The sequence below is a fragment of the Polyergus mexicanus genome, unplaced genomic scaffold (assembly GCF_030449975.1).
Source record: "Polyergus mexicanus isolate NDT 795.1 unplaced genomic scaffold, iyPolMexi1.0 SCAF_7, whole genome shotgun sequence".
NCBI lineage: Eukaryota > Metazoa > Arthropoda > Insecta > Hymenoptera > Formicidae > Polyergus > Polyergus mexicanus.
The window spans coordinates 11,829,301-11,973,479 of record NW_027223327.1 but is presented as its reverse complement, the minus strand read 5'-3'; the positions used below and the strand labels follow the sequence as shown (position 1 = coordinate 11,973,479).

The 144,179-nt window shown below is 32.9% G+C and overlaps 7 protein-coding genes and 1 long non-coding RNA gene across 29 annotated transcripts; 4 read left to right on the top strand and 4 right to left on the bottom strand.

Moving 5' to 3' along the window:
• Positions 1 to 20,423: 20,423 nt before the first annotated feature.
• Positions 20,424 to 36,258, top strand: LOC138935221 (uncharacterized). Its single transcript, XM_070299676.1, has 5 exons — positions 20,424 to 21,328; positions 22,213 to 22,757; positions 24,379 to 24,698; positions 27,588 to 27,896; positions 35,129 to 36,258. Exons 1-5 carry the CDS (start codon positions 21,156 to 21,158, stop codon positions 35,594 to 35,596), a joined length of 1,815 nt encoding a protein of 604 aa, XP_070155777.1. The 5' UTR covers positions 20,424 to 21,155; the 3' UTR covers positions 35,597 to 36,258.
• A 1,971-nt stretch (positions 36,259 to 38,229) lies between these two features.
• On the bottom strand, positions 38,230 to 43,804 carry LOC138935222 (uro-adherence factor A). Of its 2 annotated transcripts, none has more exons than XM_070299677.1 (3): positions 43,133 to 43,804; positions 42,383 to 42,440; positions 38,230 to 41,376 (listed from the first exon to the last, which is right to left on the bottom strand). In XM_070299677.1, the coding sequence occupies exons 1-3, from the start codon at positions 43,273 to 43,275 to the stop codon at positions 40,093 to 40,095; spliced, it is 1,485 nt and encodes a 494-aa protein (XP_070155778.1). In that variant the 5' UTR covers positions 43,276 to 43,804; the 3' UTR covers positions 38,230 to 40,092. The 2 variants fall into 2 exon arrangements, with proteins under 2 accessions (XP_070155778.1, XP_070155779.1); XM_070299678.1 differs by having other exon boundaries at positions 43,613 to 43,804.
• Positions 43,805 to 46,506: 2,702 nt separating this feature from the next.
• 5ptasei (inositol polyphosphate-5-phosphatase A) lies at positions 46,507 to 63,209 on the bottom strand. 2 transcript variants are annotated; one of them, XM_070298337.1, is made up of 12 exons: positions 61,974 to 63,209; positions 60,186 to 60,227; positions 59,980 to 60,080; positions 59,136 to 59,223; positions 58,984 to 59,047; positions 58,670 to 58,890; positions 58,348 to 58,488; positions 57,911 to 58,072; positions 57,635 to 57,820; positions 57,461 to 57,526; positions 55,739 to 56,351; positions 46,507 to 50,663 (listed from the first exon to the last, which is right to left on the bottom strand). In XM_070298337.1, the coding sequence occupies exons 1-12, from the start codon at positions 62,034 to 62,036 to the stop codon at positions 50,497 to 50,499; spliced, it is 1,914 nt and encodes a 637-aa protein (XP_070154438.1). In that variant the 5' UTR covers positions 62,037 to 63,209; the 3' UTR covers positions 46,507 to 50,496. The 2 variants fall into 2 exon arrangements, with proteins under 2 accessions (XP_070154438.1, XP_070154437.1); XM_070298336.1 differs by lacking the exon at positions 46,507 to 50,663 and having other exon boundaries at positions 52,268 to 56,351; positions 61,974 to 63,208.
• On the top strand, positions 61,957 to 81,125 carry Scgalpha (sarcoglycan alpha). Of its 8 annotated transcripts, XM_070298348.1 has the most exons (12): positions 66,820 to 66,836; positions 66,942 to 66,988; positions 67,819 to 67,946; positions 69,300 to 69,439; positions 69,537 to 69,712; positions 69,912 to 70,013; positions 72,591 to 72,765; positions 73,379 to 73,620; positions 78,693 to 78,764; positions 79,343 to 79,486; positions 80,480 to 80,548; positions 80,633 to 81,125. In XM_070298348.1, the coding sequence occupies exons 3-12, from the start codon at positions 67,826 to 67,828 to the stop codon at positions 80,655 to 80,657; spliced, it is 1,266 nt and encodes a 421-aa protein (XP_070154449.1). In that variant the 5' UTR covers positions 66,820 to 66,836; positions 66,942 to 66,988; positions 67,819 to 67,825; the 3' UTR covers positions 80,658 to 81,125. The 8 variants fall into 8 exon arrangements, with proteins under 8 accessions (XP_070154442.1, XP_070154445.1, XP_070154450.1 ...); XM_070298341.1 differs by lacking the exons at positions 66,820 to 66,836; positions 66,942 to 66,988 and adding an exon at positions 61,957 to 62,937; XM_070298349.1 differs by lacking the exons at positions 66,820 to 66,836; positions 66,942 to 66,988 and adding an exon at positions 62,840 to 62,933.
• Positions 76,669 to 81,946, bottom strand: LOC138934510 (uncharacterized). Its single transcript, XR_011447143.1, has 3 exons — positions 81,572 to 81,946; positions 81,419 to 81,504; positions 76,669 to 77,098 (listed from the first exon to the last, which is right to left on the bottom strand). It is a non-coding gene; the product is annotated as an uncharacterized lncRNA (long non-coding RNA).
• Wfs1 (wolframin ER transmembrane glycoprotein wfs1) lies at positions 81,628 to 86,684 on the top strand. 3 transcript variants are annotated; one of them, XM_070298339.1, is made up of 6 exons: positions 81,628 to 82,013; positions 82,843 to 82,947; positions 83,071 to 83,287; positions 83,381 to 83,607; positions 83,682 to 84,886; positions 84,970 to 86,684. In XM_070298339.1, the coding sequence occupies exons 1-6, from the start codon at positions 81,956 to 81,958 to the stop codon at positions 85,762 to 85,764; spliced, it is 2,607 nt and encodes an 868-aa protein (XP_070154440.1). In that variant the 5' UTR covers positions 81,628 to 81,955; the 3' UTR covers positions 85,765 to 86,684. The 3 variants fall into 3 exon arrangements, with proteins under 3 accessions (XP_070154440.1, XP_070154439.1, XP_070154441.1); XM_070298338.1 differs by lacking the exon at positions 81,628 to 82,013 and adding an exon at positions 82,080 to 82,227; XM_070298340.1 differs by lacking the exon at positions 81,628 to 82,013 and adding an exon at positions 82,249 to 82,423.
• Positions 86,685 to 87,305: 621 nt separating this feature from the next.
• Positions 87,306 to 91,299, bottom strand: LOC138934509 (vesicular integral-membrane protein VIP36). The gene is made up of 7 exons (XM_070298350.1): positions 90,995 to 91,299; positions 90,193 to 90,308; positions 89,882 to 90,079; positions 89,477 to 89,639; positions 88,973 to 89,139; positions 88,723 to 88,786; positions 87,306 to 88,642 (listed from the first exon to the last, which is right to left on the bottom strand). Exons 1-7 carry the CDS (start codon positions 91,119 to 91,121, stop codon positions 88,491 to 88,493), a joined length of 987 nt encoding a protein of 328 aa, XP_070154451.1. The 5' UTR covers positions 91,122 to 91,299; the 3' UTR covers positions 87,306 to 88,490.
• A 4,213-nt stretch (positions 91,300 to 95,512) lies between these two features.
• Positions 95,513 to 143,249, top strand: Phcl-1 (pH-sensitive chloride channel 1). 11 transcript variants are annotated; one of them, XM_070299496.1, is made up of 14 exons: positions 95,513 to 95,829; positions 111,688 to 111,865; positions 113,852 to 114,022; positions 115,312 to 115,400; positions 122,149 to 122,213; positions 123,154 to 123,374; positions 123,743 to 123,825; positions 123,944 to 124,084; positions 127,013 to 127,102; positions 131,175 to 131,327; positions 131,890 to 132,104; positions 136,242 to 136,292; positions 140,750 to 140,866; positions 141,843 to 143,249. In XM_070299496.1, the coding sequence occupies exons 3-14, from the start codon at positions 113,862 to 113,864 to the stop codon at positions 141,972 to 141,974; spliced, it is 1,518 nt and encodes a 505-aa protein (XP_070155597.1). In that variant the 5' UTR covers positions 95,513 to 95,829; positions 111,688 to 111,865; positions 113,852 to 113,861; the 3' UTR covers positions 141,975 to 143,249. The 11 variants fall into 11 exon arrangements, with proteins under 11 accessions (XP_070155597.1, XP_070155602.1, XP_070155598.1 ...); XM_070299501.1 differs by lacking the exon at positions 127,013 to 127,102; XM_070299497.1 differs by lacking the exon at positions 136,242 to 136,292 and having other exon boundaries at positions 95,514 to 95,829; positions 140,729 to 140,866.
• The last annotated feature ends 930 nt before the right edge of the window (positions 143,250 to 144,179 follow it).

The window sequence follows — 144,179 nt, the reverse complement described above, 5'->3', positions numbered from 1 at the left end:
ATTATATCAATTCGCAAACTTTTCCCTCCAACAATTAAGAAACGATTAATTAGGTTTTTCTTGATTGTGCGCGAAGGTCGATCGCGTTAAAAAAATGTAAAGCTGCGGAACTTGCAAATACGAAGGGAGAAAGATAGTTTACGGGGACATTACAACATTTTATACAATTGTATATAGAATTTTTAGAAATACGAAAATGAGAAAATATAAATGCGTTGGTAAAAGAATTTTCTAACCGAGCGCGAATTTATAAGGGCTTTAAAAGAAAGTGCTTGAAAAATTAATGTAGCTGATTATCGTCTTGTAGTATTTTTTCCATTTTCCAAAATTTTCAGAGCTCAATCACATCTGTATCGCGTTGATCAAATTACAAGATTCTAGGACAGGTGTAATGTATCGATTAATGAATCAAACGCCGTTTCAATTCAGGTGGTTACGTATTGACATAAGGAATCTAGATTAGGAGGAAACCGGTACAACACCCAATAGACTTATGGCGTGTACAAAGGGCGCTCCATGTGTTGGGAACCTGGAACGTTGATCGAGCGGCTGTCACCTGTATGACAAAGCGCCATACCGAAATTCCAGCTTGCGCTAAACACAGGTATGTGATACTATACATTGTTCACGCAAATATCGATTTCTCGAAAGAGCAAACATGCAAACGCACACACAACTTTGGAAATTTTCACCTTCTCTTAAGGCTGTGACTGAAAAAACGGTCTTGTCTTTTTTTTTTTTTTTTTTTTTGTAAAAACATTTAAAAAAAAGAGATATTACATTATTTTTGCACATTTTATTTCGCACGCTATGTAAATTAAAAGAGATTGAAAGAAAAAGCAAAAAAAAAAAAAAAAAAAAAATTATAATGTATTGCATATAAAGCTTTCAATACTTAAAGATTTTAAGTCAATTTCTCCTCAATTCAGTTTATACGCAAAAAGATCATTTTGTGCGTTTCTCTCGGATATTCATGGAATTCTCTACAAAATTGCACGTCATTGTGTTGCGTCATATCGAACATTGAATAACGTTAAACGCACGGAAAGCGTCGCACGGAACACAACTGTCTGCTTTTTACGCGCCGTTGAAAGCCATTCAAAACCGATCTTAACCTGTGGCGGAATAAAGCAGCCGTGACTTTTGTAACAAATCCCCGCTCGGCGAGAAAAAATAAACGGTGCGAGAGAAAACGGACGTGGCGCGGATATTGGCCGCGTCTAATTCATCGTCCAGCCGCGACCTGGACGAATCGTAAAGGACTTTTAACTATTGCGAGTGCGAGCGAGAGCGCCGGCTCAGCTTATACGACGTATCCAGGACGCGTTCGGTTGCTTTTTCTCTACCGCGCAACAAGGATCCTCGTTAAGACGAGCTCGTCTCGCTGATGAATCAGCAAGAGAATTGAGAAAGGGACGAAGGGTTTAACGAGGACTCTTGTCGGATCCCTCCGCGCGGAGTTAACAAACTCTCGTCCAATTTTTGCCATGTCGATTCGTCACCTTATTATTCGTCGTATAAATAACCGAGTCACGAGTATTCAACATTTTAATCAAAGAGAGAGATACTATGGAATAACGGAAATATATGAGTTCGCGTTAGTATATGGTATTTTACGATATAAAAGACCGATTAAAACGATTTCGGCCTCTCGTCTGTTATTTCAAAATCAATGCTCGCTCGTAAAAGGGGGAAAATTCTATTAAAGCGTGCTCGCATCGCGTTTGCGTAATAACTCACTCGAAGATCTCGACCACGTTCGATTTGCAATAGTTGCAAATCTGTGATAGAGGCGAACGATATTTCTCGAGCCGGATACTTACTTGGAGCGTCTGGCTCGTGGCAGTTCGGCTGACGTTCGGAATGTCGGATAAAAGCGACTGCTAGCGAGGGGTGTCGCGAGGGTGCCGAGAGGAACGGAGAGGGACGACTACGACGAGGGGAGAGGAAAGAAGGTGGATGTAGTCTCTGCCCTCTCGCCACCTCACAGCCGACTAGTTTTTCGTTAGCTCGTCGTCCCGTGAAATCTGTCACATCCCGCCTGTAGCTTATAGCGGGTAACGGACGGACGGATGGACGGACGGCGAGATGTCCCTCGTAACCATCGCCCTCGGCGCACATATACATGCATGCTTCGTGCTTCGTCATGTGCCAATGTTTGCATATACGCGCGCGCGCGCGCGCGCCCGCGGACGCACACATGGCGCTCCCATGCGACGTTTACATATCGGGTGTGCGCTTTGACAAGCGCACTGTTCGACGTAGTCATTCATCGACCGCAAACGTTCTCGATTGGCCGTGCTCGCTGACCGAACCGCCGCCTTGATTCAGAACGAGGTTACCAACACCGGTTTACATCCAGGGACGGGCGGGCAATAGGGTACATACAGCGGCCAGGTAAACCCTGAATGCACGAGATGGCCTCGTAATTACGCATGCTCTCGAGGAGAGATATAGCGCGGAGGAAATATGTACGGTATGAATGGAGTGAGCGAAAACGTTGTTGCCCGATCGTTCCTGATCGGTCGATCCCGTAATTTGCTCCGACACGCACTTGGAACGATATCCCCCATCTGTCGGAACAAACATACCTGCAGCAGATCTGCTTAGCGTATGACTCCCATGTCGCGCGTTCGACTTATGTTAGACATGAATTTAACTCGCCAAGATAGATTTGTCGCGAGAGGAGAAAAATTCTCTTCGCATTTCGCGAAAATGGAACATTTCCGTCTTTGTTATATTTGCTGCTTTATCGCGATATAATCTCGAAATATACGTTGAATAAACTTAAGTTTCCATAATATCGAAGATGTAAAATACAAACAAAATGTAGACAAAACACGCGCGTTGCTCGCTGCAAAAGGAAAATGATTATTAGCGATAAGAAAGTCCGTGCGAATCCTCCTCTTAGCAGTCGTATAAGCCGGAATGTTTAAACATCCACCGACCTTAACAATTTCTCTCGTATTTACGTGCAATCTACGCGCATCGAGACGAATGACACCTGTCGCGAATCACTAAGGGTCTTCCGCACAGTTTGTTGCCTTTTGCTTTTGCGATCGTTTCCAAATTTTGGATTAATCACATTAGAGTTATTAACACATGTGCTAGATAAATATTGAGTATACGAGGCAACTTTGTTAAGAGCTACATACTCTCCTTTCGAGGTGACAAACCTATGTATATGTACATACGCATACGTGCACGTTTAGCATGCGACACAGAAGAGGAACGTAAACTTGATGCGTCACTATAACAAAAGAGGACAATGAAGCTCGTCGGAATTATCAGACATTCGGCAAATACGTAGACGATAGATTAGAAGCGATAAAGGCAATATCTCACACACACACAAAAGTGCGTTAAGGTTCGCGACTAAATTTGCATATCGTACGCTCGGAAAAATTCTTGACTGAAAGATTAATATCTTGTCGGAACGCGGAGAACCGCGTGGCAGAAACGCGAAGATTGTCACTCGGCAGGAAGCCTGGAATCTCTCGCGGGATTAATACGTCAAAAGGATGAAATTTCGATATTCCGCGATGATATATTCTATCCGTGTAAGATCTTCATATGTGTTTATTCATCATCTCTTACACATTGCGAAATATCTGCAATCTGTGAATCTCTTTGCCAGCTTTTCACGTTTCCCTTCATAAAACGAACTATTGTGCGTAAATAAATTGTGGTGTAAAACTCATGTTTCTTTAGGGAATAAAAGAAATTTCAAAGCTAATGTCAATTTTCAGTTTATTACAATAATTTTTACGATTTTACAAAAGCGAATACGTATTACCTATATATTGTATTTCGTCGAGAATGGATCTATCTCGGACGAAAATATCATGAAAAATATTGGAAATTTTCATTTAAAAATAATCCACGAGTTTGTATTTAATCCAAAGAACCTATATACCTATATACACGCTCGCAGGAAAAAAAAGGAAATAATCGCAATCGAAGCTATCGACAGTCCTATCGTTTTGCGACTTTGTGTCGGCAAACACGAGTTGCGCTTTCTCGCAGCTGGTAACGCCGATATCTCCCTGCAACCTCCCTTCCCACCCCTTCCCGACCCCCCCCCTCCCTCCTCCTGTATATTTATGTATATCGCATTATGCACGCGACGCGAGAGTGTTGATAAACACGGCGTGTACGTGTATGGGTTGTGGTGTGATACGGAATGGCGTTGATACGGTATAAAGCGGCCTGGTAGGGGCGGTTTAGAACCTATCGATCACAAGCCTTGTCCACGATACGGCATACCCTCCTTGTTTCGCAACCTATTTCTGCAAGTCTCGAACGCGAACAGAGGAGAGAGAGAGAGAGAGAGAGAGAGAGAGAGAGAGTGCGAGGGAGAAAAATCATAAGAGTTGAAGATGAAAAGTAAGCTCGGCGAATGGGAATCGTCAATCATGCGGGTCGTAATACTGTTTCGATATAGGTATTTCCGCGCGGAAAACTACCAAAGCTGCACGATAAAACGTATTTTCTCCAATGTCATAAGTATAATCCTACGGTACTATTACTCTGAAAGATTAAATTGTCCATATCTCGCGTAAAATGTGCTCTTGTACATACGTGACGGTTTGATGTAGAAATGTCGCGTTATATATCGTTGCTCATATACAGATATACCGGTTACGAATGCCTGCATCGATATTTGAAATGTACTCGTGACATTTTAAAATAACTCTGGACGGATATTTTTTGTAAAAAATAATTCTGTCGATATTTTTTTTTTTTTTTTTTTTTAAGCGTACAAATGACATATTTTGATATCACACATTGGATGATCATAACTAGACACATAGTTTGTAGAAATTGAAGGAATGGACATATTTCAAAGAAATTTTGAGAATAATTTGGAATCTATTGAGAGAGAACCCTTAATATTATGAAACGTTGAAAATGAGGTAATATGAATAATCGAGTAGCCTTTGAGAGGAGAAATGGTTAACCGTACACCTTTACATTTTAGAAGCGTTACTAAGGCAACAAGCGATATTCCGCTTCCGATAATTGAATTTATCGTGCGGAATCTTATTGTCAAGAATGCGTTCGATATCATCGTTGTAATTTCGCCACGCTATGTAGAATTTATTTCTTAAGAAATATTCGAATTACCATATTTATAATTGGCACAATCTTTGAAGCTTTATTTATAATATGCTTTTATGATCTTCTCGGTACGAATCATGAACATTGTCTGAAAACAAAATTTTGATAGTAGAATTCACATACAGAAAAGATCAGGAATGCTACGGAAATAATATTGTAGTATTCGTATCTTTGCATACTATACACATACATACGCACACATATGCACATGTCTAAGAAATATACGAAATAAAACAAGCGCACCAACTGGACGTATATAATAAAGTTGTATTGTGTGCAGCATATTGTTACGAATATATCTCGTAGTGTTATCGTCAAAGACTTTTAAAGTTTAACGTATAAAATTTACACGTTCTTAAAATGAAAAATGAAAAAGAGGCAATAAGAGCTTATTGCCAAAACAGGCTCCTATTGCCTCCTTCACATTTTTTAATTTATAATTATGAGAATCTTATTTGAATTATTTAATTAAAAAATCACGACCATCATATGTATTAATTTACGTGCGCGTTTCACATTTCATATTTTTAAAAAATTAAAAAATAAAGACTAGAATTTTTAAACCAAATGTCCATTATTCTCTTCTTAAAATAGATAAACATCAAATATACATATATAATAATACTAGTATATAAATCGTAAGAAAAAATATTGGATTTATTTTATTTACCATAGAAATAATTATTCTGTAATAAAGTCGGAGCCGAGAAGTAAATCTTTTTTATTTGATCTCGGGTCTGTTACATCGAAATCTTTTCAATTTATATTAATGATGTAATCACGCATTCTGATAGCTCATGGGGATAAGCTTGAATGATTACTTTGCGGATGATTGAGACGACTCCTCCTTCAACTCGATAACCACGTCTCTTTAAAGCTTGAAACTAACAATAAAGAAAATACGGATGCAAAAGAATATCTAAACTTCGAAACAACATTTATTTCATACATAAAGCTGTGTATAAACATTTTTTAAATATTATCCTCAAATGCATACCACCGCAGATACATCTCTCATCTATTATACGAACAGTTACACAAATCGCGTCATGCCCGCAGCCGTATACAATATTTAAATGATTAATCGAAACTTAATCGCAACATGTATTCTTGCAAGCTCTTTGAGGAATATTATCTTACGCATAACGTCCAATTCGTGAAATCAGACCAACCAACACGCTGCAATATTTTTGTTAACGTCGAGTAATATCGCAGAGTGTAAAATATATCTTCTACATTAATCTTTCGAGCGCAATTTATGCTTTAGAAATTTTACACTAACTTTAATTATGAAAGAATATTTCGGAATATTAAAAAAATTATGATTTATAAAAAGAATCGAAAGAATCTCAGGGAAAGAAGAGAGAAATATTAGTCATGATATTTCGAATTTACGAATAAGAGAAAGTGAAACGATTCGAATAACAAGTAGGCGTTATCAATCACAGGGGACGCATCTATTGTATTATTCGTCTGCTCGATTATCAGCGGCGGCATAAAGGATGAAAGTAAAATAAACCATCCTGTCATGCTAACTTACAGCTCGCTTTAAAAAATATATTGTGTATATATAAACGGGCGGGGTCGCATCTTTAACGGTAACAAAGACCCCGGCAACGCGTACACTGCAACAGTACCGTGTATCTATACATAACTGTAAAAAATCAATATATCTATGCGTTTTTCTCTGCACAACGCGCTTAACTTACGGTTGCAATTTTTAAAAATATTCACCCTTGCTTTCACTCAAAGTATAATCAAATCCGCAGCTGTCTCGCGTGCGTGGAAAAATTGATAGATCTACATATTTGACGCTATCCGCAACAAGTCAAACTCGCTTTGCGAATTGCGAGTTGTATATAATGATGGATTATGAAAAATCTGTCTACATATGAAACTTCCATTTTCTATTTTCTATATAACTAACGCAATTTTATAAATGCGAGGAATATAATAAACGCGTAATTTTTATATATATATATAAAAAAAATACAGATATGAAATTGCTTTACATATTTATACATGTATGTATTAAATACTTTTTTCTTTAATTATATTATATTATACTTTATTTGAATCTCATATTTATATTATCGCTATTAATTGAAAATAGCAATCGTAATCGTTTTTCATAACAAAATTCATGCGTACATGCAAGAATACGATGAAATATCTCCAGACTTTTTATATGCCATAACAACAAGATTATTGAACGCTTGTATCTTTTCATAGACCCCCTCCCCCTCCCCCTCCCCCTCCCACCCCTCCACTCTCAAGTGTGTCGAGTAATTTATCGAATACGGAAAATTTCACGTCGCCGTATTGGCTCGTAGAATCTTTTCGCGAAACTTTTCCAAGATCACTCGGACGCGTGGCAAAAGATTATAATATGTATCATCGCAATTTCGACCTCCCCGTTCCCGATTTACTCGTTCGTCATCCACGCCGCCGTCTATATACGCGATTAAACGCGCATACCAGAGCGTAAATATTCAAAAGTCCGTCGGGCGCGTCGAATGCATAACAATGGGATGAATGTTTCGCGTCACTCTTCATTTTTACCGGTAAACCTTTTTTTTTCAGAACTTCCAGTGCGCTGCATAATACAATATATCTGATATCTGCTATCTACAAGTTTTTAGGGAACGTTCGGACATTACTATTATCGTCCGTATTTCTACTCTTATTACACAATGATATAATAAACGAAGATATAATACACAAAGCTATAATAAGTATTAAAAATGTGTCTTTCGGCAAACGTAGAGAGCGAAATTTTATTTTGAACTTGTAATAAAGATATACGTAATTATACATAAAAGAAATCTTAAAATTCTTAAAAATTATAATTTTTATTCTGGCTTTAGAATAATTATAAAGTTATTAAAGATTATATGTTAAAAAGTTTTTTAATAATTAAAGATAAGAAAATTATAATTCTTTCTCTGTATATATCACAACATTGGCAATAATAATTTATCGATATAATACACACACAAACACACACGCGCGCGCGCCAACAATAGATTATGTTAAAACTAATGAACTATCTAGAATCTAGATAATATATCCCAATTCAACAAAAAATATTTATTTCTAACAAAAATAAACTATCGGATTTTCGAGAAATTAAAAAAAAGATAGCATCCGATCGTGAATCATACAAGAAGATAAGCTTGACTCATCTATGTCTAAACTCATCGAAGAGGAAGAATGTAATCGAGAGAAAGTAGAAAATCAGCGAGATGGATATTGTATTTCTTTTTTATTATCCTTTCCCCCGAATCTATTCCCGTTTGTTCGACGGTAAATTATGAGGAAACATGTTGATCATTTGTATGTTGCAATTTGCATTCCCGCGCGTTAATCAAATCCGGGTTAACCGGAGCGAGTGCAAGAGATTGCGCTTGTTACTCCGCGGATTTAATACCGGGGAAATACATACACACACGCGTTCTCGTTTGTCGAGTATTCTCGTTTAAGCCGCGAATATCGAATTCGCTGGATCGAGATACGCCTCGACGCGTCAAGTTGTGTATGCGCGATTACGAGCGATCTAACGGAATTAATTTTCCGTATTGTATTAATTAAGCGTATAGATTAACATATATATCAATAAATTGACACAATCGTATAAACTATTGCTGAGATTGCGATCCTAATGATATATTTTAAGCTCCAAATTATATATATTTATGTCTTTTTATGTGTATCTTTCTAAAAATATATTTAGACAATTAATAGAGGCTTATGGAAAAGGATGCTGCAGAGCATCGCTGCGCAACTGATCGATTGACATTTTTAGAGAACGCCAAACGTGAATCTACATTGGCAATTTCCGGCGAATGAAAGATTCGCTCTCCGACAAACTCTCGGCAAACGAATCGAATGAGACTGTCTCGTGTCGTAGCACCAATTTTAAAGTGTCGCGCGGAAAGTCGCCGGCTTCCAGTCAGGCCGGTTGGAGGATAATAACGTGACGTGCCAGCAGTAATGCAATCTCGATCAAATTTCAATGGCTCAGAAATACCAAAAGACTACAAGCGGGCCAGGATATTTTGACGGAAATTCAAGAAGTAGAGCAGAGAGAGAGAGAGAGAGAGAGAGAGAGAGAGAGAGAAGAAGAGACGCGCTTCGAAAGATGTTCTTCGAGAGATGAAGATACTGTGAGAATATAAATATATTATGAACACCCGTGTATAAAACAATCAGTTAGGATTCGAGATATCGAAAGTTAGAGTCAGCGAATTACGGAGCTCCACCGCGTTGCGATATATATCGAAGCCCGATGAAGAGAGGGAGCAGTAGGTATAAAATAAGCGAAGATAGGGAAGAGTGCGAAGATTGTAGAGATAGTTAAGATCGTAAGAATCAGCTCAGCGTTTTCAAGAGATAAAACTTTATTATAAAGAGACAACGACTCTCCGTAAAAATGCTCTTTCGCTTTCGAATTGATCAGGTCATATATATCGTCTTCTTACACGGTTTAAACAACACGTGTATCGGCCTTAGCAGCCATTAAACTGAATAAAGCAGTGAATTTAAGGTAACGTTTAAATACTTCTCGTTACGCATTTATTTAAAAGACGATAAATCTATACAATACAATAACAAAGCTATAACTATAGATAGCTATAGAAGCAAGATCATCTTTACAAATTGTCGTCGTATTAAAAAACCTGATAGAGGGGAAAGGCTCCTTTCTTTTTTCTGTTTATTTTTTAATCGCGCATAGAACGCATATACATATACATTATAATGAAATACGTACTCGCCCCTTTATTCGCGCGAATAAATTTTTACCGATTATTCTCGATCTTTTTTTCTTTATTTTTTATATAATCCTCTTATCGCACTTGTTACGTCATAAGAAGTATATTCTAAACCAATTAGAATACTATCTTGGCAATTGACATTCTCAACGATGTATCGTTGAAGAATTCTAGAAAGAATTCCGTGGAAAATCGGATACACGACATGCCTCTCCTCGTGCGCGTTCCGCGCAAATTACGTTGCTCTCCTCGCGCGAGAGAAGCAGTTAGTAATTTACGTGCCGATCTTACTTAGCGCGAAGCGCATATGTAGAAGGAATCTTTCGGAATCTCTCTGCACGCGTAACGTCAAATTAATACGAAGCGGCTTAAAACGCGATTACACTTGGAGCGGGGACGCACGAGTGCAAAAACGATTTCCTCTAATCACTAGCATCACGGCTGACATGTGCGTCATGTGGCAATCCTAATTATTGTATCACCGCACATCGAAAACATTCCGAGTTTCTTAGTTAAACTTCGCTTGCGTGTAAAGTAATCGAGTAAGTCTATACCGAATAAGAAGATATCAAAAGTCATCTCGCGCGCGCTTCATACACGTATGTATAATACACGTGCAAATATCAAACAAATTTGCAAATTAATACAAATATCGTCAACGACATTCCTACAAAAATACGAAAATCTCGTTATACGTTGCACTTATTTTATTATTTACTAGTGATTTGACATTTTTTTAAAGACCTTCGTACATGGAATCGATTTCATCCAATTATACAATTTACAATTTTCCATTAGATTGATTCAAATAAAAATTTGACGTTTTACTAAATGGTGCGTAAACTTTAATATAAGAAATACGTTAATGTAAAAGAAATACTGTAAATGTAAACAAATGAATAAGTCGCAAAGAATAACAGTTGTATCGCTAAAAGCACAGACTAAAAGCATTTCTTTTTAGGCGCCCGGTACATCTTACATTACATTCTTGGCAAAGTAAAGAATTGTAATCCGTACAAGCGTTTTATTATAAAGAGAAGGATACACAGTGGACAAAGTGTCCTTTAAGTCAGCGAAACGAGAATGTGTCGAAGAGCAGTTTGAAACAAAGACGTCGGAGTTGGATTAATATGGGACAATAAAGAGAAGGCCGCGCGTTCTCGAGCAACCGTGAAGATTATCACCGTCACTCGGTATATCTCGATTGTCGGTGCCGAGATTCGATATTTCATTTTCGGATGGCTGCCGAGATAAAAACCGATATATATATATATATATATATGCGCCGTTAGAGAAAAGAAACCGGCAGGATACTCGTCGTATCCCAAGCGTATATTATAATCTTTCTCCAACGGATTTGTTCGCTCGTCGTCCTCGTTTTATATCGATGACCCGTGACACATATTTACACGATGAACGCCTTAATTGAACAAGCAGATTAAATCACTCACACGTAGAACAGAGCACACACGATGTTCCCGGATTAAAAAGGCAAAAATTGTTCCCTTCGCAATAATCTGTATTGATTATTCGTCTAGCTAACAATAAGTTCATACATGCAGAATATAACATAATTTTCAAAAAGCAATTTAGTTTTACTCTTATGTTCTTTTAAATTCGTAGCGTAAAAATAATTTCTGCGCGTGACATGGTTGTTAAATACCAATTGTTATTAATAATAATTTTAATTGTGCTTTCGTAGTAGTAATTAATTAAAACACGTTTTGCTTATAGGACAAACATGACGTAAAGAATTCATGACTCGAAAATTTGCGTGTGTACCTATATTAAATCGAAAAATTTATTTTAAAAACCTAAAATAAACTTAATATATACTTTTCTGTATATGAAATAATAATAGTATTCTAAATAGTACTCTACAATGTTCTTTATAATTAAAATATATATAATTATGTATACGGCAAATCACAATTTTCTGCGAATTAAACTTCTAATGAATTTATTCTGAATGTAAAGTAGAGATGGCAACGGATAACGCAATTGGAAAATTATATATTTATGAAATTTTTCGTCTCAACAAAACAACGAATTCTACAGTAATGTCTAAACGTAAATCTGTATTTTGCGCGCATAAAACAAGAGAGATAAAAAGTCAGCCCTGTTCCGTTTTCAGAGTTCGTAGATTCAATTCCCTCAGTTGTTATAAACCATTTTGTTCTCTGTACCAGAAAATCCCAAGTGACGACAACGAGCACGCAAGTTTATTAATTACATCAGTGAGTGCGGCGACTTGTAACAATTAATAAACGCGAAATTAAAATTAGATTATCCAAAATTATGCAATATTTATTACGATATGACTAGCAATATAGCAATAAATATTGGTTTATTCACAAACTTATATTATACAACATCATATGTTAATTGTATATATGATAATATATTATGTTACATGTCACAGCAAATAACTGAAAATTTACTCAATTTAAGATATGCTAATCATTCGCGATAAAGTTACGTACGAATAAGGTGTAATTAAGTTCGTTTGAACTTCATACATTACGCACGCAAATAATTTTTAATTATCAGTTTAATAATTATAATATTCTCGAGTAATATTTTCGTGATATCACGCAATTACAAATAATGCATTACCTTTCAAACATTTTACGCAAAACGGTATAATTGCGCAAAATGCATAAAATATATTGAAAATTGCAAATCAAGCGTGATTAATTTAATTAATTAATTTTCGTAGGAGAAGAATAGAAGAATATAAAAATAAATTAAAAATATTCGTAGTAGAAAATTGTGCCGCACTGATATTGAACTGCATCAAAGATTCGATCGCTCTTTCATATTGAATGTCTATACTCGTTTTACGGAAAAGATTCGCATTGAAAGTGCTATCGATCAGTGCAGTTAACCGCCCTGTAATTCATTTCATCGTTTAAAAAAAAATTGTATGAACAAAAATGTGCTGATCGTCATATGTGCATTTGAGAGCGCGTGTGTCTACATAAAATTTTATCTCCGTATGAGAATTGCGTCAACTTTTTCGCGACAACGAATAAAAAATTTTGTCAAAAATTGTAATTGCGAAACAACGTAAATCGAAAGTCTATCACGAAAAATCGTATTAACCGCATCATTGTAATAGGATAGATATGCTGTCGGATAAAATCGCTTTCCAAATATATCCAAATCCCGTTACGTTTTAATGACTAGAGGTGATTTCGACCGTAAAAGCGAGAAAATGATCATGCTGAAAAATAATCTCATCGAAAACAAAATGCGTTTGTGATCTGAGCGAAGATTTTTAAAACGCAAAGGATTAATTCTTTTTCTATATAATTATATATCAAACAAAGATGTAATCTTTTGTCGCGCATTTATAACAATTAGTCAAGCCTATTTAATACAATATTAATGAATAACGTGACAAGACACGTGACAAGTTATCGCCGTATCTCGATGTAATAGCCGATAAAATTTATATTCTCAAAGAGAACTGCTTTCAAAAAAGTAGCGAGCGTGAATTAAATGTAAAAGGCAACTGTCCATTTCATGTTTCCAAGAGTGATGTCGAATATAACTCAACACATTCGCGACTACTTGAATACGAAACACGGTTGCAATTTGCATTATTCAAATGAGACGCAACACTTTTGGTATTTATACCAAAATATAAAGTGTAACGTCATATATATATATATATATATATATATATATATATATATATATATATATGGCATAAGAATGCGTCGTAGCAAAACAGCAAATGGTCTTTCCGTTCAAAACATTTCACAAAACTTAGTTCAATACATTTATTATCGCATCTGTAGATATCGATACAATAAATCGAGTTTGAAATATATTAAAAATTTTTACGACTATAAATATCCTCGATGATTCTATTATAAAAAACGTTATTTATCGCTATAGTCATATTACTTTTTCCTCGAACACTGCATTCATCAAATCATTCTAATAAAAATATCAATTCGTATATGTGTGATAAATTATAAATGGTAAATGGTAAATTGATAAATTATGTATATATGATATATGTATATTATATAGAATTTTCAAAATATATTTAAGAGTTTTATTTGTTTCATTCATTTGTAATTATCTTAATAAGAATCAAAATTCTTTCATCACGTAATGCCTATAAAATTAATTTCTACAGTAAAAAAAAAAAAAAATCGAGTAAAACTCACAAAATCAAAGAGCTACAATAGCAGTTTGCATTCAGATGAGTGCAAACATATCGGCGGCTGTATACCATACAAACATATTTTAATCCGTGCGTATTCGTGCGATGGTGTGCATTTATAGCATGATTATTATCGTTATTTTTATTACATATCTACTGGATCTTCGTAAAATTACTTTAAAAAACTGCACAAAAACAAAAGCGCTGTGTAATAATCTTTATTCAACTGAAATATCGCAAAAGAGACGATTTGAATACTTAACTATGAGACAAAAATGTTACACTTATGTATATTTGTAGATAGAAATGATAATAATAAAAATATTTATTATATATATACATATATTATATAAATAATATTATATAAAAATTCTCGCTACGTTTTAAAAATACATCACTCACAACAGTTTCTTTCACGAATTGTTCAGTTATAGAGGGAGGAGGGAGGGGAAGGGGAGAGGGGCAGTACTTTTAATGACAAAATTATTTAAAGAGATATATTTATACTATATTATCACAGCATGATTATAGTGGTTTGATTTTTGCTGCATAAATATATAATATTGTAATCATTATTTATAAAAATTTTAATTAATGAAAAATTTTTATAAATTAAAATTTTTCAAAGTCAGTCAAATATGTAAATGTAATGATAATATAATATAGTACTCTGGTGCGGAATTTAAAATATTATCGCGTATTACAGCGATAATGTAATATTTATCTACCCTAATCTAACCGCTCTTCGCTCCTGGAAATCTAATTGATTTCTACGAGTCAAGCAACAAATTTTATTTGTTTGCTTTGATAAAACTAATAATCCAAAATCGAATGCCTTTACAAAAGCTATTGCCGATCGAGTGTATACCGAAAATATTTTATATCCAGGAGAATGAGAAATTTATTTATTTTCGACATGAGACGCGATTAATTCACAAACAATCACGACAATCACCTCTTTTCCCTGATTAATTTATATTCGAGTGAATAGATTTTCCGATATAATATTTCAAACTGCAAAAATGTATTGTGGAATATTTTTACAAGCGAAAAAATATTTGCAATGCAGATATAGTGGGTTAAAAAAAAAAGAAAGAAAGAGAAACAGATAAATAATTGACAGTACATTTAAATACAATGTAAATTACGGTATATGTTTTGCGCGATATACACGTATTTCCTTTTGTAAAAGTCACACAATACCGGCAAAATAATAGGTTTGGCATATTGAAACCATATGATCCTCTGCATTTATTGAAATATTCAAGGTGTTTATTATTTTGTAAATTTGTATGCGCATTGCGATTACAATGTTATGCGCTCTGCTATGCGAAGAAGAGAATGTAATCATACAATTGTTCGCATATCCGAAAATATATTGTTTATAGAATCTATTGTTTATAGAACGCTCACATCCGTATTTTAATGCATGTATTTGCATTATTCAGTATATGCAAAATTTTCTATAAATTGAGAGGAGGAAGCAAATCACATAACTCAATTTGCAAATTCCGATATTAATATAGTATGTAATACAGCAAATTAAACTCGAAAATTGATTATTTTTGTGTCTTGTCTTATCAGACATTTCGTCTCATCTTTTAGAATCAGTTTCATCGAATTCCATTAACTTCGACTCGCTGAATTCCATGTCCTGTTTTCTGATTCCAAAACTGGAATCAAGAAATGACTTTAACCGCATTTTAAAGTTAATCAACGTAAATAGAAAACCGATCGTTAACCGTTCGCATTGTCCTGTCGGGATTCCCTGCGGCAAACATAAGTTCTAATCCATTCACACGTCGTAGGAAAAGAGAACATCGTTAGAAAGCATCAGCGATCTGCGCTCGCGACGCGGCGGCGACGCGTGTGAGATTTAGTGGCAAAAGTTCGCGGATCATGCGGCACCAAGTGAATCGGCATCTCGCCTTTCTCCGATAAACTCTCTATCGGCCGCAAACGATCGCGGAAGGAAATGCACGACTAAATAATCATTGGTTCATCGGCGCACACATGCATGGAAGGAAGTATCTGGATTCTTCACCGGATGTTCGGTTCCTCTTGCCGTAGATTGTGCCGAGCAGCGGTATGCAGGACAGTAGGTCGCCGTCAGCAGCGGTAGATCGGCAGCTTCTACCCCTCTTCTTTCCTCATCTTTTCTCCTTTCTGCTCCCCCCCTCCCCCCCCCCCCGACAAATCAGGTTTTTCTAAAAGGCTGTTCACTACTGTCTTTTCCTCCTTCTCTTCACCGAGAAGAAACAGCATAATCCAGAGCTCGTTAAAGCTCGTTGCTTTGTAGCCCTCCAATAGATGTATCGATAACGCTATCGAAATTGTTTCTTTAAATGGCAATTATTATGGCATTAATGACTACGAAGATGTTTTTGCGCGAAGAAGAACGGAGAGCGTCTCTCGTCATCTCGGTTGCGCTCGATTGCTTTGTGCTCGTCATTCGAAATCATTTGTCCTTCTTCTTCCATTTTTTTTTGATCACTCGAAGCGGTAATAACGATAGTATTCACTTCCTATATCCGATGTTGCGATATACCGTCGTAGAACAGATGGCTTCTGTTCACGCTTTGCCTAGAGTACTCACCTTTCTATGTGTTCTTTCATTCTTCCTAGCGCTTTCTCTCTCGCTCATGCACTCATTCGCACAGACTTGTTTGTCGTCTTTCGCTTGATCTCTCTCTTTCTTTCCTCCGTTCTTTTTTTCAATCTACTCTCTCCTCATCTTGCTCTTCGTGTCTCAATCCCCATTCCTCGTCTTTCGACGTGTCCGAAGATTTTGTGAGAGTCGTTCGGTTCACGTGAGGCAGAGAGAGATCCTCCACTCTTCTTCCACCACCAACCTTCCAAACCGGGATCTCACGTATTCCCAAAGACGAACGGCAGCTTCGTTACTCGCATTCACGTCCGACATGTCGTATCATTCGAAATTCACCAGCAAAAACACGCACCGCCGCCGCAAGCTCGATGATCCTAGATAAGCACGAGCGGATTCGATCACGCGTTACGATACTGTTCGCGATACTGTGAACGTGCTCGCTGTAAAGTTTCCGGATCGCGAGACCTAAAGTCATTCTAAAGCTAAGATGACCCTTCGCACGGATTGACTCTCGAAAGGAAGTTTGTTCGCAGTGTGGATACTTCGGATTTAAGGATCAAGAAGTACTCCATTATTACTATATTCTCGTAAGTCTTCAATTAATACAGTTGAGTCTCTTATGCGAAGTTTACGTATGAGAATAAAAAGTAAACAGAAAAGGGATATCTCGATATTTCGAATAAATTACAAGTTTTTAATGTGAGATAATCTTGAATTCGGCCATTTTTTAATTAATTTTCTAAATGGCTTTTATGTAAGTTTTCATAAATATAAAATAAAAGTTAGAATATGTAAAAGAAGTAATCACATAAACGTTAAAAAGATTGCTATATAAAATTGAAATAATGAAACGTTTATATATTTGTATATTCTTCTCATTTCAAAGTACGATAAATTACACATAATATCAATTACCATATTTGAGATTTTTAACATCGTGGAAATGTGTCACAATGAAAAATAATTTCCCAAGTACATAGAGCTTCTAAACTTAATCTGTTCATATTTTCATAATTCATAATTTAACGTTGTATTATCTGACGTTTAAATAAATTTGAGAGTGAAATCATCATAATGACACGTAATGAGCCTATCATGTTCATTTACAATATAATCATGTCTTGAAATATGTGTTAAAAAATTAAGGCTCTAAATGCCATTCAATTAACATGTTCTAAATAAAACTTCATCATTCCGCAACATGCACGTTCGATATAATAAATGTTCTTTAATTAACTTAAAAGATTTTATTTCGATATTTTTATTAAATGCAGCATAAATTATGTTAAAACTCGTTACCGGTATTGCATTCTCAAAAATTAGTTAAGTTAATAGTAACTTAAAAATTGCGAGAACCGCTCTAGGACGACGAATTCTGCGCGCACAAGCATAATTAAAGTAATTAAAAAAATTTGTTACCATATGCAAGTGGAATACGAGCAAACTCGTATTATATTCTTTGATATAATAAATTGTACGCGTGAAAAACGTTTCATTAAATATTCTACCCCCCCCCCCCCAAAAAAAACCCGCAGTTGATACATTAATTACTTCCCAATTATTTCATCCAGGTATAAAACATTTAAACGAGATGCAAATATATATTGTATATGATACGATAACTTTTTTTAACGCAGAAACTGTTTCGCAATTAACTTTAGATGCAACAACTGTTCCAATCAATGCATGTTCATGCCTTATATTCATCGTTATTAAGCGATGCTTATATTATTCCGAATTATTCATTGCAGATATCCATATCCATATTGTTCTATTTTCCCTCTCGCAAAATCTTTCAATATCTTTCTCTCGTCGGTGAATTTTTTCATACCATAAAAGGCACATGTTTCCAACAAAGGTATACGGAAATTTGCTAGGCATCTGCGATACGCCAGCGAGATTATACACCGCAGTTTCGAGATCCGATGCATCATGCATGGACCATTTCTGTCGCTATAGAGTGTCGCATCGCTAACGGCAAATATTTTATTCTGCTATAGGACGCGCGCACGTGTACAAAGCGTACAAGAGGACTTTTATAAAAGAAAAATGGATACTTTTTCCATTTTTGATAACTTCTGTTTGAATTTATTTTCCTCTTTCCACCTTCTTGTTTTACAGCGCTCGCTTTTAAGGAAATCGAAGACCATCGTGCATCTTGAAACATTAATGTCAAACTTCTTCGGACCGTTCTCCGCGTCGATTTTTTTTTTTTTTTTTTTTTTATAAAAGATTTCTAGAAAAATCTATAATTATAAAAATATATCTTATATTAAAGAATAAACAGGAAAAAATTAAATTTCATTCATACAAGTAGATAATAAAACTTTTGTGCATTCCTTATTTATTTTCAATTTAGACTCGTGCATTAATACTATTTTTCACTATTTTAATACTATTTCGTGTAGTATTTAATTATAAAAATATCTAACTGAAAAATTATTAAAAATATGTTATACACAAGTGTAGACGTATAGAGTCAAGATATCAGTCAACTAACGATAAGACATTTTCTGATAACAAATTTTGCATGTATAGAGTAGGATTTTGCCGTGATCGAGTTTTGGCGTTTATTTCACGAGAGATACGATATATCGCGAATTTATGCGAATCTCTCGACCCGTACCACGTGGATTGCATCGCGACGGCCGCGTAAGAACATTTCGCTCGGACATATCGAGAAAGAACGCGACTCACTGAATAATTCTGTTCGCAGGTCCAGCTCGGCTCGCGAAAAAGTGGGGCCGGTTTGCCCGGAGGCTGTAGGCCAGTTCGTGTTTCGTTCGTACGAGGACCGGACGGAAAGAAATTTATGAGAAAGGAACGCGTGGAAAAACAGACGAGCGAGAAAAAAGGATATGTACTTCGCTAGAGGGAAGAAAAGAAAGCCAAAAAATTGTTAATCGGTTTCGGGCATACTCGCGGTGAGGAACGAAGATCGAGAGATCATCGCAAAAAAATTGATCAATCTCCATGCGCCCGCACCAAGAAAATCTCATATACAACGATAATGAGATTGGTTTAGCACTGGCGATGTCGAAGATCGGGATTCAACAAGTGAAGAAACGAGGTTGGGAGATGCGGTGAGTACAAAAGTGAATCAAGAATGAAATGTTCCTGCCGGCTGTTTCTGAACGGAGAATTGCGAAGAAGAGCCCGTGTGGGAGAGAATAGCGGTTAGAAAATTAGACGACGCGGTCTGCCTCGAGGCAGCTTACGTTTCTGCCAGAAGTGCGGAAAATCGTGAGAGAGAAAGAGAAAGAAAGGGCTAACCTCGTCAAGGGCAAAGTGAAGTCAAAGCGAAGAAAAACGAGAAGTCGAGAGCGAGAGTGATCAGCACGCGTCGCTCTAATTGATATGATTATAAAGAAAGAATCGATTTTTAAACTTTATCGTTAGGAAGATATCCCACTTGTGTGTGTGTGTGTGTGTGTGTGTGTGTGTGTGTGTGTGTGTGTGTGTGTGTGTGTGTGTGTGTGTGTGTGCGCGCGCGCATTACAGAAAAAAAGCAAAATTATTTCAAAATGAAAAAAATTTTTTTTGACATAACTTATTATACGCATTAGATAGAAACTTTGCCAATAAAAATAGACATCAGGTTGAAAAATGAAAAAGCTAAATTGGTTAAACACGTGCTAATTAATTTCATCTGCAAGCTATGCGAATAGGATACGAATAATTAAGGAATAATATTGACCAACCTAACCCAAGATATTCATTCAAACAAGAATACCATTAATGGATAAATTATTATTCACTTAAGAGAAATTAATCATATAGTATATGATTGAAAAATCTGTTCTCAGAAAGGGAGCAAACAATAATCTTGGAAGCCATTGCCTGATTGAAAAATCTGGAAAACGCGAAAAAATCTGTATCTATAAAATTTTAATTAAAATCATTGAATTAATCGATGTGACACACACAAACACACACACACACATACACACAATTTTTCTTTCGCGTAAAATATTGATTTATATTTATCAAAATCTCCATACTTTTTACTATCCAAAAAAGCTCATCACAAAACATTCAAAGTCGATTTGGCGAAAGCCTGCGATTGCGAAGGCAGCTAAGGGCACGCAGATAAAGAGCCGGCAAAAGTCATCGTCGCGACAGATTCGCCCTCGAGTATGCCGTAAAAAGTATTTATTTGCAAGAGGTGGAGCGGAGCGACCCAAGGTTCACGGAGACTGATGGGGCGTGGCTGATGGGTCAAAGATCGCATCGAGGACAAAGAGAAAGGATCGTGAAAGTTCTAAAGTACCGGTAAAAGAAAAATCAATCCGAGAAGTGGATGTCTTGACGTGTCCCGGAGAGCTGGGAGGAATGATCGTAAAGACGATTCTCGAATAACCCTCCTTGTTAACCCTCCGTCTCGCAAGGGGAATAAATAAATACCGAGTTCAGAGAGACAATCAAAGAGGATAGGCGTTTAAAGAAAAATAAGACGCTAAAAGAGTGGACAAAGATGAGCAGGCAAAGCGTATCACTTCCAGGCATCAATTCCTGTGAAAGGATCAGGCCGGAGCGACCCAGAAATACGATACAAAGACTTGTATGGGGTCCCGGCTCACAGTTCCAGATCGGCCATATCGGCATCCCGGAGGATGAGGGCTCAAATCCGCGGATGGCATTGAGAAGGTACGTAGACATGGATTAAAGCAATTTAATCCCTTTTTTATGTAACGAAATTCACAAATTTCTTTCAAAGGCATTTAAGCAGGCATTTTATCAAGAGCGCGTACAGCGTGATTATTTTTTATATCAATATCTTTATCAAATTTACAATTCACGCTTACTGCAACTTCAATTCCAATTCAATGTATAAAACTGATTTGCTATATTTCCGAAAATATTCAGGTGTTCAAATTGTATATATTACATATTATTAAGCAGAATATAATATTTGATTTTCGCAATCTCGCTCTTTTCAATATATTACGTAAAATATAGTACATGCAATATGATATTAATCGCATGAGAGAATTAAGTTAACTCAGACATAATCACAAATCAATAATCATAAATCCAAACTACTATTGTCAGTGAATTATTGATGTACATGCCGATATCAGTATTTCCACAAATCTATCTAACGACAAATTCGTTGTCAAATGAATCGAATTTGCCTTTTAATCTATATTTTCATCACACATTTTGCGATATATGTATTCGTTCGCTTCTGCGTATTGCTTAAAATGCAACGTAAAAATCGTATCTGATATCACAAGGAACGATAAGCAGAAATTAGGCATATATAGCAAAATAAATGTGTCATAAAAATAGAATCCCTTCATTATAAATTTTGTTGTTGTTGTTGTTATACATATATATATATATAGTATATATATTGAATAAACATAAACATCACTTTCGTCTAGGTATATATTGAGATTGGGTTTACGTCGTAAAGTTAAATCTTGTTTCTACTCTCTCGACACTATTTTGGTTTGTACAATGTAAAGTTCCGCCAACAAACTATCGCACACATGCTAACGGGATACGGCTATCATCCCTTCTTTCAGACTGCTAAGATTGTACGAGGGTAGACAATACAGGGAGGCGGCCGGCTTCCTAATGAAACTACCGCATTACACTCTGAAGGCTGCTTTGACAGATATTCCGGTGGACCTGTTGATCGAGACGTTGCCGCACAGCCTCATCTTGCTGGAGGCACTCTATTCCCGGTTAGTGGAGCTGAACGTCAGCGATACGAAGATCTTGCGAATCGAGCAAGTCCTCTGGAGGATAGTGCATCTGATATCGACCAGTCAGGACAACTCCCGACCGCGGATCTGGTGCAAACTTCTCGTATCCTTGAATAGATTATCGCCCAATATAAAGAACACGCTGATATCGAGGAGACGCGCCCTAGACAGAGCCGTTGAAGGACTCGGCAAGCACGGACTGGTGCCCTCCTCGCAAACGAACAACTCCGAGAACTCCGTTACGCCGAATTTGGTATCTTTGCCGCTTGCGTTGAAAGAGGAACTCGAGACGCGGATGGAGACCTATAAATTAGCGTTACACAAGATGGAGAATTTTGGCAAGCACGCTGGAACCCATAAAGGTACATAAAGACTCCGATTTTATTGTTATCGCAAAGATGGCGTTATCTAGCACGTTGTAAATTGATACTTTTATACGATAATCTCTTCTAACGTTATATATTTTTTGTGAATAATCATTTTCTCGATTTTTTAAACTTTCAAATTAGCATGATAATATTACATGAATTTTGTGATAATATACGTAAATAACGACGGTAAATCAAAGTATTCGTAATCGATGAAGACAAATGATCCATTTAGCCTTCGATTAAACGATTAATTATTCAAAAAAGAAGTGTCAATTGCCGCTGGGGCAATGTAACGCTAAATTGGCGTGCAATATTTCGCAATTATACGCTATTTAGAGTAAATCCGGCCAGATTTTCATTCGGGGATTCGGCATTATGACGGGCACGCACGTTGTCGAAATATTCGCACCGGAAAACCGCGACACGGATTTAGCCAAAATTATCCGGTGTAAAACGCGTTCATCGATGCGTGCATCGCGGCGATACACATTATAATATGCAATTATCATCTACTGCCCGACGGGATTAATTCGCGCCGCTAACTTTATCGGAATAAAGTTGCACGATCATCTTATTACCGCGGGTATGTATGTATTATATCTAGAACACCGCGGAATCGTCAAGTATCGGATTTTAACGCGCCGCGTTACGTTTACAAATGCAAATTAACTAATGTCGGGACACTGCACCGTAAGCCATTTACATAGGAGCGTTACATACTGCGCCGCTCTCTCGTTCGCGGATATCTTCGATGTATTATCGAGGAGAAAAAAAACTAGGGAGGTGACGGAAACATGCAACAGGTAAAATATCGATCGATGAACGATGTAAATATCGCTTGTAAATATTGATAAATGTCTACAGAAATGTTACTTTGACATGTCTCATCCTCGTGGAAGCGAGGATTTAAAATATACGAATAATTATATTTTCCGAAACAGTCCAATTATACGTATGTTTCTTGTAAATTATTGTATAATTTTAATTTATGCTTTTTTGCGTATCTAAGTTGCGTATCTTTTAAACGTCATCTTCTAATCGCCAGTGAAACATATTTCAATCGCGAGAAACTCCATCTCTTCTTCCTTCGATTTTTATTAAAATATATAATTAGCATTATAGTAGGTAACTCATTTGCTCCATCATAAAATTTAATTACGCTAATAATTAACAATATCTTTTGTCAAGCGATAGAAATGGTCTCAGGATTTTATTCGCTTACAATTAGACGAAGAAAAGTATAATATGGCTATCTCACGTTATGATATAATGGGAACAGACCGAACTGTAACTTTTATTGGAGCGTGAACCCGCGGCAATTTATGCCTCGCGCGCAAGAGTGTGGAAACGGCGCATAACTTAATCCCGTTTCATTATAAAGAAGAAAGTATAGCATATCTCGCTGTGATGTCAGACACTCCCGGCGATTTCGTGCCGGATATCGGCCCGACTATCTGCGCCGTAAAAAGATGGCAGCGAACGCTAATAACGCCGGTCTCGTGCGCGGTTCCGCTCTAATAATAAAAAATAATAATAAAACTATTGAAGAGAGAAGGAGAGAGAGAGAGAGAGAGAGAGAAAGAAGCTCCGATATTTTCTTACTCTTTTGTAGCGGATCAAGGTGTACAGGCAGCCTCGCATCAGCGGCAGCTTTCCCTGAAATACAGTGAGATCCAACAACGGCTGATCGATAATCAAAGCCTGTTGAACACCTTGGAGAAAGCGGGCGGACCGTGCAATTTGGAGAATCTACTGGCGGAGTTGAAGCACCGAGTCGAGCAGGACAAGGAGGCGCTCCGTCAATGGACGGCCTTGCGAAAATCGACCTTCGCACCGACGAACGCGAAGAATCCGGCCGTTGCCGCGAGGTTGCTGCAATTTTCGAGGGGCTGCGCGCTCGCCCTGCAGTTTATGAGCGAGGATAATCCGCAGGTAAGCGAGAAACGTTACCCTCCCATCCGAGTATTCCCGAAATTTAATCCTCGAAAATATACGTAGGTTTTTATCTTACCTCGCATCCTTGCGAGAGGAACAAAGTTTGATTTCGCTCGATTTTTTTTTTTTTTTAGACATCGAATTAAAAAAGTTTTCCAAAAACGAATATTAATCACAAATGATGGAAATATATAATTCGACTTTGAATAACCCAGAAAATACGTTTTCAGATTCGCTATATTAACATATAAATAACGTGTAAGATAGGCGTCGTTAACTAATGATATCTATCCGCCAAACGATTCACGCGGTCGTTTCAGGCGAGGAAGTTTTGACATAGAAACGGTATTGTTCACTGGAACAATGATCGCGTAGTTTATGTGCGATCGCGATTTATTTTTCGCGCCCCTCCGTGAGAGATTCGTACGGTCGGCGGCAACAATAAGAAAAGAAGGTGAAGGACCTGCGCGAGAGGGCACACGAATCCGAGACACAACACGTGCAATTGACAATGAGAGTGTTCTCGCGGGACATGCAACAACTGACATACGTCTAAAAAGATCCGTACGACGTCGAAAGGTACCATGTGCAATAACCCATGGAATCCCATAAGGGTCCTAAATCCTACGACGATCCTCCTCCTAAATTACACAAATTTATTCTTGTCGCTGCTTAGACTCGGTTCCTCTTGACTAGGATGACATGCAAATCGCGCGAATTACTCGATAGAAATCAATTAGCGAGAAATAAATTTCTCGCGCGCGATTAATAAATAAATCGAGATGCGATCATCGACTCGAGAAAGTTTTAAATTAAAACGAGCACGACGTCAAACTAGGATCGAAACGATAGCATCCGTATGTTTTATATTCACGCTAGTAAAGAGCGGGAATATATGGAGATATAAATTATTTCTATCAGTGTAGCGAATCAATTACATCGAATATGTTTGATTCAAATATCAAAAATGCTAAAGCTTTAGTTGAAATAAAATTAATCATTATATACACGGGTATACACCAAATAATCATATAATCATGCGTACCAAATAGATATGCGGTATCGTTGTATGTGAATCGTTAGCCCCCATGCTATTAATAATATTTATGTCATAATCGCAACGAGAAATATATATTGAAGCTTATATATCGCAAAATATATGCACAAAGAAAAATATATACGAATCAAATAGAAATAATTTTTTAATCGTGTGGAAGCAAGCGCAGCTGAGCGACTAGTTTTATCGTCAATTTTGTATCATAATTCGCATATTGATAATTCATGTCCGAAAACATGATTATAGAGTTTCAAGTAACATCGTCTCGTCAAATTTATCGATAAAATCGATATACACGACATGTACGATATTCATGTGGACGCTATAATATCGCGCGCGAATATTAAAAATACTGAGTGAATTATCATCATCGGGAGCGATAATCAACGTGATACGCATACGCGATAAATGTTTTACGCGTCTAACTGCCATCGTTACCGCACAGAGTTTCGCGGCGCGATAAAAATTTTAAATCGATTCCGCTGATTGGTATACTCTTGGCTTTTACAGACAACGTTTTGACAGAACGCGTCGGGACATCCATCTATTCTATGAGGAGAATAACAATTTCTATTTAATCGGATAATACAAACGGCAAAATTAGTTTGCTTTCTCCCCTTTCGACCAACGTCATTCGCTTCAATGAGAAAAATAATCGCCTCTAGCTCGGTCGAAATTCTTCAAAGTGTTTTAGCGCAGTGTAAATGCGCAGCGTTCATTCTCTCGCGAAATTTAATCGAAATTCAATTGGGAACACGGTGAATTCCGCCATCGCGTCATATGTTTAAACTGCTTCTCGCTAATGGACAAACGCGCGGCGACAAAGTGTTTTAGAATCGTTTGTATTACGTATCGTCAAATTGAAAACAAAAATATACGAATAATTAATCTCTTTTATAATCTCACTAGAACTTGGAACGATCGAAAATGACGATCGTTGAAATGTAAAAAGAACGGAAAGTGGAAAATTGTTATACAATTGTTATAGAATTGGAAAACTCGCTTCGGCATACCGAAACGTGTTAATTGCTCTCCATTGAGCGCGTTTTAATTGAAAGCCCAGAATCGACTGCAAATCCCAATCGAAAATAGGACAAGTGGATAGAAAAGCGCATGTGCTGCGATTGTTCAGTAGTTTCTCCTCTCATAATACGCGACATACATTCTATTACACGCAAAAGTGAAATAAAAATATTATCTTTTTCGATATGTTTGTTTTTTCCCCCTATAAATGTAACGAAAGATAGAAATGTCGGTAAATATTTCCACTTAATTAATTCTTATCTCCCGAATATACTCACTTATATTATATTTTTTCAAGACAGGAAAAAAAAATCAATCTCTTTTTACTTTTTTTTTTTTTTTTTCTTATCTCGTTTTATATATAAATTATAACATTTTCTCACAATAATATTTATTCTAGCTTATTCAAATATTTTCTAATCATTTTCAACTTCTTTGATTTTTCTCATAGACATACAGAACTTTATATATGCGCAGTGCATATATAAAAAAAGAAAAAAAAATATCTTACTTTATTTTGAAAAATACTTTAGTTTTTCACATCACAAACTATAAATATAAAACCAATACAGAGTTTGAAAAAACATAATAATGTCGGATGGTAGAAAAATCAAAGAACATGTCTTCAAAAGTCAGAACAATTGATAGACATATATGTCTATTGCAAAAGTAATCTAAATAATTCAAGTATAGATATTAATAAAAATATAAAATTTTGTATATTTTTAATTTTTATGTCTATATAAATAATATTTTTGCATTTGAGTATTTTTTGTATATTAAAATCCTGTACCGCACATCATCAGGTATTTCATCTCGAGGACAACCTAGGCGATGACTACGAGGAAGAATCCAGCAGTGCTGGCTACCATACGGACGAGAGTTGCAGCCCAACTCCGGAGCCCGTCGCGACGGATAGCAACTGTGAAGTTCTCAGCGTGGAGGAGAATTGTTCGGATTTAATCTCGGCGGACATTACGGTGGAGCGACTCGCCGAGAGGTACGGTGCTCTTTACGCCCAGGCCAATCTGCATACCCTGGACGCATTAGACGCGCTGGAGTCGCTCAAGGACGCTCCCGATTTGAAAGCGAAGATTCTCTACTCGGTGGTAGTGGTGAGTGCAACTTTAGATCAAGTAATCGCGATCAAAAATGTTACTTTGTTCGCTAAAGTACGATACTTGAAATCCCGTATACATATACATATGTGTATAAATGCCTTTCTTTGATATTATTTGATTTCCAATATAAACATGAGAAATATATCTAATCATAAAATCATAAAACATAAAATTTAAATTAAACGATTGAAAATATTTTAGATGAAAAATAAAAATTTAAATTGTACATATTAACAGCAATCTTCAGTGGATAGCATAAATATTATCGATAAATTACAAAGTCAAACATTCGTATTACGTACCGGAAACCGAAATATCTTTTTTTCTCATCGATCAATTTCGCATGACAGATAGTTTCGCCGGATGAAAACGCTCGGATGTAACAAAAGGCGCAACGAAGCGATTATACGAGTAGCACTCGATCATCCGCAGAAATGCGGTATGGATTAGTCAGACGCGAAATTATCGTGCGAATATATATATATATATATATATATATTATACAATATGTCGTTGTCCCGCTTCGTACATGGATTATTAACGGAATCTGAATAAAAAAGGTTTTCCAAAAAAGACCAACTATTTACTTGTGCGACAACACATTTCGTTCATCATCTGGTTTAACGTCTGACTTAATGTCAGTATCTCATCAATGTATGAGTAGTTGATTGGCTCTATATGATTAATTCTACAGGAATAACACACACGGTAGATATAAATGATAAAACAATGCTTATTTTAATCGCGATGTAAATAACATTTTGACATTAGATTAGACATTTGTTCGCGCTAATATGCAAAATGCAATTAATTTTGCAAGAGACCTTCATAATCGATTTGTAGAGTATTTCTTCACATATATTGTATATATATATATATATATTTTATGAGCAAATAATATCGAAAAATTTATCCCTCTCCCTCCCCCTCTCATTTTATAAACGTACAAAACATTTTTTTTTTTTTGTATATTAGTTTATATATAATTTTACACGTAAATTAAATTGTGCATATATATTATATATATATATATATATATATGCAAATTTCAATTATTCTACAATTACGATTCCCTCGTTTAAACCGTTAATAAATGTAATTCAATATCTCTTTAATGATAAATTTGCATTCCCTCTTATTATATTAGTTCCATTATTAAGTTTTGATTTAAAATCAAATTTTGCATAAATCTTATCTTTATAATAAATGACATAAATTCGAGAAACAATGGCAAAAAAATCCGTAAAAGTCAAACGTCAGAGATCAGTTTAATGTTTAATGCATGCGCGATTAAACCGATATACACGTGAGTTTGAGCGGCTAATGTACGGTTCACAGAAATTGTATATACGTCATCACGAGCAAACAAAGACCATGTTAAAGGTGTCGGGACATGTAACGTGATATTAAATTCGATTAAACCTTGTGCGAATAACTCCTGGCAAAAATTGGCGTATAGTAATTATCAAAGAGATTAATTATCAAAGAGTCATTGAACGAGCAATCGAAAAATCTCTCAATGCTTCACAATTTTTTTTCGTGAACATTTTTTGATCCGTTCGTATATACGCTCTCTCATCGACGTAAATTTTTCAACATTTTAAAATCTCGTTTAAACTTGGATTATATGTATAAACAAAGCAAACATAAATATGTTTATTCAAATGTAAATATTTTTTGTTACAGACCAGAAATTATTCGTTACTCTTTTTATAAATTCGATCACTCTGAATATAAACATACGTTTCTCTAAAAATAAAGTTGCATTAGTTTCGCGTGTCAACAAGAATGATCGAACGATTTACTGTCGTATGAACTCGCCAAGCTCATTTTCGCGTGACATTGCTTCACGATATTGACTGTTACTTCACAGGTCGCTATGGAAACTCAGTACTGTCGTAGCATTTGTCAACGCTAATGATATCGTACAATAGCGATAAGTGATCATTATCATTATGATTAGTATACAAGTATGTAAGTAAAATAATGAGACAAATTTTGCTATATTTTTCTATACGCATAAGAGAACAAAACCCATTTCTCAGATATAGTCGGAGCGACGGATCTCGAAATGCAAAGAGAAAAAAAAAAGAAAAGAAAAAGAACGAAAGTGACTTATGATTCAAATATTCTTGATACTGCAATTTTTCTTAATAAAAAAGATCGCTATCACAAATTCATCAAAATGTATATAAATAAATAAAAATATCAGACGCGTATAAATTTGATTTACTGCATTTCTTAAAAATGGAGAATACGCAAATTAGAAAAGAGGAGAATAAAAGCTTCGTTCAATTTCAGATATCATAACAAATGTAACTTAAAAAGGGTGGGAAACTGCACAAGACACAATGAATCAACACAGATATCATAGATATATTTTAAGGATTTTTAAATTTATAGATTTTTTCGAATTTCACACTGTGCTGATAAATAATAAGTTCTTTTTTACTGCTGGCTTTGAAAACAGGTCTCTATAAAGTAAATTTCTTCATTGCAGGTGAAGCATAAAGCGATCCATTTCGCGTCCGCGTCCGCGTCCGCGTCGCGCGTCTCGTCTCGTTTATCCAAATAATTTCATTACAGCGTAAAACTCAATTTTACGATCAACGAAGTCTTTGAATAAAAACTTATAAAGTCGTACAAGACGACCTTTAAGAACTTAAGAGCGATTATTATATCGCAAATACAATATTTTAACTAATCACTCCAAAATATATACATTAATAATTATTAGTAACTTGCGACATCTTTTAATTAAACAAACATTTCTTGCGTTAAAAACCGAGTTTCACCAGGTATATAATTGCATGTACAGATATAATTCCATGTATAGGTATAATTCCATATGCGAATGTAATAGCATTGTATAATTGCATGCAATAAGCGCCGCATATAGACGAAAGAAAAATCGGAATTTATTTGGGAGATACTAATCCGCGTTAAAAGCGTACAATCTCTTCATTAGCGAGTGCAAACGCGCGTGCAATAGGGTGTTTTAAAATTACGCTTGTGTATTTCCGAGAAAATTGCATTATTTAAAATAAAACGTGCGTGCAAATTAGTGTATTCGACAATTCATTTGAAGAACATTGACTCTCAATATACTTTTTAATTAGCGAACAAGCCAAAAGAAACGGCGACGAAAAACAAGAGAGAGAAAGGGAGAGAAAAAATACAAAGAGATATATCTTTTTACGACAATCAATCATTAAATTTCGAATAGAGTATCGATGATATTTGTATATACATAGATATATAAGTATGCTGTAAGATTATTTTTACTACTACCACGCACCTGTCTCTCGCCCGATCGATGGACCATTAACGTCAAAGCTGCCGGGGTTAGAGCGAAGGGATGATCTGTGGTGGTGCGAAAGAGGAGGCCGGACAGAGAGCACTTTTGCAATAGAGTATACTCGGCAAGTGACAGAGAGAGAGAGAGAGAGAGAGAGAAAGAGAGAGAAAGATATATATATATATTGTTCTGTCAGCCTGAGGCTATTAGGTACTTTGCATATATACATGGATACATATAGATACCTTTCACACGGATATCTGGGAAATCGATAAACTAAAATAAATATCTACGAAGAAAGCGATACACATACATATACATATACATATATGCGCGCGCGCGCACACCTTGGACTATCTGTCCTCTTCGCTACCTCTTCCTCTCTTTCGCGTACGCGTGTTTATTATCATTTTGTAGAATAGGCTACTGTCACTTGGTCGATAAACCGGCCGATGAGACAATTCGCGAAATATGTACTATCTTCCTCGAAAGGCGTAGATACGCAACGTAATTTCGATAAAGATGCGAAAATTAGCGATACAGCAATTCCCGGCGTTCATGCGTCATTTTCAGACCAACTGCAACAGCTAATTCCGTCGCAGATGGCGGATTTCAATCGACAATACGAGATTTATACTTCTCAGCCCAAAATAACTTGAGATATGTACGAATATTTTTCGAGCGAATATCGCCAAAACGACGAAATAGCATAAAAAAGAAGCAAAGTAAAATATTGACAGCTGTTGATCGATATTTTAAACGCCTAAAGATCCGATAAAATTCTCCTCTCTGCTTCCTATCAACGCGTCGGATAAAATACGCGAAAGGCACAATCATTTTCTTAAATAATGCAAACGGAGAGATCTAATTCGCTATTCAGCCGTCGCGTTGCTCTTTTTCATTTCACATATAGATGTGATAAAATAAGCACGACGAAGAAATTTCCTTGCTGCTTAACTTACCTCGTACATTTTTCTCTTATTTTATGAACAAGTTTTCATCTCCTCTCGCGCGTATTTGAATATATTCCTAGATAGAGCCTAGTAACATTAACTGATAAATATGTATCAATACGATGATAATAATTCCCAATTCCTTCCTTAAAAATGCGACCATCAGTTACAATATCATTCGTCGTTTCGTGACTACTTAGAAAAAAAAAAAATAAGACGTAAGAAATAATTTATATAAGCCAGTTCTTCAAATAAAATTATTTTCCCTCCTTCTTAAAAAGATAAATATCAATGAATTACATAATTCGGAAAAAAACATTCTACATATCAAGTTTGTATATACATATATATATTTGCGCCTCTATAAAAAAAATTTAAAATATTGTGACAAAGTGCTCGTGAATTAATGCCCGATATTGCAACTGAATAAGAATCTATCTCAGGGCAATTAATTAATGATAAAATGTCACGAATTATTAATAATGAACTTATGCAAAGTTAGATCCTTCTATCTTAACTTTCGATGAGTTAATTAAATCGAATTCTGCGGGAGAGAATCGATTAATAGCCAGAATATTCATCGAATATTATTGTAGTTTTCTTTAGAATATGAATCAAGTATGGACAATTATGCATGGTGTATCTACATATGTATATCTATAGCGACAGCCTGCAATCGCGCTGCGATTAATATGTTGCATAGCGGCAAGATGACTTCCACACGCGAGAAACATTTTATGATAAAATACATAGATATTGCAACGGATGTAATTTTTTTTTCACTCTTTCTTACACTCTCACGCACGTTATATAATATGTCCTAGAAATACTAACGCTCCTCTCGATTGTAAATACGAGGAAAAAGCTTAGAAGAGGGACGATTGTATGATTATTCGATGACGAATAATAATTAATCTGTCGCGTAATTTCGTACATAAACAATAGCGTTAGCGGCCGATTATGATTCAATTTAATATTTTGCGCTCAATGTAGGTTGCAGCCCTACGCTATATTCATTCGGCAGTTACGCGGAGAACGCAAGTTCTAACTTTAATTGTAAGTTCTAACTCAATCCCGCAGATTGAAGGTATTGTGTATACCAGTAGTACGGTAACTTTCAACATTCTTGATACCGATATAAACGAAAAGTTACCGTGGATATTTCAATAAATTGGCTACCCGCAACTTAAATACTTCTTTGTGAAAGTCGATGATTGATATCACCCTCTCAATATTAAACATATTGTATATACTATATGATTGTCGCTTCTTCAAATTATCGAGCAAATGTAATGAAACATTATTGCACGAATTAATTACGGTTCCGTTAGAAGTATATTATGATTCTAATGTTCGCGATCGGAATATCTGTGTCAAAAATCGAGAGATTCTCGCGAATCAACCTCAACAATGTCGATTTTTTTTAAACAATAGAGAATACTAGGTGTATGCACAAAAATTATACTCTTGTATCGTGTCCTCGTAGCAATACAACACACTGACTCGTTAAGCTTTAACGCTCGTTTCTTCTGATTCATTACGCATAAAATAGCCGATTGTCGTGACGAACGAGGGAAAAACGTACGGGTTGTAATACGACAGCGCGAACTTTCGCACCTGTAACGGTACCGGATATACAGTTAGTCGCGCTCTGTTAAAAGCAGTAATTCATCAACAATGCTCGTATATTACCCCATTGTGTAAATCCGAGTACAAATCCAACGGAAAGGATTCCTTCGTGCGACATGATCCCGCGAAATTCCGTCGCAATTACGTGATAACCGGGATAATGCGGAATAAGTATGCTCGCACGTCGGTTAATTAAAACGACCGGCATTTTTACGGCGGTGACGACTTCAATGCTGTCCTCGATTTCATAAAGATTACGATCGACATATCCTTCATAATAAGCATAATAAGCACGATAGCGGCAAAATATGTTAACGATATAATCTCTATGAGCTATTACATGTTCACAGATGATTCGCGATTATAAATACATTCGATACTTTGTACATAAAATCGATTATCAATCAAATGTAAATGTGTCTCGTATTAACGGTATTGGAGAAAATAATTATATCCTATCGTCCTCTTTTTTTTTCTTTCCAACGAAATATACAAATCAACGCGTGATCATCCGATATAAGTAAAAATTATAAGTAATTGAAACAAAACTCAATTTTTTTAACGTATACTTTTAGATACTATGTTTGATTTTACGACGATACACGCGTCATTATATTGTATTTTTACAAAGAATAAAAAATTATTTTAAATTCTATGAAAATAATTGAAATATTATCTCATATTTACAGGTATCATTTAAAAAATCATAGTGTTATATATTTTCTTGAATAGAATACTACTGCTGTAATATACAGTAATTTACTATTGTTACAAGTTTTTTATTTTAATAATAAGAGTATGATGATTTACTCGATAAAATATAAAGGATATTATTAATGATGAAATATGTCCAATATATCTCCAACTTTGCAAACTAATATTTCAAATACGATTATATCAAATACGATTCTATCAATCAATCAAATATATTGGGATATCATAAATTTGTCGCCTAAAAAAACTATTTAATCGTTTGTAGCAAAACGATCGGAACACAGGATGCATAAATCATGTGTCAACGTCAATCATGAATCAGCGAATGTGTTATAAAACCTGTTCCACTCTAATCTCTAAACATCCGTTGGGTATAAGTGATAATCCAGCGAACTACGTTCGCCGCACGCGAAACGTACCCGGCTCGAACTCTTTCTCATTCGATTTCACTCGTCTTGAATATTCTAAATATTCGTGGAAGAGAAGCTCGCGGCACGGCGTCGTAGCAGACGCGCGTAATTTATGCCGTTACAGACGTTAAGTCTCTAACGGCATGCATATTATAGAACTGAAAGCTATTACGTTACCGGTCGCAGCCTACGCAGCCTCTAATCATCGTATCTCATCCGCAGCTCTCGTGGCGTTTAGCCGGTATGGTTCAGACATCGAGGCGCCTGGAGGCCTTGAAGATCCTGAACGGCGCGGCCGCATCGCAGACGTCGGCGACGACGCCGGAGCTTGAAGAATGCATAAAACGGCAACTGGCCATTTCCGGCGCGCAGACCGGTTCCCGCGAGGTTGCCGAGCAGGTGGTTAGCCAGTTGGAGAGGACACTGTACGACTTTCCGTGTCTGCGTGGCTGCGCCGAGGTCAAGAGTTATGCCACCGCGTGTTCCACTTTGGCCTGGGCGTGCCTGGCACGTTCTACGCCGCTCGTTCTCGATGTAGCGCAGAGTCTGCAGTTTCGCAGAGAGGTCCACGTCAGGCATCACGCTTCCCCGAATCGATACGGGATCAGGATCAGATCGGTCCTGTGGCCAGGACTTCGGGAGGGCTGTCAAGGTCCCTGCCTTCACAGGGCCGTCGTGACGACCTGCTAAAATACTTGCGGCACTTCTGTAAAAAATAAAAAGTACATTTATTATTATACGGAATTATCGCTTTGAGGTGTTGAAAGGATTTTCAGGAAAAATATATCTTATATATGAAACTATTTTCTAAGAGACTTAGAAATACATATAAACTCGAACGAATGATATATAGACAAATATTTTCAAGGAATGTTTTTAAATTTGCAATTATAATATGATCGCGAAAAGATAACTATACGAATAGGTGAAAGACGGAGAAAATTTTTCACATGGGATGCTGCATGGCAGATCCAATTTCGTGCGTATTCGTGATATGCATTCCACATCGTTGACACTTGACGCGTTGACGCCGTAACCGGGCCTTAAATTTCAGAAATATATCTCGCGCGTCTTGCTCGTGATTTCATCGATCGTTTAATGAAGAATTTAGAGTAGTGTGACACGGTGTGTTATTGAAATACTGCCTGAAATATATGCCTGCATTCTTATCTTTATGCGCGTTTTATCCGATCCAGACAAAAAAAGAATGATACGAACGAATGATGGTCAATATAAAAAGTAATGAAGGCAAACACATTATCTGGTATGCAATAAATGGCAATCAAAAGAAGATTATACGCGAAATCGAATGGAGAAAAAAATTGTGCGTATTTATATATCATATTTGCTAAAGGGAGTAATTAAAAATAATAAAAACTATTCATCGTTTATTATTTTCTCGTAGATAATATATATATATATATATATATATATATATATATATATATATATAATTATAACAAAAAATAATTTATATATTATATTCATTCAAATTGCTATTTATTTTATAGAAAAAAAGATGCGACCTTTTTATTACAAGACAAAAATTGAGTGTCTTCGAATCGCTGTACCTGCAAAAATATTTACCTCTTCGATTTAATATTATTGACGTTTCAGCGAGAAAAATTATTTAATTTAATTATTTATTTGTGAATTCTCGAAACTTGAGAAGATTGTACAGATTTAATTTTTGTTAAAAAATATGATCATATAAAAAAAAACTATTGATAAAAAAAAGGGACAATTTAAAAAATCATTTTATAAAACTCAAATCAATATTAACATTTTGTTATTATCTAAGCTAAGAGATTAATACTCGATATATAACTCAAAAAGTTTATATAAAATCACAGTACTAACAATTGTTAATACGATCGATATGTTTTATTAATCGATAAACTCTATTTAATGGTTATTATAATAAAAGTACACACACACACACACACACACAAGCACATATACGAGCTATACATCTTTATATTAAAATTATGTAATTTACGTAATTTAGTACGTTATGTAATTTAGTACATTTTAACAATAAAAACGTTAATAAAAGTTTTTAATAAAACATGTGCAACGTTTCTTAGAGTTTATTTAAAAATAATTGTAAGAGGAAGAAAGGAATGATATTAACAAAGATTGATATCAAGATAAAAATTTAGACGAATCAAGCTTAATTATTAAAGCGCAGCTGAAACAGTTTCGTCTGAGAAGAAGTCTTAATGTACTGAAATATATACCACGTATATAATTGAGGCAAGGATTATGCTTCAAGAAGTCGCTGTTCCTAACTATAATTCAATATGGCATTAATAATTTTATATCTTCAAACGGTTTCTCTCTACTATTCTTGTATTAATATTATTACCATATAAATATAATGAGAAAAGTAGATAATATAAATATCACTTTCAAATTAATGTTTTTACATTATTATAATGGTACAAATTAAATTCCTCACAACTTCAATTTTGTTCTATTTTAAATATTACATTCTGAAACAAACTATTACATTTTCTAAAACAAAATTTAATTTTAACAGAGCAATAATAACGAGAGATCTAATAATTATATTTTTAATTATGTTATATTAAAATCGTAGAAATGATAATGCTTCAGATTTCAAGAAGATTAACATCATGCGACTAAATCTGCAAACTATGAAATATGATTAATAATTCTCTATACCTGGTCTTCTGAGTTAGTAATATCAGTTAAGCCATCCATCCAACGAATGTATCTCTCTGCTATTGCTGATTTGATCCTATATTTTTGAAATGGGATCAAAAAAAGAGATACGTGGCTATTTCTTTATCCATTTAAATATCTTACTGCCAACTTTTGCATCCTACTGCAGTTCATCATATATTCATGCCTTTTATATTTATGTTGAAAGTGCGAAAATATATATTATATGTTTATTATAATTACATATATCTTGCAAAAATATATATTTATTATATTTGAAAAAAAATATTTTGCAAAGATATGGAAAAAAAAAAAAAAAAAAAAAAATATTGAAACATATTTATATTAATAAATTCAACAATATACTATTATACATATATAGTGTATAGATTTCGTAATAATTTGATAATTATTAAACAAAAAATTAAAAAAGTATACATACGTAAATTATATATATATATATATGTGCGTGTGTGTGTATGTATAAAAATTCTTATATATTTAAAATCAATTTATTCCTTTCTATTGTGTGGATGCAGAAATAAAAATTGGTAATTTCGGTGAAACAATCAATGAAATTTGCAGTTTCGAGAGTTTATTATAAATCTCATAGAGAGATTTCTATATACATTCTCTTAGATATATGTATTGTACTTCTAACGTTTTTACTAATCGAATAAGTATAAAAGTATGTCTTAACGATTATTCGTTTAGTCCCGAATAATTAGTAATCTTAAAAATTACATTCGCAGCAAATTGACAAAATAATGATCCAACATCGTGATATAGAATCAAACACATTTTTTTGCAATATATAATTTTAGCAATTAAGGGGGAATTATTCGACAGGTCTAAACGAATAGGTCGAGTGACATTGAGAAATTACTTTGGTCGAATTGTCTCAACAGTTTCTACTTCTCACTTATCAATACGATGGAAGGTCGAAGAGATATATCTATTTTGATACATAGTATGTATATCCCAACAGATTTCATATTAAGGCATAATATCACCCTCAAACAAGAATATATCTATGGCAAAATATGACAGGTCTTGAATGTACGAATTTGACAAATAAAATCGCACATATGAGATGAAATCTCTCTAGAAATATGTCTTTTCTACAATTCATACAATTCTTATTTTATTATTAAGATATACTGTATAATGCTATACAGTTTCATATTTAAATATTCTTTACGCATTGAATTTTCTTAATTGCAACAGATATTTATATTTGTCGATAAAAATGAGTATTCTTATATCAAATGTGAATAGCACATGAAAAATTACTATGTCTTCTATAAAATAATAGAATCGATCTATCGATTAATTAAAAAGTTATACATATAACATTGCAATATACAAGTTATTAAATCTTTTGCACGACTGTTATCATAATATGGATCATTTGTTTGTAACAATCAACAGGAATATTTCTTAATGATAGATCATAAAAAATCACTGATATCATAAATGCGAATATACTTATTTCATAGCAACAATTAGCTATAACTGAAGCAAAATATACATTCATATTGATATTACAATTAAGCTTTGAAAATTTATTCGAAATAACCGTGTAGAGTAAATTCTCATATCCGTAATACAACTCTTCATCAACATTACTAAATTACAGAAATATAAATATTATACTTCATTAAGAACTAAACACAGAAATGTCTTTTTAATATTACACAATATATGAGAAATAAATGTATAGAATATACGTTTTTTCTACAGATATGAGATATACATACAGATATACAAGAAATTATTCTCAGATTAATATTTTGTCAAATTAATATATTGTAATGTTGCGTTACAGAACTATTTCTAAGTAAAATAAAACTTATATTCATCTGTGTATTTATCATGTATCAATCTCTACCTACATAATTGTATTGAAGATAAATACAGATTATGCAAGATATAAATTAATGTATTGTAATAAAATACATTTTACATTTCTGTATAGGTGTATGCGCTTAATTATTTTATATCGCACTACGCCAAAAGCTAGTATTTTATTATTTAAAATCAAGTCTTTGTTCATAAAATAGTCATGTCAAGTTAATAAAATTGTACTTTTTCATCATTATAGTTTACTTTTCTCTTTCTAACAAATTTTTTATCCTCGAGTTAGCAAGTGATAATATATAAAAAATTATATACTAACAAACAGTTTTAGCACAATCTGCATGATGGAAATATATTGAAAATACATTACATTCTCTGCTATCAAAAAGAGGAAATGTCTAAAAATTAGAAAAGTACCTGTTTTCGGACAAATTTTGAAATATAAAAAAATAAGATTTCGATCATTTCTAATAGATTAATCAGAAAAAAATTATCCGCTATCAAAAGACGATATACATGAATGTGTTTCTGATCATTTAACCTTTAGTAGTACTTCTTGAAAATATAAACTTTCTTCCCCTTTTTCTTTTTCTTTTTTTTTTCTTTTAGTGGATATAACATGTAATTTTCACGAAATTTTACATGATGACACACCATGTCTTCTTTGTACTTTCAGTTGTTTCACTCGTTTTCTTATTGTTGTCAACATTTATCCCACTAATGTCTAATTTAGTGGATTCAAATTTATAAGGTGTGCTTTTTGGTGTAGATATCAGCACAGGTTTGACAAAACCTTTCGCTAGATTTATAGATGTATTTAATGAACTACTCTCGTCATCCGTTTTCTGCTTTTTTGCCGAATCCCAATTTGCTGTCTCAATTTTACGTTTCCTGTCCAATGGGCTACCGTTTCTAGGGAAAATGTCGGATAGTAAACTGCTGTAATGTAAGATCTTAGATTCTGTCCCTTCGTCTTGAGCTATTGACATGTCCGATGTATTCACAAAAAGAGAGCTATTAGGTGATATCCTCTCGCGCAAAGTAATACGACGCGACCTACCGATTGAGTGTCTTCCTGAGATGTTCCTTAGCGTCCTGCCGAATGACAGATCTTTTGATAGTTGACTCGGTGTGTCTTCTATATTACTTAGATCCAAGAGCTTCGAATTATCCTTCACACAATCTGATCTTACAAGCATGACATGTACATCTTTTAGCATGTATGAATCTTTTAGCGTAGATGAATCATAAGAAACAGATGCTTCATTGTTTATAACATCATCAATCTTTTCTTTATCCTTCTGTGTATCATTTTGAGAAATGGATTCCGATGTTTCAGATAGCTCTGATGTTGTCGATTCAACAATGTCCACTGAATAACTTTCCATGTCTGTTTGAGCTTCGCTTTGTATCTCTTCTTTTTCATTTATGCCGTTCTTCAGTTGGTCTTGTAATTCTTCTCCAGAGCTATCGTCTTTTGGCCGTTTTTCATTTAATTTTTCCTCTCCATTTTTTGTAGGACTCTTCTCTATATCAAATGTTAATTTTATATCATTGTCTTCTTCCATTTCTATGGTTGCAATATTAACATTTTCTAATGAGACTCCTTCTTTTTCTGGAGAAATAATTTTGCTTTCGATAGATACAATTTCCTCAATAGTCTTTATAGAAGTTTGAAGTTTGCCTGATGCCTGTTCAATGTGATCAACACATTCTTTATCAGTAACAGATTCTTCAGTTTTGACAACCTTATTACCATTCTCTTCCTTGATATTTTCCTTTTGAATTGAGACGTTTAATTTAACTTCAGCTTCTTCTGATCCCTGCATGTCTGCAGTCTTCGCTTCTGGATTTTTCATTGACAATTTTAATTGTTTTGATGCTTGATTAAGTCCACCCTTTGTCGGAGGGCGAAGTTTGCTCTACAACACACATTATTTCCACATTGCAAAGAAAGTAATCTAATAGATAATTTATACATATTCAGATACTTTTAAATTACTTATATAATGTAACATTATTTTATACAATATTTATATGCAATCCAATAAATTTACTTATCTTATAGAATACATATTTATATATCTATAATTAATACGTTTTTAATCATCTATTAAGCTTTCGATTGTATAATACATAATTTCACATTTAAAATGTAAAATGTTGATTATTTTAATTACAAACGAAACGTTATATATAAAAATTGTTTCATATTATATATACAGGGTGGCCCCGAACGTTCCAGTCAGACTTTGAGATCTTACAGGAAATTTAATTCTGCTATATAATTTTTATAGCATATGAATTATATTTAATAATTAACATTTTATTATATTTATGCATAGATTATAATACATGCAAGATTGACAATATACAAAGATCTACCTAAAGAAAATAGAAAAATTAAATTCTAAGAAAAAATAATATAATATAAAGATCGAATATATTATAAGGAAATTGATAATGATAATATAAGTTGGCAACAAAAAAATAAAGGATTAAATAATTATGTAAATATATTATAAAATTATCATTCCAAGTATACATACTATGCTGATGAGTCCATACTTAATCTATGATAAAAGATAATACTATCTTAATCTAAATTTAACAAAAAAATACCATTATTAAAAATATGTTAGAAAAAATATTAATGTTGCCAATCAAAATAAATATCTAATATTATATAAGTTGATAAAATACAACATATTAAATAAATAAAGTGTAAGAATTCCAATAATTATATAAACATAATATATAATTTCTAAACAATTATTTAATATCTGTATATTGCAATGGCTCAAAATAATCATATATACAATTATCTATTCGTCATCATATATAATCATATATTTATCAAATTTATAATAGTTTCTGAATATATTGTAAATAATGAGGAATAATAAGAAAGAAATTAGAAGCATATACCTTGAAATTTTTTCCTGGTCCAGCTGGGACTTTTTTCTGTACTCCAGTCAATTTTGACCTAAAACAAAAATAAGATATTCATAATCAATGAAGAGAGATAAGTCATATGGCAGATGGTCTTTGAGTAAATACTGGAGGTGATGAGAGGTACTAATTTAAAAATATATAAAACAAGGTTAACCAAAGTTTCTCATGTCTTTTCAAAAGAAAAGAAAAGAAAAAAAAAAGAAAGTATATTTTCCTCATACATACATTATTATATAATATTGTTCTTCTTTCTTAGATAAAATGAGTATAAAGATTCTGAAATATCTCTCTCCTCTCTCTCTTAATCTTTATCAATTTATTTGATTAAATCTTATAACAATTTGGCTGTTACTTCGAAGTCAATTTTTCAAATTACTAATAAAGTTTTCTCCAAAATTTTGTAAATACGCTTGTATATACACTATCATAACATAATACATTATACATATATACATATATATAAAAATGTTACGAACTTAATATAATCATGGAATTCTTCTCTACCAAATATTACAGAATACAAAACTCTTTTTAAACTACAATGGCAAACAATTAACAACTCCCAAATGTGGCACAAAAAAAAAGAAAAAGAAAAAACTAACCGTACTGCATAATTCACAATTTTTTTCTTTGAATGCCTTGGAGTCAATCAAATGAATTGAAGTGTGACTGAGAAACTCTGGCGAAACTTGCAATTCGTTGTTGCTGATTGTTTCTACAAACCTGTTCAAACTCTCGGACTCGCGCTGTCTCTCGTGCAAGCTAGATTCAGAAGCTCTCGACGGCGCGGTCGTTGCCTTTAGCCTCCGAACGTACAAATTCCTCTCATCGCCCCCAGGGGCCGCCTTCTTTGGCGTCTTACCCATGGCTACGATAGTGATTAGCAACGTGCCTATTTGTCGCGCCCGGTTAAATTCCACGCCCTTGTTTTTTTTTTCTCTTATCCGATCTTTGTGCAAACGTTACAAGCTCGTGTCAAGCCCCCACTTAATATACGACAAATAATATGCCTATCTTGCTTCTACTATTTTGCTTCTCTCTCTCTCTCTCTCACTTTCTCGCTCGCTCGCTCGCGCTCACTCTCTCTCTCTCTCTCTCTCTCTCTCTCTCTCTCTCTCTCTCGCTCGCTCGCTCGCTTCTTTTCTAACTTGTCGCTGCTAGTTCGCTTCCTCAGCTCAAATATTAATAATCGTCCTTTCTTACTCTCGTCGCGGCCAACTATTCGCGACGTGGACTTGGCCGTACGAATGCGGTCGCCGATATCTCGTGCACGAACGGCTCCGTCGAATTCAAGCGCACATACACACTACGTAGAACGCCATGCAACCGCAGACCGATTGCAACGACTCGACGACAACGCATGCGATATGCGACATACGACGAACGACGAATGCGATGACGCGACGACGAGGAAACGATTAAATGCATATACGCAAGCGCGAACGCGCGCGCGCGCGCGCGCATACGTACGCCAAGCGGCACCGCCAACGTGCGAATGCGACAGAAACTTTTCGAAGCTTGCATTGATGATTGCATGAATCATATAAAAATTACTTAATTCGCAAAGCTTGATGCAACGAGTACCGAAACACTGTAATAAATCTATCGAATAAACTGTCAATAACGTTCCGCGTGCCTCGCGTATATATATATGCGTATATATGCACGTATAGTCTCTAGTGCTGTGTTTCAATTTCCCATTCCCACCCGGGTGCACCCGATATTATAGTATATGTCACGTATATTATAATATCGGATGCACCCGGGTGGAGAATCGGAACACAGCATAGTATACACAACCAGGCTCTCGCCTCTCACCGATTTTTTTTGACTCTTGTTATGCGCGGCGACTTCCGTTCGCTGATAAAACTTCCGTGTGCGAGGGAGGTGCGAGGACGCGGGCGCAGGCGCAGGCGCAGACGGCGTCCTTAATCGGCGCTGTCGTCGCTTTCGCGCGCGCATATGAAACGATTCTTAACGCTTTGACAACGAATATCGCATGTGACTATTTTCGTATACGAAACTGTATTTCAAACTGTCGAGTACAAAAGTTGTTTCAAGTATATAATGTAGTACTTAATACTTATTAAAATATATCGATGTAAGTCCATAGTATACGTGACATATAAACTATAGATTTTCAGTACAGGATATTGGGGCTCGATTCTTGAACTCATTCGCAAAAGAAATGTATGCGCGCATTCCGCTCTTACAGAAAAATTACAAGTTGATTGGCTATTGCATGGCTTTTAGCCAATCAACTTGTAGATTTCTCATAAGAATGGAATTTGCGCATACGTTTCTTTTGCGAATTAATTCAAAAGAATCGGGTCTTTGTCGGGTCATATGTAACTTTTCCCCTAAGACGTAAACGTGAAAAGTGAAAAATTTTGCTATTAATTTCTATGGTAATATTTTTCACTTTTCACATTTCCGACCGCTTCATCGATTGCGGAGAATCGCAATATTGTTTCTCGATAAATAATTATATGGCGGCCGATATGATTGGACAGTATAATATTTATTATGTATTAAATATTAAAGTATATCGGTGTAGTGTAAATTATCGACATAATAGCTGCGTTCAGCAGAAAAAGCAGCTTCGCAATTGTTATAAAATTCTTTAATATGATTGGTTTTTGCCTTTAGTTTCTGCCGGATCTAAATGTATAAACCAATCATATTAAAGTATTTTACACAGTTGCAAAGCTGCTTTCTCTGCTAAACACAGCCATAGAATGGAGGAATGGACTGCTGATTGCAGTGGAAGGGATAACTGTAACTGATGACAATTGTGTGGTCCACGTTATTCATCCATTACACATCCATTTGGCAAACCTAGCCACATACGGAACATTTTTCGTGACCATTTTCAATCTAGGTAGATAACTCTCCTTACTCTTCCTTCATGATGTCGATGGTGTAAACTAGAGTCCTAGATCCTAGATTATCAGAGAGGCGCCAACTTGTACCTCTTCCTGATTGGTCGATTAAAATAGCCGCCATGTTAGAACACAAACGTCACACATACAGTCTGATAGAGCTGTCAATCAAATGTGGTTGTGTTAATATTAAGATTAAATAAGTGCATATTATAATTTCATGTAACCATGGTAAGTTTAAATATCTTATATATATTATATATGTCTTATACAGGGTAGCTCCGAACGTTCCAGCCAGACTTTAAGATCTTATAGGAAATTTAATTCTGAACAAAAAATTTCCTATATAAACATGGGTCGAAAAATGCCTTCGGCGCCATCCTGTATGTATATGTTTTACATTTACATCATATAGAATATATATATATATATATATATCGCCATATATATCGCATCTAAGATGGCGGCGGTGGCATGGTGGGGGTAGAGTTTGCGTCTCTCTGATAATCTAGGACTCTAGTGTAAACTAGGTCTATAGATTTTTAATACTGGCAGTGAATATCGGAACTATACGTATATCGGAACGTAGCCATAGAATGCGCTTCAATCGGCGCTAATATAATATGCCTCCCAACGTTTTGATTGATCAATCGATCGCACGATACAGGAACTCTACATTCAAATTTATTGTATGAAAAAAAAGACACAATAATTTTATAAATATCGAAATCGTCGACATAGCATAAATTAATATCGAGGGTTAGTTATAAATAATATTTTACATTACAAGTGGCAGAATATAAGATTGCCACTTTGGAATATGAAAATAGAAATAATACACTATACCTAAGCAAAAATAAATGATTGAATCACATATCTTAGATATTGGAATACGATTTCAAATACTAGCAAATAATAAAATGCATTGCGTATGAAAAAACGAAACGTTATCGATCACTCTGAAATTGATGAATGAACGTGTTTACCCTGCTAGTTCAGTAATGCCGTCTCTATTATAGATTCCCACATAGTCACCAGCAGACTGCAATACTTGATAGCATAAATCAGCCGAGGAACGAAATTCGGTCCCTTTACTCTAATCGTACAAATAAAGAGAACAATAATTATTATAAAATCTCAAAAAATATACAATATTGTTTAATTAAAATTAGAGGGCCGAGAAATAATATGTATACTCCGATCCAAATTATGGAATCGCAACTTTATTTTCTTTCTTATAATATTTTGGTACATGAAATGATGAGTGCACTGCTCCAAAATCTTTGAAACAATTATCAACGAGATCTTTTTTCGATTCCATAACATTACGAATGATATCGATCCTAAACATCATGACAATCACATGAAACACGTACAATAAATCTTGCCTCGTCGAATATATAGTTCCATTTTATCAAGTATCGTGCGAGATGTAAGATATTCTCTCTTTATCGGTATAAAATGTAAGTACATATGTATCTATAAAAGTACAACATTAATCTTGCTTCGATGCAAGATACTTCTCTCACACGGCTTAGAAATAATCACCACATGTATACACGTATACAAATAATTCTTGATAAAGTGCACTGACGATTCTTTTTTTAACGATCAAGATTTATAACGGATTAAAAAACATTTAAAGGATTAATATTATAAGCTTGATTCTAGAAAAATTTAAAAGGAGATTCCTAAATTCTCTAATTTTTTGTGCTGCGAATAGAATATTATGATAAAACGAGATGCATTATTTGAAAGAGATTATTTTGATATCACTAAAAGCGCATTAAAAGCGAAATGTGTTCCGTATTGTTACGTTTGGAAAAAAGTAAAATTCTTCTCAGTTCCATAAAAATTTTTGACACTTAAATCTATTAAAAAGAATGTGGGAGGAGCTTCGTAGTGTTTCAACTTATTTTCGCGATTTATATACATATATCAGACGTGACTTAATTATATTTTATCGTGATATCATATGTCCAACAATAACATATACATCAGAGTTCAACAACATACAGTAAAAGCGATGGAAATGAAGGCTCGTAATTCCCATCACATATATTGTATTTAACGTTAAATATCTTTTATTTTCTACTTTTCTGTCTTCTGTTAACTTTAAGATTTCCAGATTAAAATTGAGAAACGGACAATTGTATTTAGCGATTAGAATAATATAAATTGACTTAGCTCGATATTACTGTCAGCGCACAATACATATATTCTCAGTTTATAATCAAAAATAATTCCGGAAGAACGAACATTTTATAGAAACACTATTACGAGATTCAAATATAACGACACGAAAAAAGATCTTGCCTACTGTGATTTCTACATAGAATGAAGCGCAAGGACTTTATAAGTCTACAATACAAAGATATTAGCACATCGATCCGAATTAATCGGCTAATTTTTGGTGGAATGCCATTGTAAATATCTCAACACACACACGCGCGCGCGCGCACGCACATACATTTTGAAAGACGCGACATATCAAGTTGTATTGTATAACGTATATCGTATATCAATATATAAACTGTCGACTAAAGGGCAACTTCGCACTAAACCCATCTATCCAATATCCAAAACATTTTTCGCCAACTCTATTTTCAAATCGCTCTCATAAACGTTACATTTTCATACATCCTCATATCTGAAGTAAAATCAGAAAGAGATGAAGAGCTTGAACTTCAATTATAACTTTAACGCTTATAAGAACGGTCCTTCAAAATACAAACAAATCTAAGTATATAACATAAGTACAAGGTACATATTTTAACGAGGTCTCCAAAAATTTCACTCTCGCGAATCAAAGACAGAGTGAACATTTTTACATTAAACGTGCACAAATCTAAGATGGAACGGATTGGCACAGCGAATCGTGAGTTTAAATGACTCGCGAATATCTCTTATATCGTTCCCGTATACATATATTCAAGATATACATATGGTATATTCATATACAGACTATGCAGGTTGAGTTTTTTAAATTGAGACATCTAAATATCTCGAAAACAACGTATTTTTGAAAAGAACATTCGAAACAAAAATTGTTTGGTTTTGAGAGGCAAACGCAACAGCATTATTTATTTTTGATTCGGCGGATTCAAGATTATTTCAAGGTCAGCTTTATCTTTTTAAATGAAACCCCCAATTTTTTATTGTATATTCCTATATAGTACAGAACGTTGTAACAATATTGCAGCAACATTGCAACATTGCAACAACATTGCGGCAATGTTCTGTGCTGTATGGGTTCTTATAACTCTTTTTCAGGACCTTGTCAAAACACTATAATAAAGTATTTTTTCATTAAGTATTTTTCGAATTATTTTATATATATATATATATTTTTTATATTTTTTTATTTTTTTATTTTTTTTTTTACGAGGTAGAAATGCTTTTACGCATACCCCGCAGAGTCGATGTTGCTCCGCTGGGTTATGTGGGACTCGCCCTGGATTCTGACATATTTTGATATAAAAAATAAAATATCTCATAAAATATTTAATTTTCGATGATCTTACCGTAATACTTTTATATACAGAATAATGAGATAAATCAATTTGTTTGAAGCTTTCTTTTCAAAAATGCGTTATTTTCAAGATATTTAGTGTCTCAGTTTGAAAAACTCTTGTAAGCCCCTTGCATATAACTTATTGTTAGATTATTAATTATTAATAGAAGTTTCCTCGGTCGTCTTGTATTTTATACTTTTCAAATATGGTGGCATTGGTTTAACTATGTATGCAGATACATATAGAATTTGTTCCGATATGTTCACGCGAAAAGGTAGTATAGCATCAAAATAACATTTTTTCTCGATATCTGCTTCAAAATAGTAAATTGTATAAAGTACTCTTGTGGAAATTTATTGCTTATTAATCTGTAAGAATAATTCATATCTGACCAACAGTCATTGATCCTTTTGAACCTGCGACTCTATAAATAAATTTTCGCCAACGAGATTATCATTCTTTTTTATGTAATAAACAATATTATATATATATCTTTTTATAAGTTATAGAATGTTAAAAATTAAGTATAATACGCATAGAGTAATCTTATTGATAATTAGAATTATTGTTTCGGGACGTACATTTGTTGCAGGAAATACGGTAATAAGTTCAATATAGTATAGCGCGAGAATAATCAACAAGACACGTTGCAGATCGCAGAAGATTTGAACCGCAAACAAACATCAATTGGACTTAAGTACACAGTTATTACACAATTCACATTTCGTAAAATTACCATTGAGAAAGATACTACGTCGATAATAAATCTTTATAATGCGCGTAAACAGATAGGCAGTGAAAGAGAAATTTCAATAACGCGATCGACAATAATATCTTTGGCAAAAGTGAGGAAGAGCGTACGAGTCAAAGTAATATGATTATAAGTACCTGATACTTGTTAAATGTGATTTGTGTCTAGTTATGCAAATTCCAGCTCGACGCGATATCGACAGTCCCAACGGTCCACAAAAGCCCGGAAGAGAGACGTCTAAAAGAGGCCTAAAATATTTTTTAGATATATAGAACGTCTTTTAAACGTCTTTATATATATATATATATATATATATATATATATACGCATTTTTAATTTTACACAGCCCCTTTTTACTTTTCAAATGTTATATGATGTATTAAGGGCGATGCGTGCAATTTCGAGCACGTCACGTTGTTCATATTCATGCTTGCAAATTTCTTTGCCAATTACGCTCTAATGGAATGTATTTATAATATTCAGATTACGCGATTAATATTCGATGGATCGGATTAAGATAGATCGTCGCGATTAAAACGTGCCGAGTGTTTTGCAATTCATCGCTTTTCACTCGTTTTTCATCATTTATCAATAATGACGGTTTCAGGCATTGCGATTAATCCTTTCGACGCAAATTTTTACGCGCTATAAAAGTAACGAATGGATTTTTTTTTTTTTTTGCAAAATACCGAAATGTGTTTCGAAAAATTGCAAAAAAAATTAAAATTGAATTTCCTTTAATGTATGATGAAATGGATGGCACAATATATGATAATTAATGAATATTTGAATTAACTGTAAATCGTGTTTTTTCCATCGACAAAATACTATCAAAAGGATTAAACAATTTTATATGTTCAAAGACATCGATTTGTATGCGATTAATATTATTGATAACATGTAACCGTAACATGTAACGTGTTATCCGGAAATACGATATCAAACCATCGTCTCTCGAAAGATCTTGACCGACGAGTCCGCATGCTTAGTGTGTACGTATCTTGTTATCGTCCTCACGGCATTATCGTTATTGTTGTTAATGCCGTTGAATACCTCGCTGCTCCTCAGCCCGGACTTCGTCTCTGCTTGCGTTTCCCTCGCCGTCTCTGCGGCCAGGAACGATAATATTCTTCTAAGTGACAACTGTTATTATATGCATTGTTGTGAAAAACCGAACTGACACCAAAAACTTATGATATTATTTGACAAAGTCGATTCCGCGGAAGGTCTTCAAATAATTTTTATATTCTTCAATTGATATATTAGAATGTTAAATAATTTAACAAATCATTGTTTTTTATTATCACAAGAAGTAATAAAAATCAAAGAAATAATCTTTATTATCGTCTCATGTCTCGAATTTTGTTTAATTATTAAAAATAGTACATACATGAAACAATAATAAAAATTATCAAATCTATATATGTACAATATAATACAATAAATAAAACTGTGTCATTAGACACATAAAGTGTGCGAATAATGGTCGAGAGTGCGAGAAATTTGTTCTAACGAGAAATCATGAGCCACATCAAATATGACTAGATATACATATATATATGCATTTTTCATATTATACATATCGTATATACATATAAACAAACTTCTCATATACTGAGTATGCAAATAATATTAAGAAAGATGATTAATGACACTGCATTCGAGACGCAGTAGTGCAGATCGCACAAACAAGTGCATCTATTTTATATCTATTGTATAATGCTTACCACTTGTTTCTTTTCTTGAACAATCGTACTATGACCCGCCGCAATATCAAGTTATATATGTATAAATTGCGATTGTATTACGCGAGAAAGATCACAAAAGATAAATAACTGTGATAATAAGAGAAATATATGAGAAAAAATATGAAAAGCAAGAATATATACTACTGAATATTCTAAAAAGCGTCAAAGCTTATAAATAGATAAGATTTCTGTAAAATTATTTCTCATTTATGCGAGTATAATAATAATGATAATTATTATTATTATAAAAATGTTGAGAAATATAAATGCGTAAGGGAAAAGTGTGCTCAACGAAAAGAATATTATTTATTTTCAAAATTTCCCCTAGATCTGCCATACTGCGCCCCACGATTGAAATTTGTGGCTGCAAATCGGTTATTGAAAAGTGCGATTCAACGTGCGGAGTATAAAATTAAATGAAAATATACACACGTATTGTGTGAAGCGATAATCGATAAGTATCCGAGATAAACAAAGTGCAGCAAAATCGCCATTCAACAGCAGCAACACACTTAATTTAAACGCTCGTGACATACAATAAGGACAAAAAAACGTTAGTGTATGTAAAATTCCAGATGTTTCTATAATATAAGCACACGCAAAACTCTCGATTCATTCGAAGAAAAATCTTTAAGTAAACAACACTTATTTCCCATAGATTAAAAAATTTTTCATTTTTTCGTAGGGATTCTAAATTGCTAATGCCCAAGAGACAGTTTCAGTGGCGAAGAGATTATCGTTTTATATACATACCGTATAATACGTTATCTTAACTTCTATACACATTTTCACATGAAACATATTGGAATTTTTAAAACACACACACACTCTCTCTCTCTCTCTATGAAAATCATATTTATTATTTAATAATATTTATTATGGTAACAAATTGATACCGTACATTCGCAACAAAAGACTGAAATTGAAGGATACAAATAAATAAAGCAGTATTCATGTGTGTGTATGAAAAATAAATTTATATTTACAAAATAGGGAGATATATAGGAAAGGGTTTCATATCGATGAATTATTTACTATACGGTACATTACAACACGACAGGAATCCGCGATACATTCTAATCAGCCTATGCGGTAATAGAAAATAAAAGAAAAATGCATTACAGCATTTAGAATTCTGCGTTCCGTTCTATATGCGCGCATAGATTCATCGTTTTAAAACTAATATGGCAAATTGGAATCGATTGATACAGTGCTCAGATAATTGTCGTAGATGTAAAATTGATTCCTCGTGCGGATTCGTATCGAGAGAATTATTTCAGTGCGAACGGAGAGAGGTATATCATTAATTGTAAGTCATAATTGTCACGAAATTGCTTCACATTTCGCATCTCGTAGCAAGAAAACAAAAATGGATAGATACGTCGAGATTAAAATTGATTAATCTCTCTCTCACCAAATCGTCCGCCATGAAATCGTATCTTTTTTTCCGAATTTCACTATTTGTATCTACGTCGCGGTAATTTTACTTTCTATCTTAAAAAAAAAGGTAGAATAAAGTATAATTAAAACGAGTATAACAAAAATCGTGGTACACGTGGAGTAATGTACGTTAATATAACATAATAAGCTCAAATTCTTGTGTATTTCTCTCGTCGAAAAACTTTCAACGATATTCCTTTACTTTCCAGTTAACTCAATTCGATTAATGACTTTCCATGCGTATCGATATAAGTAATGGCATGACGTTTGATAGATTCGAAATGAACGCTCCCCCATCATTTTCCCGGACAACCGTAACAAACGTTAAAATAAACGAGGCAAACATATTTCCCGCCGCTCTCGCGCGGTCGACGTCCATCACTTAAATTAAAATATCTTCTCACTTACTAAGCTACAACGAATCTAACTTTGGCAGTAGTGTCCACTTAGAGAAATGCTCGTAAAAAAAAATCTAGCGAATAGATATCTTCTTGGCAAGGACGCAGTACGTATGACGACATGATACGTTCGCGTAGAACGTTTCTAAAAAAAAGAAGAAAAAAAAGGAAAACCGCAATGCGAAACTTGCGATATCATCGTCAAATTCTTCATCGCTACATCGTGAAACGAGAATGAAATGTTAGAATGTTAGAATGACACAAACGATTTACGATGACAATACTATTGAATTGTGAGACGATAGTGTGTGTGTGTGTGTGTGTGTGTGTGTGTGTGTGTGTGTGTGTGTGTGTGTGTGATCATATAATAAATAAAATCTTTATACATGTATGTGTGTATAATGTATTCTCACATTTATAAATCTATAAGATCAAATTATTATTAAGGTTATAGTATATTGCAAGAATCAAGGACAAGAACACTGCGAGGTAATAATTTCCTTGAAAATGATTATTCTTGACCATGTGTATCAAGAATCCGGACACACACGATCGGTTTCATATGTATAAAGTAAATAGGACAAACGCGTGTAGGATTGCTCGCGTAAAAGTACATCATATACCGGTAATGATTTTATCAGTCTGTACATATTATTTGACACTGTACAGCGGCGAAACTATCTATCATAACCATCTATCCTTGATAAATTTGTATGTTCTAAATAACGCGATATTACGTAACGCGTGATTATACTAGTTATAAGTTATATACAAGTACTACGAAGAGAACAGAATTATGCATTACTCGGGTACAATCTCATAATAAAAATATATGTAGAATCAATGTCGATATTAAAGTACCATGCACATGCAAAACATTGTTTCACGCCGACAATGTCTCTCGCAACATGCAAGATGGAGTATGAAATTCATATTTCGCGATAAAAGCGCAAGCGAGAAATTAACATCATATCCTTCTCTCTTCTTACATCACGCTTATGTCGTTTTTAAGCATCTTTTTGACAATGAAATATACAAAGTGTATCTATTCACGTAATATCCTTCTATTATTTAATTAATTGCATCAATTATACGATCTACTAATCACACGCCCAAGAATGCATAGCAATTAATTAGGCATGTAGTCAACGATGAAATAATATACACATTGTGTGAAAATAAATTATAATCTTACGCTAAACAATGATGCGACTATAGATGTTATCTCGACCACTATTACTTAGCATGTCGAGAGAACATACGAGAAAAGATGACGGAATAAAGTTTATCAAAGGAATACTCTATGTAAGTAGGAAAAAAAAAAAGGATAATCAATCGCCATTTCCAGAGAACGGAAAATATCGACGATTTCACTCTGACAACTTGCGCTCGCGTATATTTTTCGATAGAAAAAAAAAAATTATTGATATTTTCTGCTCTTGATTTTTGCAGACGTAACAATACGATAAATAAACATTACCAACCGATAGAGGAACATTATACAGATTCTAAGATGCAGATTAAAATTGCGAGAATTCTTTCATGATATTACGCAACAACACTTTTTACACCTAGTCCGCTTTCCCATGATGTTACTCTTGTATTGTTCAGTGACTTTGTAAGCTTTCAATTTTAATCTGATATTTCCTGTGTGATCACTGATATCCTGACTATGTGCCGAGTTGCTTCTCGTGCATTTGAAGGTGCACATCCTTTGTTTACTCTCACAACTTATAATCTCCGTATCGTGACTTACCGCATGATCCGCGTATACATCTGAGCATATCTTTATCACATTACTGTCACAATCTCGATCTCCGAGAAGTTCTGTTTGCGCGCCAAATTTCTCGTACGGCTTATCATTGATTTCCACGTTTATTCTATCCGGATCCATGTGGGCTTTTTCGTGATTCGTGTATAACTTTCGTAATGCTTTCGTAGAATTCGGTTGATTCTCTAATAGGATCTCGGTGAATTGCGTATTTTTGCCTTTGAAATAAGCCTTTGACACATATTCATCCGGAATATCGCGTTCCATGATCAATTCGTCATTAGTCCTATCATCATGGAAGACGTCGTTTTTCATATAAGATGTACTTCTTACGAAAGCTTGCGCTTCTATTCTTTGACATTTCGTCTCCTTGCACATGTCGCATTCGTCTTCGATGAATTCTCCGTTGTTCTTTTTGCAGTATGGTTTTTTGCTCGATAGCGGCTCGCTGTGACTTTTTGGATACGTATCTTTACTTTTAATTTCTATTATTCTCTCTGCATTCGGAGTCAATCTGTTATTTCCTTCCTCGTCCGGTTTGTCGCAAATCTCATCTGATTTTTCCGAACTCACGGCTTCGCCGCTCAACGTTTTCGTGCGACCGTCCGAGTACGCGCTCAATTTGTTTTCAGAATAATTGCTCAATCTGTCGTCGTGGAAGTACACAGAGCTCGCGTTTGATTCGAAATTGCTAGCGTTTATTATAGCGATTCGCGGTATGATTAAATCGGGTGGTAATCCGTCGACAACATACTGTGGACTCGAGTTCGAGGAGGATTGATTCGCAAAATTACTGAAAGAGTGGTATCCCTGATGACCCTTACCTTGGATCCAGGCCTCCGTTAGAACGTGAGACCGTTGCCACGACACATCACTGTTGCATCTGTTCTTTCTCACGCACCAGTGCCGATCCTCGGCGTCGGGCCAGAAACGCAGATGGCATTCGCTGGGACTTCTCTTAATATCCGACACGTCTATATCCAGATCCGTATCCTCGTGACTCTTATTTTGCACAATCAGCTCCAGTCTGGATTTCAGTAGAGCCGGCGACACGGCTCGGTTGACGAGACGTCTCGACGAGGCAGTCGACGTGATTTGGATTGTCGATCGCAGCGCGGACGACGCGACATTGTTGCTATCGATGTGATCCGTATTAAGATCCGGAACCTCTCCGGAGGCCATAAGCGCGTTCGGACTCGGACTATCCATACTATCAGGAGTGTAGGGATCATGCTTAACGGGTATTGCGTGCAACAGATTAGACGAACGATCAACAAAATCCACGCGCACGTTAGCGTAACTATTGCAATCAGGCAACATGGACAACAACTCCGGGTAATTGTTGGGCACTCGGAAGCAAAACTCAGGTGCAATTGGCAAGCTGCAGCAGTCTATCATACCTGCGTCTGAGATGAGACTAGCCTTCAAGTAGACTGGCTGTAAACGGTAAGAAAAATAACGGATCTTTATGTATCGTTGTATGTGCGTCACTGCGAGAAGATGATAAAAATGATATACGAAGGATTCGTAGTGTGCGAGATTCTATGAATGTGGAGGGAGAGGGGGGAGGGGGAGGGGGAGGTCTCAAACAAACATTTCAAAGAAATAATGATGTGCCACAATAATGTACTTTTCAATCTGTAAAGTTCATCGATACGATAATTATAGAACGTATCCGTGAAACTTTAAAACTGCAATATTTTGAAGCATTGCAATAATAATACGGATTTAATTATGACAAGAATCCTTGCCCTACTCCGAAAAATTATGTCGAAATATTTATTATAATTAATAGTCCGATTTAATAAGTTGTAATAATAATTAATTACCTGCAAACTATACTTTATGCATATAATAAATATATTTTTTATAAAATCATGTATTTCTAATATTAATTTTTATAATTGATAGTATCATTAACGCGCGATTGATTATCACTTTTCATTATAATATCCTACAGTAACAAGTGTTATACAATCTCGAAATATTTACGTATTTATATTTATATAATGTATAATGTAATGAAATATCATTCAGCGTTATAAAAGATGAAAAAATGCATACCAAACGTTACAATGCGTATCGGCAATTAGATTGAAAAAGTACAATAATTATTCCATCACATAACGATAACTGATAAGAATTGTAAAATTCAAAGTATAAAATAGTAGAAGTAAAATATTTTAGGCTACACTACATATGAATGTGCTATAAAAATGTGCATTAAACAAGTCCCTATATGTTTGTTGTCGACATAACGGTATACTAACAGAATACAGAGACGTGACAGAGATGTAGGGATTCGAGAGATAAGAAGAACAGACAGACAGTTCATAGATAGGTACCTTAGTGCTTAGAGATTCATTCGAAACTCCAGAAAAACAGGCTGCACCATAATAATCGAAAGAATGGTTCATCAGAATAAGAACTAGGAAGTGTGTAAATACATGTTCCCAGCATATAATAAGTAAAAAATGTCGCACTATTGTTTTATAAATGTAAGAAAAATGTACTTTTTTTTTTTTTTTTTAACACCTTTGTCTTACCTTGTGATCACCCATGCATGTAGTTGGGCCGATTATACCGTACTCCACTGTCTCTGAATCATTTATCTGCATACACATAGAGATACGAGCGTCACATTAGGCAATAGACTTCAACTTCTATAACAGTTTCATGTCGCGCGTGATCACGAATATAAATTTCATAGAAATACGTACATCTTGGACTAGCGTTTTCGCAGTGGGGCTCAACAAAACGCGGTCGCACCAAGCCGGCACTCTCGTTTGCATGTAATTTACAGGCTCGTTTACATCTTCTTGAAACGGATAACTTGGCACAAAATTGATTGGAAACTCGAACAACCGTCCTTCAAAATCTCCCAATTCTTTGTCATACTCGCGTAACTATAAGCAAATATTAATAGTTGCATTATTGATATTGTCTCTCCCTAACTCGATTAGATATAATATAAAGCATAAGTATGTAACATTTACCCATTCACCACCATTCTTCATGAAAACATTTTGATGTTCGTAATGTGAAAATTCCTTTTTCCCTAATGTTAATACGAGATCATCGTCTCTATTGTGAAATTGCAATTTAGAAATATTTCCTTTATTCGATAACCTCTTTTCTTGAGTATCTTCTGTCAATTTCTATTAAAGACAAATTAAAGAGTGCTGTAACGTATTGGATTTTAATAGGATTGCTTTATTGGCGTGTATAATACACGTATGTAATACACAGAGAGCAAAATATGATTGTAAATATATCGCTAAATATATCGCTTTTAAAAAATAATACACTAATTTAATTGTGAAATATTATGAAATATGCCACAAATAAGTTTATATAGAGCAAATGCAAATGCACGTTTAATTTCATCATTGCTTTTCCTTTCAATGTTATCGTAATTGCTAATGAGTCTCACCTTTATCACGCTTGCCGTGTCTGTCCTAAAATTAAAGTCACCAAATAAAAAATACGGCACATTTGAATACTTGTCATTATGAAATCTATCTAATGTGTGCTCGAGCGCTCTTCTACGCGTTTTACTGTATACCGATGGGAACTGTAAGAAAATAAAAAAATAAATCATATATCAAACATATACTTATACATAGGCTGCATTCCAATATTCACCGCCAGCACTGAAAATCTACAGTTTACGTCACGTGTACTATAGATTTTCAGTACTGACAGTGAATATCGGAACGCATAACCATAATATTATTCGTCAAAATATTCTTTACCGTCTCCATAGCAATAAAATTGCTCGCGTCGTGAAATAAGTGTATGTTTATGAGATCAAAAACTGTTCCACTAATACTCCATCGAGTCCGCAGGAAACCCTTCCTGGACCATTTGCATTCTGGGAAAAATTCTTGAGGGAACTTGGCTTTTTCTTTGGTTGTAGCTGCTTCTATGTTGCCAGAATGTACTTCTTTTCCATTTACCGGTATAAAAGTACATTCTAAAATCGTATTTAGATGAATAAAAAAGATAATATTACTATACTATTTATTTCCATTGATAAATATCGTAAGTAAAATTATACGCAACATACCGTTAAAATCCCATAATAAAACATCGCTCAAGGATTCGTGTACGAAATAGAAATTTCCTAGAGCCTATATAAAATAATCTTGATGAGAATATCGCTTTTCGCTTGACATAATCAATTAATTAAGCATTAATAGCAAGTATTCTTTCACTCACTGTGAAATGTTCAGCGGATGAATAATCTTCGTCGAGGAATACCCTAATTTTGTCAAACAATCTTAATTCTTCCGATGACATTAGTAATCTACAAATAATAATTATTTGACACGAGAAGTCATATTTAAATAGCTAAATTCATAAGCTTTATATGTGTACAAACTAAATATAAAATTCTTATATATATTTTTAAACAACTTTTCTTTATACGTATATATGAATTTCTCCCCTATCAATATCGTACAATCATCTTTTGAAGCGGCTCACTTAGCTGTAGAGCAACGCGTAACGCGTCTATTTTCGCTAGTTATGCGTTAAATCATATTGAAAATATCGCGTGTGTGAAAAGAGAGAGCTATTTGCTTTTTTACAAAAGATTTGTTTATAATCTTCAACAAAGTGATAAGAATCAGAAATGAAAATGTTATAAGTAACTATAGAGAGATTTCTACAAACAAGTTTAACAGACAAACGTATAGGCTCTTATCCTAATAATCGAATTAAAGTCAAATATTGTAGTTTCTGGAAACCTTCCAAGAAGCACTACTAATAGCACGATGCGTAAATAAAATTTAGGAAAGTAAGTTGATATTGGCATTTGCATTTTAATAATATTTGTAATAATATTTAAAATTTGTTATAACTCTCTCTCTCTCTCTCTCTCTCTCTCTCTCTCTCTCTCTCTGTCTCTCCGTCCCTCCCCCCTTTATCCTCCCCCCCCCACTATCTCTCTATCGAAAATGACAATAAAATAACAAATATATACGTTTATTGCGATAAAGATGTATCAATGAAGAGAAAATGATTACAATTATAGATGTGACAAAATATGCAAGAGATTTACCTAACAAAGTCTTCGACATGCCTCATACTCTGTTCGTAATTTTTTCCACCTACTTCTTGGCAGTGCAGTGCTATAAATTTCGGATCTAGTTTCGATATGGTCTGGAAAAAAAAAAAAACAATTTGCACGTAAGGCACAAAAGCAAAGTCTCGCAGGCGCGCGCGTATCGACGTATGGTGTAAATCTCGCCACCCAAGGATACTTACGGATAAAAATTCTTCCGTCCATATCTTTAGCATGACACTAGGCTGCAAGGAGAAAATCAGTAATATCAATCTCAGAAAACCTTCATACCTAGTGCACTTTAAAGAAAAGCTTAATGAGATGTTCGACGGCACGTGAATGTATTAATAGATCGTTAACGTCACACACGCAAGGATATCGATATCCGTGCTCATCTCTCTGCTCTCTTCTCCCCTCTTCGCTCACCGTGTCCTTTACGACGATAAACGATAAAAGCGCTAGAGTTTCTTTCCTTCATACTTCACAAACGACGGATACGATAATCGATCGCGATAATAGTCGCGCGCGATTCCGATATAAACAAGCTTAGTACGTTTGTAGGCGTCCCGAGATAAAAATTACGTACGTTCCTCCGATCGTGCAAGAAAATTAGTTCACCAGAATAGAAATATCAATAAACGTCTTACTTATCGTTATACGCGCGGTGTGTTTCTTGATTCTTTCGTGCGCGATGATACGGAGAGAAAAATACGCCGGAGCAAGATACTCTTTATTATTTTATATAGTACATTTATATACATACATCCCCCTTTTTATCGAAATATTTTTCATTAATCGTATGTGTTTACGATATTGATCGTTGAAATTAGAATTTACGCGACTTTTCTTCTCAACACGAGAAATCCTAGCTATATACGTACGATAAACCTAGAAAGTCTGAAGGAATTAATTTCTCAACTTGATTTTTTTTTTTTTTTTTTTTTTTGCGTTTCGCACTCATCGTCAGACGGTGCTAAAATAGATGTTGCTTGAGAAAGACGAAGAATGACGTTTTATTTCAGAATCGAACTTGTAAACATATTTTTCGCATACTTTTTCATATTACATAATTCCGTTAATGATTTATCCTGCGGTATTACATTATCCGATCGTTAATGTCAAATTGTGGAATTATCATGAATATTCGTCATCACGCGTTTAAAACACGTGGCAATAATAATAAATAACAAAGAGTATCGAAAGTCTGAAAACTGTTCCAAAGTATAAATTTCTTCTCGTTAGGTTTTTTAAAAATAATCCGCATTGAGAAAGAAACAAATGTAACATTTTCAATGATTAGTGCAACAAGATGTCGCTAATATATATCGCAATGTTTTGCACAACTAAACATATGATCAAAGTGACACCGAACCTTGGAGTCTCTAACTCTTGAAAACTCTCGTCTGGTTTATATACATATGTATATTCCCAAGTTTTCGCAAAATTTTTCCAAACGAAAATGACAGAGTTTACGAGGTTTCCGTAATAAAGTCACACATTACGTCGAACGCTATAACAGACATTAGACATTAATATCTCAAAATGAAACAAATGTACGGTTGAACGCGTATAAGAGGGAAAAAGAGGAGAGAAGGAAGAAAAAAATTTTCTAACCGGGCTTAAAAATATCGTCGCACGGACCAACTTGATTTTTGTTTTTTTTTTTCCCGGGCGCGAGGGCGACCTAACAGAAGCACGACCGAGAGAACCCATTGCTTGGCACGTGTGTTAAACGACGACATCGTATTTGTACACGGATATACCAACTATTCGCGACAAATTCGACGTTCCGCTCCCATCACAAGTAAGACGAGGAGAACGGCGGCGGTGGCGACGGCGGTGGCGACGACGGCGACGACGACGACGGGCAAGTAGGTCGTGCGTCGTACGGGGCGAATAATCGACGCGAAATCGATGGAACGCGAAAATCGATCGATCGGTCGCACCTCGCCTCGCCTCGCCTCGTTATTAGTGTCACATACGTAACGTACCTCCTCGAAGATGCTGCCAACGTTCGCGGTAATGAGGAGGACCGGGACGCCGCTGCCCGCCATTCTCGCGGCCGGGCGGTAGGCTGTTGTCTCTGGAACCGAGATTCCAGTCTCCTCGGAGCGCGAATTATCAGTACCGGCGCGACGGTTGACGACGATGACGACTAGATACGCTCCGATGCGTACTCGACACCACTACCACAACTGCACTGCACTATCTCTACAGCTGACGACGAAGGCGACGACGAGAACGATGACGAGGACGAAGGAGACGTCGTCAGTGACAGCGACAGCGACGGCGACAGTGACGGCGAGGGCGACGGTAACGGTAACGGCAACGGCAACGGCAACGGCAACGGCAACGACGACGACGACGGCAACGACGACGGCAACGACGACGGCAACGACGACGGCGACGACGACGGCGACGACGACGACGACGACGACGACGACGACGAAGCGACGGATCAGCACTGGCAGCGGCAGCACCCGCGGCGCGCGGCCGCGCGACGATCCACGGCGGCCGCCGCGCACGTCGCTCGTTCGCACGTACTCGCACACTACTGTCGCCCGCACTACATTAACCGATAACCGACCACTGGTCGCTGTCGGTCGACACTGCCGTCTCTGCGCACTGATCTCGCTCTCTCCCGTTATACGTTTCTCTCCTTCTGCCCCGCGATCTACTCCGTCAATCCGTCCTCTTTTCTCACTATTCACCACCTCCCTCTCACCGATTGGAGCCGTTCTCGTACCTCGTACCTTTCAGGGAAAGCGCAGCGTTGACGGTAAGGCAGCGCCGTTAAATGGACACACTCCACGATGTCGTCGGGGACGACAATTAAAGATGAACGATGAGATGTAAAACGAGTCAACCACCGCGCCGGGAAGAAGCCGTGCTCGCGCACCGTGCGATGCACCGCTCGTCGCATCCAACTTCAACGCTGTCGCGTTCTGCAAGTATGTATGTACACATTGTCAATCGCGAAGGAGAGGAAGGGAATGCGGGGAGAGAAAGAGAGAGAGAGAGAGAGAGAGAGAGAGAGAGAGAGAGAGAGAGAGAGAAAGAAAGCCGGTCCCTCTTGCGTCGCCGCGTCGCGTCGCGTTGCGTTGCGTTGAATTGCGTTGCGTTATTTGCGTTGTGTTGCGTTGTGTTACGTTACGTTACGTTACGTTACGTTACGTTACGTTACGTTACGTTACGTTGCATCGCGTCGCGTTGGCGCACGAGAGAGAGAAAAAGTCGTGTGCGCGCGGTAAATATATCCCTCTATCGGCCGCGACGGCGGACGGCGTCGCGACCAAGGCACAAGACACGCCTACCACAGACGTCAATAGGCAGTGCCGTGTCTAGCGCCGCTGATAAACACGTGCGGCACGTGCGGGGCGCCACAGCGAAACGGTCCTCGCGCCGGTCCATCTATACGCGACAGACGTACGTGACGCGATCGATCGAGAGAATCTCTCGTCGATAATTTTATTTTAAGTGAAAAAAGCGCCAACAATAATAATTAGAAAAAATAAACAATCTTTGCGGATCATCATAACGAACAGAAAGCTAATATATTCGTATGTAATAAATATTTAATAAATATTGTGTGAAAAAAAATAACAATTTCAAAAACTAATAAATATTTATCCCTTATTTATGGTGTCGATAAGAGTTGTCAAAATTCAATGGAAATGATAAATTTAAAATTTACAAGAGTAAGAGAATCCACATAAATCCAAAGAAATGATTCATATTGTCTGAATAATTCTAGTAATTTACATTAGATAATAGATGCGATTGTTATCCGAATGAATAAATGTTACAAAAATAGACGAGTATACATATATGGAAGATTCAAACAAAGACGTGAGAGATATATAATTTAACGATTATAAACGAGGAAAGTTCATCGCAAATTAATCGGATGGTTCATTTTAGAAAAAGGCCAAAGTCATCTGTGCGTGACTCAGAAAAGGAGCGAAAAAAACTGCACGCTCCAATGGCAGCAGGCAGCGTATCGTTTATCGATACACGTCGTAAAACATTCGTGTCTCGTCTCTCGCAACCGCGGTCCGCGGTTATCAAATATCAGTGCCAATCGACACAGAATCGATATTCTTCCATCTTCTTCCATCGCTATACCACCGTTCGGCGAATTCTGGCTCCGGCATGGCTAGAGACGACAGAGGCCGAGAGGCCGGGGACTTTTTACGCGCGAATGAAGATCGATGTTATCGTGACGTGCCACGGCCAACAGCGCGCGCCTTGTTTCTCGCTCCAGGAAAATCGCCGATGACAATTCGGAAAACACTTGGAAATTTCGCGGCTATTCGCAGATGAATTTCGAATTTGTGACGCCATAGTACAGTTATAGTAGTAGTGGAGTATATACTCGTCGATCCTCTAGATTCTCTTCGGAAAACCATGTCATACCGTGTCATACCGTTTCATATCGATTAGAATTCATGAAATTTATTAAATTATTCGCGTTTGTGCAATAGCGCATTTAACGTCTCGCGCTTCGTATGACATCTGCCAATGATATTGGAATCGAAGCGATAACTCGATAAAGGATCTTTCTAAAAAGATTCCAGCAATATTTTTTTTCTATATTTCTGTAAAACGAAATATTGAAATTTTAAATGCATTTAAGATAGAATTATTTTTTCAAAATAAACTCATCCCCTTTCTTCATATCGTTTAAATGTCCGTTTCATTTTTTTCTATTCATTACGAGAATACAAAAGAATGCGTCATCTTTTTTTATAGCGTGTCTTATCACAGTGATTTTTCATAGCGTGCAGAAGAATACACATCGTTATTCTTTATATATGAGCTAAAGATGTATTGTAGTTTACATAAAATATGAGCGGATCTTTTGTAAGAAAAGTTTGTTCGAGAGATCTTATATGATATGATATACATATATAGACAATCCAAATTATTAATATTGCATACTATATACATATACATATACATATACATATATATATACATACATATATATATATATATATATATATATATATATATATATATATAGAGGAAAGACGCAATGGATTTATATTACGAAATGTAGTCCTGTACAGTTGATAATTTTGATTTGATCCGATTCTTCGTTAGCTGTTGACAGTCATCGAATTTTACATCAGCTGATAAATAAAAGCTCGTCCAATATCAGTCATGATGATGAGCGGGACGAAAGTTTTAGTAAAAATGTGTCGTCGCGATGTGTGAAAAGCGATAATAATAATTGCGTCAATGAAAGCGATTACGTTTGTTGGATACTTGATTGGTCGAATCAACAAATGTCATTATATCATCTGTGCACGAAAGAGAGAGAATATGCTTGCTGTGTTATTGTAAGATAAATCGCTCGCAATTCTTTTAATATATGAAAAAAAAAAAGATACGACAACAGGATTCATTATAATTTGGAGATGACGATAAAAATAGAAGCGAAAAGTATTATAGTACTTTTTCTCGAGAAGCAGAAAAATCTCATTACTGTAAGAAACCATATACGAGATTCGAGTCTATTATCTTTCCTTTTTAAATGTAACACATAATAAATGAAAGAAAATCCTTCCTCTCCCATGAAAACTATTTAAATATCCATTTAAATTATTCTCCAACTAGTTGTCCAACTATTTCTTTAATCGCATAGTAAATAGAATAATTTTATAAATTTAAAATTAATAGATGAATAGAAGAAACTATATTGAAAGAATATATATATTTAATTAATTATATTTGTCACGTTATGTCGCATTGGCGCCGCATCATCTTTCTTGCCCGAAATAATAAATAGCGTGTCGTTACACGCAGGATCGATCGAATTTGAATTCAATATTTCGGACGCTCTACAATATCACTCTCAAATGTCATTGATATCAACGTTGTTATAACGAAGACTGTTCCGGAATCATAGAAACTAGGATTCGGGAAATAATATCGCTAGGCGTACGGCCCTGAAGACGGCGCGTGTAGTCGGAAGCGATGTTACAGCTGCGCATGTGAACAGATGAGGAACTTGTGCCCGGGCCGGCCCGGTCCGGTCCTCTCGGGGTTCTCTCTCTCGACGTCGTCAACGTAATATCCCGTTCCATCGCCATCGCGACGTACCACCGATCATTTTCGATTGTTTGTACCGCACAATTTCAAAGCTATACGCGATTGTGTCACCGCAAAAGGGGCTCTGACCGTCGCCGTCGCGTCGGCGGTTTTTGTCATTTTGTCCCGCCGTGCATCGTGCATCTCGTATCGTATTGACCCGATCGGGGGTGTCGTCTGTAGTCTGCAATTTGCATCGCGACAGACGGTCCCGGCTCCCGGCTCCCGGTTCCCAGCTCCCAGATTTCGCGAGAACGTAAGTTTCGGCACATGTGCGTGCTTGCGTGCGGACAAACGGACATTTTTTCGCCGTCTCGCGTACTACGCGGTACGTCGGCAACGCACGCGCGACGGACGCGCGAAACCGATCGACGACGAGGTGGATGATGCGAGGTCGGAGAATCAACGGATTTTCCATTCGCGATGCGTTAATCGAGTGCATTTTTTTTTCAAAGTAAGATTCGTCGAAAGTAGATTTTGGAAATGATGAGAGAAAGAGGGAGAAACCGGGCCTTTAACAATCGATACCGTGTCGCTCGCATTCCGCGACCACCCGTGGGCAAATTAAGGCGCCACGCCACGCCACGCCAGAAATATCGCGATACTGACTCGAGCACATCTGCTTTATCATAATATCCGGGCAAATGCTATACGCACAGCGCGACTGTATCTCTCCTCGAGTCCATTTCCAAATTTTTCCAGAGTATTGGCCATTTTCAGGGACATTGTGCGTTAATTGTTACAATGGAGAATAGAAAGTAGGTTGTATTTGGAATTTACAGTACAGTACTGTACTTTCTTTCGCAATTTGTTTATATTTTGTACAATGTGCAACGATCGGTGAACTTAAATCGGTTTCGTAGATTATACGTGTTTTAATATTGTGTCCGAAAAAAGAAGCGGAAAAGCAGTAAGTCAAGAATATATCGTAAATATAGTTTGATATATTTTTATGTTGTTGTCGCAAACGCATCGGGAACGTAAATCATAAACTCAAGTTTTCAAATATATATAATTATTTGGAAGATAATAACATTCATGGGAGCAAGTCTACAGTGTTACAATAAAAAATTGCTCTCTATATATAATTTTGTATAAATAATCTCTGTTTTTTTCAAATTAAACATTATTTAAATGTAAGCAGCGTAAAGTTTTATCCTATTTTACATAGCGTAACATTTCTTTATTTTAATCCGAACTTTGCGCGATTAACTTTTTAAGGGATACATATTTTTTTTCTGAATGTTATTAAAAATTATTAAAAACAAATCGCGCACACCTGTCAAATGTGAATAATTGGCAACATCGGTGAATAATTTTTTTTTTTAATACGTATAATATAACATAAATATATGACAACTAAAATTCTTGTTATATTTCATTACTTTTTAATTTTATTATTATTATTTTTTTTTTATCGAATATAACTACGTTCGATATTAACGTTCAAAATAAACTTCCTTATTCCTAACCGAATATTTTCCAACATCTTTCAAGCTTTTTCCAAAACTTGGAATGTTATTTTACGCGAATTGTAGAAGCGAGTATAGGCTCCATTCAATGGTCATTCGTTGATGCATTTAGTCCACGAATTCGCGAGAATTAAGTTCGCTCTCGAGCAATTTCGATCGCCCGGGTCGAAAATGCTACAGGTTTTTGTCGTCTACAGTCTACGTTCTACGACGTGATCATATCTCGATGTCATCGATCTTTTTATTATCGCTCGTTGATATTTTTCAGCACGATCATGCATCCGAACGTAATATTACTACCGACCTTAGTGGCCTTCATCGCTGCCGAGAGCATTCTAATGACGGAGGTCTTTGTCATTCCCATCAGACCGGAGACTTTCGACTGGAGTGCAGATGGTAAAGACACATATATTCAGCCTATTCTAGCTTTCTGCAGCCGTCAAAAATATTCTCGATATCATTCGATATTCAGAGGACCCTTGATACCATAAAAGGAAAGATAATGAAAATAAAAGAGACGCAAAAGGGAAAGAAAAACTTAATTATATTATTTTATTTCATCTTTCTTGGTATACGTATGTCGTCGCGCGCGTCAATTTTAGAAAAATTCTGATTGTGATATTTTAAAATATGAATACTATAAGACACATCTCCGAACTTCTTAATTCTTGGCTACACCGTATCCCGATTACGCGTTTGAATTTTACTTTCTCGATACATTTAATCAGAGAGAAGCGAAAGATTTTTGTGTTTACACACACACACACACACACACACATTAATATACAATAAAGATTATTATTTCCATCCAAAGAATGCGATCTTGAAAGAAAGCATTCTTACAGAATAAGATTTTTTTTTTTTTTTTTTTTTTTTTTAATACAGCTTTCTCCGTCTTTTACTAATGAGTATTAAATGTTTGAACGAAGCTTTCCAAAAACAAATGATATGTATTATAATACCAAATAGCTACAATTATTCCACGTAGATATTTCCGTAGATAATCTATTTCATATTACGATATAAACTTTGAGTTTTCATACGTCATTCGTAACATGCTACGAATAGCGATTACTCGCTCTAGATTATTGCATTAACCTTGGAGGCAACATTGTCGCATACCGCGATACTTTCCAATTCAGCGCCTTCGGACAATTTCAACGATACACGAAACAAGTCATGAAAATTATCGCGATTTCAGATAACGTCGTTTTTCCTACATTAAATAAGGCTGTGTACTTTTCATATCCGCATGAAAAAAAAATCCATTTCTTATTCTTAAACTTGAATCGATTAATCATTTCAAAAGAAGCGAAAGGATCTTATCGTTAGAGATTTTAAAGATTTTATATCGCGATCTATTTGGATATTTGAGCAGACATTACTCATAAACATATATTTTTTTTATATTTTATCATATACCTTCAGTTATATTCTTTCATTAACTTTAAAAAATTGTTTTTATATCTTATTAATTTTATTCTATCTAAATTTATATCCTACTGTACCTTTTAAATATATCTTTTATTATTTGACTTTGTATTAGAAATTTCTCGCTGTCTTTCCTATTTGTAATCTTTATTAATAACTCACACGCACATTTACCATATACATCAAGTCTTTTATCTTTTTCAATTTTATTCTTTCCTTGTTATCATTTCTCGTAAATATATAATTAGCGTGACATTTTCCGGTGCAAAATTATTATTATTATCTCGAACGTTTATAAACCGTACCGTTTTATTTCAGGACACTCCGATCAATTTTCGTATCAGCCTTCTTTGCTGAACGCCCCCGATCTTCCATCATGGATACATTACACCTATAGCAAGAAGGATCATCACGGTTTTCTATACGGCGTAGCGCCTAAAGATCAAAAGTACTTTCAGGTGATAAACGATCACTATACTATTGTATATTATCAGCTTGCAGAGATCAGATTGACCAAGTATTTGTGTATATATATAATTACAATGATAATCTCAGCTGGAGATTGTGGGACTGAACAAGCACACCTACGAAACCCGCCACAAGGTGCTCGATATGAACGTACTCGAGAGAGAGAATTTAACAAAATACGAGGTGCACCTGAAAATCGACAACCTCAACGTGGAGGACATGTTTGATCGCAATCGCACTGAGAAGCTCCTCGATATATTTAGGTCTGTCGCATTAAGCAAAAATTCAATTCTCTCAGTTTCAATGTCCTTGATAGCGATAATGCACGTCATTTGTCGTTTCCTTCCTCGATTGAGACAAAACCGGGGGAAGTTTTCGATAATGACATACGTAATGTGCAGTAATTCGATAATCACGTCGGCACGCGGCGTAATAAACGCATTCTACTTTATTTGATTGTAGGAAAAAATTGTGGAAAGGTGCCGCGGATCTGTACGTGACCTTTCTAGCATCTGCGATTGAACTCGGAGCTCGTTTACCTTTGAAACCCAGCGAAGGTGAAGGGTGAGTCACGTTTCGAGATTATCAAACCCAATTTAACCCTTAAGCCCCTAAAGCAAAATTCGCGGTGAGTCTTGGAAAGTCAAAATTATCAACTATGATTTTCGTCTCTTTCGATTTAGTATTTTATAAAATATTTTTAACCATTAATTGTCAAATAATATTCGCGCGATTACTAACAAATATATTAAAGAATATGGTTGAGAATAGAGAAAGCGATAGTTCTCTTTGACGAATTCTCCTCTGATCCTTTCGTCGAACATTACTGACTGATGAGACAATTAGCTAATTTTTACGCAGTATAAATTGAAATTACAAACTAGTACGAGAATAAAATTTTATAGGAATATGATAGCGTGTAGTCACACGGGAATGAGAATGATGCTGTCGGAACGAGACATCAAGGGGCTTCTCTGATATCGCTGACGTATTTTAATCGCCCGATCAACAACATTGTGACGTGCATCCGCGACGCACAGTTGTTTTTAAAATAATATTCCTACTTTCTACATATATGTCTTTCTACTATCGTTTATGCGCCCGACGCGACACGTGACAGGAAGGAACGTAATAGGTACGTTCTCTTATCGGAAGCTGGATATGTTTAATCTAATTGTGGTCGACAACTCGAGAGTCATTAGAAGAGCGAGCCATTGCAGTTATTTTTCTCATTCCTTCGCCCAACATCTCTTATTCGTTATGCGCTAAAAGCTAAATATATGAAAAAGCATTTTATTGTAGAATATTTTTCAAATAATTGATTTATTAAATGTGCATTTCCGAAGCGAATCGTGAAGCAAGATCACAGCGTTTCGTTGCGTGAGCTTATAATGTTACGCGTACAATATTCTACGTGTCAATATAAAATTCCAGAGCTCTTTTTTACATAAATCAGCCAACATGCTAAAGAATTTTGCACAAACCATCTTGAATAGTGTGTAATTTAAAATTCTTATTAGCTACGTCATCGAGATTAAATTAAACGATGCCTATTATGCGACTTCTTCCACGCGGATCTCATCGCTTCATAATGCGATCCGTAGAAAAAGGCACCGTTTTCTCTCGCTTACGTATCGCGTAAGTATCGTCAATTCCCATAGTATCCGGAATTGACAATGAATAACGATACTGTTATTCACGCATTTCTCGGGAATAAACTTTCAATTTCAAGCCCCCCGTGGACTCCCCCCCCCCCTCTCTCTCTCTCTCTCTCTCTCTTCTTCTCTCCTCTTCTCCTTTCCGATTAGAAATTTGCAATCGTACTGTGACTCCCCTAAGATTCTGCGATTATACGGATCAACGATCATAATTTATCATGTACATTGATAGCGTAGATTCGATTCCCGCTTTTGTGACTGTCGTACTTTTTCCGCAGAAAAATACGTCTCTAACATGATGTGGATTTTCTATAATCGATGAATGTACCGCGTATATTATTGATACAGACAATGACTATTATTATTCCGCAACAAAATTTATCCGTACAAAAGATGAAAAACATAGAAGAGAATAAGGAAATCTCAACACAAATCTCACAATTGCAGCGAATGTGTAATTTACAATATATATATATATATATATATCGAACCAGTCGTTTATATACTTGATTGTGAATATAGATAGCAGGTTTTTTTCTCGTAATAATTTAATTTCGACCGTCATTCTCGGGATTTGAATTTTGTCTATCTCTATACTTGTTTGCGCGAAACCATCGAGGAAGATAATTTCGTCTCGTACGCAGAATGAGTGAAACGAGTCGTATGCGATGTTGATGTTATTGAAGCGCGGCGCGGCGTGGGCAGACTTCCTTCCGGTGTAACAAGTAACAACACGTGACCAGAAAAGCAACGTATTTGCGCGCGATATGAGCAAAAAAAAATTCAATCCTTACGAAAACGTTATTGTACGGGACGTGACGCGGGATAGCGAGGCGAAAAGGAAAAGAAAGAAACGTACGTTATATATTCCCAATGTAGATTTATGTTTGGACAAATATCTCGAGGCAAAGATTTTCGCAACGAGATATCATTCATTATGAAAGAGCTCAAATTTATATCTAAGTCATAACGTGTCTTAAAACCAACGAGAAAATAGCGGTCTTTATTTCAAAGAGAGGCCAATTATTATCAATATTACATAAATATGTTTCAGCGTTTTAATTATCTGTTTCGAGATTATACTCTCTTATTCTGCTCCCGATGATATTCCGATTTATCACACACCTGATTCAATGCATGTAATTTAAGTAAAATCGAATCATCAATCGTAATGAAAAAGAGGATAATTTTTTTTCACAAATAAATCGGAAAATAAATTATTCTATTTGCTCGAATGTAGAGAGTTGAATTTAAAAATGACGTGTACATATACGATTCTTATAAAAGATATTTACAGTGTAACGGATTATATATGTCCGGATTTATGTTTCGTCGATAAGAATTTTTATAAATAAAGAAAAAAAAAGGAATATGTACGATATTTTATATCTCGTCGTAATTACGTAATTCATATACAATAGTTCTCTTCGTTGTCGTCCTGACAATGAAAAGGACAGAAAGAAATGTAGCCTTTTTGTTTCAGAGTCATCGTGAGATTGGGCAGTACGATGCCGTTCTCGCAAGAATTGAACGAATTGCAGGAGGAAGTCAAGCCGCTCTGGAAAATGCCGTCGTGTCCCAGAGACTTCAAGAGGACCAGCGTGGAGATTCTCTTTCGAGAGGCTGAATTCAGATTGGATTGGTGTTCCTTCAGATTAGTAAGTAGTTGATTGACTAAACTACATTGTATTTTGTATTATATACGATACTTCTTTCATTTATTATAATATGTCATATGTCATATTATCAATGAAGATCTAAAGAATCAACTCTACCTGTTATAATATAATAACGCTTATTTGTATTATTTGCCTTTCGAAAAATTTTACACTCATGATACAACATGTTATCGTATATGTCAGTGCACACACACACACACACACACTCACTCACATAAACACACACGCGCGCGCGCGCGAGCATTTAATACACTATCTATCTTTTCATCACACGAACTTGGCATGTTTCCAAGCACATGCTTGACGATGACAATGCACGTTTTACTCCACCATCTATCGTTATCGTGTATTTCTTGAGTATTTTTTCAATCATCGTACAAACATCCCTAATTTACGCAAATGTTAATTGCACGATGCATAAACTCATCTTAATCGATTAATTTCACGATATTCGATTCGTGCATTGTCTCGCACGAGAATCATCAACAACAATCATCCGAAAATCGCGCGCCGCTTGTAACATTTTATGGTATTCTCTTCGTTAGTGATAGATTTAAGAGACGATAGCAATTTATTACTATATTTCCTCTAGCTAGAGAAGGACCAGCAGAGTCTGCAGCACGAGAGCGCTCGGCGGGGTCCCAGCGTCGTAGGACTGCCTTCGTCGGGCATCTCCGAGCACACAGAGTGGCGTTGGGCCCGTTCAACGAAAGCAAGCGTACCTACAAGGAGCTACTTCAAAGAAATCGCCACCACAATTTTCGTACCGGTCATACTACTTCTCGTGCTAGGTGCCTTGCTTAGCACCGCTTTCTGTCTACATCACGAGAAAATGTAAGCGCTTGTTACTTGTATCTGTTGGAGAACCAGTCGGAGCTACTTTAACGCGCGATGGTCATCTGCATTCCGGAAAAGTTATTTTTAATTCGCACATTCTTATCTTTGATAAAGGCTAACACGCTTGTGTCGCTTATTTTATATCTCCTTTTTCTCTTTTCATTTAATGCAAATTTCGTTACTTTATTTTTTACTCAACATTTTACTTCCAATTTTAACGCTCTGACGTCATATGTATATGTCGATGGTATCTTTATTTCTTATCAGTAGTTGCGGCCACGTATGGGCTTACGTATGGGTGACGACATTATTTCCTGTTTAGCATTTACATTGAACGAAATTTAAGATCACATCTGACATGAGTGTTTCCTACTTTCCGAGGAAATGCACGCATAATCTGTTGTAATACAGTTGCTGCAGCAGGATCAAAACGTAGAAGAATTTTAATTCGATTATGTTTACAAAAATCATTCTTTGATCCTGCGATATATAATTCAATTCCAATAAAATTCCAATACTTGGCACATCATGGAACGCATTTAATGCGACAACATATTCGATTACATCAGGGTAGGAGGTTGTTGTGTCTGTATTTCTTATTATTACATGCTATAATATTACGACTAGTTCCATTTCTAAGTAGAAGTGTAATATCCAATATGTCCGCACAATTGAAATGCGTTAAATCGCACGAATGCTCGGTAAATAAATTTGAAAAGTACGCGTGTGCTGCATCTGCTGCGCGTGGAAAACGCAACGAAAACGAAGAACACGCAAGTCAAAGTCTGTTTAATCATCAAAATTTTTAATATTGGAATTAAAAGAGGCCTAAAAATAAATACGCGATTAAGTTTTCGCTAACGATAAGAAAAAGTAAGATTTTTTTTAATTCGACAAAATTTGTACGTATATTTTCTATAATATATTATTTCTTACTTTTTTTGCGTATATATATATATATTGTGTGTGTGTGTGTGTGTGTGTGTCAAAAGATTAGGAGCTGTTTATTTTGCCATATATATTATCACGTTCCAGTTTTCTCTATTTGTAGCTCAAGACAATAAAAACGAGCATTCAGGGTCGGCTAATTTGGTCGGGTAATGATTCGCGACAAAAAAACGAACAATGTGTCTTTCTAGAAGCAATAAAAAGATTAAAATTACATAGTCGTCGGGATACAAGTATATTTTACTTATGCGATAGAAAAATAATCGATTGCAGGCGACTACATATATCGATACGAGATTCGTGTGATGTAACCGATCTAACGATGTTATCTTATCACGCTGTGTGCGTTACGTTTGTGGCGCACACAAATACGTTTTTGTAACTCGTAAAAGAAAACGCGACTATTTTAGTTCGTCGAGCATAAAACCTATTTGGGATCCGAATCATTAACGGCGATTAAACTGATAATATGTCGTAGAATCAATGATATTTAACATCTTGCTTATAATATTTTTCATTTAAGATCTTTTTGCTTGTGCGTGTCTTTGTGTCATCTGATTTTTCTGTCTCTTTTTCGTCAGGAGCTCGCTCGTCATGTCTGCGTACACTGTGCTACCTACCATTCGTATACTTGATCTCTTTCACGCCGCGCGCGCGCGCGCGTGTACACGCATATGCTAACTACACGTGGCATGCGTGCGTACATATGTATATATACGTGCGTGCGATATACGACCAACGGGTAAGTGACCGCGAGTGATCGATGCCTCACGATCAACAGTCAGATGATGTATGACGCAACCGCGGAATCGCTTATCGGTAAGCAAGGCTCACTCGTTTACGCGGGAATAGATCGACGTGTCGCTGATCGACGCCGATTTCCGCCGATCAGTGACCACGCACAGCGTGTAAACACCGCCGCCTGCCTTTTGTATTCTCCAATCGCGCGTCTGCTCAAATTTCCCATTATATCGCGGAATTTTTCGATCTCGTCTCTCGTCTATCGTCGTCGCGATGCGTCGACCAACAATCGCAGTCGATACGTCATCACGAAAGAAAGAAAGAAACATTGTTATTTTGCATGTTATGGAAAAATAAATTCAGTATTCTTTATTGAGCAAATAATTTCAAGTAATCATATAGTTTCTGATTAAAAAAAAAAAAAAAAAAAAAAAAAAAAAAAAAAAAAAACCACCTTGTTCCAATAGTATGGACAAATGAGAATTTGTTCAAAAGGCAAGCAATTTCGAAAAAGATAAAGGATTAATTACAACACGATTTGACTATTATTTGACTTATATTTTTGTAAACATACAAAAAAAAGAATATAAAAGATGAGATATTTTTTTAGATACGTCTAATATGTGTGTGAGGATATATCATTTTATTTAACGTATTATATTAAAACAACTATTTTTATTCTCAATAAGATATATAAAATAGTGTTCTTTTTCTAATAATATCTACGAGTTCGCAAAAGACATAATGCTGTATCGACTGAACGCTTCAATTGCTAATCACAAAAGCGGTATGGACCGGCTACCGTTAAAAGGCATGAACTGACCGGAAATAATGCTTACAACAGCTATAAAAGCCACTTTGCAAAATTATCGCCCAAGTGCCGTCATGAAATTCACAGATTTTTCCGAATGCTTATAGAAAAGTGATTGAATTGAAGGCTTTCGTATTTTTATGACTGTACAAGATGTATAAAAATTATTACAAGACATGTATTACATTTGATTCGTCTGGAGTCATGCTATACTCGTAAAATTATTAATCAAATCAATTCTTTCTCTCACACATTTATTATAACTTCTAAATGATTTCTTACAACTTCTAAATGATTAATCTAATTTAATGTATTGATACGTTTCTTGCAAACGTTCTTTTTTATTATTTTATCAATTCTTTTATTATTTTTAGCAGCGATTATTTGAGACGCTTTTACCTTTATACGTAGTATGCAATATACATTATATATATATATATATTTTGCCCCCCCCCTTTTTTTATAACACTGGTTAATCTATTATAATTAGACATTCTGCGTCAAAGAATATCAGTATTTATCGTAAATATTTACGAAAAACTTGTTGAATCTCACAATGATAACATGTATTCGAGAAAGACATGCGAAATTGCATCTAATCTAATCATTAATATTTTTCGCAATGTGAAGGCAATTAAAACTCTTGAGGCATTTATAAACAGCTCACGTCATTATACGAGGTACAGCCATCGAGAAAATAAACGTAAATTTACTTTATTCACCAAATATGTCTACCATATATAAACACTATATGTCTATTGTGAACGTACTATTGTATATGTAATAATTATAAGATACATTTGGCGAAGTAAATTATCGATAATACATTACTTTTCGATATATATTTACAATTTATATTATAAAGTATAACTTTGACTTTATATGTCAATGTTATTTCTATATTTACTTGTGATAATAAAAAACGTCGCGATGTTGACGTGGAAAAGACGCCTTCTACCGACGAAATCGTGCACGCTGAAAATTTCAACTGATTCAATCTGTGGTCATAAATGGAGACGCGCGATTATTTATAAGTGGAATGCAGCAGAATTTTAGCCGGATCGCCGGTTGTTGATAATCGTGTATGGTAATCGGCGTGTTTGCAAAAGAGAGATACGACTCTCTGTCCAAAGCGCACTCGCAGCTCGCAGTGCGAGTTCGAGTGCGCGAATGCGTGTCTTCAAGTATCGTGGGGCGTAACAATTTTCATTGGCGCGTCGCGATAATAAGTCAATTACGTCGTGTGGCACGTGACGATTGACGCAGTACTGACGCAGCCGTGTTCATTTCGCATGCATTGACAATGAGGGGAGAGATCGGGATCGGGATTCATTGAAGTTACAATCGAGGAGAGTCGCGGGGAGAGCGTGCGCGATCTCGCGTAATTATTTTCACGTTCCATGTTCATGTTCAACCGCTCGTATTGACTCTCCAAGGGCCCCGGAGTCCCAACAATTCCGACGAACCGTGTCGTGATCCGTGATCCACGCACGCGATCAAGGTAATCATGCGGTTGATAATGCGGGAACTGCGCAAACAGGAACAGGACTCGCGCGCGTCATAGATTCACGCGCGATATGACTCATTAAATAATTCTGGCGGTTGCGGCCGCGAACGAAGAGAAGCCCGCAAAAAAAACCCATTCTCTTTTCGATGAATAAAATCGTCATAAAAGTTTGTCGCACAACGCAAGGTTTTCTCCACAATTATACAACAAACGGTTTTTTTTTTTTTTTTTTTTTTTTTTTTTTTTTTAATCGACGCGATCTCTCCCATTTCCTAGCCTTTCTTCCTATTTTAATATGATAAATATATGTATATGAACGTTGATTGCGATGAGAATATAATTAAATACTATAAATGATGATACAAATTTTTTGTGTGCTTGCTCCAGAAGCCAAAATTCTAGAGATCGCATCTTAAGCGCATTAATTAAGCGCCGAAATTTCGTTATATTACCTTAAAAATATGTTAATATAAATATTGGGAAAAAATTTCAAGCAACTTTTCTCGTAGAAGAATTTTATGTTTTGAATTAATATGATATTTTATTATAATATTTTCTTATCGTCGATCGTAAAAAGATGGGGTTGGAATATTTTACGACGGCCGATGAAACGTCTAGAGTCTACTAAGCATACAATAGTTTACTGCAAGTAACGGATTAGTAATTAAACGTTATTTTAATAACAAATGAAATGATGTCGGAGCGTAGACTTGTTTAAATTATTCGATTAGTTACATAAATATTTGCAGTTTTTTTTTTCTTTATTTTTTACTGCAACTTGTATGTTTATATTTTCGAAGTTTGCACGAGATTATTCTGACGTAAATGATAATTAAAATATCAGCCATGAAAAAAAGTAACATACTATTATCTAGTTGTAAGAGTCATCTTCCGTATTTATATAATTTAAATTATGTAATCTCGGTGTCACTATAATTTATGATTGACGCATGCGTTAATGTTAAACCAATCGGGTGTTTGCATTTAACGACATTAATTAGTCAGCTATTATTTAAAGATATTTGATGAAAAAATATAGATATTTATATTTTATTTTCCTAGGGCAGATCCAGAGTCAGATGAATATTTCGATGAACTATTTAATATTTTCCTTATAAGAGAACAACCCGTTAGGTATGTTCAAACTTGCGTAAATAACTAATTTGAGATTTTTAATGCATACTAATTGTTGCAAAGTGACGCAACATCATTAAAATACTACTAATTTTGTTTAGTGTGTGTGTGTGTGAGCGCGCGCGTGTGTGAATCATAATATACATGACAAATTGTTAGAAAAAAAATGGTAAAATTGACTTTACCATTTTAATTACCATTCAGATAAAATGGATTTCCGATTTTAATTTTCTTATATATTAAACTTTTCTAATTCATTGTGTCTGCGTGTTTGTCATCAACAAACTATTATTTAAATATACCATATTAGGAATCTATGGACTTTTTAAAAACTTGTATGAAGTATTAACAATATGTTTATAATCATTATATGATAAATACAACGGTAAAACGTCATAGTTAATCATAATTAATAAGTTTTCGATCAAGGTTGAATTTTAATTTTATTCGTAGTCCGAAATACTATTTTTTATCGCATTAAATAAACGCGAATAATAAATCCGAATTGTGAAGTATTAATGTCCTCCTAAATTTAAATAAAATCCCGTTTTAACGAAACCATATTCTTATTTTTGCAGCGAAAAGCGAGAACCTACACCAGTGGAAGGAGTCGGAAACAACGGAATACAAATGGTGCAATATGCCATGTCGGAGAGAGGCACTCTGAAATCTCTGTCAGCTCAACCATCGAGTCCGAATGATTCTCTATCGCGAAGTCCAAGGTAGAAATTTACAGAGATCGAAAAATATAATTTCAACAAATTAATTAATTTTCGACACTTAAAAAATAAACTTTTTACATAAATTATCGCACATTCTCCATTAATAACAAATTAAATATAAAGATTGCTATCGTGTACATCTTTTGCAACGAAATTATACTTCTTTCAATCCCTGGAAATCTGACGGTCATAAATAATTGATGATCAATTCATGATTGATGAATATTTGTTATAAGCATTTTTCCTGCACCGGAACTTCTCGGACTTTCCCAAGAAAAGATTCACTTTTAGATAAGATGTAAGAAAAAAACGTATCAGATTATCGCGTTATTGCGTAGCAGTTTCTAGCTTAGCAGGACGTCATTTCCTAGAAAGAGAATATTGCGCGTACGTAACTCGCAAATAGATTCATTAATCAAATGTACGAGTGCGCGTGCTATCGTATTATATAATAGTTGTAATTATTTTCAGTCAAAATGAAATATAATAAAAAAATAAGAAAAAAAAGATAGATAGAGAAACCGAAAAGAAAATAAAATTCAACGCAATCGCATTGTGAATGCGTCACGTGGAGATCGTATAGGGATATTCATACAAAATCGAATAAATCTCTTCTTATTGTTTATTAAATTATGTAAATATGTTGCACGAAACTATATATATATATATATATATTGTATATATACAAACAAACACACACACACACACACACACACGAGGACTATATATATATATATATATATATATATATATATATATATATATATATACGCACGAATACAAAACAGAATGTTTCGGATAATTCAAGTCATAAAAATAAATTTTTTTTTCAAACAAGACATTAAAAAAAGTCCGTTTTTCTACTATTAATATGAAGGATATGTTAACAGATCATTCACTCGTTTTTATCTTGCCTTTTATATATTATCGTTTTGCGATCCAAACGTTGCCTTGATACATACATATGTGATTATAATAAATTTTATCTTTCAGAATCTCTGGTGAACGTTGCAATCCGTACATTCGTCCAAATCCGCCACCTTATACCGGGCCGACTAATTTGTAAGTATAATATTTCTAAATCGCGACTTTTGCTCGTGCAATATACATATTATAATTGTACGTTATCCGTTTTATGATTCACAGTGTCAGCTTACGCGCCGATTTCTGACTATACGAGCAACCCGCGAAAACGTGGTTTTGCTAAATGAATATAGCTCGCGGGTGGCTTTCGATCAACGCATTTCGAGGCCGAGGACTACAAACTCATTGAAACCGACTTCAAATTTGCAAGTTCAATCAGATACTAAACATGCGCGCGCCGCTTATTATTGCTAACTATAAACACGTATTTGCGTCATTTGTTTTGACAAATTGAACTGCGTCTGGAAAATTTCTCGAAACATGTCTTTACGAGTAGACGAGTTGCAAATATACATCATATGTATATAGAAGAGCGGTTTTATTTTATTTTTTTTTTTTTTTTTTTTTTGACAATATGCATTATACATTGTACACATGTTATTCTCGCATTGTCAAATAAACTGCATAGCATTTAATGTGATTATGTATATCTTATAATTGTAACACAATAAGAGTTTTTGCATATATATTGAAGGAATAAATCTATCTATCTACAGATGTGCTTTGATTTTTTTTTCTAACATTAAGAATAAGTATTTAAAACTGGATTAAAAAAAATTCTTTCTCTTACAATTAGAGTTTATTTCACTAACAACGCACAAGTTTTTATCGACAATTTTTGTTTTCCCCTCTTTATCAACTAACAATAAGAAAAAAGAAGAAGCACACATTTATTTAGAAAACCTTATCCTTATATTCATATAAAATATTTATTCCGAAAACAAAAATTGTTTCACAAAATTACTTATCTGTGAAATCGACGAACAAAAATATTTTAATGCAACATACCTTTCGATTAGCTCTGTAACATTCCGCACAAGATAAATTTTCCATTGATTGTTGTATCTGGAAAAGTCGAATTACTTGTAATGTATCTGTAACAGAAAAGAAAGTTTGTAACGAGATAATAAAAATTTAAATTTATGCAACAGGAGAATAAACCTTTTCATCGTGTTTACGATAACGCGTCTTTTGTAGTATAAATAGGCGACTAAATCAACTTTTCAGTTTCTTATTGAGATGCTGGACGGAAATTTGTCAAAAAAACACACACACACACAAAGCACGCACGCGCGCGAGCAAGAAAAATTTAATCTTTGAACTGATACGCGATACTGGCGCGTCGCGTTCGCGGCCGCGCGTTGTTTACGTACCTAACCTAGGGTCTGTTCTTTGCAGCTGAACTGGCTGCACTGTTTCAGAGTTTATCTTTTTCTGTCCCCATTGGAAGGAGAAGGATGGGCTCTGAACTGGTGCAGCCAGTTCAGCTGTAATGAACAGACTAACTCTAGTCTAACTTAACTTTACAGGCATGGACTATGGATTATGCGCAGGCGCCGCGCGCCCACGCTTGCCAGCTGTTCAACAGGAGCGTTCGACAAAGGCGCGTAATAAGCGGGTGTTTGTGTTTTGCGTTTCGCGTTCGTGACAGCGTTTGGATCGCGAAACTGCGAAACAGCAAAAGTGCAATATCCGTCGCAAACGAGAATCGAGCAGGCGGATCTTGCATCAATCGCGAATTGTTTCGATCCATAAAAGTATGGCTGGTATCGTGCCGTTGTCTGGCAGATCCGGTAGAAAACAGTGGACGCTGTACGGTAATCATCTTCTCCGTAATCTTGCACGATCGAGCTTCGAGTAGCTTTGAGACGATACGCCCAGTTACGCCTGGTATTCGGACAAGGACACGGACTGTGTTTATATCTCTGAAAAGCACACGTGACTTGTGACAAGAACGGCGCGATATACGACGCGTTATAAAATCTGTTTTGCGAACAAATAAACAAATGAGCAGTAATTTTTAAATGAGAATTGACGAAAAATTAATTCTTGACAATTAACGAGCGATATCCTTATGTTATGATACGAATTTTATTAAATCAAACAATTGATCTTATTAGAAATGGCTTTTGTGTGTGTGTGTGTGTGTGTGTGTGTGTGTGTGTGTGTGTGTACGCGCCTTAACAGTATATTCAAATTAATGTTTTATTAATTAACAATTATTGATACTGCATAATTATTACGCATCAATAAAAATGGATGCAATCTGAGTAAAACTAACAAAAAATACACAATCACAATAGCTAACATCGCTTGCAACGCAACACAACACAAAACTGTCAATTATATTATTATTATTAATGTCTCATGTGTATATGATGAGATAATGAATTGTGATTAAATATTTTGCTAATTGTAAATTTTATTGATAGATGGACCAAAAGGTTCTCTTAGACGATTACGTTCTCGATTGGCGGAAGATGGCTGTCCAGAATCTCAAGTGATTTTGGCTAAGCAATTATTGGAAGAACGATGTGGTAAACTTTATAACATAAGCTCTGTATTAAAGTTCTTTTTTTTTGTCATGTTACTCCCTATCTTTGATATGTATAATTTTTTATATGATATATATAATATTATATTAAAATATATATTTGAAGATCTTGATGTTGATAAAGAAGAAAACGCAAAATTGGGTGTTTACTGGTTGACGAAAGCCTCAGAGCAGGGAAATTTAGAAGCAACCGACATTCTTAGAAAGTGTTTAGCCACAGGCCGTGGTATCACAGAGCATAACTATTACGATGTGAAAAGTTGTCTAGACATGACGCAAGATGAAAAGTTGGCTAGAAGAGCAGCGAGGGAGATGTTCATGAGGTAAAGAATAACTAATCAAAGGATAAGCAATTAAAATTAGATCGTACATTATATATGTATATTGAATGTGAAATTTCTTTCTCCAACCTAAAGCTTATCAAACGGCGAGGATTTTATCACCACTGAACAACTGCAAAGACGTATGAGAAATTTATCGTCTCCATCGACCAATAACCATGACTATTCTCAATCGAATATTACTTCTAGCAACTTATCGCAAAACAGATTAAATGATGACGATAATGATTGCTTCCCCAGAAACGGGCTTCCTGATGATTCTCCAGCTTCGAAAGACGAAGATCGGACAAATGATATTCAAAGTAAGAAATTTTAAAAACTTTTACAAACATTGCGTATCCTTTACATTTACATATGTTCTGCTACATAATCATAGATTTGGCAGACCATCAAGGTGAGAAGATCACAGAGGCTGTTCTGGTCTCCGCTGCTGCGAGTTATGCACGCGGAATGCTTCCAGTAGTATCACACGCTCTCTGTACGGTGGATCTTTCCGAACTGGCACTGGATACGATACCGTTGCTGCAGAGACCATTCGTCCATCCGCTCACATCACTGAAGCGTTTCTACAGTTGGCTGGTCGAGACTCTGGGTCACAGCGGAACGTCGATCAGAAACATCTTCTTTACGTCGAACTTACACATTTTCTTATTACTCTTACTGTACTCTTTATTCGGTACAGAGAACCTAATACTTTTTATACCGATGGCCTTCTACTATCTATCATTCGTAGTCATGGTGGTGGCCACATTTCAAATGCTCCAGCGGAAACGTGAATTCAACGACTTCCGCGTGTGGTCCGGCCTGTTTCTGAGTTATTCGGGCGGAAATCTGAATCCCGAGGAGGCGGAATATCAATTTTGCCGCAACAATCTGAAACCTCACGGACACTTCTTTCTCGCATTGCTGCTGAACCTGATAATTTATCCTCTGATAGCTCACCAGTGGACTCCGCAATCCGAGTTCACCGTAATAGCGGTCGCATTGACTCTCATCACGCTTTCCAATTTCATGTGGAAGGACTCTTCACGATTACCCGACTTCCTAGCCCTGTTCAGTTTCGGCGTACATGTCCTCGCGAAGTATCCTTACGAGACGGATATGGTTGTTGCGCAAAGTTGGAGATTCTTGGACGTCAGAGTACCAACATTCGCGTCTTACGTTGTCGGCAACGGCATAGAGTTCTGTCTCAACTTCCGTGCCGTGTTTTATCTTCTGATACCAGCGGTGTTCGCGAAAATGGCTGCGAGAGACGGTTGGCGCGGCACGTATCGAACTTTGATACCCCACTGCGTTACGCTGAGCTGGTGGCAAATAGCAATTTTCAGTTCTCAAGGCGCCACATGGTACGGCTTGATCAGAGGTGCCCTTGCATTAGTCGGCATGGTCCTCTTTCTTCCAATAGCCGGTATAGCTTCCGTCATTTTACCGATCATAGCCATTGCAAAATATTTGTCGGAAAATGACCTGGCAATGAGAATAGCAGTCACCACTGTACTCGGAGGAATGCCAATTTTGGCTTCATGGTATCTGAGGAGGATCAGAGCATCAAGACTTAATTGGATCATTACGCTCGTTCAAGTATGTATATCGTTGTATTCCTTGACCATCTTAAATTCAGAGATATTCAAATATTTATATCTTGTACTAAATATCTTCTATAGATCATGCTTGGCATTGGCGCTGCCACATTCTTATCGTGGCCGATGATAATGGAATATAAACAGGATTCCGACGAAATATCGTATGAAATGATTTCTAGTTTAACATGGGATCAGTATCGGAACTATTGTCATCAACCTGCATGGGAAGAAGTGTCATCAAAAGCGCAAGTGCAGGTGCAATGCGCCCAATTGGAAGGCATACCCGTTTCGTGGGAAGGTTACGTGACGAATGTTAGATTAAAATCGATAAAAAACAATATCGCAATCATATTAAACAGATTACCTGATAACATTAGATCGATATTCAATTGTATGTATGGGGAACCGTATGAGGAAAATTGTAATTCGGGCGACGACATTCGTAAAAAGAGTTGCATGCATGTCACGAGCATTCAGAAGCAAAGGAGTAAGTGTCACCTACCAGCTTGGGACCGGTACGAATTTGAGATCTCCGTCAAGATGAAAAATGGCGTATGGGGAAGTACAACGGAGATACGTCTTGTCGCGGATCATTCTTTTACTAACTTTAGTTTAAACATATATCCCGGCGACAAGATTTGGTTTTCCGGTGTGCTTCTGAATAATGGTTTAGAAAAAGAATCTCTTCTCGGTGGCACCGAACCGCACATTGATCTAGAAGAGGCAGGATGTCTCGCGTGCAACTTCCTTAATCTGAAAACATCTTACAAACGTTATAGATATCGTATAAGTTTAAGCTCTATTATCAGAGATCTTTGTCTCAGTATAAAGACTGTATTGAACTTTCTGTTAAATCCGATTGTGATGTTCAAGTAATCACATTTTACGTGATTCAATTCTTTTAGATCTTTCAACTTCTTATATTTAAATGTTTGTACTACTTTAATATATGTAATTATCATTATTGTTTGTTTAATATTATTTATCTTAAAAAACGAATTATTTTACTGAAACCAAATTGTGAAAGTAAAAATTTTCAAATTGGAAACAAGGAATCAATTTATACATATATAATTAATTTACCCCCCCCCCCCCAAAAAAAAAAGAAAAAGAAACCTTTATAAATATGCAGTGAATATTGTAATATAACAATTGTCTTGAGAAGACATCTTTCAATATATTATTCAATATATTCAATAAAAATTTAACATGATGATCATTCTATTATAACAGATTATCGTTTACAAAAGCGTGTAAATGTTATAAAATATACTATACTGCAAAATATATGGCGTATTACATCTGACACGTTATATATATGTATATAGTATAAGCTAAATTGAAAGAAGAACTATGTTAGGTATACAAGCAGCATTTCTTCAATGTTTAACACACATGTGTCATCACTGTGTGTGTGATATGAAAGTAGAGAGTAGTGCAAATGTTTTGATGTTACCGAACGCCTCAGGCAATATACATTAGGCTTTCATGAACAAATTGTAATCTACTTCAGAATATTAACATATATTTTAAGATCGATATATTTTCTTAAGCATTACTGCCAATAAGAGAGAGAGATTAATGTTTGATATTTTTGTATTCCGTTTTCGGGCAATGTTTAGAACAAATATCATTTTAATCTTGTTTTAATGATGTATGTAACAAAAATTGTATTTTTTACTAAGTTTATAACACATATTATCATGATAAAGTTTTAGTTGATACGATGAACCAGGAGGCAGTATGCAAATTAATATAATAATCTTAGATTATATTTAATAATCTATGGTTATTATTATTATTATAAAAAAAAAAAAAAAAAAAAAAAACATGGAATTTTGTGTAGTATTGGCTAAGCTATCTAATTGAACTATCTTAAAATTCAATATTACCTGAATGATACAACTTTTAAAGAATATTGAAAATATATGTACAATACAAACAACAATTTAATTTATATATTGATGTTAAGTGTTTAGATAATTATTAACAAGCATATCTGTCTGTATATTAAGAACAGTTTCGTCATTGTATCACATAAAGATAATAGGATCGTAGAAAAGAGACAAAACAGATACAGATGTGCCTTGGTGTTTTCTGTTCGAATAATTTTATCGTTGATAATAAAAGTACTCTATTTGCTTCTTTGAAGCAAACAAATTAATTAAATGCATTGAAACACCATGAACTCTTCTTGCATTCTAATGTACAAATGTATATTTTTGTCATGAAAAATATATTAAGAAATATAATGCAAAATTCAAAATATTGTCTTACTCCAACATAGCAATAAGTTTTAATACGTCATACATGCGCGCGCACACATACATATACACACATTCAAACAACCCACCCATCCCCACTCACACTTTCATCTTTACCTATTATGAAAAAGCAGAGAGACTTATCATTTATAATTATAGACATATTTATTTTATATTTGGCAACAAATCATGATACATTATTGTTTGGAAGGATAACATCGTATCGATAACAAGACAATTGTTTATTAAACTGTTTGGTTCCCTCTTTTTTAATTTCCATATAAAAGAATTTTACAATACAGAGTTCTATACTATTTAATTGTTTTATATAATGAAATACATTAAAGAATCCACCATACTGCACTTTCTTCATATTGTACTTGCGCGCAATGTTATTCCAACATTGCATAATTCATGTGACCAATATAATCTGTTTAAAATTGTAGATATATATAATCTGCAAAAAGTTTCTAGCGCAAACTTTATACAATATGGTAGCTTCGAGTATAATATTAATTTCCTTTATGTACAGATATAAAATCTATATTAATAAAGTCTTTCACTATATTTAATCTGTATTTGCAAATAATTACCTAGGGAAAAAAAAAAAAAAAAAAAAAACACCACCTCGTTTCCTTCAGAAAACATTCTTTTTATCTGTGATGTATTTCCTTAAACACTTAAAAAAATCACTGAATATATTAGAATTAGCTTACATTCCGATTTTGGACAAAAGTTTCGGAACAAAAATATGTCGTGGCAAAGGTCTTGAAATTAATGTGTACGAGTTTTGCCAAGATCTTTCTAATATACAATAGTTAACAATGTACACATATGATACATTCAAGTTCATTATTATCTCTTCCCAATATATCTTTTTTACAAATCAAATATATAAGAAACTGTTTTGTCACATTCCTCGTGATATCTTGTAAGAAATAATAACTTTGGTTTATAAGAACTATGTGTCATAAATATGTATTTTTAGGTAAATATAATAAAATTAAATAAGCATACATTAAAATCCAATTAATGATGACAATTGACAATCAATTTAATGTCAACATTCTGGGACAATATTCTGCAAATGTTTGAATTGTTAGAATATTTGCATACATACACATTTCTCCTTTATCCCGAAAACTTTTACTCTTGCAACAAACATTTATGTAATAAATTTAGGCTACGATTTATACTAATTCATGGAAAAAAAAAAAGAAGACAGTCTTGTAAGCTTTTTATAATCTATGTATCTATGTACAAAGGATTCCGGATAAAAGAGAAATCGGTAAATTACGACGCTCAAGACATACATGCCGTTCTTAAAAGAAAACTGACTTAGTAAAAACGCTTTCTATTATTTTCCTGGTGCTTCTGATACAACATAACGATAATGACAACGCAGGCTATTAATATGAGTGCACTAATTAGCATGATTAGAAAAAGTTTTATACCACTCATGCCAGATTGTTTTGCATCTTCCACGCGTTCTGAAATAGAGAAGAGTGGTATTGAAATAAAAGTTTATATATATGCATACAAAAAAGTATCCTTTGATTGTCTCTCGTACCTCTTGGTGCATCATAGAACGCTGCTGATGGCACAATTTGAGACCTGTCTTCTTGATCTTTAGGCTGCAAATTCATTTATATTTTCAAGTAATGTTAATTTGTGAATTATATTATAATTATACCGTTTATATTTTAATTGGTTTATAAAATTGGTTACATTACATATATAATTTATCATACATTTAATATAGAATAGAAACTATAGAGCAAAATTTAGTAAAAGTTTAGTAATTTTTTCTTAGCGCTTACATCATCTGGTAGATCTAATTCAAACAAACGAATTGACAGTATATCATGATTGTCAGACAAATCACCAGTGGTTGCGGAGATTCCGATATAATATCCTGTTGGAAGTTTAACATCAACCACTAGAAAGCATTGTTTCCATCCGAGTTTATTGGCAATATCTGTTGAAACTTCAGTGCAAAAAAAAAAAAAAAAAAAAAAAAAAAAAAAAAAAAAAGGAAAGAAAAAGATTAGCATAAAGCGTATGTTTATATTCTAACGTACATATATACATTCATGGATCAAAGAAAAAGCTAATCATAAAGATGATACAATGTAAGCAGAAAACAATTCATGTAATAGAGCAAAGTACAAATGATGAATAAGCAGTATAAGAAAAGATGCTACATTTCTTACTAATACTGATAATTTTTATTATATTGATATTTTAATAATTATGGGTGCCACATAATATAATAGATGCAATCAGATGTATTTTAATATTCAGTTATATTTGTTTTTACGTACCAGTTAAGGTATCTTTCTCGTATCTTATAGATATATGTGTACCATGTTCTACATTTCTAAATTTTGCTTCGCATCCTGCGAGTTGTGTATGAGTGCCATCGCGATCATGATCGTAATGTAGAGATCCATTATTGACCATTGCTGAGATATAGGGATGTTGATGCTATTTTATAAAATATATCACATATGTATTAAAAAGAAAAAAAAAAAAAACAAAGAAATATGAATAAAATTTTAATGCATAAATATTACAATATACAATATTCAAAATTTCAAATACAAATAAAAAGAATTCAAATAATTGAAAATATTCAAACTTTGGTCAGAATTTTAAAAATACTTATTGTTAATAACACAATCTATACACTCTCCATATTGCTACAAAATTATATATATCCAACATACGCTATGTGCACCGTTATGATTGCTGTATGTGTCAAGTATTACTGCTAATCCTTGAAAATAGTCTTGATTTCCAAATACTGGACCTGGCTTCATTCTTTCCTTGGTATACCAAATTGCAAAACCATCTCCAAATAAATCCTTTCCCTTTCCATGCACTTTAAACTCAACTTGTAATTCCCAGTTTCGTACGTGACATGGCTATAAACATGATAAATTTACAAATCTTACTCAATATATAATACACATACATTTGTATATACAACAAACACAAATATATTATTAAAGGAAAATGCTATAGGGAAAGTGCTTACTATAGAATTCCATAAGGCACCTTGTTTACTTTGTAAATCAGGTGTTATCCTGATATAATTATTAGTTACCATTGTACTTCCCATAAAGTCCCAATAAGGTATTGTCATACCTGTGCCTATTATACATTAAATATAATCTTATGAATGCAAATATTTATGTTGTACAACAATTTGAATGAGAAAGATAGATTTTATAAATGTACACATTGATAATAGTCACTATATCTTATAATAATATATAATATTTATAATTTCTAAATTATAATATCTTATAATAATATATAATATTTATAATTTTTTATATGACTTACCTTGAATATATTAGAAAGTTAGGATTTGTTATTAAAAGTTATTATTTACTATTGAACATTTTATAAAATTTTATAGTTCGTGTTACTAATCTTCTCGAATAAAATGGGAAATATACAATATTTCTAGTATACTGTAGTTTGAAAATTTCTAGTAATCTATAATTAAACATATCTCGCGCCTTATATTTAATCGTCATATATCATATCTTTCATTTATATTTACTTACGTTGATCGAATATTACGATAGATCATGAATACTTTTACTTTATGCAATTGTAAAACGAATAGATGATTTTCTATATAACATCGTAAAAAAATCATATGAAAAATAACTTAATTCATTGCTTCGTAACCTCAAATTCATAGTGCAGTGAATCGTAATGTAGGACATTGCAATTGAATAATAAATAAACAAATCATTACGTGTCAACGTCGATACAAAAACATCTCTTATGTGCGAAATTTACTAATATAATGGAAATCGGCAAACCTTGATACGGCTTTATCAGACAATGTTCTCGTTTCATGTAATCCTTTGTGTTCCATTCTGCGGCGAACGACTCCAAAATTCCGACGATCAGAAGCAGCCACAAAATTACACTCATGTTATCCTTCATCCGTGACAAAAGAACGTTTCGCACTGTGTTTTTCTATTATTTTAATATAAATTATAAATACATACGCGAAGAAACGATTACAACGCGTTTTCCGAAATCCGAAGCAGCTAGCAGCTAGCAGCCACCCCGCTTCAGGGCTTCAGACTTCAGACACGAGACACTTCAGCCAACTGCAAAAAAAGGCCATCATTCAACCACAAACCACAAACTTCTATATAATACTAGACCGCTAACTCCTGCGAATATATGGCCCCGAAAAATATGTACACAACACATGCGCACACAGCGCATACACACATGATTCCTTAGATCACGCATGTGTAGATGTTCATTTCTCATACGTGATATATAGAACGCGTTCCACTTAACGACCGCACGCTCGCAAGCATCATCTAAATCTATCTGTGTTTAACTTTCGGTGAACAACAAGGATAAAATGATACGTAGAAATGATGAGTAGAATCCTATATAGGCTGTAGTCGGGAAGCCGCTAGAAATGCTTCGAAGCGTTTGATTGACCAATCAGAGTAAAGATTTTTCTATTCTGATTGGTTAAAGCAACGCTTCGAAGCATCTCTAGCGTCTTCTCGACCGCGGCCATAATCAGAGAAATGACAATGGCGTTCCGCTTGCTGATTGGCTGATCGCTACAGGCCCGTTCCACTTAATGACTGCAACGCTCACGTATTATTTCATCTTTGTTGTTCACTGAAAGTTAAACAAAGACAGATAATGCTCGAGCGTTGCGGTCGTTAAGTGAACGCGTCCTATGTTGGCGGTTAGTTTGCACGTAGTGAATCCTACGTGCAAACTAATCGCAACTGGCGTACCACAAGTGAGAAAAAAGTATATTTGTAATGTTATTTTCTAAAAAAAAAAAAAAAAAAACATTTTGAATATCTCTGAGACATTTTTAAGACATTTTAGATTACACATGGACAGCTGCGGGACCAACATGGCGATCATGGGAAGCATGGAAGGGGTAACGATGTCGCTTCTCTGATTATATATGTATAGCAGCTCTATTATGCCCGTATCAGACTACGTATTGAAAATTGAAGATTGAAAATTAAAGATTGGAATTTGATTAATCAGAACAAAAGATACTAAAATTTCTTAATCCTGATTGGTCAAATTTCAATCTTGAATCTTGAATCTCAATCTTCAATGCGTAGTCTGATACGGGCTTAAGACGATCTTAAATATAAAGCAATTAAGGAGCAATCGTTGTATATTGGATATATTTACAGTAGACTACGGAAAATATGTTTCTCCAAGAAAATGATTGATTTTTTTGCTAATATATCATAAAAAGATTAATTATACAAGTGGAGCGATCGCGAATATCATAATAGAGCAAGCGAGATATAATTATTCTACTAAAAAATCAATAAGAAACATTGATTAAACTCTTTGATATATATAGTTATAAACAATAGAGCTGTTATATTATGTTTGAATATTCTCGTCATTGGGTGCTGAGCCATATAGTTCCGATAAGCGATTGATAGGTGGCGACGGCGTCGCTTGAGAAATTATTAATTTGTTAATTTTTGATAAAAAATGCAATAAATCATGAAAATAATGACGGAGCAATATGGAGCAATTAAGGAGCAATCGTTCAATGCTGGATATAATTGCAAAAAACCATTAGAAATATGTTTTTGAATGAAAATAATAAATTTTACGTTTTTTGTAAATATTTCAAAAACTATTAATTTTAAAAGGGGAGCAATTGTGGATTCTGACGGAGCAATTAAGGAGCAATCGTTTGAGCTATTAATTATTAAAAAATATGAACTTTTAGCGCCAACTTATTTCCGGTTGACTTGACAATGTTTTATGACTTAAGTCTTTGTCTTGAAGTAACGCACAATACTATCTTGTAGACAATATTGTGCGTTACTTCGAGGCAAAGACATAAAACATTGTCAAGTTAGCCATTCTGCTCAAGCCCTAACGCGTGATCGCTTATCTAATATAAATGAAATGACTCATGGTTCCTGCACACAAGATCCTGCAACAACGATCGTTACGCGATAAAAGGCGACGTGGTAGCCAATCAACTTACACCTTGTCCATAAGAACGAAAAATTGATTGGTAAAGGCCATTGCACGTGAAAAAATTTTAATCGTAACCGTAAGACCGTAAGCAAATCAATAATCACAGTTCAAACATTTTTATTACGTTTTAGAATGTTTGATTGTGATTGGTCGATTTGCTTACGACCTTACGATTATGACTAAAACTTTTTAACGTGCAATGGCCTGTACCGCATTGCCTTTTACCGCGCGAAAAGCGTTGCCGCGTTCTGCGTGCGGGAGCCATCATTGTTGAATTTTGAGTTATGATTGGCGGGAAAACGGGCAAGAAGAGAGTCCGTTGTTCCTATATATTTCCGAGAAAAAGGAATGGACGAGGACCTGATGGTGTTCAGACTCTCTGTTGACCGTCGTATATGCGCGGATTAATGTCTATCGGGCTCTGTAGTGGTCTCTGCAAAAGCAAGATTTTTACGGTTGCATCATAATAATATAAAGTAACAGTAACATAACATCAATGTTATAATTTTCTATTCAGCAACATATCTGTTGCATAAATACAAGGCATATTACATTGCAGTTACATCGTTGAGTGGGAAATTATAGTATGATATTAATACTGTGTTATTTTGTGTTTGCTGGGATACTACTGAAATATACACGGTGTGGAAAAAATACCGGGACCCTAAAATATCTCGTAAACAAGACATTTGAGAAGAAACATAAAGAAGTTGTTTCAACAAATACATCAAACGGTGATATCCATTTGACCTTAATCGTAGTTATGAAAGAGATCTCATGGTCAACTTTGAAATCTTAAATAGAAACCCTTACTTTTTATTTGATATTCTTGTAGCTTATCTCGAGAGCTTTTCAAAACATTATAATTAAGTATTTTTTCATTAAGTACTTTTTAAGTTATTTTGTATCTTATTTTGACATATTTTGATATTAAATATAAAATATCTCGTAAAATATTTAGTTTTCAATAACCTTACCGTAATATTTTTATGTACAGAATAATGAGACAAATCAATTGGTATAAAGAAAATAATTGTTTTTAGAAAAAGTATGTAATTATTTATAATATATTTTTTCAATAACATTTTTTTTTTTTTTTTTTTTTTTTTACATCAATTGATTCATCTCATTATTTTGTACATAAAAGCATTACGGTAAGATGATCAAAAACTAAATATTTTACGAGATATGTTATATTTAATATCAAAATATGTCAGAAAATATGATACAAAATAATTCGAAAAATACTTAATGAGAAAATACTTTATTATAGTGTTTTAAAAAGCTCTCGAGATAAGCTACAAAAATAACAAATAAAAAATAAGGATTTCCGTTTAAGATTTCGAAGTTTACCTTGAAATCTTCTTCATAATTACGATCAAAGTCAAATGGGTATCACTATTTGATGGATTTATTGAAAACGTACAACTTTTTTATGTAATATTTTTTTTCTCAAATGTCTTGTATTCAAGATATTTTAAGATTCCGAAGCAAGGAAAATTTTTTTTGCAGTTTTTTTGATTTGCTGGGACTTTTCAAATAACAGACAAGCCGCCCATCTCTTAAAGGAGGCTAAGAAAGGCGATAACTTATTTTTTCAAATAAAATAGTATATAAATTTTTGCATGTTTGAATAGATCTCTTTTAATACGACAGCATTTACTTAAAACGTTTCTTTTTTATATTTTGTCATAATTAAAGAGTTATGATAAAAAATTTTTGACTTGAAAAGATATGTTTTCCAATAATTTTCCCCTCAAAACGCTAACAATAAAATTAACAAGACTCTACTGTATTCTTTTAACAAAATAAAAACATATAGAAACATAGTGCAATATTGCAATAATCAGAATAAATAATATTAAGTAATAATAAATATTACTTTTATATTTTCCATTAATAAACATTTATTTGAGCTGTATTCACTCGGCATTAAATATACTAAAAACTTCTCAACATTAATTAATATTTTTTTATAAAGTCAACATCTCTTACTTTTACAATATATAGCGGTAATAATTAGTGGAAAACACATTATTTTATGATAATTGAATATTCTTTATATAACAAACTAATTATAAAGTTCTTAATTTCAATATTTATTTTAGAATTTTTAGAATAGGCTACAACTGGAAGCAAGATTTTTTTTGCATTGTTGTTCGCGCATTAGCGTCCCAGATGAACTTTAAAACGCACCGAACGGGCCAATCGCGTTACGAAACAATGACGGGTGCCAATGAGAATGGGTAGCTAAGGAGAGAATGGTCCGCAGAAGCATCGGTGGCGACTAGTAAGACCCTTGCTCGAGGGGTGGCAGCGGTGTAGCGGCACGTCGCGACGATCAAAACTACCCTCCTGTCAGTCTGAAAGTCGCCGCGTAAGTTCGTTAGTGGACTGCGACATATGTGTTAGGCTTGGATATGCTGTCATTGCTGTCGTTGTTGTAACCGCTGCCGCGTATACATATACGCGATAAAACGTGGAAGCATATACGTGATTACGCAAATACGTGAATCCAAACACGCGTGACCGTGTATCCCGCCGGTGTGAATTGCGCGAGTTGTGTTCGCTTTTGTACGAAAGGATTTAGCTACGACGAGCAGCAAATCGGACGACAAAGCTAACTTACATTTGCCTACTCTTGGTGAGTCTCTTGAATATATGCCAGAAATTCGCTCGTGGATAACATAAGTCGTATAAGAACCGTCATATGAGCTCTAGCGAGAGAGAGAGAGAGAGAGAGAGAGAGAGAGAGAGAGAGAGAGAGAGAGAGAGAGAGAGAGAGAGAGAGAGAGAGGAAGAGGAGGAGGAGGAAGAAGAAGAAGGAAGCTGAGAGATGAAAATCTAGATTCGATCCACTTTACGATAGTGCATTTAGAATGAAACGCTTTCGTTAAAGTGCTTCGGTCTTCTCTTCACTGCTATTCTTACTGCTGCTTTAAACCAGATCAAGATTACAATGATTTTGTCACTAGTATATAATACAATATTTCTAATTAATATTCGCGGAAATATGTAGCCACTATAGCATTAATCGCTCGCAAACATAATTAGCATTTACAAAAGTATTGATTGTCTAGAGGATTGTTTCAGATTATGGTTATAATGGATAAGAAAAATGTCTAAAAACAGATTCACTTGTACAAATTTCTAACAAATGGAAAAATCTCGATTCTATTAAAAACACTTAAAAGAATGTACCCTTCAAGATCTCCTAACAGAATAATAATGAACGGTCAACTAACGTAATATCCAGTTTTTGTCATTGTGGAATGTGATATAAACAGGCAAATATTGCTTTTATCTTCAAATATCAGTCAGTTAAAATATCTCATCACTTCAATCACTCCAATCACTTCAATCACTCAAAAAAAAAAAAACAAAAAAAAAAAAAACAATATGATATACATAAAAATTTACAATATTAAAAAACAACCAGATCTTAAATTTAAACCAAAAACATTAAAATAAATTATATATATATATATATATATATATAATATATGTGTATACTATATATTTAATAACTTGATATATATTTTGTAAGAAAAAATCGTTTTCAGATAGCTGTAGAAGCTGCGATCAATTAAGATATCTTGTAAAGAATTTATATACATATATGTAATTTTTCTTAATATAAATTTTTTACTTTTATTAATTCTTCTTTGATTTATGTACACCACACACACACACACACACACGAGCGCGCGCGCGCAACTGTGTACATAAATTATCTTCTATATATTTAATAATTTTTACTTCTAATATTTTTTGCATTGCTTCTATTTCTTGCTTTTTGTAGGTTGCAGGATACAACAGCAGGATACAAAATGTAATCACGCCATCACCATTTTCACTACTTCGATATATTCGGTACAAATTCATCAAAACGAAATTTAATTTAAGCATACGTCAATCATTACGATTACAGTTTTTGTTATGTATGAGTTAGCATTTGCTTCATCTTTTCTGATTGCTTACCCTTATACCCTTGTGTCGTTGAAATGCGGATGACTCTTTAATGAGGGACTGTTTACCCTATTATCGTTTCAACCTGTAATATCCCGTTGACAGATTGATTACAATCATATGAGGACGCGTGAAAAGTATGGAAAATATGAAGCTATGTAAGAAGTTTTATCGAGAAACACTTTTCACTTATAATTTAAAGATATGCTTGCACAACTACTCGTAATCATAGATATTTTTATTTATGTATTTGAATGAATAAATAATTATTTTGTAAAGGATATTCGCGAGGAATAGTCACGGTTGCGGCAATGTATGCATCAAGGTAGCAGGCATTTTGAACACTTGTAAATTATTGCAGGCATCCACACATTTAAACATTTTTCCCGAAATCTGTGAGATAATTAAATTAAATTTTAATAAAAGTTGTTTCTTTTTTAAAGCTCTATCCAACAATATCCCACTTGACCTATGTTCTTATTTGAAATTTTAAAACTGATCCCAATTACACCTATTTCCGGTCCCGAAAAATGGAACTGTCACCAATGATTACTTTGGATATCCATTAGTAATGATAACTTTTTACCCAACTTCTTATGACATCACATTTTTTAGAAAAATGAGTCGTCTGAAGGATCCGGTGTAAATTTTTGACAAATTAAACTTTAAAAATACTATTGGATAATAAAATATTTTTTTATTTTTTACAATTTTTCTTTTACAATTTGGCAGATAAAATTGACAAACAGATAAATACATTATAATTAATGAATTTAATTGTGCAAGTGGCAAATGAGTGCGCGAAATGCAGGAAATAAGCAGACCACGCAACTCCATGACGCTTACTTACTTTATTGCAAAATAAACAACATCGCTTGTAGATAGCTATTGAACAATTTGAGATTGTAATCATTAAACTATACTTGTGCTTGAAAATTAAAAACTTTGGGGTATCATTAGCGACGTTTAGTCTTTTTTTAACACGTTTGTCCAAAAAATATCCGCTAAAAATTTTTAAAATGCGTTCAGAGAAATAATTTCAAGTCTAATATAAAAATAAAATTAGAAGAATTCTAAGAATCTTCTAGAATTTTTAATTGAACAATCACTATATAATCATAGGAAATATGAGAAGTGGGTTAGTGGTGAAACAATGGTTGAAAGCAGGGGAAATAAAGTTCATGCTTGTAACAAGCCAATACCAAAGAGAAGAAGGGGAATGTACGCACACCATCTGAATTATGAGCGAATATCGATTTCTCGCTCTGCACGATTCGTATTTTATCGAGGACTGCGTGCAAAAATAACCGCAACATCGATATTTTTCGTTATCTACTTTCAGAACGATTTTACCAGCGACATTGTTAGTTAAACCATATTGCCATTTATTCTTGTAAAACTTAATTTATTATTTATGTATATATTTTTCTCTCCGAGAAATAATAAATATAAAATCTAAAGCTCTAAAATAAATAATATAAAAACAAAAGAAAGTAACGCGCGGGCTAATAAGAGCCAAGCGTAGAAAACAGGGCGCGAATCATTATCCTCAAAAACTATTTTTTATTATCTAGAATCTAGATAAACGTTTCAATGTTTTTTCAAATCATTTTTAGTAAGTAATATGTTAAAAATTGTGGCTCCAAGCAATCAATGATTTCGTCATCTATACATACTAATGTATAATATAGTATAATATGTATAGATGACGAAATCGTATAATTAAAGGAACTTTTTGAAGACAATTATTTGCGCCCTGTTTTCTGCACTTGACTTTTATTTATCCATTTCTGTCTTGTTTTTATAATAAATATTAATTTGTTAAACTATTACCAATTTCTCAAACTACTCGTATTAATAGAATTAATATCCATAATTGAAAGTTGAATATATTTCTTGTTGTTAAAAAATGGTTTACTCATGGATTTATCTAGATATATTTTGTAAAAGATGCCTGCAATTTCTTCTATCAAACATGGTTTATGCGATTTAAAGAAGCGATAAATAGTCGTGTATGTAATCACTTTTTAGCAGTTTTATTTTTAAGATTATATTGTATTTTGAATTATTGCGGGAAGTTATTCCAGTAATCGAGAAAAATAAATCAGGTGGGAAATATATATTTAGATGCAATAATATCGTTCAAAACATATATATATAATACGGTTTTATATATGAATAAATATCTTCTGATATATACATGTGATATCATTTTCCGTAAAAAAATAAATGTAATATATTTTTCTTCTAAGGACAATTATATGATACTCGCACGCATTAATAAATGTACATACATATATGTACATATAATTGGATATCATGCTTGCACGCGGTATTTACTTCGGATTGCAAAAAGACGATTAATTAGCTTTGTTTATCGTCGTTGCTTTCTCTAACGATGTAAACACGTAGTAACTCTCAAAAATTATAGATAATACATACTGTTCATAGAAAACTTGACGATGTTCATATTAAATATTTAATTTAATAAGATTTCCAATGTTTATATAGAGGAATAAGGATCTGTTGTTTGATTAAAAACTAATAAAATCATTTATAGAAAAAGTACATAGCGCAATTTTTCCATATAAATTTCTCAAGTTTTATATGCATTTACTGAGCGTAATATTTTGCATAGCATTGTTTGCAAAGAATTTTATATTTACATGTAAATATATATGTAGCTACATTCGAAAAAGCTTTCAAAAAGGTTGTTTTAGTATCTTTTACTTTTTAAAATAGAGGTTTGCGTTTTGCTCTGTGGATTATATTTTCAAAAGATTACAAATACATTAGATTAGCAACATTCAAGCGAAGCGGGATACATTCATTTGCAGCACGTGAACTTTTGACCTCGTCCTCCGTTTTGCGTCATTAAGTCGGCATTGCGTATAATTCTTAGAATTATTCTTACTTGCATTTTATTCGTTTTCATGATATTCAAAGTTGGAATATTCCGATTCTGAAAAAAAAAAAAATTGAAAAATTGAAAAATTTGAAAAATAAATTGATAGAAAGAAAGAGAACTTTGTTGATAAATTAGAAATTTGAAAGATAAATTTGTGATAATTTCAAGAATCTGCGAAATAACAATTATAGTTAGCAAAGAGATTTATTCCTTAATTTATTACTCATTAATTGCTAATATTAAAGAGTAAGAAAAAATCGTATTTTTAAATATTACTTTTTTTCTATGTCTTCTAATATGATAATCTATGTGCTTAATGTATAAAAATTGCGGTCAATGTATCATAAAAAATCAGCATTTAATATCAAATGTCCAGTACGAATCTAACAATAAGTCAAAAATTAGGTACGGAAAAAATTGCCATTACTTCAAATAAGAAGCAACGTTAAAACTTTTATGTTTTTACTTCGATCGGATGGATCGGCCTTGTTAGAATCGATCGTTAATTTCGCTCCCCGACTAACTGCTCTAAAAATAATTTATTGATTTTGTTTCATTAGAACATGCTCTGACTTTGTATTGCTTGTCATTTTTATACACTGAGATCATTTGCTCCGTTCATCGAACTTTGTTTGATCGATTATCAGAATATTTGATATATGTATGTTTATTTATAATGCATCAAGAAAATATATGTCATATATGTTGTCTGTCATATATTATATTAATTGTCAAAGAAAACGGAGAAAAGTATTTCTTTTCTAGGAAAGTTTTTTTGAATCTAAAACTTCGTAAATTTTGAGAATTTAAAAGATGTTGAAAGAGAGAATGAGAAGAGAGAGTTAAAAGATTGTGAAGAATCATGCAAGTGGTCGACGATACATAATAAAAAATGTTTTATAGTTAACTTATATTTATTGTTTCGCAATTTTGAGTATTTAGATTTATAGTTCGCGTTTTCGGATAACTTTCGCTACAAAATGATGCCAATGATAGATTTTAGTGTCAATAAATTGGAAGATTCTATCTGGATTCCTTTAGAAGTTTTGTACATATATTATATGTTAATTTTTACAAATTTTATTTGTGATTGCAAATATAATGCATTTTAATGTCAAAAATATATAAATCTAGCATTTTGTATTTTTAAATAAAAATAGCTTGTTTTTGAAATAAGGAACATTATATAAATTACAATCTTCGTTATTATTTACTACATTCTTTGTGCAAAATATTAAAGTAAATATCATTGTGACGCATATAACAATTATAATATTGTAATTTACAGATCTGCATGATTTTACAGTTTGGAAAAGACGAATAGTTTTCTATAGTTTTTGGTGCGTTGAATCTGCAAGGCAAAATGGTCTATCACGTCAGGTTTTCGTGAAAAATGGGATTGGGAACTCCCAAAAACGTGTTTTTTATCATTTTTGAAAATTTGTAGCAGACGAAGCTGATGTGCAAAAGATTTCAGAAAGGGCTCAAATGAACGCTTAAACATTGTACTTTAATATAAAAATATCGAATCTTTCACCGCAGGTACTATCGAATCTCAAGCATGTTTTATTTTAGGGGTGTAGTCGCACTGTGTCAAGTAGAACGATTGTCTCATGCAATCTAATTGCAAACAGTAAAAATTGTCTCATGCAGTCCGTTGCAAACAGTATAAATTTTAATCATAGGTTTAATACGGAGATTAAAAGTGCTTAATCGTACTAAGAACTTTTTTTTTCATTCGTTAAAAAAATTGTTTAAACAATTTTTGACACAAGTTAAATAAATAATTTTTTACGAAATATGATCTTCTATTTTCATTTATTAAATTCACTATTAAAATTTTTACTATTAGCAATTGTATTTTCCTGATATTCTGACTAGCGTTTGAAGTTTTCGCTTTTGATACATATATTGTACGTGTGTGCATCTCTATCCACATAGCTGGTATAGAAACTTTTATCGGTATCTGTCAAACTGTCAGAGACGAGTCCCCTATACATGGAGCAGTTTCTGTTTTATTATAGACGGTGTCGCATTTTGCGTATGTCCGAACGTATTAACTTAACATATGAACATTAAGTTAAAATCAGCTTTCGTAGAGAAGCGAAAGTAAAATCAGATTTTACCGCAACCATTTGTTAATTTGTAAACATTTATTAGTGTGTGTGTCAATATTCAAATATTATCAAATGTCAAATGTGATATTCTTACCAACAAACGAGTAAATTTCCTTGCATGTTGCCTTTTTCCAACAATATTGAAACTTATCTCTATTGATGGATGTATATAAAAGTGACATAAAAACTATGCTGACCAGTTGATTCTTCGTTGTGTAATAGGTACGACGCAACCTATTGTCTCCATGACGTCATTAGATAAATGCCACAATGACACTTTCGCCTACTTCTCTTGTATTCAATATCAATGTAAGGTATACGATCAATTTCTGAATAAGACCAATTACTAAAGAAAAATATAGCATTTTTATCGATACTAAGTTTTTTCAGTCCATATCTTCAAAAATACAAATTTATAAAATAAAGTAAATTATCGAATCTATTTTAACGTAAAACCATTTTATATATGAAATATTAATCGTATTTAAAAAACTTTTTCTAAAAAAATGTTTATAAATAGAAAAGATTTTTTTTAGAGATTCAGATTAATATTTCATACACAAAATATTTTTCTTATCAAAATCCAGATATTTCGCTTTATTTTATAAATTTGTATTTTTTAAGATATGCATTAAAAAGGCTTAATATCAATGGCTTAATAAAAATGCATATATATTGATTTAGAAATCGGTCTTGTTTGGGAAATGGTACGTTTACTTTGTTGCTTTGATGTCGGGTCAACCGAAATCATGCTGATCATTTATCTATCTACTAACGTCATTCTGATAGTCCACATATTGTCTGCTCTTTGATGTCGCTTCAAGAAAAAAATCTTGTTAAATATATATTTTATTCTAATATAATATTTTATGACATTTTAATGTCTTCTTTTTCTGTTTTTATCTGTTTAAGTTGCGATTGCGCGTTATTAATTATTGCTTTATTTAACAATTAACTAGCAAATAAGAATAAAAGCGCGGGTATTGATGCGCAAACTTATTATTGTTAAATTTTAATAATAAATATGTATTAAAAATACGTTTTGAATCGTTTTTTGGTCCATCTTTAATAATAAAAAAATGACGATTTTGGCATTTTGGCTAAAAAAATTGTCTTAACTTGATCAAAGAAATGATGATATTAAGATGGCATAAAAATATAATTGATTATATAAGCAATAACAAAAGTAATAAATCGAAATTATACTTGCACAAGACAGCTTCAGTCACAAGCCCAATGTTATGCTTTAATTGTGTTGCAAGCAATTGTAAGCTATCCAAATGCTAATAGACATGGTGCGGCTTTACATGCAATCGATAACATGTGTATATCGACGTTGATTGCATTCCGAATCAGAATTAATCCGAGGTATAAACAAATTATGTAACTATATTGATTTATACAATATAAATTTATTTTCTATGAAATTTTTCATTTCCATTTGATTGATAAAAACATTACAAATTTCTAAGTTAGCGTCAAAAGAACGTTCAAGTCTTTATAGTGGCATAAAGTTCTAACTTTGAAATGGCTTTTTAATGTTAATTACAAATTCTTTTGTTACTTTCATTGTTTAAATTTTTTTTTTCTATGCAATATATTAAGGGGGGAAACCAGTGTAACGGCTAAAAAAAAGACTATTTTTAAGGATTTTTTTTCTGGTAGATAATTATTTTTTTTTCTAATTGCGTTATTAACATCACAAAGTACATAATTTGAATTACCTTTTGTGAAATTTAAAAAATGTTGATATTAATAGCTGCAATAGCCAATAATATGAGCCGCCTTAAAAAAAACGGACGTACGCGTAGCGGGGCAACAAAAGCCCCCCCCCCAAAAAAAAAACAAAAAAAAACAAGGATTTTCTTAAAATATAAGACAATAGCTTTAGTTGCACATATGGAATTTTCGATTGAATAATTCGTTTTTTTGTAATGTTAAAAACCAGAGGTCATGTTTATATGAACTTTTTCTGTTATTTTCGTGTCCTGAACCCCCCATTGCAATACTTCCCACTTTTTAGAATACACCCTGTATCTATGTTTATATTTTTCCAAATAAACAATCAAAGAAATGATCGATATTGAAAAATATCAATAAAAAATGAAAATAAGAAAGCGGTCAATGGCGACTTGATGCACTCTCAAAATACGATATGTTTAATTTTCTCTAACCCGTCCAATTGCAAATAATGTCTCTTGGCACGCACATAGTGTGACGCAGTAGTAGAACTGGCTGTGGAATCGTACGTACATATGCTCAAAAATCTAAATATGTTTACGTGCAAAATCCGCGAGAATAAAAAGTTTGAAGCGCAGACATAAGATGCGGTATAATGTATAAAATTATTAAGAGAAGTTTAATGGAATAGGATAGAATAGAATGATTAATAATCAAATTAGAAATGTTAATATTCTAATCAGAATTGTTTGATCAGTCGAATAAAAGGGAAATAATGTAAAAATATTGTTTCTTCTTGCACGTGAGACGTTATGAGACATAAAGTCGCTTATCCAAGTAAATGCAATCACGGCTGAGTGAGTCAGACAGAACATTTGACCTTTGTTCATAGTGTTATTACTTATGATATCTCGATACCATTACATGTTGCCCCGCGATGCCATATTTGACGCTTTGACGAACGCGGTTTTATAGTGATAAAGTCTATGTCACATTACATATTTTGCGCTGATTGGTGTATGCATTTTATGATTTATTCATGCAATATTAAACTTTTAAATAAAAATAGAATCTAATTTTATAATTTAATAAGAATGTTATTAAAATAAAAAAGAATAATAATATTAAATAGAGGTTTACACGAGAATCAAATCAAATGTAATAAAAGAGCAATAGAGCCAAGCGCAGTAAATAGTGCGCAAAGGTGCTTTATTTTCAGTACGACATAAATCAATTTAACGGACGTTTCAGCTCCTTCTTTGACCCATCTTTGGCGTAAAAATAAATATTAATAAATAAAATTAAATAAATGAGTTCGCAGTCGCATGGTCTTAAACCGTTTAAGACCATGCCACTGCGAACTCATTTATTTAATTCTTTTAATCGTTAAAAGAATATGTCGCACGATAAATTTATTTTAATGTTTTTTAATTTTATATGTTGTTTTAGTTTCTTATTTGTTTATTTTATTTTTTTATTTATTATTTACAGCAATCTATTTTTATATTGAATAAATCATAGTATATGTGAAAAAATATAACATTACATATGAGATGGTCGCGACGAAATTTAGAAGGTTAGTCTCGTGTTGGCTGCGTGCGTCGCGTCTGGCTGGCACGGAAAGACACTTCTATGTCATGGTCATGATGTGGTTTTTCTTGGGTAAATATGCATAAAAAGTTACATCTCACCGATTTTATCGCTATTTAGCTTCTTCTGAGTAATTCGCCGCAAGAAAAATGTGAGGGAAAGCATTCGTTTAGAAGATATGACAAATTAAAGTTTCACAGTTTTAATGCTTTTTCTTGGGTATTGTAAAGTAATATTAGGAAAAGTAAAGTTTGTGTACGTTGCATTTGTTGTAGAGTAGATATGGAAAAAGTATTTGTTTACATTTACGGGATATGTACATGATCATAGATATTTTGTCAATAATCGGTTTCACTTATTATATATATTTCTCGCAGTTTGTTAACAGCTTTCAATATGCGATTACATGAATTTTTGAGTCATGTCTTTAATTTTACTTTTACAATTGAAAATGGATTTGGGTTAGGTTATATCTTTCGGAAGTGGAGCCCCCCCCCCCCCTGTAGGGGGGCCGGAACCCACTGCGTCCACGCATATGCAACACGAAGCGAGGTCCACCCCATAATTGTTGTGTACACGAGAAAGTATATGCGTGAATGCAGTGGATTCCGCCCTCCCCACAGTGGTCCTCCGCTTCCGGAAGATATAACCTAACCCAAATCTATTTCTGTTTTAAAACTAAAATTTGGTTTCGATTACGTTAGACCCTGTACCTATCTCGTAAATGTAAACCAAACATTTCCTGTCCTCAGCAAAAAATAAAATGTACACAAATATCACTGTTTCTAATTTTATTTTACAATACTTCAAAGAAAGCATTAAAATTGTGAAATTTTAATTTATTATATCTTCTAAACGAATGCTTTTCTCCACTTTTTTCTTGCGGGATTACTCAGAAGAATCTCCCCTACAACATATTTAAGTGGCGATAAAATCGGTGAGGTGTAATCTTTTATGCATATTTACCTTCTCTTGAGTCAAACTTTTGTTGGACACAGGCATGTATCTGTTATTTTACGTAGATGATATATAAATAAGAAGACGGTGACATATAAATATAAGAAAAAATTACTTTTTAACCTTTCTTTTTTATTTCTCCATCAAGAATAATATTTCTTAAAACAACGCGCACGCGCGCGCGCGTGTGTGTGTATCTGCTCAAAGCGGTACATTATCAAAACGATAATTTTTGGTTAAATTAAAACTAAATTGTAGAATATTGTGAAAAATAAAAAAGGAAATCAAATATTATATGAAGCAAATTTTGTATCTTGGCCCCATTAATAATTTATAAAAGATTGACATATTAAGAATTATTTTGACATGGCAGAATTTGATGAAAGAAAAGATATATATTTTAGTAATGCGTTAAATTTAACTTCATGCGAAATAAACGATAACATAATATATCAAATCATAAATTTCCTGTTATATTAGTTCATTATTAAAATTATTGTTAAAATCTTTCAATATTCTAAATACATATATACTATATTTTACAATAAATATATTATATAGAAACTGGTTTTTTTTTTCATTTTGATATGAAACATCTTGGGAAATATTGTAATTTTTATCTAATTTCTTTTTTTCTAGTTATTCATCAATCTACCAGTATTTGTTAACGCAGCTGCAACTAAATTAAAATTATGCGATAAATACAAAGCTCAAACAGAATTATTTGAAATTGATTTTTGTAAACAATAATCTATCAATAGTTTCAATCTATGAATAGTCTTGGGAATATAACAGAATCTCGTGCATTTGAAATGTATGCTGCTTCGATTAGAAGCTTATGTATACAGAAGTACAATGTGAAAACGATGGAAGGTAGCAATCAGTGCTATTGAAACTTATTATGCAACCGTAACTTTGCTTTTACTACAGCCTTCACCCTAGATGATAAGAAACTTACGTTATTATGGAACGTGGATATGCCAATATCATAAGTATATATGCATTTTGCACGTTTAAAAGATAATTTTTTAATAAGAAATTAATATTTTACACTACTTTACTTTTATATTATACACATGTCTCTTAACAAAGTAGAAAAGGATTTATACATTAAGTATTCATACATATTTTTCATTTATTTTAAAAGTTATTGAACTAACCAAACATTAAATATAAATAATTTGTCAGAAAATAGATGATAAATGTGAGAAAGATATACTCTCTTTATATATATAATATATTAAATATAATATATAAGATTTTCACAATTTTGTATTTATATTGAATTACTTTCATGAATTAATCCGTAATTAATCTGAGCGAGTGAAATGTTTTATTAATCGATTGATCATGTTGAAGATAGTAGATCGGTAAAGGTTGCAGTAAAAATCATGATTACGGGATTAAAAAGAGAAGTACAAATAGAGGCGGTTTAGCGATCGATTTTACTTGTTAATGTAAAAAATAAATAAAATTCTTTTTTTGTCTTTTTTATTTTATATACTGATAAAAATGATCTTTCTATTAAAAATATATAAACGTTAGTTCATACAGCATGTAATAACACATAATGTGATTTCTTATAAAATGATAGTTATTTAATTAATCTAACAGTTTTTGATTTTGCAAATGATAATTAGATAGATATAGAGATTATATATATATATATATATATATATATATATATATATATATATATATAAGCATTAAGTTTTTAATCTGATGTTATGTATTATATATTATATTATATATATTGATACTTTCAAATAATTATTCATTAATAAAATATTACAATTTTAATATAAATTGTACGTGGCAAATTCAACAATATAATGCATGTATATTGCGGATTATTAATAGATAGTTATTTGCATGAATTTCAAACCAGAGAGAAAAAGGCTGGGAAAGAACACACATTAGAAGCAGCAAACTCGTCTATTCTCGCGGACACTAAAGTAACCCATGTGCATCTGTTCTCACGTAATTTTTTTCTCATACGAGGTATGAAGTCAATCTCGGTCAGGGATCGAACCGATTAATAAGTGATTTGTCAAAACCGTGATATTGCAATTGAAAAGTTGTATACATTTAGCCCTTATCGTACTTGCAATAAATGACTTATATCATATATGTACGAAATAAAAATTGATTTCAAAATGTTTTACAAATTTTTTTGACATTCCACATCTTTCTTATATGTTAATGAATATGTTTTTTTATTAATTTAAAAAAAAATTATGCATATCTATACATAATGGTCAAAATTTTTTTCTGAAATTCTTTCGCTTTTTGTCATCATGAATTACCCCTATCACTTAATATGTCAAGGTTGGTTTAAGTATCATTTCCTTTTCTTATCTTATCGATATAAATAATCGCGCGCGAGTGTATATTCATTATTTCACCAAGAAAATGTAAAGTGGGCGTGCGGTGGAAAATATAAAGATCGATAAGAGCACGCATACGTTATCGATGGTATTACGAAATAGAGTAGCCAGAGTGGCCAGGGTCATGTTAACGAACTTGCGTGTTTCGAGAATCATGAGATTATTGTGCTAATTCCAATGTAATAATCAACTCTCCTAATTATTTCTTTCGGAATAATTAGTTATTTCAAAAGAGAAAATGCTCGCATATTTGTGTTATATATAATACAGAATACACACACACACACACACACACACACACACACACACACACACACACGTGTATATGTATATGTATATATTCCGTATATAAATAGATATTATAAATAAAAGTATTTTACATAAATAGATATTATATATATAAATAGTATTTAACCTGTTGGCTATCTAGCACTGATTTCCGTACGTATTCATTTTATTTACACGGGAAAAGCTCATCAACTTTCTAAGAAACATGTAGTCTGAGAATTGATATTTGATCCCAGGACTTGCCGACTATGAGTGGGCCGCTTCTGTAAAAAGTCACACGTTATCCTTGATGTTCATTATATTCTACATTAAAATTGTTATATCTGATAATGCATAATATGATTGTGGATTTTATTAAATTATGTTACTCATATCTGTATAATCTACATATATGTATAGATATCTACAACCTGCGTTATCAGACGTAACGATTTTAGACTTCATCACAATAACTTTGGCCCGAAATGTAAGTAGTTTTCGGAGGCTTTTTTGACGAGAAACACGGAAAAAACAATAAAAAAAATCTAGAATCAATAATTTGCAAGATATAGCAATAATATGAATATTCTACAAAAGGTAAAATTTCAATTTTAACAAGGGAAAAAATTAACAAAAAATATTTCATTGGAACAGAGATTATAACGAACAACTATGTAAACAAAACACATCATGAACTTTATTATCCATATACATTTAATAGAGCGTACCTTAGCACATTCATTTATTTATGTGTAGTAAATTGAACGCGTGGGAGGAGGAACTCTGCCCCTCCCCCCACTCCAAAAAGAACTAATCTGACTCAACCTAGTGCGAGGGGTGAATTATTATTTAAAATAAAGAGGTTACGTTAGTTTTTTTCGGGATAAGGATGCAGGGGAAGAGGCAGAGCCCTTCCCCCACTCATGCATTCAATTTACTATATATAAATAAATAAATGGTGTCTGAAAATTACATATAATTTCTAGAAATTTTTTGCTAACAACTTTTTAATAAACAAAGATGAAACTTTTTAACTATTTTCCTCGTGTTTGTCGTCAAAATTGCCTTCAGAAACGACCTTTTGGAATAAGGGGGTAAGATAAATAGGTAAGATAAATAGGAGGTTAAAGTTATTATGATCGTGTGTATTTTAATATTGAAATATAACAGATTAAAAAAAAACAAGTTTTTAATGTGTATAAATTTTATTCTTCATTGGCATACCTAGACCAAGCAGTTTCCATTCTTAAAATAAAGCTAACTAGTTGACAGAAAAACTGTTAGACAGAGTCATCTTTGAATATTTTCTTTTTTATTTCTTATAATACAACGACCATCTAAAAGTAATCAACATTGATTGGACGATGATTCACACTTTCTTGTCGCATAGTTTTTCTGTCAACTTACAGTTTCTCTATAGGGAAATTATATGAATGTTTGGTCTTTATAATATACGTTATTGCTAATTGGTAGATTTTTTAATATCATTATTTTTTGGAAAAAAAATAGATTTAAACAATAGAGTATACATTGACAGCACTTCTTTACAGATTCTGAAAAAGACTTGGTTTCTGTTTTCATTCCGACAATGCGCACTTCAAAAATATATTATCATTAAAATTGTTGATATTTAATTTTTTAAATTATATGTGTGTATTTATATGTATGCATATATTGTTCCAATATTAGAATTATTTATCCAATAAAATCCAATATAATTGCATATTAGATATATATTCGTATATATGTGTTTAAATATAAAAAATCGTAGGAACCACATAATATAATAGAGAGAACATAATTAAAAGTATTATAACTCGTTGAAAGATGACAATTTATAATTACTACAATTTTCTTATATTATTTGATTATAAAGACATAAGAATTTAGGATTATGCATGCTTGAACGAGGACACGAGGCCAAGGTTTAGCATTGTGATATCCTTGAGCATTTTCTGTTATCCAATGCTAATGTTTCTCACATTTTACCGTCAACTTGTCGCAATGCGAATGTTGCATGCATAAAATCTAGATTGCGCGCGCGTTGCGATTTATGAGTAAGCTGGTTATAAACATGATTTTACAAAAAAATTATTTTCAAACTACTCTATTATGTATATGTAATTTATCATAAAATGGATGCATGGATGTTCTTTAATTTTTAATTTTTATATTTTCAATGTTTAATATTAAAAATATATGTATGGAATACTTTATATACAGGGTGTCCCAGATCATTTGGAACAATACTCGTGTGCAGATAGAGCAGATCAGAATGAGTCGAAAAGTCATCTTTTATTTTATAATGCTTAATAAAGGAGTTATTATTGAGTAAAGTCTGGTCAATCAGCGCCAATCTTTAGCCAGGCGCACATCGGTGAGCCGCGCGCCGTGAAGTGTGCGCTGCCGCATACTATCAGATCTCCTATACAATATATATTTTTTCTTAAATTACATTTTTTCTTACTTGATAAAATATTAATATTTATGTCTTTTTTACGTTCGCATTATCATGGCAAATATTTGAAAAACACAATAATCCTTCTTGCCGCGAAAAGGTTTCTCTATGATCATTATCCTAAAAACAATGTATCATGATTGACGGCATTATTCGTGTTTTTTTTTAGATGATGACGGTGGCTATGTTGAGATGTTAATTAAATGCTAAAGGATCTTCCACTTACAAAAGTGGATAAAGAAGACCTAACACGGAAATGAGTGCTTGTAAAAGTTGAAGGAGAAAATCTACACAACGAATTACAACAGCCTGCCTCCATTGCGACCAGCCAGATATCTCACATTAAGGTACGCGAATATAATACAAGATTCAAAAAGTTTTCTATGTATGTGTTTGGAAGCAATCCTGGTAGACTTTTTCGGAATCACGCGTAAATCTGTCTGCAAACTTTCCTTAATGTCTTGAACCATCTAAAATTGGCTTCTTTTCAAAATGGTTTCCAATTTAAGAAAAAGGAGAAGGTCTGCCGGAGCCAAGTCAGATGAGCAGAATGGCCGAGGAAGTATAATCTTTATTTTAGTTAAAATATCACGGATAAGCAACAATGCATAAGTCGATGAATTATCATAATGAAGAAATTAACGATTGTCCTTCCAACTCAGGTTTTTGTCTCCTGACATTTTTTTCATAGATATTTTAACAAGAGAACACCATACTATTTTCTTTTTTCTAAATTGAAAGTCACTCAAGAACGATGATTTTAAATGATTTAAAATATCAAGGAAAATTTGCAGACAAATCTGCGCGCCATCCTACCAAAAAACCTACCAAAATTGCTTTTAGGAATAACAACTGTGCTAGAAGCGGTGTATCGAGAGAGAAAAGAAATACTTTGATTCAAGCTTAACTAGGTTGCATAACGAGGGAAAAAAAATTTTGTCGCACAATTATATTGCAATTGATCTTATTTCTCACCTATTTTTTACTCCTTGTCCTTTCGTTTTGCGTAATTTTTCGTGTTGTTTTGCCGATATGAATCGTGTCACGATGTAATTAAATAGTCCTAGCAAAGTTTCTTTCATTCCTGCAGACCCTCCTCATGACTATTGCTCTAAAATGGTTAAGTTTGTTCTTTGCGACGTTGTTAATATATAAGTTCATCAATTTGGCAAACATTTGTTACAATCAAGTTTCTTCACTGCCAAATGATGAAGTAGATTAATAAGATTATCTGTGAAATTGATCGAGATTCAAAATTTATTTTCATCATCAATACGGTTTTGCATATTATTAATATTAACTGTACAACTTTACCAATAGGTGTTAAAGAAACATATAAATATAAAAATATCTAAAATATATAATGTAGATATATAATAATATCGACAATAATAATACAGAAAATAATAGCTACTTCGACTTTAACAATTTTCAAATATTTTTAAACATCTTTAAGAGTTTTATATTAATTAAGATACTATCGGTTAAAGATTAATGTTGCGGAAAAATTAAGTGCACTATAGCATTTTGATTTACGCTAGGTAGCAGTATGTAAAAGGTTCGTTATTAGAGAGTCCTGACCACAAAGTGCCAGTTATGTATGTAATGTAGATGAAGATAGGATTGGGAGGGTAGGCTGAGATTTGTAAAGTCACAAAACGTGAGAAGAGCGTGATATGAAAATGAATCGCGCGCGAACTCTCAGAATGAAACGGGTTGAGTCATATGTATCTATAGCGTCTGGTACCGCAACGTTCCGTATTGATCGGACGACATCAGCTGTACGCTGTTGGTAGCGTTTACACTACACATGAACGTTTGTTGGTTTAACTGCCGTTGCTCACTACCACTGTTCGCGATGCTCTCTTTTCCTCTCTGTTACGCAATGATATTAATGTGTCACAATTATGTAAAAATAATAGAACGTAATATATCAAAACATTTATAATACATATATTATTAAAAACTGAAAATTAAATTTTGTCAATAAATTTGTACTTGATAACCTATTTGATACTAGTTATTATATCATAATATTATAAAGATATTATAATAAACATATTTCGCGATCTTAGTTATTACAAAATGCCTTTATTATGAACGCTACTTTTAAGCAAGCAATGCTTTAAGCAAGCAAACAAGATTGCCAATAATTATAACAAATTAACAACTTATTATAATAACAACTTATTTAACAACTAATTATCAACTTATTTTTATCAATGATTTCTTGAAAAGCTTTATTCTCTCTTTCAAAACAAGAGAAATCATAATTTACATTAATTAAAATATTTTTTAATATTGATAACAAAATACTACTTTTTTTGTTTCAGATGACATAGAATGGGTTGGGTGGCGCTAGGGCGGTGTGCGGGTGGTGGTGGCCGCCTCTCGTCCATCCTTTCGCTGTCTCTTACTTCCCTTGCTAGCTCCCTCATCTTCACTTTCCTCTGTATCCTTACACTTGCTTTTACTCTCGTCACTCTTGCGCGTGCTGAAAACATGTACGTATTGCACATATAATAATTGCTATATGTGAATTGTTTCTTAGCTTCTCGATCGTCTTATTGGGCAATTTACTTTCACAATCTAAAAAATAAAAATAAAATGGTAATATTAGAAAAGCGGTGGAAATGACGAGAAGCTAAGTCCGACTATATTGTCGTAGAACATTCATATTTAATTCTTTAAAGAGGAAGAAAGATTGTATTATTGGCAATGAATGATGCAGATTTAAATAAATTTTATGTCTTCTGTTTTTTTTTCAATATGAAACTTAAGTTATCAGCGACACAGTGAATAACAAATAAGATCTTTTAAAAATAATCTTATTTCTACATAGATAACAAACTTAAAAAGGAAATAATTTAGCATCTTTTACAATTCTTATATCGTTAAAATTGCTATACTTGGTTTACTATAATATTCATTCGTAACCTATAAATGTGGCTTATGAGTTATGATCTCGCAATCAATGCGCAACATACATATTGTATTGGCACAATATGCACAATTGACAAAAATATAGTTCTTTCTTCCTACTTTAGAGCAACTTATACATAAATGTCTGTAATTGATTATTTGATAAATTTGTTCTGTTATTTGTCGGAATCTTAATCGAAGAGAGCGAGATGAGAATTACGACAATTTTCCTGCATGTAGAACTGTATAATCTAGGATTTTATAGAAGAATAGAATGATCAGTATTTTTATGTCATTACGCGATTAATAACTGGTGATGAAAGAAATCGAGTATCAGTATTACGAATGTTTCGAACGTATTATTGCATCGAATGTGATAGCATAAGTAGCTCACAAGTGGTGAGTTCACAAGTTCTCTGGTAGTATCTTATAATGTAATACACAGTGAAGTTAGATACAGTTTAGTGCTTTAGAAAGCTGCGTCTGTTTCTAATAAAAATTGGTAGATTTTTATATTATTGTATGTACACGCATACATTAACATCTCAAATGAATGTGATATATTTCATATTTAGAACGTTAAATAAAACTTTAATCAAATTAACCTCGGCCATTTCGAAGATTGATGTTCTTAATTTTATGAACGTTATTATTCTTTCTTTATTAAAATTCAAAGAATTAATTTTATTATTTTTATCAAATTATTATATATTGTAATATTTTTTATTATTCGTCATGATCACAACAAAACAATCTTCGAGATATTGAGATAGGGAAGGCTACCTACTGGAAGTTTGCGGGAAAACTCACTCTACGCACTATGAGTTCGCCATGTTTCTTCTGGATGCATCTACAGTGCGTTGTGTTACAGCTTCGAAGAGGGCAAGTCGGACAAGGAAATTCTGGACAACTTGTTGCATTCGTCGCGTTATGACAAGCGGCTTCTACCCCCGGTGCAAGGTACACTGAGGCCCCATCCCACTGCCCATCAAGGCGACTACAACCTAACCTGTATCCAATGACCCCCGACCATCCAGAGCACCTCGAACATCATCGGCACCGCTACCACCACACGCACCACACAACCACAGCTCACTGCTCACCCTTCATCGTAAGGGTACTCTCTATAAGTCAATTTGTCCTCGAAAATATAAAAAAAGAATAATATAATAGAAATATAGGAATATATAGATGAGGAAAAATAAGACACGCATAATCGAGAAAGTGAGACGCGATTCCAACGAGAGATGTGTTCGAGAGAGCAAATCAATGATTTTTCTCTCATTTTGATTTTGCGTGTTTACGGCAAAAGTATATATTTGAATAAGCAATTTTCAGAATTATTAAATGTTTCTTTTGTCAAATTAAATTGATTTTTCTATTGATTTTTCTCTAATCAAAGAATGAAAAAGTAAATAAAGTATTAGATGAGGATTCTTCAGTTCCCAATATATTGTAGCAATTATCAGACAAATTTTTGTTTGTGACTTAAGGCTTTTTCGCTTTTTATCTCTGTCATAATTCTAATTTAACTTTTAAAAAAATTTTATCGTTATATGGTGTATTTGACAATTTGACTAATTCATTAGAAAAATAATGACATCTTTTGATATACATTATGACCCATATTCATGTAAGTGAATAGATTCGCGGTTTGATTGAGAGACGCTAATATGGCTCCGTAGAGCTAGATAGAATATCTGAGTTATTAATGGCTCCATGACATATTTAGTGTAGATATGATTAATAATAATAATTGCTTTTATGCGGGCTATAATAGTTACTAGCAGTATAATTATTAATAATGTGTTAAAAAGCGATACATATATCTAGCGCCGTTGTACGTTGTAATATGCGAAGCAAGATTCCAGTAATCTACCTATCATTAATTTATCTTCTAATTTTGGCACTTAAGCAAATTAACAGAAAATAAATTTTAGATACTTATATACAGAACAGCATACATGTAATTTATGTTCAAATGGATTGATGTATATGAAAAAGAAACTAATTTCTTTATTTTAATAATTTTGCTCAAGTTTTTATCTTGTTCAGTTTTAATTCTTTTGAAAAATTAACTAAAATTTTAATTTATTAACATTACACATGCAGTTACTACAAGAATACGAAGAATTCTACAAAGTTTTTTATTAACTGTGCATCATATCCAAGTGAATCGAATAGTCGCTTGAGGATATATCCAAGAAACAAAGTGCACTCCAACAGTACGAAGATTGCATTATTCAGACTTCATCAGTGGAACGGCTTCATACACATCGCATGATGACACAGATTATTGATTCTTTCGTGGAGTGCCCTCGATTCGCAGAGCTCTGTTGGCATGGTATCTGTATATAATTTATAAATATTAAAGATTCCGCATATATATATATATATATATATATATATATATATATATATATATTGTGAATATATATATATATATATATATATATATACATATATATAAAAAGGATTCACATGGACAATGATTTAAGAGGAATAACAGATACCAATAATTTTGTAAAAAATTCGTAAAAAGTTAGATTTGGAAAAAGGATGGGACGTGGGCAAGGGTTGTTTGGTGTTATAGAAACATATACATTGGAAAACTTACACAATTCTCATTCTCAACTCTTTTAAGAACACTGTTCCCCATAAACGGTATCGCATGATCATACCTAATACCCATCAAACGCATCACAGTAACATTAAGAATATAATACATGATGGAAGAAATGGACTAGAAAGATATATATAATGTGATATTGAAATAAGCTGTAATTCTCTTCTACACTATATTATCAAAAATATAGCTGTATAAAATAAGCTATATAGATCAATATTCAGCCATAAGTGAAAATATAGAAGGCAAATCTTGATTATCCTAAGCGACTTTCTTGATACCGTTCTTGATACGGTTTAAGTGGAATAGACGAAGAATCTAGTTTTAAATGGAACAGACAGAGAATGCACAAAGTGAAGATAAGACGTGCGCAGGGCTGTTGGGTGTTACAGATGCTGATTTCTGCTGCGGAATGAGAAGGCCTGGTGACAGTACCGGTTTGACAAACCAGTCGTCGATCTTCTCTAACGACCTCGAGAACCAGAACAAGAACCAGAACAATAATCACTATACGTCGCACCAATACCTTCGCACTTACCTTCGCGGTCCGTCCTTTAAAGTTTATTTCTTGTTACTACCTAATGTCATTTACATTGAAAATAATTCACCATTATCATAATCTCTTTTGATTAACCTAAATCCTAAATTGATCTACGCGGCTTATTCAGTACTAACTTGATTTTCGGTTATATTAAAAAAAATTATAATATTATGACGTATATTATTAAATCTCTAGATAGAAATTTATGTGTAGCTTGGCTCGAAGGAATTATAAGAAAATTTTATTTTGTTAAGAAAGAAATATATTGATACATTAATGCATATTTTTCTATTTACAAATATAATAAATAATAATAATCGTTTTACGCATATAACAACATGTAATTAAATTTTCACAAATTGAGTTTTGTTTATAATTCAGACACTAAATTTGAAGACTAAAGTTTTAAAACCTAAAATTTAAACGAGAAAGTAATCATTTTATTTTATAATTTGGTACAAAAATTTCTGACTATTATATTTATATTTTAATTTAATGTTGACTGATGATTTTATTGTATAATACATTTTAGTATGATATAAAGGTATTATGCATATTAGGGGTAAATTCACAGATTTCAACAACGTTGATTTATACGTATTTATATTATCAAGGACACAGCAACGAATAACTGATAATAAGTAACTTTCAAAAGGTTTTAGCGCGCGCGCGCGCGTATATGCGTGTGGATCTGTATATATATATATATATATATATATATATATATATATATATATATATATATACATATATATATATATGTATATATGTGAAACATTATTCTCGAGGTAAATAAATTTTCGGGAGAGAAGTAGGAGAGAAAAATATATTTGCTTCGGCAAAATGTACATGGTATCAGAAAATTACGTTTATATTCTTTAAATTTATTTTATTAATAACTTTTTAATAAACAACAAGCGACAGCTAAAAGCTTTTGGAAGTTTCTTAAAGGGCCGTGACAATATATATTAAGGCTATTGAAATCTGTGAGGTCGCCCCTAAAAATATGCATAATTAAATCAATATAATAAAATCAGGTTCCATGTGAAAGCCGCGCACGCCTTTGCCAACAAGAAATAATCAAAATACTTTAGGAAATAATCGCTAATTGTGATTATAGCCAATTGTAAATGATTATTGATAATTATTATAATGATTATTGAATAACTGATTATTGATAAATTTATTGATAAACTTGATTATCGACAAATAACTGATATACAATTAATTGGAGTATTGATATATAATTGAGTACTGAATGGGCGTGTGTATGTATGTATCGATCTTTCGCGCGAGGGTTCATAAGTCGGTCAGGTAGTATACACACAAATATATCTCATATAATATTGATACTAAAATTTATTTAATTATACATTGTGATTTATTGTTTGAGAGATATTGTAAATATTTTTGCAGTTTTGCTAAATTTTGGTTAGAGATATTATAGTTCAATTGTAGATCATCCATAAATTTTTATACATATGTCCAATTAACTTTTAGAAACTAAACAGCTGATTTTTTAAATTTTTTCTTCATTTTTTCCTAAAATATTATTTTGATATCTATATTTAAAAATTCAAAATAAATAATTTTAAAAGATGTTCACAATAGAAAAAACATCCAGTTTTTAAAGATTTTTTATCAAATTTTTGTAGTAAAAATTGCTTTTAATTCAAATAGAGCGATAAATTACATAAGAATGTCATCGACGTATCAATGTCTAACTATTCTCGAGTGCATTAGTCATATTGATAAATACATTGTTGACTTAAATCTTCGCCATATAGTTTTATCAATCTTGTATCCATATACATACGTATCCGTACATTCATGTATACATACCCACAAAGAGATAAATAAATAAGGTGCATTGACAGTAATAGAATCAAGGTATGATGATGTTTAATTACAAAATATTTGATATTAAAAAAAGAGATATATACTTGATTGGTACTACGAGCTCGTGTCTGTGGGACTGTGATTTGTGATGTGTATGTTTAGTTGTGGCAGCGGACCTTTCCCCTCACCTATAATCATCATAAATTGTTTTTCATTCATTATGCCTCCAACTTCATCTGACTTTACGATATGTTTAGACATTATTGACACATTTCATTCGGTTAATTTTTGTTACGTGGATAAGACACTCGAATGAAATACTTTCTTTTGCCTCTATATTTAAAAATATAAAAGAACAAACTTCTTTGTGGAAATACTTTAGTAAATATGAGTAAAAGGTTACGAAAAAACTTCTGAAAATGTTCACGTTCCGATTTAGGTCAAATTTGGAAAATAAGTTTTTTTTTAGATAAAAAAAATGTATACAAGAAGGATTTTTTACGACTTAAAAGTTAAGGAACTTTTTTAACAATTTTTTATATTTTCTGTATATATTAACGTGCAATGTTGCACCATAATTATTTAATTATAAGCTTAAAATAGGCCAATAAGTATTGCATACAACTTGCGCATGCCCTTAGACCCATAACTGCATTTACATATATAACAAAATTTGTTATCTGGTATTTTACTATAATTTTCAAAATTTAACTGACATGAGATTGATTTTTACTGCAAAGCTAAATAGAATTTCTTATATATAGGGTGTCATTCTAATAAATACACGCAAATATCTCGTTTAACAATATGGATATCATGAAACAAGATTCGATATATCCGAAATAAGGTATCACGGGATGTAACATATCATTTTCATCTAAAAACGTAACAAATTAAAATCCATCGTATTACAGACGCAGCATGAGAATTGGTCGCCAATCGCAAGATCTACATACCAGTTTAACTCAGTTGACTTTCGTGCTCGATCTATCAATGCTCACTTCGTCATGTTCAATACGTTCTTATCAAAAACCGACACCGATGTGTGTTCAGACATTAACAACATGCATCAACGTTTTTTTTCAATTCATTATTTATACACATATGTTATGCGATTAATGTGACTGTTTCATATCTAATATAAATATCAGGATTGAAATTATAAAATGATAAAAAATTATGTGTGAGATTTTTTAAAAAATATTTCTTTTCAGTATAGAAATTTTATACTAATAAAATTAGATTAATGAAAACTTGATGATTGCTTTCCATTATTCTTTGCGAGAACTGGTACTTGAATATTAAAATAACTTTATATCGATATAAATTTTAGCGAGCTTATATATCTTACATCTTTTATCTCAATTCCATTATCTTTATTTATCGTAATAAACAAATTTAATTCTTAATTGTTTATATGTGACAATGGTCGGATCGCTGGCTAAGATCTGAGTCTTTGAGAGATTGAAACATTTTTATAAAGATATATTATAAGGACAAATATTTATCCAGAAACACATTCGTAATTTCTAAGAGAAATATATGCTATAGTAGATAACAATGCCCTTTAACGTACTAAAATTGTTGTTACTTTTTTATTCTGATTAATGAGATGTTTGTCTAGTATTATACAAAGTTTTTGTTATATGATAATGTAGTACCACCATAATTGTTATATGAGTTTTTTAACATATTGTGTTGGTGTAGTAATCTATATATACACAATTTTCTAGTAAAGTATATAATTTTCGCAAGTATCCTATAGGTGATGAGCAATGATTAATTATCAGATGGTATTGTTGATCGTTTCTTTGCGATATATATTATGCAAACTGGAGCATTCGTTGCAATGTCTTCTTGATCAAATGCTCTTTAAATCACAAAAGAGAAACTTTATACATATTAACGGGATGAATGTGTAACCAACAATAATCATTTTGGGATAAAACCAATCCGAGTCCTAATCACGACTTTAAGCTTTTTCCCAAGTAAATAGCATGTGCACAGCATGGCTCAAAAAAAGCTTTCAGCATATTCCTAAACAGTATCAGCTTAAGTTGATATATATATATATATATATATATATATATATATATATACGTGTGTGTATGATAAAAACAAACACATAGACCTAATATGCGATATTTCCATTACATTATACATATTTACATTATATTATATGGAAACTGAATTGAACAATTTCCATGCGATGAAAAAATTCTATGCCGATCGATCATATTTATATAATATTAATTGTTTGATACAAATTTTTTCAAATATGTGAATTACTTCTGTGTAAAGTTTGATGTAAAATTATTTTCTTCTGTCATATGAAGAATATGAATTTCGTTAAATAAAGATAAATTCAACAATGCTTTTTTCACGCTCAATTTATACTATGCTAGTGAAAATTCTTTCTGGTAAATTGCTCTATTAGTTAAATACTGTTATGTGTATCAAACTGTTATTTATCAAAATTCATATATTTTATATTACAGAAAAAAATAACTAAAGTAATTTACATATTTCATGATTTGTATCAAACAATACATAAAATATATTGTTCAAATTGCACAAAAAAATACATATTATTTTGAAGAAACAAAAAATTCTAAAAATATTAACAACTTTACAACTAAATATATGATCGATCGGATGATACAAAACATAAAAATTAAAGTCGTATTTGTTTACTGTTTCAGGAACATTGACTGTGAATGTGAGCGTACTGTTGTTAAGCTTAGCTTCTCCAGACGAATCCAGTCTGGTAATATATAATTATAGTTATAATGCATATAATTATAGTATAATATAGTTCTTTGTGTTCTAGTATTTTAATAAGAAAATAATAAATGTGACACTTCTTAAATATTAAACATTAATCTCAAATGACAACATTTTAAAAGTTTTGGAGTAAAAAAAGATTTATTTATCAAATATATGAAGTGTGACAATAAAGTAATGATATTTTTCCTTTTATACTGGCAAACCTGCAGCCTTTTACCTCTGACCATGTTTGACCTTGGCTCTTCCCCCATTTCAGCTCCAACTGATATGACTTTACATTTTGTCCGTCTTGAATAGCTACTTGAGATGTTAAGACGGGTTTGTGTAACGAAAATAGGATCATGTAATATTGCACAAAAGTATGCTATTTTATTTGCGTGAAACAGCGATAATCTTACGAACGTATGGAAAACTTAAGCAAACGCTTGGAGATGAGCACAAGTCTTTTGGTGGCATAAAATGTTTTCTGAAAGCAGTTATTGAAGACCAACAGTGCAGTCCATCCATCAATAACACGGACAACACAGTCAAAGTAAGGAAATTTGTACAATCCGATCGAAAATTAACAATTAAAATGATTGCAGAATTTTCCGTAATGTCATATTGCTGTATGATATTACGCAATCCCGTTTTTCGTTACAAGGAACACAAACCCGTCTTAATACCTCAAGCAGCTACTTCAGATTAATAGAATGCAGGGCCATGCTAGTTGGAGCTGGAATAGGGAAAGGATCAATACAAAACATTGTCAGAGGTAACAAGCTGCAGAATTGCCAATATAAAAAAAATCAATTTTATTACTTTATTATCAGACCTCGTATAATATATTTACCTTGTATATGTTCTTTTCTGGTCTCCATATATAATTATACATTAATTTGAATTACATCCATTACGATATTGCTATCCTATTTTCACAGAAATACGAGGTGGAATTTCTACTGCAGCAACAATGGTACGATCCACGATTGCGTTATAGTAATAGATCCAGATATGAATTTTTAAATGCGATTCACCATTACGAAAATATCTGGTTACCGGATACATATTTCATAATGCATGGAGATTTCAAGGATCCCATTATACCCGTACATTTTGCCCTGCGGATATATCGCAACGGCACTGTCAACTACCTTATGCGGTATTTATAACATTGATATATTTTATATCGTATATAAATTAAATTTTTTAAAAATATAAAATATATCTCAGATATATATTAATAATATATTTCTGCAAAATAATAAATGAATATTATTGATTCAATATTAACGATCCACATTTTTGAACTGCATATGGGGAATGCTTCTGGTTATTTAGTATATATTATTACGTTTAATCACTTTCCTACATTTACCACTCTTTTTCTTTTCATATTGGATTAAAAATATTTAAATAGAGATATAATGATAAAATCAATTTTTAAACTTAATGGGAATTTTTCCAAATAACTTGAAATAAATATCACATAATCGACACTTATATAAATAGTTTACTACCATTTTACAGGCGTCACCTTATCATATCCTGTCAGGGTAGCCTTAATATCTTCCCCTTTGACGACCCATTGTGTTCATTCGCGATTGAGAGCAGCAAGTATCACGTTTAGAATAGAATAACTTTTGGATACAAATAATATAAAAAACAATTATATTTTTTAGGTATGTAATGCATGAGAAAGTTAATAAAATCAATATTTTTATTTTTTAGTATCTTACGAGCAGACAGCGATTACGTACGTATGGAAAAACGACGAGGGTACGTTACGAAAAAGTCCAAGCCTAACGTCACTGAATGCATATCTCATTAAGAATCAGACAATCACATGTCCGATCAAAGTGAGCTGGAGAGGTGAGTAAAAAATCAATTGCTCGTTTTATAAATCCATTTAGAAAAAGAATACGATTTGAGATGATACGCGCTTATTTTTAAGAATGTTTCTGAAATTCATTCTGAAAATATTGTAATGTTTTTATATGTTTTTATATATTCGTTGTAGATTATCAAAATTTAATTTTTTTCTGCCATTCTTTCATTTTTCTGTAACCCGTTATTACAGAAATTCTTATATAAAAATGTTATCATTTTATTGAAATGGTAAAAAAAAAATATATAATCGTCTTTTTATAAGTTTGCTCTTTCGACGATTTCATCCTAAAAATAAACTTTACTTTATGGATTATATATAACAAATGCAGTATATTATTGTATTTGGCCATATATCTGACCGATTATGGTTTGCTGATCTGAATTGCTTGTTATTCAAATCTTTTATTCGACATTTATGAGGTAACCTACCATTATATCTATTAGCGACGCTTTATCATCAGATCAATAAATCCGACAAGTATATTACCGCATCTATTAAAACACCTTTAAAAATATGTTTTTTTTCCAAATCCATAAATTATAGATAGAGTTTATTAAGAATCACTATTTAGAATTGAGTGGCATAAAATTTAATTCTTTAAATATTTTTAAATTGTTATATAATCATTTTTAAATGTAATAACTTTAATCAATCTTTTGACAGCAAATTTAATTTTTAAAAATTTAATTTTGACTTTATTTTGAATACAGTCTTTCATTATTTAGTTTAATCGCATTTTTTGAAAAACGATCAATGTTGTTGGCGATGTTTATAGAGCATATTTTTCTATAACAAAAAATAAAAAATGCACGCATGGCTATTATCTGGCAGCATAGTCCATGTTGTTTTTTTGTCTTGTTTTATAAAACGCTTAATTGACTAATGCTTTAAATGCGCAACTGATGTTTTTCAATATCGCGTTTTTATTTCTTTGCTTTTTTTACTAGATAAAAGAGCATTTTTTGAAGAATTCCAGTTTTTTTTTGCGCAAGATTAGCTTTTTCAATTTTCTATGAATAATCATACATTTTCTTAATTGAATAAATAGGTATATATTAAATGTATGTGTGCGGAAACATTAATATATGTATAGAATGAGGTGCTAAATAAGTTATAATAATTCTGTTTCTCTTATTAAAAAAAACATTGTTCTAAGTTAATTTTTGAATAGTATGTTTATTTGAAACTTTTCTTGGAAAAAGATTTTCTTTCTATATATGTTTTTTATATTAGATAGAATGCTCCTCTTTGTCAAAATTATGTATATATGAAATATATGTATTACGCACAAAATAATATATTAACATATATAAATATATATATATATATATATATATATATATATATATATATATATATATATATACATAGTATGTATATAGGCGCACAAGAGAACTTGTGCATGTGGCGTAGCGAAGATCAAATATCTATATTGTGTTTCTTTTCCCATTTGTTCTTAACATCATAATATTTGTGTTCTGACGAGTGTACATAGAATGTAAAAATAAATTCCCTAGACTGTCCTAGAAGATGCATATTGGCAACCTTGGATCCTGTCTCGCTTTTCAACTGAGCCCATCATGGTTTGTTTTTAGGGTGAGGTTTTCTTTCTCGTAATGATTATTCATCGGAGCGTCCTTGAAGGATGTTTTCCCTTTGGCTTCTCGCATTTATAATCGATCTGTTTGTCAACTACAATATGACTATCGCGCGCGCGCGAAAAAATCCAAAGAAATTGCGAAGCTCATTGCACGTCATTTTGCTATCGTGCGATAAAAATAGAATTACGTTTAGTTGTAATATAAGAAAATTTTCTTTATTATCAATGGCTTCTGCTAACATAGAAACTAGGATTTATGTGTGTATATAAAATTTGCTGGCAAGCTAATAACTTTAAATCGCTTCTTGGTCGTCTTCTTATCTGCGGCAAGAGGCTTTCAATTTTGAAGTGTTGAACTTGTGTGTATATGCAGCATATCTTGGATATACATATATCACATGGATAGCTTTCTCGAAAATATCAAAGTAACAATTAAATTGACAAATAGGATATTGCCTGCAGTCTATTATCAATTCACCTCCTCCCCCGACACTTGTATTGCAAACTTTTAATCATATTGAAGAATTGGCCAACATATTTGTAAATATAAATAAAAAATATGAATATAAATATAAATTTATTTATATCATAAGTAATTGAAATTTATTGTTTAAAGATAAGTCATCAGTTGATTAATATATACTTCGCCCTAAAGAACTCAATCATGTCGGAAAGCGAGTTATGCTTGATCTATGTACTATTTAGAATAACGATGAAACGTAATTATTTGTAAGATTAACTATTTATGAGAAAAACTGAACGTAAACAAAAGTTTACGAAAAAATATAAATATAAAATAAAAACATAATTGTAAATAGGCGAAGAGTTTATATTTACATGATTTAATAAGAGCAAAGAACCGATAGATCTTAATATATAGAATTATCTAGTCTTCCAATTAATAATTTTTCTCAAATTTTAACAAATTTTTTGTTATCAGCGGTAATTGTAACTTTTACCGATCGTAATTTAAACTATAACACACACTTTCTAAACTAACGTTTAGTTCATTTTATAATGCTTCATTGTTATATATACATTATTGTTCGTTATAATAGAAAATTATCGCGAATTTGTACAATAATGGTTTGAAATAAAGCGACAGCTTTGAATAACGTGTAAAATCTATTTTGAAAGAGAAATGTAAAAATTCTTGACTGCATAAGATATAGATATTATATATAATGGATCAAGCATTACTTTTTAGCTCTGTGGAAATTTGTCTCTCTTCGAGAGAAGCCTGTAGCAAAATGCAGAAGGATAAATAGAAAAACATAGGAAAGAAAGATCGTGGGGTGTTCTGTTGCAGCTGACGGACAATTTATGGTCGATGAGGACGAGTTGGATGATTTTGGAAACTTTAAGTGCTCGCTATGCCAGCGCAGGTTTGAGGAGCAAGGTAAAAATTACATCTATCTCTTTGACACGAGTGTAATGTGTATCTATAAAACGATTCGAAGAGATATAGTAAGAGGAAGAGAGAGAGACAGGACCAAGCTTACCAAAATTCGTGATGCCAAGACATCCCAAGTAGATATTCGATGTTGCTTTCTATATAGTATATCAATTTTTGCGGTAGTATTATAAAATTGTTGCTCAGTTGGAAAACTGTAGACATTGAAGACCATACGAGCGTTGCTAAATTTATAGTTAGATCATTGTAAATGCTAAAGCAATAATTTACTTTTTTGTATGTATTATATTTGAATTGTATATTTTGCATTATAAATCTTTGGAATATTCTGCAAGGATACATTTTTTTATTATAAAACAAATTTGTTAAATATACGTTATATATATATATATATATATATATATATATATATATATATATATAGGATGGACTATTTTAATGTTTCTACCTAAATATTTTTCCCACGTCTTTGACAAAAAAATGTTTTGTATAAAAGTTTTATGATTTCGAGAAGGGCATAAGATGGTCCCACATGGGTTTTATTTTGGCTGAAAGTCATGAGATTATTTTAAAGTCATGTTAATTTTTTTAAACAAACCATTTTAATTTGTTTATATAAATCGATTCTTCGCAATATTCGATGTGAAAAGTTATAAAATTAAATAGTTAAGGAGATATTTTATACTTTACTTTGATATAATTTTACATAAATTATAAAATATCTCGTAAAGAGAGAGACAAAGAGAGAGAGAGAGAGAGAGAGAGAGAGAGAGAGAGAGAGAGAGAGAATATTCATTTTTCGATTATTTTACTTCAATATGTTTATACACAAAATAATGTGCATGAAAGGATAATAATTGGAGTCAATTGGTGTAAAGAAAACACATAATTGTTTTAAGAAACAATATGAATTTGCAACGTGCAGCTACATATTTGTTCTTAAAAACACAATTATAGGTTTTTTTTATCTTGTAGTTAAATTAAACCATTTTTCTATCTTGTTATTACATAAAACCAATAGTACCTTATCCCCCTCGAAGTCACAAAACTTGAACAAAATTTTTGTGCGTAAAAGGTATAAGAAATAAGATATTTAAATGGGGACATTAAAATGACTCACCCTGTATACGCGGAGCTCTCTCTAACAATAAGTATTAAATATTTAACATCAACAAGTTCCATATTTACGCTACTGGTTGAGATGGGGAGTTAATTTTTTTACGTTTAAGAGATCTTCAGCAACGCTACATACAAAATTTCGTTACATTATTTTTCTTTGTTCAGAAATTATTAAATAATTTTTTAGAAAATTTCCTTTTTTTCGGAAAACTTTAATGAATTAATATAAGAAAAAAATAATTGTTTTTAAGAAAAAGTATGTAATTATTTACAATGTATTTTTTTAAACAATTATCTTGTTTTACATTAATTGATTTCTCATTGAGTCTCATTATTCTAAACATAAAAGTATTATGGTAAGATTATCGGAAACTAAATATTTTATATGATATTTTATTTTTTATATCAAAATATACCAGATAAAGATATAAAATAACTTGAAAAGTACTTAATGAAAAAATACTTTATTATAGTGTTTTGAAAAGCTCTCGAGATAAGCTACAAGAATATGCAATAAAAAAGGGGGTTTCCATTTAAAAAATCAAAGTTGACCTTCAATTGACCCTCAAGATTAAGTTTAAGGTCAACTTCAAGGTCACCATTCCATAGAGCGTACCCGATTTACTTAAAAAATGTTCGCGATTTTTGATAAAAGCCATTTATTTTCATTTTAAAAGAGGTATACAGATGGTCTGGAATACTCTGTATATATACACGGTATCCCAGAATTGATAGTAGAAAAAAGAGGCATATTCTACAGGTCAAAAGAATGTAAAATTGTTCGATGAACATGTATCCGGAAAGGTACTCCTCTGAGTTACAGCCATCTAAAGTTTCCCCTAAAAAATCAAATTTTCTGTAGATTGTATATAATTTTTGATACCAAAAATGAATAAAACGCACAAAAATACGTATATGTACCAATTTTTGTAAAATTCAAAGCCCAAGTTTAGACAATATATAAAATTCGAGTTTTTTCGGGAAACTTTGGGCGGCTGCAACTCAGAGGGGGTGCGATTCCGAACACATGTTCAATAGGACAATTTTACCTTATTTTTACCTGTATGCCTTTGACATGTAAAATGCCTCCTTTCTACTATCAATTTTGGGACACCCTGCATATTATATACAGTAACAAAAAGGAAGGGTATTTGTATCAGCGCTTAGTAAACTTAAATCGTAATTTTATATAAAATTATTATAATACTATACTATCGCTCATAAGTGCTTGCTTATTTATAGTGTTTCATATTTTTTGATGATATTATGGGGTAAAAATATTTTTTAAAAATCTTTTTATTTTAAAGTATGGTAAGCATCAAAAGATGGATACACTCTAATTAAAATTATTTAAAATGTATAAAATTATGTAAGTTCTGATGAAAAAATATTTATGTGCAGTAGATAGTTTAAATTCTTGAATAACTTTAAACATATAAATTATATTAACAATAAGATAGCTAGAATTGTTCTTGTAAATAAATTTTATTTTTGTCGCTGTTCATATAAGCTTCGCTTTTTTCATATGTTTATATTTTTATTTGCAAAACATTTTCGCACATAATTTTTTATTTTTGCTACTAGATATTCGCGCCATAAAATAAAGATTTTGCTTGAAATTAATTCCCAAGAAAAATCCAAATAAAACGGGAGCTTCAAATTATTTAACAAAGCATATGAACAATATTAATTAAATGATATTTACACGAACTGTTCGCCTCGTAATTATTGAATGTTCATATATTTTTTTTTATATTCAAGAAATATGAAAAATAAGCAAGAAGTTGTATTGGGGTTATTCGTAAAAAAAATTGTTTTATCATAGTTTGATGTTCCCTAATGATAGATGTGTTCTTTCATGCCTGTCAATCTTCCGACAGATCCTTTTTTGATGCCAATACGTTAGTACTTTGCTCAAGTGCTTGAAATGCTTTTGTGAATACGATGTTTGATAGCCACAAATTGATAAGATGTATTATATATATATACTGTTTTTTTTTCTTTTCTTAAAATATATAAAAAGATACCAAAGATTCAAACAAATGTGGCTTATAAAGCGACAAAAATACAGCATTATTTTATTCACATAAAATTTAGTATTTACAAATTTTTGAGATTGCTGATCATAAATCTGAGACTAAAATTACAAAATTAAAAATAACGGATTCAATATATTGTGGTTCATCAAGTATGTGATTTTTACATATAGACATTAATTTACTCTGAGAGATAGAAATTGCGTTGACTAATATAATCAAATATAAAAATGCAATACTTCTAAAGTATCGTATTCCAGAAAGAGTCCGCAACGATTGCAATGATTCAAAATGCACGTGATTCAGGACGCTATCTACTATAATACGTGTGAAAATCAAAGTGATCGATGAGGTGAAATCTTTCCGTAAAGTTTAATCTTTTTGATTCGCCATGTTAGATTTACGATTTTAAAATTTGTAGTTTTGATCTCAGATTTGTAATCACCATGATTCTAAAACTTGTAGTTTCAAAAATCTATAAATATTTATTTGTATGTTATTTGACAAAAGTTAAAATATTTTTATCTTTGAACAAAACCGCGAGACATTATAACGTTTTGAACTCAATGTCATATATTTTTCCTTATATATTAAATACATTGTAATATTACTTCTTATTGTTAGAGCAAAATCTTTATATGTAATTTCAAAAAAAGACCTTGCATAGCCCTCTAAAAATTATATTTAATTTTGAATTAACTTATTATTATTATTAGCAGATTAGTAAGTAAAAAACTAATTTTTAATATTTAAGTATCTATTCGAGTAATTGTCCATTAATAATTCACTTCTATTCGTATCGACATCAAAATATTATTATTCTCTTTCTATTCTTCTAAAATATGAATTTATTTTGATCCTTGTGCCAACATAAAAAATGAAATTGCGTGTACGTGATTTAGGTAATTACAGCTGCTTAAAAGTGGATCTAATCTTTACGCGAGATCGTTCTTTCTACTTTACCACGGTTTTCATCCCGGGTATTATTTTGGTAACCAGCTCTTTCATCACATTCTGGCTTGAATGGAACGCCGTGCCGGCGCGAGTGATGATCGGTGAGTTTATACGACACAATGTCATTTCATAATTGTCGCGAAAAACGAAAGTTTTATACGAATACATTCCGATTTAATTTTAATAAAAATTTGACTATTGCACAATATTTTTAATATTGTATAAATTATTTATTATTTAATAAATTTACATAATATTTATAAAATTTTATCATAGATAAACTTCTTTTATAATTTTATAATAAATTTTTCAAGAAATTTTTTCGAATTTATTTTTGTGACGATTGTTTATATATGAGTTTTGAATTTTATCAGGGAAACAAGATATTAAATGATAAAGCTAGATGTCTGTCAGACATTTGTCTCAGACAAATAACAAATAACAAATATAAATATATAAATTAATATAAAAACTTATTTAAAATTTTTTTTTTTGAATATTTTTGAAATTTTAAATATTTTTATTTAAATTTAAAGGTCATTAATTTTACCTGTTTTTAAGCTTACATTAGATATTAGGTACTTCGCAATTAAATCAAAGAAGTAGTAGCTTTTAATATGAATATCTTGAAAATTAAAACTAGTATCTTCAATCGTGTTTTAGGTGTAACAACAATGCTCAACTTTTTCACTACGTCGAATGGCTTCCGGGGAACGCTGCCCGTCGTTTCAAACCTGACTGCCATGAATGTATGGGACGGGGTGTGCATGTGCTTCATCTACGCGAGTCTTCTCGAATTTGTTTGCGTGAACTATGTTGGTCGCAAGCGGCCGATGCACAACGTTGTCTATCGTCCAGGCGAAAACCCCGTCACCCAGGTATTTTGCTGATTGACATTTTGTTCGACGCGACACATAAATAGCACTCTTGTCCCGGATATTCAACAATGCAAATTTTGTGTGAATGGAGCCGCACTGCCTTTTTCATACAATTAATATCAATTAACACACACACACACACACACACACACACGCGCGCGCGCACAGGCGCACAGGCACACTGGCACACAGGCACACAGGCACACAGGCACACAGGCACACACGCAACGCGCACACGCGCGCACGCGCGCACACACGCACAAACACGGGTGCGCATACATATACATGTATGTATATATTTACATACTAGATTCATATTTATATAAATAAAGTAAAAGTATAAAAATTATATGTGACAGATTATTTTATTTTAATCAATGGTGACTGCTTTTTCCAATTGCTATTCCAAATATTATATTTATTTTTAAATTGTATCGATTTATGTCAACATGTATAAAAAAACATTTTATAATTTGTAATGCCTCTGCCTGCACGCACGTTCACACACACCCACATACCCTCACACCCAGCACCCACACAACTACACCCATACGCACACACCTACACCCCCTTCCCCCCCCCCCCACACACACACACAGAGAAATGATATAAATCATTTTTTCATAGTTAATTTAATATTTGGAAAATTGATTGAAGAAACTAGTCACCGTCGATTAAAATCAAATAATTTGAACTGAAATTTTTCATGCTTTTAATTTCGCATAATGACGATTAATTGTCAATTATATAAATACGACTCTAGTATGTAAATATGGGTTTAGTTTATAAATACGAGAGAAATATTGTATATCAAAATGTTTTAAATCGGTTCTAATAATAACTTCGTACACGACTAGTAAATAATAAAATAATACGAATAAATTTTACGAAGCAATTATTAATCATCCTGTTAATTTATGTGGACAGTAAGATTTTTAATCATTATTGTTGAGACCACAAACAAACACAGATTTCCCGCGTTTGCACAAGTAAATAAATTTGAAACGATATCCTACACTCTGAGCGATATCTCTCCGAGTTACTATTTTGCGATACAATGATAAATATTACTGACATCGATATTAGATAAAGATTATCGGTATCGATAATATAATCTTATAAGGATCAGATTTTTTTTTAACAGAAGCAAATTGAGACTTCGTATATTCTGTGAAGTCTTACATCGAGTTTAACTTAATTGTAAAATCATAGCTTTGGGATCATCTTTCTGATTTCATCGAATAAGAACATTTCGTAAGAAGATGGTGACAAGGAAACAGGTTTTATATGTACCAAACGGAATAGGTATAATCATGCGTCAGGTAAACATATGTGTGTATAAAAAATTGGAAATCTCATACTTATCATACTGATCTCATATTGACTTGCGATCAAAAATTCTGGTAAATATACATATATGTGGACGCGATGAAAAGCTATGGATTTCCAAATGTTATTTCTAAAATTTATATACAATCATGATCATATTAACTATTTTGTTACGGCTAAACTGGACGCAGCTCTATTGCGAAACATATTTTATTGATATTAGAATAATCGATTTTTCGCTGTTCGCGCTATGTAATTTATCAGACTTTTATAATATAAAATATAGTATAAAATATTTTTTTTTTGATAAAACGTATGCAGATACATAAAAACATATGATAACATTATTGTTTTGCAAAAACAGGGTGTCCAGTGGCACTCAATACAACATAAAAGAGAGCTACTATAGTGGCTCGTATGGCACGTTTCATTCTATAAAATTGCTTAGGGGAAAACCACTATAGTGGCGTATATAAGTATGCAAAGGGTAATCGTAAATAAAAATAATTGTTTAAGCTATAATATGTTTTGAGTTTTGTCAAATTTTTTAGAAATAAATTTTCCATATAGAATGTTTGATACTTATTGACATGTCCTTCGTTTTTTTGTCGCGTTTACATCTTGCACATATGAACTTGTTGGTGTGACTTTGCACAAACAGCAGTATGATCTTTTCTAATATCTGCATCTCTCGAAATTTCTATATTTTTTAATTCGTTTTTTCTTTTTTCTAGAGAGTGTGAGTGTTATTTTCTATCAAATTTCAGCTAATTTTTTATTCGTAAACCGCAAATTCATCGGATCGCGCGCGAATTGTGCCGGATTTTTATTAGCAATAATCGATCAAATATTGAGATTATTCGAAGATTGATGTTCGATGATATGTGTTTAGCAACATTCATTGTGTAACACACCAATGCTTTAGAGTTAGCACACAAAGGTATCCAAAAGACATGTTTAAAAAAAGAGCAGAAAAAAGAAAAACTCGACCATATCTTAAATAGACAGTTAATTCAACATACAGCAAGCATCACTGGCATAAATAGAGCGGTATTTTTTCAAGAACGTTCATTTTTTTTGAAAGAGACTGTGATATGTACGTCTTTACAATTTGATCCTTAGAACGTATTGGAAAGGCCATAATTGATCTAATTGTAAGTCAGGACCAGAAGTTGTCGACATCTATTTATCTTTATCTGTCCAAAATCACATCTATGCGCTTGCAGCAAGATGATAACGAGCGACGTGAAATCGTCCTTTTTGAAAATCATCTTTTTTTGAAAAGAAAAAAAGATGAAAGTCATTCTATGAAGGTGCTATTACAGGATAGCATAAAGCGTCGAGTGTCTGAGCAGAAAATCATTGCGCAGGATTCTAAATGAGATAGATTCCAGCTTCTTGCGATATTATGGTGAGTTACACGAGTTCGATCGAGATAGAAAAGATTATGTTCTGATATTCACAAAAATATATTGATATTTATTTACATTATACAATAAATATTATTATTAAACAAAATATATTATTAAACATCATTACCAACAGTGTATATTAGAATTTAACCAAGAGCATTAAAGGATTAATTTTTCTAATTTTTTTTCTACATGTTTAGAACATACTGTTTCTTTGTAAATCATCTCTTACTATTTATAATAGTTCTTTAAACAGTTTCATTGTCATTTTTTTATAATTTTTAAATCTAAGGTTTTCCAACTAGACACTAGAAAGTATATATTGCGTGAATTCGTATTTGTGTTTTATTTATTTGAATATTTCAACTATCTAAATCTAAAATCTCTTGTTGCATTTTTTTTAAATTTTATTTTAATCTGCACTGCTAGTAATGATGTTCTATAATATATTTTGTTTAATAATAACAACATTTATTGTATGTTGAAATAAATAGAATTTTGCTCAATAATTTTTTATGTAGACGCTTGACGTTCGATGCTTGATGCTGTCATTTAAAGGCTCATTACATTTATGATTGACGCATGTGTATTGCGGTAAGCAGGCAAAAACAGATACATATTGAGCACAGCAAAAATCAGCTATGGCCCTTTCAGTACATATTCTAAAATTTGATTATTTTTTTGTTTCTATCAATTCTCAGATCTTTTTTATTTTTCATTTTCACTTATTTTTACTTTCACTTTTATTATCCTAATATTTTTACTTCAATTTCATTATCTTAATATTTTTACTTACAATTCCTCTTTTCTGTCATTATCTTCATTAATTTCTCGCTTTGGTTTTTTTTACATTCAAATATTTTAAATGAATATATTTCCTATCTTTATCTCTATGTCTCTTGGTCTCTAAAATATTTTTATCTTACAATTAAATTACGCTTCTTATATTAAAATAAATTTTCATATAAAATTAATATATTTTAAATTAGGTTTATTAAATGAATGATAATATAATTGTATATGTATATAGGACGCGATTAATATTTAAATGCTATATTTTGTCAGAGAAGGTTGTCAAAAACACTTTAAATAAAAAAATTCTATTGTTCAATTAATTTATTTAATAACTTAAAAATCACATGAGGAAACATTTCGTTCGTCGCTCAGAAAAGTTAATGAAAACAAGATATATTGAAAAATGATGAAGGAGAATATAAAAAAGAAAAATCGGATGTATTCTTTATTTTCTCTTTCTTTTTTCTCTCTGTATCTTTCTCACACTCTCTTTCTTTCTTTTTCCGTCTGTCTGTTTCTGTTATAAACACGATTAGTAAGAAATTGGTTGGTGGAAATGTTGGTGAGTAAGTCTCTTTGTTTGGTGTCTGTGATGTTGCAGCGGCTCCCAGCGGTACTCAGCAGGATAGGAATTATATTGGCCAGCCCTTTGGTAAGATTTTCTATTGCATTAGGATGCGGTCATGAATTTGCGCGTTTTTGGTTTCCGCAAAATTTAAATTGCAAAATGTTGCAATTCTATGATTTTTCGAAATTCAATTATGAAAGAAATTCAGAATATTATAATCCGAGAGAGAAATATATTATGATGAAAGTATAATTTCATATAAATAACAGTATCAAAATGAAGATTAATTAGAAAAGAAAAATAAAGCAATGCACGTGTAAAATCTTAACTGCGTCCTAAAAACATACTGACACGATACACATCATATACAAATACAGATACTTGTTCTCACTATTCTTCCAGACTTCTTACGTGCGTATATTTTATATATTTATTATTATACTTTCGTGTGCATATTTTACTGATGATATATGATGAGTATAAAAAAGTAAAAATTTCGCAACAAGGATAAATTTATGAAATAAGAAATGTTTATTTTGATATTTTAAAAATTAGACTGTATTTGTTTTTCCTTATGTATAGGAAGATTTTTTCGTTGTTGTCATAATGATATTTCTATTTGTTTTTATTATGGCAACTATGTGTGGAAAAAGCATAGTTAGTTAAACATACATACATTTTCCAAAAAATAAAGACAAAGACGGTTTAATACGACAAAATCCAGTGTATATACACATACACATTACATATGTATGTGTATAGATTTAATACGTCATTCTATTGTACAATATATGCCGTTTTCTCCCTGATTGCTTTCAAAAATTTGGAATAGAATAGTGTTTAAATGATCAACCAAAACAAAGAAATCTTTGTTTTTTTCTGATTGGTCATTCAAGTGCTCTCTGATAAGTAAATTTTTTCGAACATATAGCTCATTACATATGACAAATCGGAGTGCTAATTAAAAATTATTATCCAGATATCCTAACTCTCATTTGAAAAACTTTAACTATAAATTTAGCTATATAAACCGAAAAAAGATGTTACCACATTAAGATGTTATCACATAAGATATTTTTGCATATAATATTTAAAAAAAATTATAAAGTAATGATAAAATCGATACATATACACACACAACAAATCGTACAAAGTATATTTCTGTTTGTGTTTTTTCAATGTATAGTAAATGTGTGCATTTTGGGTTAGTTGCAAACGCATATGTAAATGCACAAAAGAAAAGAAATTTATTCTCTTTATTTTATAATGAATGAGTGATAAGCAACTCAAGTCGCATAGTTTGATTAATCTTAAATATAATACAGTTAAATTCTCTCTCTCTCTCTCTCTCTCTCTCTCTCTCTCTCTCTATCTCTCTCTGTCTCTCTGAATAAAAGCTACATCCAAGTTATCAAGTTTAAAGATATGACTTCATAGTTGCGTTATTTTAGCAAATTACTATACATTTATATATTGTAAAATATATAATATGGCTATATAAGGAGGAAAGAATCTTTCTCTTGTTTTATAAATTCTTATTCTCCTCCGTCCTTACTTTTCTGGTCTGCGTTTTACATATATTGATGACGAAAAATCATTAAAATGTACGTACTACGACTGCATGAAATGCATGAGAGCATGCACATGTATGAGTGCATGCTATAATTTCATTCAATGTTTTATTTGATATTTCGATATTTTTGATGCTTTAACGAGGATAATATCATTATTTATAACAAGCCAATTTACGCAATAATAAAGAGAAAAAGGCGCTTTTAATTATTTCTTAATCGTTTTGCATATAATCTAATTACTTTTACATAATTTATAAAAAGTATATATGTATACAAATGTTATACTATATTCAAGTTTTGCATTCTGCTGAATTCAGGATCTTAATTTTCTTGTTTGTGTTTGATTATCAAATAGTAACTTTTTTAAAATTATTTGATAGTGCTCTCTAATAATTGACTTTTCTTATTCGTTTCGTAAAAATTTTAATATTAATAATTGGTATTTTCTTGTTTGTTTCTATCGTAAAAGCATTCGTTACGAAATATTGATGTCTCCTTTTGCGATTATTTTAATTGCTTCTGCTGTATTACCAGCGACCAGGATTTTTCGCACAAGGTAATTTTTATTGCACATTATAAATCTTTCTTTAAACAGCAAAATGGTGTTAAATATTTATATTCTATGTCGATATTTTTCTATTTTTATAATTAATGTCATAATTGAGTTTTCGGAAAGTTTTCTCTCGCTAATCTTTTTCCCTCTCTCTTGTGAAATACATCAAAAATACAAAAATATAAACAACCAGGAAAACTTCTGAATGATAATAGATATACTAAAAAAAAAATATTCTAAATAGAAACATCATGGCCGCTGGCATATTAAGGACCATCATTTGCGCAAACAGCATTTTTAAAACAGAAAAACTTAAGAAGATGAGCATGCAGTCGAAAAAACCAGAAAAATAATTTTTTTATAATTATCTTTATTTCAAATGCTTTCTGCGTTCGATATTTTTTAAGCATATCTTTCATGATCATTAATTATCAATTTCAATCAGGACCAACGAAGTAGAAAAAGCTCTCGTAATATCGTAACTCATCAAGCTACATAACAGATCCTATTATTAATGCAAAAATCACAAATAATAGACAAATAATAATAATAAACAAATTATTTTGAGTCGAAAATTAAAATTAAGATTATACGCGAAAAATAATAAAACATGTAACTAATTACAAGTTATTACTTCGTTATTTTGTATGAGTCCACACACACATTTATATAATATACCATATATAGATCCATTTATTGTGGTATCAACAAATTGCTTCTGCCATTGAACTAAGTCTCATTTGAACTAACACATAGCATAAGCTTAAAACGAGATATTTTTTGCAAGACGCAAGGCGGTGCGAAAATCCGATCAAAAATTCGTAGTTTTATCGCAAATATTTTCAAACGAGATCACCTAGAAAGATATACCGAGAAGTAAACCATTTTGTATACTATAAATTACTTTTTATTATAAATTATGTTTTAAAACCATATTATCAAAAAAATTTTATTACTATATTTAAAAATGTCCAGGAATAATTTTAATCTAATTAATTCTATACGAGCTATTTAAATTCAAATAAATATAATTTAAAAATGTAATATAATTAAATACAAAAATTGGTTGCAATCTTCTTACATCGTCTTTCTCATAAAATTTTGAAGAAATTGCAGAGAAATTATCTGATTATATATATAGTGACAACAGCGATTTATTTTGTAAGGACGACATGTGTTTGAGGAAATATTTCACCAAACAAATCGTTTAGAGCTGTACAGTTGTTTGTACGAAAATAATGTTCACATCGGATCTCCCGTAACTAATTAATGTTATAATCTTTCTCATAATGCAACATTTGTCCAATAAGAATCGTATTGGATTCGGATTACTTCGCAAATTTATTAAATTTCTAATGATAAAAACGGTAATAACTGTTCGAGAAAGAAACTTATAAATATAAGCTTCAAATTATTTTTTGTAGTAAGAAGTCGATCTAGATCCGATGTGAAATAGAGTAAGTAGATATTTATATGGCATGTAATTTTTAAGTTATACCGCAGAGGCACGAAAAAATGTTGATATACATATATACTCTCTCTAATAAATAACTTTAAATTATTATAAAAAAGAACGATTCACTTTTTGATGATTTCCGCAATGGGCAAAGACAATTTCCGCGAATATTGATATTTAATTTACGTCCTTTTCGTCGCGATCTTGATAAAATTTATCATATGTAATTTCTGATTTATCAAAGATTATTGTAATCAAGTCATGTATTAGGTAGAGAAAGTTTTTTGTATTTTGTATTCTTTTACATCTTTTAAGCAAAAAAGACAGCTCGCTATTATTATTCTCTTTCGATATATGATCGAGAATATTCGATGCTATTTTAAGATAGTAACGATTATTGATGAAACTTTTGCCAGACAAAATAATGATGAATGTTTTGCATCCGTTTATAACACAAAAATGATATTCGTGTTGGGTGCATAGTTTTTAAAAAAAGTCACATACATATATGTGCAAATTTAATTCTATTCTTATTAAAATTTTTTTTTGTTAGTATGCTTACATTATTATTTAATACGTTTATATAAAAAGTTATGCTATTGATTATTTATTTATTATTATGTATCTCTTCGGAAAATAAATTATTTTACTGTTATTATATGCATATTAAAAAAAGAGATGGAGAATGTTTCCATTTTCATCTGCTTATCAATCATTTGAATCATACTCGTTTGTATATATAAAAATGTTTAAAAAATCAATATAGATGCTCGATGAATACGTAAAAAACTATAAACACTCGTCAATATATATTTGGGATATTTTGAAAAAAACCGTAGAAGGGAATAATCTAAAGAAGAAAAAACGGGAAAGAATCTAAAGGATGAATCGTTGTTTGAAAAACGACATATTGTCATTATAAGTTTCTTCTACGGAGACCCTGTCGCAGGGTAAAAAGAAGCGGGAAGGCGGAGCTACCACTGGTGGTACTACTGGAACAAACGAGATCGTCACTTGCACTAACTGTGGACCTAATCCTTGCACACACACGGCAACGAATGGTTGTACGGCCGAAGTAAGTAAACTTATTACGCATATAAGTAATAATACATTATCATATTATACAAATCATAAATATAAATATTATATAAATATTATGCTCCTTTTATTTTTTCTGGAAAAATATAAAACTAGCATTTTAAAAAATATAGTGGAACCCTGTAATAGCGTATTATACAAAATTTTGGAATCCTGCTATAACGGGATTACCCCCACCCCGTAGATTAAATTTAGGTTAAATTCAGGGCCGTGATAATAATGAGAGGAATCAATTAGTGTAAGAAAAACATATTATTACACAGTTATTAAAAAAATATATGGCTTCTTGTTGCATATTCATATTTATTCTTAAAAAAACTATGTGTTTTTCTTACACCAATTGATTCCTTCCATTATTTTGTGCATAAAAATATTGAGGTAGAATAATCGAAAAGTAAATATTTTATGAGATATTTCATAAAGTTTATGTAAAATTATGTCAAATTAAAATATAAAATATCTCGTAAATTAAATTTTTGGCCATACTATTCTTATAACATTTTACGCTGAATATTGCGAGGAATTGATTTATGTAAACAAATTAAAGTGGTTTTATTTAAAAAAATAAAAATGACCTTGAAATAACCTCATGCTAAATCTCACTTCGTCCAAGATCAAACCAATGATACCATTTTATATCAAAGTCACAAAACTTTTGTACGAAACTTTTTTTTGTAAAAAGCATAGAAAAAGATATTTAGGATATGGAGGATATTAAAATGACTCACTCTGTATACTTGTATTTCAAATTTACATCATTTGGCATATACGTATAAAAGAAATAAAGAATAATTTTTTACATTTGTTGTAAATCAAATACGTAAAACCGATTTATTTCTGTATTTTTTTCTCGTTTATTACTAAACTTTATATCAAAAGCTCTGATTGATACGATGTGTATGTTTTAAAAAATCTTAAGCCTGATCGTGATAACTAAAAATTTCTTTTTACAGCTAAGGAAAAAAGACCCGCCGCATCCAATTAGGGTGGCGAAAACAATTGATGTGATAGCCAGGATCACTTTTCCAATCGCCTATTTTATGTTCCTCACTTTCTTCTTCATTCACTATAAGGGCACCTCGTAGAGCGACGCACAACGATCCTCGAAATATCTCTCATCATTGATATGAGCGACAACGAAGCCTCATGATAGGCAACAATGCTCAGGATATGGGGATTGAATATATAGTGAATTCAAGCTTTCTCTCAAGAACAGAAATACCTCCAAGTGTAAATAAAAATATCGATAATCGTATAAATTTGTGATGATCGGATCTTCATTGCGAACACACAAATAATGATAATATACAATAATTTAACACAAAACTGGAATTTTTTTTTAATGAGAAGTCGTGAACTTATTCGTGGTATTACTAAATCGTGAAATTATTCGCCTATAATAAATAAGCCAGACCAAATGGATTAACTCTAATAAGCAATGTCTGACGATTGAAAAGGAAAGAAAGCATGCTGGTGAAATATTCGACGATGCAATGTATAAGAAAGAAAAAAGTATTTACGATGAATTCGTTTTTGATTATTCTTCATTTATCTCACGTGTGATAAATTTTGAAAGCACTTCTTTATGGAGAAAGTAGATCCACAACTATGAACATGAAGTTATGTTCACTTATTTCCGTTTTTTTTCCTGTCTTATAACTTTAGAAATAGATAAGATGCCGCCGGCGAATGCTTCAGTCAAGCAAAGAGAATGACGCTTAGCTTAGTCGATCATGTGTGATTACACATATATTAATATATAAAATATTATTATTGCGCTTAATTCCAATACCCTTAACAGACATGTGATAGCAAAATATCCATACCGAACATTGAATGTGGAATGATAGAAAGATAGAAGTACAGAATATTTCACGTAACGTGATCCATTCATGTTCTTAACAAATATTAGAACCAATAAAATGAATAAGCGTTTTAAAATGATCAAATTAAATAATTATAGATACAGCTTTCATATAGATATAGCTTTTCTGTAATATTTACATTTACAGCTAAGTGAACGTCTCATTTTACGTGTCAAATATTCTGTCAAATCGGTTAGATGCTATTGAACGGAAAGCCGAATCAAAAGCGGAGATCCTTTTGCGAAAATATACATACACGATTTATCACAACGTTATACTTTGATACAGGAAAATTGTCGCCATTCCATCTAATAAAAAATGGAAAACGTATAAAGTGCAGACTCTTGCCCATTTTATCAAGAGACGCGGTAGTATTTCGCGCCAAATTCACGCGCAGCAACAGCGAGGCACCCCATGAATCTATATGCGAGATGTTAGTTGATGGTACCTTAGATTATCAATTAAAAAAAAAAAAAAAAAAAAAAAAAAATACAATGAATGCTGGACGAATAAATAATAAGCAGTTTATGATCGGTATATGCATCATGTGCACTGCATGGAAGAGATATTACCTTAATATTACTAAAAGTAGTAATATGCAACACTCTGGTGTGTTTTCTTCTCGAAATACATTAATGAACTATTTCTACAACATATGTAAGTCAAATGCTGTCAGCTAATTCAAAATTTCTACTTGTAGCTTGCATACTATTTTAGGTACAATATTATTATGCTACACTACTGTTATTATTACTACTATTATTTTTATTATTATCGTAACTAATATATTATTATACTGTTACGATTGCTATTCTATTATCGTATTACCGCTACTACTATTACAAGTCACTGTTGTAATATTACAATTCTTAGAAAAGATGCAATATTGGAAGCACTATTAAGTGCGCATCCTCTATTTGTACTAATTAAATTAATCTTATCGTGTCCAGCAATATCAAAAACCAACAGACCAAAATGATGAAAACCGAATATACATACCGGTAATATGTTTCTCGGTAATCCGTACGATTACTCGAGATACACTAGATATTACTTATAATTATAAGGAGATATGATCGTCTTGCTGTTGTTATTGCGCTATTCGCTATTGAATACGTGGAAAAATATTTCTTAATACGATGAGACATATGGGGACACACAATACAAGCGCACGCACGCACGCACACACGCGTACATACGGACAACGCGAATGTGCGCTTACATACAAAATACATGTATAAGGATCGATATCTCTGATGGCGGTTAGCACTGATCTTAATTCGTTATATATATAATATAACAAAAAAAAAAAAATTTTGAAGTATATTATTATTCAGTTAAAATAAAATTTACAAAAAAACTCGAATTTTTTCTCTTATTTATTTTATGTTTACATTTACACGATAAGCAATCTTACCTCTTTTT

Bases quoted from the DNA above. Each gene is read 5' to 3' on its own strand.
- LOC138935222 (XM_070299677.1), bottom strand. From the start codon at position 43,275: ATGGGTAAGACGCCAAAGAAGGCGGCCCCTGGGGGCGATGAGAGGAAT. The intron at 42,441-43,132 runs GTTTGTAGAAAC...TTTTTGTTTTAG, and splicing joins GAGTCCGAGAGTTTGAACAG to GTCAAAATTGACTGGAGTAC. The intron at 41,377-42,382 runs GTATATGCTTCT...TGTGTGTTGTAG, and splicing joins GACCAGGAAAAAATTTCAAG to AGCAAACTTCGCCCTCCGAC.
- Wfs1 (XM_070298339.1), top strand. From the start codon at position 81,956: ATGCGCAGGCGCCGCGCGCCCACGCTTGCCAGCTGTTCAACAGGAGCG. The intron at 82,014-82,842 runs GCGCGTAATAAG...TTTTATTGATAG, and splicing joins AACAGGAGCGTTCGACAAAG to ATGGACCAAAAGGTTCTCTT. The intron at 84,887-84,969 runs GTATGTATATCG...TATCTTCTATAG, and splicing joins GGATCATTACGCTCGTTCAA to ATCATGCTTGGCATTGGCGC.
- Scgalpha (XM_070298341.1), top strand. From the start codon at position 62,828: ATGAGATGTAAAACGAGTCAACCACCGCGCCGGGAAGAAGCCGTGCTC. The intron at 62,938-67,818 runs GTATGTACACAT...GATATTTTTCAG, and splicing joins CTGTCGCGTTCTGCAAGTAT to CACGATCATGCATCCGAACG. The intron at 67,947-69,299 runs GTAAAGACACAT...GTTTTATTTCAG, and splicing joins TTTCGACTGGAGTGCAGATG to GACACTCCGATCAATTTTCG.
- LOC138934509 (XM_070298350.1), bottom strand. From the start codon at position 91,121: ATGAAGGATAACATGAGTGTAATTTTGTGGCTGCTTCTGATCGTCGGA. The intron at 90,080-90,192 runs GTAAGCACTTTC...TCATGTTTATAG, and splicing joins GTGCCTTATGGAATTCTATA to CCATGTCACGTACGAAACTG. The intron at 88,643-88,722 runs GTACGAGAGACA...TCTCTATTTCAG, and splicing joins GTTCTATGATGCACCAAGAG to AACGCGTGGAAGATGCAAAA.
- LOC138935221 (XM_070299676.1), top strand. From the start codon at position 21,156: ATGAGCAGGCAAAGCGTATCACTTCCAGGCATCAATTCCTGTGAAAGG. The intron at 22,758-24,378 runs GTACATAAAGAC...ACTCTTTTGTAG, and splicing joins GCACGCTGGAACCCATAAAG to CGGATCAAGGTGTACAGGCA. The intron at 27,897-35,128 runs GTGAGTGCAACT...TCTCATCCGCAG, and splicing joins TTCTCTACTCGGTGGTAGTG to CTCTCGTGGCGTTTAGCCGG.
- 5ptasei (XM_070298336.1), bottom strand. From the start codon at position 62,036: ATGGCGGGCAGCGGCGTCCCGGTCCTCCTCATTACCGCGAACGTTGGC. The intron at 60,081-60,185 runs GTAAGTATCCTT...TTTTTTTTCCAG, and splicing joins GGACGGAAGAATTTTTATCC to ACCATATCGAAACTAGATCC. The intron at 59,224-59,979 runs GTAAATCTCTTG...TATTATTTGTAG, and splicing joins CATGTCGAAGACTTTGTTAG to ATTACTAATGTCATCGGAAG.
- Phcl-1 (XM_070299496.1), top strand. From the start codon at position 113,862: ATGGGTTGGGTGGCGCTAGGGCGGTGTGCGGGTGGTGGTGGCCGCCTC. The intron at 114,023-115,311 runs GTACGTATTGCA...GTTGTGTTACAG, and splicing joins CTTGCGCGTGCTGAAAACAT to CTTCGAAGAGGGCAAGTCGG. The intron at 122,214-123,153 runs GTAATATATAAT...CTATTTTCACAG, and splicing joins CTCCAGACGAATCCAGTCTG to AAATACGAGGTGGAATTTCT.